The sequence below is a fragment of the Chlamydotis macqueenii genome, chromosome 4 (genome assembly GCF_036417535.1).
Source record: "Chlamydotis macqueenii isolate bChlMac1 chromosome 4, bChlMac1.mat, whole genome shotgun sequence".
Lineage (NCBI taxonomy): Eukaryota > Metazoa > Chordata > Aves > Otidiformes > Otididae > Chlamydotis > Chlamydotis macqueenii.
The window spans coordinates 4,882,777-5,012,788 of record NC_141559.1 but is presented as its reverse complement, the minus strand read 5'-3'; the positions used below and the strand labels follow the sequence as shown (position 1 = coordinate 5,012,788).

General features: G+C 46.5%; 2 protein-coding genes and 2 long non-coding RNA genes across 5 annotated transcripts; 2 read left to right on the top strand and 2 right to left on the bottom strand.

The window, feature by feature from the left end:
- Positions 1-44,599: 44,599 nt before the first annotated feature.
- Positions 44,600-47,414, bottom strand: LOC147600783 (uncharacterized). Its single transcript, XR_015258494.1, has 4 exons — positions 47,293-47,414; positions 46,889-47,097; positions 45,290-45,533; positions 44,600-44,971 (listed from the first exon to the last, which is right to left on the bottom strand). It is a non-coding gene; the product is annotated as an uncharacterized LOC147600783 (long non-coding RNA).
- Positions 47,415-50,194: 2,780 nt separating this feature from the next.
- On the bottom strand, positions 50,195-72,789 carry G3BP2 (G3BP stress granule assembly factor 2). 2 transcript variants are annotated; one of them, XM_086746740.1, is made up of 12 exons: positions 72,607-72,789; positions 66,132-66,250; positions 64,942-65,023; positions 63,723-63,896; positions 62,877-62,967; positions 61,810-61,912; positions 60,415-60,595; positions 59,343-59,441; positions 55,604-55,706; positions 54,214-54,342; positions 53,909-54,027; positions 50,195-53,156 (listed from the first exon to the last, which is right to left on the bottom strand). In XM_086746740.1, the coding sequence occupies exons 2-12, from the start codon at positions 66,224-66,226 to the stop codon at positions 52,884-52,886; spliced, it is 1,449 nt and encodes a 482-aa protein (XP_086602866.1). In that variant the 5' UTR covers positions 66,227-66,250; positions 72,607-72,789; the 3' UTR covers positions 50,195-52,883. The 2 variants fall into 2 exon arrangements, with proteins under 2 accessions (XP_086602866.1, XP_086602867.1); XM_086746741.1 differs by lacking the exon at positions 59,343-59,441.
- A 2,400-nt stretch (positions 72,790-75,189) lies between these two features.
- On the top strand, positions 75,190-106,841 carry USO1 (USO1 vesicle transport factor). The gene is made up of 25 exons (XM_086746598.1): positions 75,190-75,327; positions 75,480-75,566; positions 75,686-75,750; positions 81,084-81,163; positions 85,514-85,614; positions 86,216-86,318; positions 86,472-86,527; positions 87,168-87,288; positions 89,007-89,185; positions 89,934-90,074; positions 90,879-90,967; positions 91,670-91,824; positions 92,076-92,287; positions 93,128-93,148; positions 96,822-96,932; positions 97,587-97,705; positions 98,100-98,281; positions 99,250-99,371; positions 100,314-100,452; positions 101,590-101,753; positions 102,336-102,422; positions 103,173-103,253; positions 104,142-104,240; positions 104,705-104,920; positions 105,926-106,841. The coding sequence occupies exons 1-25, from the start codon at positions 75,262-75,264 to the stop codon at positions 106,001-106,003; spliced, it is 2,874 nt and encodes a 957-aa protein (XP_086602724.1). The 5' UTR covers positions 75,190-75,261; the 3' UTR covers positions 106,004-106,841.
- Positions 106,842-119,964: 13,123 nt separating this feature from the next.
- LOC147600782 (uncharacterized) lies at positions 119,965-121,307 on the top strand. Its single transcript, XR_015258506.1, has 2 exons — positions 119,965-120,370; positions 120,537-121,307. It is a non-coding gene; the product is annotated as an uncharacterized LOC147600782 (long non-coding RNA).
- The last annotated feature ends 8,705 nt before the right edge of the window (positions 121,308-130,012 follow it).

Sequence of the window (130,012 nt, the reverse complement as noted above, 5' to 3'; positions counted from 1 at the left end):
TTGCCTGGGGTCTAAAATGCTGATAACTTTCTTCTTTTTTAATAATGGCATGTAAATTATTCCATTTACTGTCTTTATTCAGCACATAAGACTAACTCCTCTCGCAGTTTCACAAAAGCAAACCTCCTTTTTTTTTTCTTTTTTTTTTTAATACAACAGTAACTGGATTCTCAATGTCAAGATCGCAGAAGTCCTATCTTGAGAGTTCAATAATGTGGCTTTATTTCGGAGTGCTGGAAATCTGGGTACCCCTCTTGACTCCTGGCTGTTACACAGCCTTCAGTGTGCTGCTTCACCTCAGTATACAAAAAAGGTTTCTTGCCTATAAAATCAGGATACGGCAGCTTTAAGAGTGCTGCTTCACCTTCATATATGAAGAATTTTCCCATCTACAAAATTAGGGTAATGATTATTTACTCCATTGTAAAGTGCTTTGAAGAATTATGGATGAAAGCTCTCAGTGAGAATGCTACTTGAAAAAGAAACATCAGCTATTTCACATGTGCTTGGAGTTTGAAACATGATGATTTAATCCTCCTTGAACTGCTGAACAGTTCAAATGCCTTTACCTTGATTACTGTTTCTTAAGCATTTCTCTACTTACAACTCTCCCTACTTGTAACTTTCTTCTGTACAATACAAAAATTGGTTTTAAATCAATCCTGTGAGAATAAAACAGCTTCTTGTGAAAATGTTCAATATCTCTTACAGAAAGTAGTTATTCAGGCAAAATAGAAGTGGAAAACCTTCTTTGTCTAAGTGTTGTTTTAGATATGTCTCTTGCTGTTTCCAGACAGACTCTTTTAATTCTAATATTACTCTAGCTGAGTGTTACAAACAAAAGGAAAAAAATGCTAGTTTTCTAGAAATATGTTCTTTAAATATTAAAACTGGGGTTTTTAAAGTGTCACTTCATTATTCTCCACCTTCATTTAAAACACACAGATCTGTATCCTTGGAATACAGACTCTTGAGTGTTCAGCAGTTACTGCAGTAAAATATTTTTGTCCCTATTTGGGTATGTGAGGGTTATTTTCTATTTTGTAATAATTCAGTCCGTGTGAACAAAGCACTGCCAGAGAGAAAGTAAGTTTTCCCAATAAGCACTTTTAATTCTTTTCCCCCTCTTATCGGCTCATTGCTGTGTGTTTATTTTCCTTCTGGTCCCGTGGGAACCGTGAGAAACATCATTTTACACACAGAAGTAGCTGTACAATCTTCCTATCTTAATAAATACTGTTTCTTAGTTTCATGTTGCTGGCCCTGATGAAGTCTGTTTTAGACACAGTTACTAAAACTAGACAAAATGTTTGTGATGAGATGAAAGCTAAGAAAACTGCAGGAGACAACTGGTTTGGGGTTGGTTTTGCTTTTTTCTAGCATCAAGTCATATCCCAGCTCCGCATCACAGAGGCAGTAGTAGTAATGAAAGGCTTTTTTTGTTTGCCTAATTATATATATAAAATAACAGATTTTGGTATGTTGTGAAACATGTTGACATGAGGAAACAAAAACCCACCAACGAAAAAGACTGCAATCACTTGGTGTAGAGGGATGGCACAAACCAACTAGAAAGCCAGTGCATTCTCTGACGTCTCCTCTTATTTTGAAGATCTGAGCAGCAGTAGAGGCTTTGCACTGACCTTGTGAAGAGAGCCAAATTTTCATTTGTTTCTGTTTCTATCAGCTATTCTAATCAGGAAAGAAACCAAAGGAGATGTGGAAAACAACCAAGTCACTGATTTCTGACATTAAAATGGAGACAAACTGAGGAGCAAGCCGGTGAGAACATCTAAGGTACAAATAGCAGACATCAGCTTTGGTGACACCCAGCATGACTTGCATTGACGCTGAGGTCAAAAGTCTTATTTCAACACGAGATTCAGTCATTCATGGTACGGCTGGTGTTGGGACCAAACAAAATACAAGTTGCTCATTGACACGACAACCCTCAGCCAGTTCCAAACAGCAATGGAAAGTGGGGAAAACATGAAGGCAGATGTGTTGCTAAGAGTCCTATGTAGAAATCCTAGAGGAAGGAATAGTCAAGAGGTTATAACATGCTCTAATTGTTTGCATCTTGACCTGGTAAATTGCTTCACATTAATAATAATCTGTTTCCTTTCTGGAGAAGAACCATCTCCTATGTTTCTCCTGATGACCAGGACTCTTGTTTTGTTTCATATGGTAAAATATTCCTGCTTGCTTTCTAAAGAGCCTTCTTAGATCCAAATTTGACCTCTTGAAGTTGAAATATTCCTTGCCTTCTATTGTCCAGGTTTCTGCCTGTTCCCAGCTCTCCAGCAGTCTCATTAGTTTCATTCTCTCTTAGAAATAAAATCTGTTTTCACCCTTGTGTTAACCATTACCTTTTGCAGTCCTAAAGATATGTAAGAGATTTCTCTTACAGGAATGAAGTGTGCTCTGTGCAACCTTTTGAAAGAGGGCCCCCAGCACAGCTTATTTAATACATTAGTCTTAGAAAGTTACTTTCATCTGTGAACAAGTTATGTGGGTGACTAAACACGTGGCCTTTCTCAGCAATTCTTAAACTGTGGCACATAGTTTATAAAGGGCCGGCCGACAGTCCACAGAGACCTGGCTGGTGGCACAACATAGCCCTTGCAGAAAGCTCAACTTGGTTACAAGCAAACTAAAATGCCCAACACTAATGCTACTCGCTGCTTCTACAACTGCTACCAGGATTAAAATAAGGACAAAAGGTGCATGTCAAGCACAAATGGCAACTCTGAATTATACCTTTATTTCAGCAACATACAAATTAGAACATAGCATCCTTCATTTAAATACCTTTGAGATGTAAAAACACTACTTTATAGCTGGGGGAAAAAAAAGAAGCCAGGCATCACTGAAAACCCCTAGAGGCATTGGTATGCCTCAAAATTACTTGTAGCAGTAAAAAGTCATCAAAAGACACAGCCATTGAGGATCAAGAAATAATGTTATTTCAAATCCGTTTCTTTTCACTTTATTTTTAGAGATAGGTTTTACTGTTCTAGCTGTTCTCTAAAATGAGCAATGGACTTCCCCTCCGTGTATTTTTTGAGTGTTAGAGAACTGCAAAAATACTCCAAGTCATTAGTCCTTATGCTAAAAATACTTACTTCTTTATATAGTCTTCTGAGGTTGAAAGGAAGGGAAAAGTCCTTGGAACTGAGAGCCTGGGAAGAAAGCATGTCTTTTGGGTCACAACTGAACAGTCTTTGTGCTGGTGCACATTTAAACGGTGTAACTACAATGACCACAGATGTAATTGCCGGCCGACTTGTCCCTCTCAAAGCTCACATCTAAATACAGTTATGTTGCTTATAAACGGTTTCATTTTGCAAACAGGTTATTTCCAGTCACAAGCTGTTAGCTGAAAGGCCATTTCAAGTACTATGGAGGTACTAACTCTAGTTTTGCTTTTGCTGAGGCTTCATCTGAAGTATCACATCCCATTTTAGGTATCCCTTGTTAAAACAAGGTATTTTACATCAATTAGTTCAGAGAAACACAGCAAATAAAAGACTTTTAGAAAATATGTCCTCTGAAAAAAGGTGAGACAAGTCACATTCCTCTGGAGAACAGAAGAGGAGCTACGAGTGAGATAATTTTCTGCGATGGAAAGGTTGTTAATTACCAGAAGTTCATCACTGTTCCTTGATCTTGACTACTAGGAAGACAAGAACAATTTGTCTTAATTTAAAGGCAAGAAAAATTAAACTAGACAGTGGGAAAACCTTTGCTCTAATTAGGATAAGTAAGCAATAGAAGAAAACTCATTAAACATAGCACCATAGAAAGACTGGAGAAGCTTTACTCTTTTCAACGTTTTATTTGGGTTTTTTTAAGAGTAAATAGACCAATATTAGCTCAGAAAAGATTAAAGATGAGTTGCAGATACATATGATATTCCTTAGTGCACTGTGACAGAGGACCTGAGTAGGTTCTTCTCAACTCTTTCTTTCTCCGTATGCATTCAGATCAAGGAAACACTGACTCAATGCAATTTGATGTGACAAGCAAGAAATATGTCACAGAACTTAAGAATCAATAGTTTTAGCCTGCAAAGTGCTGGCTGCTTGCATTTACTCTCGTTCTTCTATGTTTGGTTCAAATGGGCCTTCAAACTGCTGCAATGTTGACTTTACTGAGGAATTTATTCCAATTTTTATTGACAAGTCAGTAAAATAGTATAGTTCAGCTTTTGAAATACATGAAAGCTAGCTTTAACAGTAGCAAGAAAAATTACTTGTGTGGCAAAAATACCAGCGTAGACCCATAAATCAAGATTTGTGACAGGATATGGTTGGAAGGAGGGACTGTGAGCTAAACCCAGGAAAACCATGAAATGTTTTTCAAGTTCACTTTTTAAGCTGGCTAGGAAGTTGAATGATGATTGAAACAATCTGACAAGCTTTCAGAACATACATTCTTTTCAGAGCATGCATTGGCTTTCCAATGACAATAAAATTGCATAATCCATTAAAGAATCACGTCATTTTTGTGTGTTTTTTTTTTCCCTTGTTGTTTCTCAGCTCGCAATTGCAATAACAATTTCTCCACACGATCTTGACCCATCACTTCCTTCCAGCCTTTTATTAGTATCTAGGAAATGCTTACACCTAGTCATTACTGTTTAATTGGAGTGTCACCAAATAATAGTAACGCTTTTTATCTTTGCAAAGGGTGACGAATTAAGACTTGCAATGTCCTTGAGAGGAGATGAGTAAAAGCAGTCCAATGAGCTGTGAACAAAACCTGGGCACTGCCCACGTAAACACGCTTATTGCTGACAGGAGCAGAAAGCAATACAAAGGCATGAGCTCTTGAGACTGCAACCACCAGACCCTCGTGATTCATCATTCATGAGCAATTCCTACTCACCTCTAGACCTTCAAACAGACCAGGCACAGGTTTTTAGCATTCAAATTCTGTATTTTTCCTTTGTCCCCTAAATCTTACAGGCAGAATTGTCAAAAGCTGCTTAGCATTATGACCGTTATTGTGATATCGCTATTCCAGACCTCCCGCTCCATGAAGATGCTGCATCATCTCTAGTTCATCTTGTCCCCAGTTAAATGGCTGTGTACTTCTGACCATTCATGAAAACGTGGGATCAGACAAGCAGATGCCAGCTAGCCCAAGATGTTAGTCACAGTTATCTTAGGTAATAATACATTCCAGCCAGAACATAGAAGGAATGTTGTATCCTTCACGCTGAGTTTAGTGATCCCTATGGCAAAAGTAGCTTCCCTTGGGCTGCAGCTCTTCTCATCAACACAAATGGGGAGCCAGTGCACGGGAAAATGGAGCTGATAAAGTGCCTACTATGCTTCTACCCAGGCACATCAGAGAAGCATCAGCATGGAGAGGCCTTGAGTAGAGAAAAGATCAAGGCTTGGCACAGCTGTTGATGCTGTGGGAGGAAGGGGAAACTCTTCATTTCTGACTGGTCTTTTGTTTCAGCTTTAGGGACAGCCCAACTATGCACTGTGCTAAGTCTAAGTCTGACAGTAGCATCCAGCAACGATGAAAACACATGACACATTAGCTGATATTTCAAACATTTGCCACTGCCTACAGTGATGGAATTCTGGGGGCTCACAGCAGCAGAGGTTTAGACGTGAGCTTAATGAAATTACTGCAGTGTGCACACTGCTCAAGCCATTTCTAAACTGATTTCATTAAATGAATCAAGGCAAAGTCTGTATTGTACTTGAGACTCTTGCTCAAGTACTTCACCTGTGATACAAGTGATCATTGCCCCTGGTTCCCTGCGAGCAGCGGGTGTAGCTGGGGAGTAGCACGGCATTCACATTTATTTGTTGCTATCCTGCCCTATATCGAACTTGGATGCCTAGAAAAATACATCTGTGAAGTACCACATCCAAATGTAAAGCAACTATGTCAATAACTACTGTCTCTTTGCGTTAGTTTAAGAAACCCCTGGAAAAGACTATGTGAGGGAAGTTAGTAAAGGTTGGACTGGGCAATGCTGATAAGGCTATGACCCTGGTATTGCTATGTAAAACAATGAATAAGAGCAAAATAGTTAGTTATCACACTCTGTGTTTATATTCCAAAAATAAGGTAGCCAATTAAACCCAAAAGCAGACAGCTTAAACTCCTTCTGGAAAAGATATAAATATACGTAGATATATATTATGTATGTAATAACAGACTAGCCTGTAGAACTCTTTGCTTCTAAGGTTGTGGAGCTGAAGCGCTTAGGTATATGCAAAGTCTGAGACATCTATTTTGATAATGAGAAGAGTCACAATTACCTTAAGCAGTTTGATAAATTATTCTATCATTAATGAGCACTACTAACTTCAGTGCTTCATCCCAGGTAATGGGAAAAGTGTCTTCATTATTTCTGTATATACTGTTTACTTTCTCCTTTTTATCATCTCGTGTGGTTCACTTTCAAAGTCTAGATGAATCAGTGTCAGTTACCAAATTATACTTCATAGAACAATATATTCTAGTATTGGTGTATAAATATTCTAATTTACCTAAACAGCTCATCTATCTGCAGAACACATCTGTGTGTGCTAGCATTTCTAAACAGTATTAAGATGTAAACTTTTTTTTTAAATGATCCATTTATTTAAAAGCAAAACCTATTGGTGGGATTTGTCTTCTATTGAGGGAAACAGTGTTATTGTTTTCTTCCCTTTCTTACATTAGACACAATTTGCGACACGAGAAAAAGTGTCACAGAGGTGCTTCAGTTAGCTTGGATTCATTGATTCAGTGTGTGTCCTTTCCAAAAGCACTTTCAAGCCCCACTGTCCTTATCAAGCCAGACACTTTTCAGTTAATAACTCTTGACTAATCTGGAAACAAAAAACACTGGCTGTGACATAGGAAAGCAGAACCTTCCTACATATCCTCCTGCTTTTCTCTGTCACCAAAAAGTGCTTACTGAGAGTTGCATTTATGCTTAAATAGCTGTGGTGAAATAACATTACGAAAAAGGCAACAGCAGCCTTGCGCAGGAGCACATCTGGACTTACCATGTGGGCTCTAAGCAGCTTATGGTTACAGCACCTGTTAATGCTGCCTCTTATGGTCTAGAGCCACCAAACAGCTCGAGAAACTGCACTGGCCTCTCAGCATTCAGAAGCTGGGAAAAGTTTAATAGTTAAAGATCGTAAGGGAGACATTGCTTAAGCACAAAGGGCACCTCCTTTATTAAAATGGACAACTGTCCAGAGCTAAAATAGGACTAATATGGCTGAGTGCTCTGATGTGGTTCAGCTGTAAAGGGGTTTTGCATAGAACACACATGCAGTCACATGGCTTGTGCATACTTGCAACAGGAATAGGGAATCACTATCATTATCATCAATTACTTATTCAATCACTTTTTCAATTACTTGTTTCCACCAGGAGTAACACAAGACATTGCAATGTAGCATTTGGTACACTGCATTGATCAAGTCCCCTTTTCCTAAATATATCTTAAGTTGGGAATATATTATTCCTTAGATAAGATACAGAAATCTCTAGTTGGGCTTCTGTCAGCCTTAGCTGCTGATGAGAAAAGGACTTCTGCTTCCATTTGCAAATGCTATGCTTTCATACATGAAGTGCTTTAGGACATGGAAGAATACACAGCCTAGATAGTCTTCACATAGGCTTGCTGCCCGAAAAGCACATTATGACACACTTCAAGCAACTCTGTGGCAAAAGTCACGGCTTCATGATATTACTTCTGAGTAGTCTACAAAAAATGGGATCCAGACCTGGAATCCTGCAGAACCCGTTCGTGAAGGCTAAATGAATTAAGTGGGATGTTTTATACATTTTACATATTGATACAGAAATTTGCAACTTGCCTCTTCTTACAGACAAGAAATTAATTCTGTTAGTGCTGTGTGAGGAGCTAACTCACCATTTGTGCAACTATACTAACTCAGCTTTTTAAAATGAAAACATAATACCAGTCATCAACTTCAATATTTCTAAGTTCATGGTGAAAATGTGTACGTGTTTAGGACAGAAGTCAATTGCCAGCAAGCCCTAAAAACATACGTGACTAAAAACAATTGAGGGTAGTTAACTGCAGCACAGGTTTTCTTTTTCTCTGCAGCTATGTCTGAGGTTCAAAGCTACATTCTACTATAAAATGAAATCATTCCTCATCTGAAATGAGGTAAGTTGCATAACTCGGAGACAAACGAACCCATAAATGTGGTTTTGCTATGCAGAAACACTGATGCCACTAACCAATGAGAGAAGACTGAGAGGGGGTGCGCTGTTTTCTGCAAAAGCACAGAAAGAAGCATTTGCCCACAAGTTACATTGTGGGCTCTTACCACATCACCAGACTGGTGTTTGTATTCATCAGCATCATTTAGGCACAGAAAGGAGAGCAAGTGTATCCTTCAGCATCAGTGTACACCCTTTCTGGGGTGCAGCTTATCCTCTGGTGTGTCTCTGCAGCTCTGATCATTGCATACATCTGCAGGTATTAAAATATTCTGCTTCTAAGCCTGGGTATTCTGAAAGGTACTAAAGGAGAGAACCACAGTGATGCCAGAAACAAATGCAACGATGGGCACCCTCCCTGCCCTCAGGGCCAGAGCACATACTACACCCATCCATCCCAATGAGGCAGATAGCACATGGTCACCCTACCCTCCCTGCATCGCTGGGACAGAACAGGGGGAACTCAGCATCTAACAGACTTAGCAGCAAGTGGTCGTTGTACTAGCATCCAACAGCTAAAGACTATGAGAAGGTAAAAATCATGCTACGAAGAATACCAGCCTGGTTGACAACCACCACAGCACCCTAATCCGATGGGAGCATGAATCTTCTGCTTAGCTGTGCTCTACAGTTCTTCCTCAAACGTGCTTTGTCTCTGGAAAAATGCACGTGCAGCATCATTAAAAGCAGGATACAAGCTTGCCCTGTCGTTGATGAAGTAGATAAAGAATGGCTTGATGTTCTTTGAAGTGCAGAACACACAGGATATATAAGAGTGTAAAATAAATTGCCCAATATTTTCTAGATGAGAAACAATACGTCACATTATTAAAGATACACTGATGCACAAATAACAGGCTTAAGGTAGCAGACTCAACTTGGCATTATCATTTCTTAGGCTTTGCCCCACCAGGACGCACCTTTCTTAGGCTTTGCCCCACCTGTTGCTGCAGGACTCAGTGGGAATTTCAGTGTTGAGTATCCTAATTCCCAGAGTAAATATCTGTAATGAACCTTTTTTTTCGGGGGGAGGCACAGCGGGGCAGGAGGTGTCAGTCAAGGCTAGATTGAGCTATCTTTTCCCTGAAACTCAATAACCTTTATTTTATAATTTAGCTCAACAATAGCCTAAGTATCTTCTAATTCATAGAAAGTTAAAAGGTTTCAAGTCTACATACGGCAGGCAAATGCGCAGCATTATTTTAAGACAGAAATTACTACTTGACCTCCTGTGAACCATTTATACTTTGAACAATGAAGATTGATGGCTCTGGTGTCTCTCTCTGCTAGCACCAACACAAGCTAGCTTCTGTTATGCTGGTTTTTATAGCCATGATTGCTGTGCTGGTAACAAGCAAAGCTCCCTTTGCCCAGCCAAACTTACAATGATTAAGCCAGGCAGCGCGTTTCAAGCTTCTCTTCTTCCACTGCCTGCTCAAGTGGATAACTGAGCCCTGTTCACAAATATCATTCCAGCCATTTGTTTGGTAACCTCATACACCAGTCGATATTAGGCAACTACAGGAAAACAAAATGCACATACAATAAAACAGAAGTACAGAGAACAGCTTAATACTACAGTAAGCAATTTAAACAGCTGTCTTGGTTTATCCTTCCCCCAGCAAGCATCTCTTCCAAAAAGAATAGTAAACTTTTGTTAGGGCCTGCCACTTGGCAAATATTTTCTTCAGTTGGCAAATATTTTCTTCAGTTGTTTCCCATTTTAAATATAAGGCTTTATTTGCCCTTTATGCTACTGTGAGGTTTGTGTTTAGCTAACTTCATGCTTTCAATTTGCAGAAATTTATTATAGAGTCAGTATATATGGAGACTCAATACTATTGGCCAAGTTAAGGATAGGATCTTCTAAAAAAATTTTTCCACACAACATAAACGGCAAAGAAAACACCAAACTTCTTACGAGAAACACTGAGATTGAAAACATTAGATGCCCTTTTCTCTTCATTCCCCAAATATAGGAAATATATAATGCTCAGAGCTTATGTAATATTTGTGGAAACCTAAGTCATTCAAATAGGAGGAGTTTCTTTAACAAATAAAGGAGAATTAAATACACTTTATGTGCACGTGAGAACCCTACCCTTTCCATATTCCGATCAGTCTTAGAGGCAGAGTCCAGTTTGCTGTTACCTTGTCCATCATGCGCTGTTTATTTTTCTTTCCTCCAACTTGCCACGTTTGCCATTGTTTGGTGAACTCTTTAGCAGGAGCAGCATCATTCCTCTTATTGGGAAAGCACATAGCTCCTTGAGTCCTTCTGTAAATTAATCTATGAAGACCGCAGTCCTTGAGTTGAAAGTAAAGAAGATCACTGGGTTATCAGAACTAGTAATACCACAATTTCATCTCAGTTCTTCTAAGAATTGAGTCCAAGTTACTTGAAATGACAATGTGGGATAAAGCAAGGAAACAAGGAGGAAAAGGTGCTCATGCTGCACTGTCTGGCTTTGCAGTACCTTGAGGAAACCAGCGCTCAGGGGAGGATAGGGAAGAGCAATCCTTATGCATTCCAGGCTGCTAGAAGCAACCAAGGCAGACAGAGGAGCCACCTGCCAGCCCAAGCCTTCTGCCATGTGAGCCTGAGGCCTAGATCCCACTTCAGTGTTGATACTGCTTTTTGACACAAGCAACAAATCCAGTTACCTCCTCCTGGGTGAACAGCATTAAGGCAGCCAGAGATAAAACCCGAGTACCTTCCCTGTCATCCCAGTGATGGCACACCTACTGCAGACCTCACACCACCACTGGCATGTGTTTTACAGGCATTTCTCACCCATCTCCAGTAAAGCTAATTAAATCCACACAGTGCCATAGACCAGCACGAGGCTGTAGGATACAGCTATGTCTGTTTGCACCAGTGTATTTACCTGCTTATTTCCCAATTTGATATTAACACACAAATCCTGCTTCCCGTTCTGACTCGAGGTACATCTTTCTGCCTGGCTAGTCAGTGAACTCCATCTGGGAAAGCAATACTGTAGTTGTGCTTCTGAGACACTGCATGCTGATGCAAGCCAGAACATGATTCCCTAGACTCAGGTTGGGCGGGGAGGGAGCAACCATGTTACAAAACACGCCCACAGATAAAATTCTGAATTAAGTTGTTTTTCATGTAACACAGTTTTCTTCAACTAAGTTTACAGGACAGCAATAGCAGGCTTGAAAGGAACTCCCCTCAAGCCTGCGTCCACCCTTGCCTCTACAAGACTCCACAGCACTGAAATGCAGCAAGCTTTTGGCAGGGCACAGAAAGAGGGACAGAGCCGATAACTGGCTCACTCCCTATACAGATGAGGTTCTCCAACTGGGCATAAAGCAAGCCAGGAGGAGACAGAAGACAGTCTCTCTGGTTTAATCTGTAACTTCAAGACTTATGTTGCCCCATGCATTTCCAGTGCTTCTGCTTCTTTAGAAACTTACATGAGGAAGGTATTTATTTTGCACCACACGATCAAGTCCCAGTGATGCTACTACAAAATTATTAAGAATTAAGTTTACTTAGCCTATACAGATCTCTTTAAATAGATACTTCACAAAGTAACCTGATTTCAAAGGCTTTTTAAAAAAAGCACAGATGTAAGTTATTTATTCCCAAAGAGATGAACAAAACTCTTCTCTGCACTATCAAGTCCTTTCCAGAACTGGAGTCCTTCCATACCACCTTTTAATCTCAACACATTTGTTTTATTTCAAGTGGAGTGTTTTAATGTGTATGTAACCTCATCTACCTCAGACTCAGCAGGAGTATCAGTGTCCCTGACAGGATAGCATCATGGAATATTTCATCTGCTATGACAAGCAACCTCTTCTGTAGTATTTCGGTCCAGTGTTTTCTGGGCTATCTTATCTCAGCTTTTTAAAAATGGAGTGTCCTGTAAAAGGAAAATGCATTAGAGGGAAAGCAATAAATGCTTCATTCAGCGTGCTTGGCCAAAATAGCTCACTGAGTCTTGAAATGAAAAGACCCTTGTCCATAACAACACAAGCACAATTGCAAGCACAGACAGGATGGTTTTGCCCAGAAGGGGAAAATGCCTTGTAGCATTAAGGAGGAGGGGTGCAGTCCCTCATGGGTGGGGCAGTGGGTTTGATAGTGATGAGGACTTTTATAACGGGGAGCAGGGAAGAGATGGGAGGTCCAAAGGGCATAAAGGGGACAGCAAAGCTAACCTCCTACCTTCCTAAGGAAACCACTTCCTCTTGTTCCCTTCCTGTCTCCTGTAAGAGAATATTTAGGGTAACTTCACCACAGAAGCTTTTCAAGGAGAAAAATCCATCAATTATCACTCCCTCCTCCATGGTTCTTTCTCAGCTGTATCTTCTTGAATGTTATAACACTTGATCCAACCCTTTACCTTCTTGAACATTATAACACTCCACCCAGCCGTCTATGTCATTCTTCTCTTCAGTTGTCTGCATGTTACTCTTCTTAGCACTCTCAGATTTTGCACTTAGGCTTCCCCTTCCGTTCCTTCCTCTTGACTCTCCCTTTTGCCTCTCTGGTCTTAATCTGCAGTTCCCCTTTAACTCCTCATAACTCCTCTCTCCCAAGGGATTCATGCTGCAGATGGCAGGAGCAAAAGCAAATTGAGGTGCACCTTAGAAGCTGAAGCCACCGGACTCAGACAATTATTTGCCACAGTATCAGATCCCACAGCAGTGCTAAAAAGAATTCTGCAAAGCCTTCATCTGTTAAACAGGGGTCAGTCCAGCATGGTGCCTTTTTTATTTGCCATCGGTTAATAACTTCCTAGGCCCATTTACATTATTCCACAAGGTTCAAATCAGCATGAACACTGTCTTGCACAGCTGCAGCAGAACTACAGACCTCAGCTAGGAAGCTTGACTGAGGCTGAGCACTTCATATTCCCTTCTTGCTTCCCTGAAAGTCACTTAGAATTTGGACTCAACAAGAAGAACCAAGGAAGCAGCAGTCATGTCTAAAACTAAAATTTTGTTCTGATAACTAAGTTACAAAGAAGTTAGTCTTTTGGTAGGGCTATAAATGCAGAGTAGCTGTCTAACGTAGGGAATGCTGCTCCTCACATGTACAAGGCAATAACTATTCCTGAACAGCTCTTTCAGATGTCACAGCATTTCTGTCCCTTCAAGGAGTGCTGCTTTCAGTTCCTCCCTTGATCACAAGTTCTCTGACAGGACTGCATTGGAGAAAAAAAAAATGTTATTTGCAAGCTCTTTTCAGGCTATAGTCTTTTCATGCTTACAATGACTAGACTTTACAGGCTGCAGAGACAAGACTTACATATTCACCCCACTTCGCAGCACACAGGAAATTTAAGGTAGAGGAGTGCACAGTGTAGTGAGCCATGCATGGGACTCAGTGCGGAGACTCAGGTGCTCTCCCTGCTTCTGCAGACAGCCTGCAGTGACATGAGACTAAGAAGCCTGAATCCGGCTGCCTACACTGAAAATAAGGTTTTAAGCATCAATTTAGTTCACCACCATGAAATCTGCAAATGTGAAGACGACTCGTGTTTTTAGGAGGAAGAGATGGTCTCCCATTTTGTGCCAAAGGAACAGAATCTCTCAAGATTTCCTCTCATAGTCCTCTGCTTTTTCAGAGCAATAGGGTGTGATTTGTTCCAAGGCCAAGCGCTTTCTGAAGAGTCTGCGGCATGCTTTCCAGATGGGCTTTGCATTATCTCTCCATACTGTTAGGGTACACTTCCACAGCTCTGCCAGCAACAGGAAGTTGCTGATGTGCTTGCTCGCATGTTTTAAGATGCCTTAAGGTGAGCTGCCAGATTTCCTAACAGAAGTTTTTATCTTTTGCATGCCAAATATTTCTTAAAGAAAACATACTTATTTGCTCTTGTCTGTGAAATCACTCATTCGCCATGCTGGCATGGAGATTATGTTCTAGTCACGTTGCAGACTAAGAGAAAACTATTTTTGCTTTTTTCCCTGGAAGGGATACCAAGTAAAACAATTAAATAGCTGGTTAAGTTACATCTTCATATTGAACCCACTTCATAAAAATTTTCCAATTGCTATCAGCTTTCAAACATGTAATTATCTGTAGCAATGCCAGCAGCACTCACTGACCTTGTTTTCAAATGGAAGGTTGTCATGGCACATGCCAACATGATGTCTTACACCACTGTCAAGACACAGCCAAAATTACTCTGTCCTTACTGATACTGTTGTGTGAACAGAGTTAAGTCTGTAATAATAGCTTTTCAACCCACCCAACACAGTGCAAAGGAATTGCTGTAACCAGAACTAAAAATGAATCCAGACCGACAACAGCAGCATATTACCATCTTGGCCTGCTAGTGTAAGCACAATTATTTTTGCCCTCACATGTCAAAATGAAAAGTGCGCAGCTTAGTTATTTTTTTTTTATATTCTAAGTAAGAAATTTGTTCGAGATAAAAATCCAAAAAGCCACAGACAGTTCCTCAGGGAAAGAGCATCCCCTCTTCCCCTCCCCAAAAGCCAAAACCAGTAGAAATTTACTCACTTAAGTAAATATATATCAACTCATACATCTGTCTCAGCTGAAATGTAATGTCTAAAGCATGTGATTTCTTTCTTATTCCTTTAAATTCTCACCATGTGTATTATCCTATCTCAGAACCGCGAGCCACATAGTATAAATAGTACCAAGGTCTGATTTCCCAGCTCAGTCTGTGCTTGAAACTGCGGGGTCAAATAGGCATTTCCAAATTAAGATTTAAGCATAACGGTAGAAAAATGGCCAAAGGCAATACCATGTTAAGGTATAGCTGTCTCTGGCTTTCCCATCCTGGATTTAATTCTCACATTGCAAAATCCATCCTTTACCTAGGCTAGTTCAACTATCCGGGTAACCGCACTGCTAACTGAGCTGCTGAACGTCGCTGACAGCCATTCCTAGTTCAAGAACCCGCACGTGAGAAGTGCTGCATCTAAACTACTTCTAGAATGGGTTTGTGAACACTACTGCCACAAACAAGACAAAGCTCAACTCTTCTCTTTGGTAGGACCAGGTTTTTCTCCCAGGGAACCACACAAGTCCCAATTTGTTAGACAAGCCGCATTTTCTTAAAAATAATATTGGAAATGCTGTGAAAGAGAAAATTGTTCAAGATATTTTTAATAATCCATTTCTCTTATCCTCTAGTGTAAATAACCTAGTAAGACAGCCATTATCCACAACTGTCTTCTCAGCCTTTTTAGTCTTACTTGCTTCCCTTCCACTTACATCACTTCTCTTCTCCTGTAGCAGAGCCTCTTCTTGATCAAGCTATCTCCCACCCAATCGCAAAGTTAAAAACTTAACTAGGACTTAAATAAAAATGTGTTGCTGCTACTTTTCTGGCCTAATTGGTGTTTTAAACCCTCTGTTCTTCCCTGTGCCAAGCTTCCAGTGGATTTTACCTTTTTTTAAGGCTGAAGCTCTCAATTTCTTTGTATAGCACTTAGTACAGGGCCCATTTGTAGCTCACGTAGCTGCATTTTTGAAAACAGGCAATTAAGAGGAGGAAAAAACACCCCATGTTTCTTCATGCCAACGATGAGCAAAACAGTTATCCACTGGAAAGCATAGCCGGCCTGTTCCTGGTTGGTCTTGGTGACATATTGGTTCCCATCTACTTGACAAAGCAACCATGCTGAAAATTATGATATAGCTAAATAGCCTAAGCTTCAGCACAGTCCACAGCACCTAGGAACTAACTATAAACATGGCTCAGTTGCCTACAAGATGAAAAATATTATCTTCCTTTTAGACTATGACATACGGCATTGTCACCAGAGTTCTATCAGCCATATCTGTTAACTCTAACTAGAAAAATTACATTGAAGCCCCCCAAAAGTCGAGAGTTGCTTTAAGACTGCTCATTAATATTTATTTTATATAATCTAAGATACATGACATATCTGAACTAAAAATTTGTTTGTACCTGAATTTCTCTTGAATTGCCTTTGGGGCTTTTCCTTTCCTCTGGTACTCGGTTTCCTTGTGTGGGTATATAAACACAGAGACAAGCTGCAGTTCTTACATAAGGTGATCACAAAAGCTGAAACTAACTAATACTGCAAACCACCCAACCTCACGTGCACAGACTCAGACTATGAATCTGCAAGCAGCATATGCTGTACTCCGATTGCTGAGATGCAGGAATGAGTTCGCCTGATGTCTCCTGCTGATTTACTGCATGACGCTGGACTGAAATCTTTCTTGCACAAAGACACTGACTGCCTCTCTGTAAAATGAAATTATCTCTCAAGTTCCATTTACTGACTTCAGTAGGAGTCACACGTGATAACGAGTTGAATAAGTATAGAATCCATCCCTGTGTTAGAGGGCCTGAACATCACATCACTTTTTCCAAGTCATCAGCTGCTCAGAACAGCTCTTTTGAAACCTTGGACTTTCCCTTTAAGATCTGATGAGCTCTGTAGCATTCAACAGCTCATTTGACTTCCTCAGCATTTTCTCACTTCCGCGTTGTACATACTGTCAGTCACAATGAGCCTGTTTCAAAATAGCACCCTTCTGAACACAGGAAAGTTTTAGGCACTGAGTCTGATCTCTCACCAGCACCGAACCAGCAAAATACAACTAGGTCAATAGGTACTCTCCATTGCTGTTACCACAGAAGGGGTGAAAAGCCCAAACTCATTTGCCAGAACTATAAACAACATACTGCAAATTATTCCAGTCTGTAACTTTTTAAGAGAAGAAATCCTGCTATCAAGAGAACTGAATAGCATTAACTAAACTCCATCAGCATCACCATCATAGATCTAGAGAAGCTCTTACTGATCACAGACTTACACCAGCAGTGTAGCAAGCATACACCTTTAACAATCCAAATCAATTTAGAACAGGCTTTCTAATAGACTTCACGATCTTCGTTATCACCATTTCCCCTTCCCACCCCGTGAAGCAGTAGATCTTGCTCCATCATGCAAAATAGCCATTTGACTTCTGTTGAAGCATACAGAGCAAGAGCTCAGTTCTTTCCTCCTGCAGTTCTGTTCTCAGTTTCCGAGTTGTGCCCGCTTTACACCAGTCTAAACGAGAAGAGAATCAGACATTCCATCTTTAGTGCTTTTGTTTCAAAGATAAATGGCTGTGTTTTGCTGCTTTCCCCATGGCTTATTCCAGATATCTGCTGCCAATTCAGACTGGCTCGGTGTCAAGACTTGACACACAGCAAAAACAGTCGAAAAATAGCAACACTCCATCTGAGCAGCTGATTTGCAAGTTTTGTGCGCTCAGAGCTGCAAAAGTTGGAAAGGTAGCAGACCCACAGCATTTTTAGATACCTGTTTCTATTAGAGTCCTTTGCAAAAGTTGCCTCCGTGAGTTTTGGACAGGAACCAGATGAGAACTTTAACACCAAAAGAAAAGAAAGGGGGAAGGGAGAGAGAGAAAGAGAAACAGCTAATGGCTATAGTACGCATGCAAATGTAAATGCACAGCCAAGCAGGACACATCAATGCGGACAGAAGATAAACCAAAGGTCAGCTAGAGCAGTGCTGCAAAGACAAACCGATGACATGCAATTAAAGTCTCTTTTGTAAAGGATGGGCTAGTTCCAGCATTTCATCCCCTGCAAGGATTTGCAATTGTTTAACTTTTCACAAGAAAAAAAATCTTTGCTTCCTGCCTTAGCTTGAAGACACTGAAAGAAGTAGGGCCAGATAAATTTCATTTGATTCACATTGAGATGTGTCAGAAAAAACATCTCCATAAACACTCAATGTGTTTCACCTCCATCAGTAATAAAGTCCACATGGGTGAAAATAAAAGCATTGCAGTGAAATCAACACCATTTCCATGAGGAAATTTTATTTTACATCAACACCAGAGTGGACAATCTTAAAGCAGTTTGCACATGATATACTGTTTTGGAAGCAAGTTTTAAGTTAGAGCAATTACTTAATCAGAAAACTCCTAAAACCACAACATGTGGGAGACAAAAGCTTTCAGTCCCAGTCAGAAACACATCAGCTGTTCATGTCATTTTGTTACATTCAGAACTTGTTAAAATCTGTTTAGGCCATGGACTTCAGCCTCAGCCTAACACCTGTTTCCATACAAAATCATTTATTAAGTTCCCTATGCAATTTTGAGTGGAAGCTTCACCCTGTAGAGAGAGCCTGTCTATTAAGTTACCTCTATTTTTTTTTCTTTTCTGTGAGAATCCAGACCCACTGACTCATCAAAAGCAGAGTCTCCTACTTCTGTACTCCCCTTGGAGCTGAAGAGCAAACATAGTAACAGGAGTGAGACTTTTTTCATCTCACACTGTCAAGGAATGGGTTGCGGTACTGTTACGCACAGCATGCGGAATTTTATTCCATTGTCATCTCACCTATGAAATAGTAATTAGTTCAGAAATGTTTTTTTTTTCCTCTCTTCACAATGTGTGCTATAAAACCTAGCTGAACTATCAGCTTCCACATTTCAACATTGACAGTTAAAAAAAACAAGAGAAAACTTTCTTGTCAGCTGCTGGGGTTTGCTTGAGGCAGGCACACCGTTTTTTGAAAAAAATCTTTTAGTACTAGGACTGCATTTCAAAAATGTTCTAACATAAGTCTCCAACTAAAAATAGGCTTTTTGAGAAACTGTTCAATAAAACACAGTGCCGAACTCCCACTGTGAATAAGAAAATGAGCATGAGAGGGTCTCAGGCTTGTTTTGACAGCAGCCTTCTTAGGCCACCCCAGCTGCCCATCAGCTTGGAAATGGCATTGAAATCCTTCTCTTCAAGGGACAGCTGGAAACAACTATGGCAGAGAGGAGCACTGTCCCAGAGCGATAACTCAGCTCTGAGCCCAGCCTCAGACAAGTAATTTAGGATGCTCAAGTGTTCCCAAGGGATAGACAACACTTTTTGCATTGATGGCCAATGACAGAGCAGTAATGTTGCAGTCAACAGAAGGTTAAATTCACTGTACTCTGGTGACTTCTTAAGCAAAGGTTACGTAAATACTTCAGGAGCTCTTTCCCTTATAAATCAATCATTTATTCCACATCAAAAGCCTTGATGCTACTGACCATCTTAATTAGTTTGTTATCTCTCTGCTTTAAAGCACAGATTTCTACATCCTCACTGCTACCTACTAGAAGTGAGTCATGGCAAAGAGATTTTTTTTTCAGGTCTCTTACTGTTCTCAAGGCCATAACGCTTGAATATGACAAGTAAGTTGTGTTCTCTTGGCTAAACTGCACGCTGATGGACTGATGGCGAAGGCAAACGGCAGATTGGATGAGGGAACTTAGCATTACACCATTAACCTATTCCTCCAATTGTTCTTTTTTCAAGAGGGAATGTTTCTTAGCTTACCAAATTTTGGGCTTCTAGGATTCACTTGTTCAGCTTCTCTTCATCATGCAAGAGGCCTGTTTAAAATTCCCTGGAAAACTCTCCATAAATTATAAGATTACCAGAGCTGCTATTTCAAACAAGGAATAGCTCACGAGTCTTGTGGTTTACAGTGATGCAGTCAATAATACCAGCCTGCCACACCTCTCAGTAGCTTTGCATTCTTTAACTGACATAACCAAGGAATATTTTTCCTCTGTAAAGCACAAAATCCTCCAGAAATTGAAGTGAAAACTGCACCAGAGCACCTACTGCCAGAAAGAGAAGGCAGTATCAGTCTCTCTAGGTAACATAGCTGACTGCCTCCCAATTAAAGGGCCATTCCCTGGGAGGCAGACACCTTTCATCTTGTCCATGGAAATAACCTAGTAGCCTCCCTTCTGTATTACCTCAGGTGTGTGCAGACACTCAAGATCATTATAAGCCTTACACGTAGAAAATGCTAAGAGTGTCACATAAGGAAAAGAGGAAAGAGAAGCATAACAAATAGTCAGTTTCTTATGGGGCTGAAAGTAACATACATTGCTGTACAAGTATCTATTTGTATTTCATGTTCTGTACTTTAGAAGATCCTAGGGCTATTTCCAAACTCCAGCCTTTATTCTGAGCAGGTTTAAGGTCAACCATAGCCTTACTCACTGGAGTTGGAGATTAACAAAAGCAAACAGAGCAAGAATGGGTTAGGTGCAAAAGGCCACACACAGCTATCTTCCCTTCCTTGTGGCTCACCTCAGAGTTCACTTGACTGGACAAGCACACACTTTACATAGAGGAGGGAAGGCAGGGGCAACACAGAGGATACACCCTGCCCCCTGAGCTGCAGAGCTCCTCAGCAGATGTTTCCTCTGAACTATGTTACAGAGGGAGGTCAAAAGCATCCCTCCCAGCAGAGTCAGCTCTCAGTTGTGCTGCTTTCTTAACACATGTTCAGATTTAGCACTGCTTGCATCACACACTTCTCACATTCACCTTTCATAGCACAAGGGCCAACCTTCCGTGCATTCAGTGGTACACTGAATAAGCGTTCATAGTACTGTGAAGCACATAAAGGAAAGTTCCCATGTTATGTTCCCTGAGCCTGATAAACACAGCTAGGGCAAAGTCTTCCGGAAAGCCTAGAACTGTTCTTCTGAAAAAGCATTTAAAAAGTATTCCTAAAATAAAGCTAAAGGACATATACATTGTACCTACAGGAAGACTTGTTAGAACTATTTCTCTAAGAAAACTACTCAGTTAAGCCCATAACCATCTTTTAACTCTCCTGGAGAGAGTCCTATGGTTCCACACAGGCTAGAGCTGCCTGTCCCACCAACAACATATGGCAAAACCTAGCAAGTGACCGCAATCCAGTCCTATAGCACGTCTCTTCATCAGTGTTAAGGGAAGGGAGAGAAGGGAAACGCAGACAGCACAACCCCTTGTGCCAGAAACAGCAGATGAACGTGGAGCTGAGGAACATGCCCATCGCTACAGACTAGTTTTAGTACACGTTTCTACCCACCCAACCTGAAGCATCCACGATCAAAGCCTTGGGAAGCTCCAGAGGAGGGTTGCCTCCCAGCCTTAAGCCTAATACTGGTCAGTTTGTAGATGCAGATGTGAATACCTGCAAGGTAAAACAAGCATAAAATCCCTCCTTACTGCCCCATGGGCATGGTTAGAGGGTACAAAACCTACCTCCTTCCCCACACATCCACACTATATAAACAGGCTCTAGCCTTGATAATACAGCTTTCTGTGATAAATAAGTACAGGCAGTAGATATCTTAAAGAAGCAGCATGTTCCCTTTTCTTACCCAGAGCCACTCCAGTGACAAAGGGGACTGGCATGGGGCTCCATTTCACCAGTCACACAAAGTCTTCTTCCTCATTGACAGACTGTGGTGAGAGAGAAACTCATTTCTAGAGAAGCCAGAGAAACTGTCTGAGAAGAACTCCAAGGATTCCATGAAATGCTAAACTCACTACTCAGCAACCACAAAAAGAAACTGGGCTCAGATCCAGCTGCTGAGAAACGCTTCGAAGTGACATCTTCTCATTTAGAATCAAAGACTGGTTTGGGTTGGAAGTGACCTTTAAAGGTCATCTGGTTGAACTTCCCTGCAAGGAGCAGGGACATCTCCAAACCCATCAGGTTGCTCAGAGCCCCGTCCAACCTCGCCTGGAATGTTTCCAGGGATGGGGCGTCCACTGCCTCTCTGGCAACCTGGGCCAGTGTTCCACCACCCTTACTGTAAAAAAATGTTTCCTTATATTAAGTCTCAATCCGCCTCCCTTTATTTTAAAACTATTACCCCTCGTCCTATCACAACAGGGCCTGCTGAAGAGTTTCTCCCCATCTTTCCTCCCTTTAGGCACTGGGAGGCTGCTCTAAGGTCTCCCTTGAGCCTCCTCTTCTCCAGGCTGAACAGCCCCAGCTCTCTCAGCCTGGCCTCACAGGAGAGGTGCTCCAGCCCTCTGATCACCTTCATGGCCTCCTCTGGACTTGCTCCAACTGGTCCATATCCTTATGTTGTGGGCTGCAGAGCTGGACACAGTGCTGCAGGTGGGTCTCACCAGAGCAAAGGGGCAGAATCACCTCCCTCGACCTGCTGGCCACACTGCTTTTGATGCAGCCCAGAATGCTGTTGACATTCTGGGCTGCCAGTGCACATTGTCAGCTCACGTTAAGCTTCTGGCCCACAATCACTCCCAAGTCCTTCTCCTAAGGCCTGCTCCCAATCCGTTCTCTGCCCAGCCTGCATTTGTGCTTGGGATTTAGTATGGGCAGTCACAGTGTTTCTGCTTTAAGCGTAGGAGAAATAATAATACTAGTATCACAGTCCAGCAAGAAGTGCTGCAACATCTGTAGTAACATCTCTAGAGAATAAGAACAGGCTGGCCTGGTACTCTGCATTATGACAAATCCGCCTCTAAAGGAGACCTTACATTTGTATTGCACAACAGCATTTGCAATTATTGGTCAGGTTATGTGCCTTGTTGCCCAACAGTACCTTTTCCTAGCCCCAAAAAGTTGGCATCAGGTTTGGCTGGGATTTGACTAGCCAAGACAGCCACAACTCCCTCAACAACCGTTTCCCTGCTTTTGCACCTCAGGAAAATCCTGACAGGTTGAAGTCTGTAGGCAGATGAGGGTCAGTCAGCACAGCACTGCCTGGAAAGCAGCAACTGCTGTGAATCATATTCTGTGAACTCCACAGAGAGGGCACATGTAAGTGAGGACAGGGCAGCGTTCACCTTCCGGCCCAGGATCTGGCTGTCTCATGTTCTAAACAAGCAAAAGAAACAGCACACAGGAAAATATTTTAATGGAAGTGCAAAAACTGCTAGAAAACTCTAGTTATTAATTATCCACTGTCCAGATGGAAAAATGTATTTTGCAAGTTTCCAAAGGTGTATTCTCTTACCCTAGTGCTGTTAAGTATTTCCACAAAAAAAAAAATCTGGGTGATATTTTTTATTTAAAAAAGATACCATGCCTCTAAAACCTGACATTGAGCCAGGAGCCTACATGAACCACAAAAGAATACAACAGACTTAAGTGTGTGACTTAAAAACAAGAGTGCAGCTAGGTACAGACAATTGTGAAGTGCTCTCTGCACTAAAGCAGAGTAGAGGAGGCAGTCACCCCATCCCTCTGCAGGAAGAGCTCAAGAGGTTGCACATCTGGTACAGCCTGGACCCATATCAGCTATATCATGTAGTTTTGACACGGGACAAGCACTAAGCAGGGCTTAGGAAATAAAGATGCAAGAGGTGTTAAATAACCTAAATAATCCTTCCCTTCTCTTCCATATCCACAGAAGTGCTGTCCCAGTAGCAGACCACTCTTCAAAATGAGCCGTGGACGAACAAGATGAACTGCAGAGAATGTCAGTGAGAACCATCAGATGTCTGGAAACCACACAGCCTGTGAGTCAACATTAAGTGGAAGGAGTGATTTAGCCCTGAGAAGTCAGAGTCAGTACATAGCCTATTATTTAGAAAAATAGCAAATGGGAAGGGGGCGGTCTGTGCAGCCACGTTCCCTTTAATCAGGACAGATAAAGGTGTACCTAAGCTATATCAAATGAGTTTTAGGTTAAACATCAGGGACAAAATTCGTAGCTTCAAGGATAAGTAAGCATTGAATGAGTTGCCTGGGGAGGTGGTGATGTTTCCAGCACAGGGAGATTTTCAGAACAGGTTAGGCAAACAAGTGTAGTTAATCCTGCTCTGGGGCAGAAGAAGAAACAAGATGAGCTTGTGACATCCCTTCAAGACTTACCTTGTAGTCTAGATGGAACATGAGAATGGTAAGCAGCTTAAATTCCTGCCTTCTACAAGTGAGAACGAGTGCAAGTACATTTTCAGAATACAGTTCTTCAAAAGCTCCCCTTTACCTGGCTAGTCCAACCTCTCCCTACCTCCTCCTTTCCCCTAGCTCAAGAGCAAGTATATTAGATTTAGGTTATTTTAAATTCTCTGGGCTCTCTCGCGTCTTCCCGGAGCATTGAACTACTTCATCATCACCCCACCTATCCCAGAAACACCAGCTAAGTTTGGAAGGTCTGACAGGTTGCATATCCCATCCAATCCTTGGCCACTTGCTTGATTTTGCATTTTACTGCTTGTGCGATAGATTGGAATAAAGCCTTGTGTACCTTACCATTGACATATTATCTGTCCACTGATAGGGCTTCACATAAAAACGCAACCTACTCCACATATTGTAACTCAGCTAGAACAGAGACCAACAACACACCAAGCCTACTTGCTGTCCTCCCACTCCCACCTGAATCAAGCAGGTCAAGCACTACACAGCATTTTGCAAGAGCTGAAAAACAGACTTGTTTCCTGGCTTGGCTGCCAGAGCCAGAGTATAGAGCCTTGCCCAAGGATAGCTTCCTCTTTGCTAACTGAATATCATCAAGAATCTGTTGGTGGTTTTAATGTTTCTGTTCCTGCTCTGGCACTTGCCCCTCTTTAGCATTTTGTGGTCAAGCCATGCCTGGTGCCCACTAACAGCCTTACAAACTGCTGCTAAAAGCAGCAGGAAGCACATATGAACAAAATGGGTGCATGTTTCTAACTGCTGCTTTCCAAAAAGCCTTCTGGAGCTTTATATACAGCAAGCACTTTGTACCCATTTTGAGATAGACCTTTTTCAGCCATGTTGCCTGACAAAACAAAAGTAATCCCATCTCCACATAGCTCAGCTGTTTCATAACAGACCGTGCTGCAGCAAAAACTCCTCCCTCTAACTGGTAACCAACCACTTCTTAGTGATGCAAGGTATAGCACTTCTGCTGATTCCTAGGGCCTGCTGACCAAGGCCTTCCCACCCATTTCAGGGTTGGTGGCTAACGAGTTACAGTCACCTCCTCCACCCACCACACCAAGATACTAACTGACATCTAGGTTAGCCATAATTCCTTACTGACATAGCATTTCTGTTCATTCTTCCATTTACCCACTGTCATGGTTTAGCCCCACTCAGCAGGTAAAATACCACAAAGTCACTTGCTCACTCCCCCTCCTCACTACCCACAGTGGGATGGGGAGGAAGATCAGGAAAAAAAAAAGATAAAAGTCATGGATTGGGATAAAAACAGTTTAACAGAACAACAAAGGGAAAAAAAAATAGATAACAAAAACAATAACTGAATATAGTTAAGCAAATAATTTACAGTACAATACCTCACACTTGATCCTGACGCTCAGCTCCCTCCCAAAGAGCAAAACCTACCCATTCCCACCGTCCCCACTTTATACTCTGAGCATGCCCAATTTGGGTAAGCTGTCCCAGCTGTGTCCCCAGGACAGGGGCCACCAGCTTCAGCTCCTCTTCCAGCTCAGGTGAACATTAACTCCGTCCTCGCCAGAACCAGGACACATGCCAAGGATTATGATAACTTGTCCCTAAAAGCTTGTGGCAGTTCTGCCTGGCTCTGTCCCCATGACATCTGGGAGTTTGTCTCGAAGCTGGCTTTAGTGATGGATCATCAATGACCAGCCATTCAAATAGCCCAGTCCCACAGGATAGTTCTGCCTCCTGTAGCCTCTCGCTTGTCATCCTGTTTCTCCTGAAGGTCCCGTGTCCAGGAGCCCTAATCCTCGAGGAGAATTTATCTAGGTTGTCCCTGTAATCAGATGTATAAAAGTGTATAACCTTTAAGGCAGACACCACACTCCACAGGCAAAGAAAGCACTTGCATTTACAGTGTGAAGCCTGCAAGACAAGTTTTCCTTTAACCTACCGCCTGATAAGTAGAGAGCTTTAGCACTGCTGTCAGAGTTCCCTGAAGCAAAGGCTATAAAGAAGTTGGATTTGGCAAGAGCTGCTGTCGTCTGCAAGACTGCCTCTTTGATCCTCCTTACACTTCTGTAATCATGCCAACATTTCTGCAAAACAGAACAACAGAGCTGCTGCATAAAGGCGATCTCCTCCTCACTTCCTTTTTTCCTCTGGTGGAATTTTTGCTTGGTGACATTTCTTTCTATACAGTAAGAAAACCCCTGCACCTCCCTCTCCAGGGTCTCTACCTCTTTATTGCAGCATTTCTGTTGAAGCTCGTGGGAGCCCTGGCTCAAAGAAGTAGCACTGACTGGGAGATAGGACACTGGTTTGCAAGTGCAGAGACCTTCACACTCCCAGCTGTGCCCCTGACAGTCATGAAACTGAGTAATTGAGCATTTCCCCTGTACTGCTTTAAACTGGGAGCTCTACAGAATTACAACTGCTTACTGCGTATTTGCCTAGCACATTACCTATAAATGGTCCCCTGAAGCAAATCAGGCTTGAGTAACCTAAACTGCTCTCTTGCTTTAGGGGCTGCCAGACCATCTCCTGGACACCGTGAAAATGAAGAAGAGTGCAGATAAACTGTGATATGTGATCTCCAGTGTACACACACCAATCCAGACAGTGGTTACTCCATGCTGTTTTACAGGTATTTCCTCTGATTTCTCACTGTATTTTCAGTACTGTATTATGTTGCACAACAGCTGAACAGTAACTAACAAAATCAACTGGGAAACTTTGTCCTGAAGAGTCAGCCATCACCAAGACCTGACTCAGCTATTGCAAAAGCTATGGCAAAGCTCTGAGCGGTCTCTTCCATCGGCTCACATTCATGCAGTGCCAGTATCAGCCTTTCAGCATGCAGTCACTGAAGACATCAATCAAACAACATTAATAAAAATTCAGAGTTTTTTCCCCTCTAGAAATCTTCTGATTTCTGAGCCTGAAAGTAAGCATCAGCCACCTTTTTGCCTTGTTCTTTTTCACACGGTAACTGTGATTTTCCTGTCAGTGTATTAACACAGAAGGTTAGTCTGTAAGAAAAGAACCGAGCACTGGAGAACTACACAATGATATGCAAGGGCTGGCGATTATGTCTTAAAGCATGTGAAGTCAAAGTCCCCCTTAATTCATGTAATAAAAAACTCTATGTATTTCATTAAAGTACATCCAATACCTTAATAATTGAATATTCATTCAAATATGTGAAGATTAACAGTATAAAAGTACAGGTGGAACACAGAGTCAAATAGAAATTATGATTTTGCTTGGGACCCTTTGTACATCATAGATCAAAGCTGAGAGAGATAAAAATATACGTACAACTAGCATGCAAGCCTTCACTTGCAATTATGATCAAACTCTCAAATCCTTTTACTACTTATACTTCACTAGTCTGTTTCTGTTTTTGAAAGGAACAAACCACATCCAAGCTACTGAACTATACTTATCCAGAGAGCATGAAATCAGAGCTTCCCAACATGTGCCTTTCAGTTAATATCCACATAATTACTACTTTCTTTAAGAACATGTGTTTTTAAGTGGGAGCCTTCTTGGGGCCTTTGAATAGGTATTTTTAGCTTCACAACTAGAAAGGGGACACTGAAAGCACTGGCTTTATTCTGTGTTGGTCTAGCAGCCACTACAACGGGTCTTGGTTCATAACCAAAGCTCCTGGAAACTGCCACGGTATTTTCTTTTAAAAAAACTCTCCTGGTGTCATAGTGTGCCATAGTGTGACATATGTCCCAGTGACATAGTGTGGGAATTATATCCTTTAGAGGATCTTGCATTTTGCATGACTCTTGATTATTTCCTTTTTAGGGACAAACGGAGCCCTTTCATTTACCAGTACTTTAAATAAAAGTTGCCATTTAGAAAAAATGCAGTGTTAGGCTCCCTTTCACTTGAGGTCTTCAGTACCGTTCAGAATTTCAATGCAGCAGTTGCTAGCATATTCTTGAACAGAATTGGAGAGTGAGAGCAAGTTAAGAACAGTATTCATTGTGAACATGGCGTGAATTCATTGACCAAAAAGTTATCAGTTTGCATTTGACCTTAAATACGAGGCATCCGTGAGTATCTGTATTTAACATGTTTGTGCCCTACTCGTGTATCTTAGTGTTTGCGTAGTTATTTATACTAGTGCAAAGAAACATGAAAATTTATCTGAATCAGAATGCTAACATCTGACACGCACTCACTTAACCCTTCTGTCCTACATATTCATCAGTCCTTTTCTCATTCTCTGTTTACATCTAAGATGACATTTCAGATGAGAGCAAAAGAAAAGATCATTATTCTCTGCAGCACAAGGGCCAGATTCTCCATTGCTTTCCACCATGCCACATCACGCCAGTGAAGGTCATTAGGCTTTACTGTAGCACAAGGGAGCAGAAAGCAGACCGAGCGCTTTGTGCCCCCTCTTTGAGCAGGTTGAAATGACAGCATAAGGTGTAGTGGAAGGTCAGGCATATGGCACACGGTCTGCAAGCTCGAAACAAACACCATCAGCTGGACTGCAACACGTACGTGTGTTCTCTGAATGTCAAACAAGGTGAAAACTCAGTACGCACACAAAAACTTACTGAGGATCCCTGACCTATAGGATACAGTTTTCCCTCAGTCATTCACAGACATAGACATACCATCAGATTTTCCTGTTTGGTTCAACAGCATCAGCTCATCTCCCTTGCACCAAGAAGAAAGTCTCTTAAATGCCAGGACAGCTTTTGCTCTTCCTTGCAGAGGCATTACCCAACACTGTCTTCAGTTCCAAATACAGTTTTAGCAAAGTAATTTAGGGGGAAGATCAGGTAAAATCTAGGGCAGATTGACATAGAGATCATGTTGATCATTACTGAACAACATTACAGTAAACAAGAAAAGAGCCAGCAGAGCTGCTCTGCTTTCACCCCACACTGCAGGTGAAGAACAGCCCAAGTAATTTTTGACTAACAGGGCTCTCTACAGTGAAATTAAAAACCTAACGTAATTGTATTGCTGGGGTGCTCTTCACACCAATGTTGTCATATTAGAGAGAGGCAAAGAGAAATCTTCCATTCATTTTTGAAATGCCAAAAAACCCCCACCAAAATTAAGGGTGAGATTTGGAGTACGTAAAAAATACAGACTTTTAATGCAGTGCTTCCCAGTGATGCGTGACACCCCAGATGGAAATCCTACGGCTTAGACAGGGCTGGTCAGATTGTTTCTCCTGACAAAGATAGTCTAAAAATCCTTTTCTATTTTTTGACCTGTGTTCTGATGCGCTTGACAATTTCCAAGCTGCAGGTATTCAGTTTCATTAAAGGAACAAACAAAAAGCTTTCTGCTGCAGCACTGTTTTAAAAAGTGGTTTGGAGGGAGAACTCAGGTCCCATCTCTTCCCTGCAAAACACAGCCTTACTTTTAAGCAAGTGCTTTTTTTGTCAGAATTGCTCTGATTCCACTCACTGACTTACACCTCATTTATTAAGCAGGCTGCTCTTACAAGCTCCAAGTTATTTTAAGATTTATGTTCAGCTACCTTTGTATGCTAGGAAGAACATGAAATCCTGTCTGGCTAAAGCAGAACTCACACGTTTTCCAACCATCCTTTCGGTTCCTTCATTCCCAGAGCAGATTGTTTTGAGCCATTTCAGCGTTACTAACTACAACCCATTATGGAAGGAAAATACATGTGAACTGTGCACTCAACATATTTTGACATTTTAATGATCTAATACACTTTGTTATCAACAGAGTATTTCTTGGTTTAAGACCTTGATCCTGACAATCTGAAGCATGTCTTCAGTAGTCCAGAAACAGTCTTACTGTAAGAGGATCTGTGCAGTAGCTGAATGCTAAGCACACATTAATAAATGCAGCAAACCTGGAAAATTTAAACCTTTCCTAGCTCACCAGCATCCGAGCAGCTTTAAGCAACAGTGCTCCCCTGGCACTCTACAGCAGCTCGTGTCAGTGGAGCACTGAGAGCTGAACGACAGAACGGACTTGATTTCAGACAGGTGGCAGAGCTGTGGAGCCAGAAATCTTCCAGGCATAACTCCCATTAACTTCTGTACCCATTTCCAATGGGAACTGTCATCTCCCTGCTGGTAAGTTTTCATTTGGGCTCTTGCTGACAAGCCGTCGAAGCATCCAGCCAATCCTGCTCACACAACCAGTTATATGATCAACGGGGAGAGAACAGGAGCTAGACCTGAAAAGGCTTTTGGCCTCCTGCTGTGCTTAGATTATGATTTAATGCTGAAAAGTTGCCACGGCAACCAAATGCTTGGCAATTAAATGTCGCGGCCAAGGAACAGGTCCAGAAGAGGGCCCAGCAAAAGCGCTGCCCAACTCTTCCACGCGCAGATCTCTGCCCTACATACACTTCTTGTCAGCGCTTCTGTAGCAGCGAGGATTACATCAGAAGGAAGCGTTATTAATAAACCAGGCAGGTCTGCAATAAGTGAACAGCAAATTTCTCCAAAACACTTGAAATGGACGCTGGTGCCTCATTCAGGCTCCTTTCGCTCCGTCCACCGATTGCCACATGTTGCCAGGAGACAGTCTTGCTCCGCAGGAGGACTCGCCACTAACGGCCATTGTGCTCTCGCTCCATGTCCCCCTCCTCCCCTGTCCTGCGCTTACTCCCCTCGATGACAGGAGCCTGGCAGTGTCCTGCTTCTCAGTTCTGACACAATTGCCTCTTTTAACTTGGAAGTTTTCAAAAGCTTTTTGCTTTTTCTACAGTGATCAACCAAGTAAAATCCCCCACCCACATAACTCTGGACTTGCAACACACTGGCTGGAAAAGGGATGCAAGTGTCTTAAAGGACAGGGTTGATCTAAGGGGAAATCAGTGAAGTGCACCGTGAAGGACCTGTGTCAGAGGGATCACAGACTACTCATTCGCTGCATGAGCACTGTGGCTGCATCTCCTGAAGTCTAAGATACTAAGTTTGGGCACCTGGTTAGCGCACACGAGATATGTTAGCCTCATTTGTGCTGGGAACTTTTTCTAACCCATTAAAGCATACCCTTGGCTACGTAAACACTCCCAGGCTTTCATTTCAACATATAGGGCTTCAAAAACATCACCTGCCTTTGCTCAGTCGCATGCTCGTCAGAAAATAAGCCATTCATTCTTCAGCCTTTGTGCTTTCCTTATATCCCCAAAGGAAACCTTTTGGATATACGCTCGGTACGAGCCAATACAGTGTCACCTTCCCAACTCTGCTGGCGCCAGTGCCAATCTCTTCCTTCAGAGAGCTGGGCTGTTAAGCAGATAAGTGAAGTTAAAGGCTAATCAGTTCCAGGGTTGATTTGCCAAGTACTGTGAGCCAAGGATCAATTTATGCTGCCATTTGGCATCATCTTCCCTTGTCAGGACAAACTGAAAGGTGGCAGCTGAGGAGGAGACCATTGTTGTAGCGGAGACCTTGGCACTGAAAGGCTCTGAGAGAACAGTGTAGCTAAGGCATAACTAGAGAACTTTAGCTTCCTCAAGGATCTTGGAAAGCAGACCGAAAATGAGCGAGGGGTTTAATGCTCCATTTGCAGGCACTTAATCACGCAGCCTGTCCCTGCACCTATGGGTAGGGTGATTCCTTTACATGTTATTCTCAGGGCTGTATCCAGACTGAAGCATCAAGTCGTCTTGTCTTTCCCTGGATGAAAAATCCTTCCCTGCCTGCAAGTAAAGTAAACTGAGCGTCCAATCTCCATCACTCTCCGTACTTCTTTTCCTCATTCCAGCATTCCTGTTCCCTGTCCTACACTTCACCTTTTCTCTCGTTAATGTCATAATTTTCTGAATGCTCCTAGGCACACATAAGCTCTTCCCCTCTCATGTCATTTAACCTGGACAACCTGACACAAGGAACATAATTTTAATTAAGTGGACAGGCTAATTAGACTAATTTATTTCATTTCACCAGAACTGGACTGTTCTGTTTCCAATTCACTCTGGCACCATGGGACACATTCCCCTCATTCTTCCCTCCCATCACTAGGAGGAGTGACAAATGAGTTACATATCGTTACTGTTTTGAGACTCCACAGTTGAAAAGGACATTGGAAAATAAAGCCTCAACCTCACTGTTTCCAGCTTTCGCAATCAGAACAGAGTAGCTGTGTTGCAAGCCAAGAGTGGATTCTCTATCAGCAACCGCAGCTCTCTGCCTGACTAGCTGAAGATAAATGGTTGAGATGTTCCCTTGTACGAAATCGAAGGGGAATTTCAGACTACTCAGGTAGCAAAGTAACTCCCCAGCATCCTAGGTGATGCAGTGGGCAGCTGAACAGTGCCCCAGTGTGTGTAAAGTAAAGGTGCATGGGTAGCACCATGCTTCTAATCGCACCCTCTCTCACCGTGCAGTCCTAATGACCGCCTTAGGAACCAAACTAGCTTTGCTCGTAAGCCTCGCTAGGATAGCTGGTTTGTTTGTAGAGCTCCAGGAGGTACTTGTAGCTGGTCCTAATTCATCTGAACTTACTTGGCAGCTCCGCTTTTACTAACATCTGGAACTACACACAGAAATCTTGCAGACCCACCAGAGACATACCGTAGGCCTGGCACAGACACACTGCAGGTCTCCCAGTGCGTGGAAGGGCACTGTTTGCCTGTTGCTGGCTGCCCATCTCTCTCCTTTTGTCTTTGATTAGAGATACAAGCCACACACTGACCAGCACCGGACAGCCAGTAAAGTAAGTGCAAGGAGGTTCACAAGCGCACACACATACAGCTGGGGCTTTGTTCCAGTCATGTTTACTTGCAAGGCAAACAGTTAGGCATTGTTTCTGTTTGACAAATTGCAACTGTCCAACTAGGAGAGATCTAGTTCCAGCTGGTTAGAGCTGTTTTCATTTCTTACCTCCTCCCCCTCCCTCTTCGACTTACGAATCCAGCTTACTCAGGGACAAAAAGAGCAAGTACAAGCTGCCCGTTGGCTTCCTTCCCACTTTGAATTGACACTGACCTCACCAAAGTCCCTACCTCGGCTGCCAGCAGAGGTAAGATCCTTATGAAGCATGGCTTGAAAGGTGAACTCACACCTGACAGGTGTCTCAAAGACATTAGGGTCCTGCACTTTTGTTAATATCACGAGCGGTGAAGAGAGAGACCCTTTCATAGTCTCCACTAAAGTCTTCTCAGCTTGTCGAACCCTAGAGAACAGTGGACATATGATAGTGTTGGAGCACAGCCAGGGGAACCTCAGAGATATTTACTCGCTAATTACTTTTTTCCTTGGTGGAGCATCTGGTGGAGCAGGTACGGATCATCCATTGCACAACACCAAATGTCATGTTCAACTCTTGATACTAGTCTCAGAAAATGAGTGTGAGCGTGCTCTGTCATCAGAACAAAGCCACTCATTTTCTGTTAGACAGACATAGAAAAGTAATACTAGAACGCCACTGTTTGATTTACACCCTCGTTCCATCAAGTAAATTACATTACCTTTTTAAAGATAACTTACTACTTTAGAAGGACATTAAGGCTCTATCACAGCAGAAGAAACACCTGTCTGAAGGAGCTGATAAGTCTTCACAGAGAGGAGGTGGCAGAATCAGACGGGTGGTAAGTGGCGTAAGATCTGTTATAGATCTGCAAAGAGAACCCAGTGGTCCTAGGGATACAGAGCCAAACTGAAATTCCTGACGCACTGAGAGCTAAAGTCTGGTTCCTAAAGACATCAGTATCACATGAAGCCCATCCAAACAGATGCTTGTTAGCTTCCCTGTTCTGTCAAGAAGGGGGTTTCAGAACTTCTTCCCCATCCTGAGCACCTTTCTGATGAGCCACAGTGTGTTCTCCTTTGAGGACTCTGAATTCAGCCATCATTTTCCATTAAACCACAACTGTGATCCAAAGTGCTCTAAGCAACACACCTCTTCCCATTACCGACCATGGGGCTTGGGCCCTGCAATTGCAGCAAAACCGAAAGTACTGGGAAAAATGTGAGGCCATAGAACATCACTACAGACAACAATTTCTCTCTCTATAGGAGGTGGAGACCTAAGCGCACAGGATTGGCAATTGGTTCCAGCTAACTGGGCCACCAGAGGCAGATCCAGAGTCCTGAGAGTTCGGATGGCTCATGCCGCTACCAGAGCAAAGCAACTCTAAAATCCATTTTCCAAATAATCTTACTTATGTTATAACAACGTTTTGAAACTCTTTTCTTTTTCCGTTTTTTTCCCTTCCATAATTAAAAGCCAATGTTCTTTACCTAGTGCCGAACTGCCTCCTAATAGCCACAAACACACAGGGAAGTGTTGCAGAGCATAATTTAAAGCTAAACTTGTACTGTCATCCAGAACCCCGACCTTTGACTCCTGACCAAATAGTAGGACTAGATGCTAAGTAAGTTCATGTACATATAATTTGTGCTTATAAATGTGGTTAAAGCAGTGCATTTTAAGGACTATAAAATGTGTCACAAAATCCAATTGTAACAAGCAGAACACGAGCCCCAAAGTTCTTAATTTACTAACCACTCCATCGGTATACAAACCAAGTCTGAGACAGCACAGTTGTAGTTTCTGCTGCGTTGCATTTAATATGCAGCTGTAAACTTTTTTGCACTACAACCTTGTGTGCGAGAACTCAGAGCTGAGTGACCCCGACACCAATTTCCTCATTAGAAGGGGAAATTGTTCTTGCTCTCGTTCATGCTCAGCATCAGTTTTGTGAGGCTAGCTCAAACCAGCAGATCTCATGACTGCCCCTCTCGCTTGTTCCTCCCGTTACTAAGAATTCTATAGATAAACTTCACTTTATCTGAAGGGAGGAAGTGACAGCCGGATGCAGAGAGTCAGGAAGGACAGCAGCCTGTTGCACAGAGCAATAGCTTTAGAGGGACAGTCATTTTCCCATGCAGATGGGAAAACAAAACTGTTAACCACTCAAGTGCCATGCCAGTAATTCAGCCTGTACTGAGCTCACCGCTTCAGCAAACTGGAAGGGACGATCTTTTCCCTTACAATTGAAAGGGAGGAAAGTAAACTATTGAAGATTTTTGATAACCTGAGCTGACAGAAATTAGAAGCCTTAAAATGAGAGGCTCTGAGGGAGGGATTCTGCACCTTGCACTGCAAGAGGTATCAATCCTTTCCCTCTGCTCTCAACTCCCCATATAACCTTGGCTGCTTGGCTGTGTGATTAGCCAAGAACACAACACCCAGGAGAACTGATAGCTGCCGGTCCAGTTCAGCTGTCAAAGGTCAAGACAGCTAGAGAAAGCACTGCGTGCTCAAGGGTCGAGCACACAATTGTTTCAAGAGTCACTTGGGCTATCTTTGGAGGGCACTTGAAAAATTAAGCTGATCTGAAAGAACATAGATAACCAGGACGTTCTCTTTTCAAAAGTGCTCTGCTCAATCATCCTTTTTTTGCTCAAGTAGGAGGTCTGAGGGCAAATGGCAGCACCTCCCATGTCAGGCTGCCAAGCCCTGAATGATATTTGTCAAAATTATGCTTCTGACAGATGGCTATGCTTCTGTTGCAATAAAGCACACAGCGCCCATCCCTATGCTCAGAGTCACCTGCTCAGGAGGTGGCTTCAGATGTGTGCCGGGACTCTTCCTGGGAAACCTCTTAACCTAGATGAGGCATCTTGCGATAGGCTCTTCCCTTGTTTAAGGAAAAAAAGGACAAGTTTTTGTATTTCTCTATTTGAGAATTCGGCTTGAGCAAGTAAGTTAAGCAAAATTCATTTCAACAATCCTTGTCCTTGATCATAAAGAAAAGATCCTACTACTATCCCTTCAAATAACAATGGCAATAGAGAAGTAGTAAGATATGTCCCTTTCTTTATTGGCTGTCAGTCCCAAAGCTGCTGTTGATATTACAGTACAAGTTTGACACTATAATATTGATCGTCTAGAGATGAAAAAACAACAGACCTATAACAACCATAATGAGACAACAGTCTCTGAAAAACTATAATTTCGTTTCTGGTAGAAAGCAGTGCCTGTTGAACCTATCTGCTGAAGATTCTGCTGACCTGGAGCCTATAGCAAGTAAACTGAAATGAAAAACAGAAAACTGCTGCTGTACAGACCGTAGGGCAGAGGAGAGCGAGAGCCAGTGGTCCCTGTCACTTCCCACGACCCTTTGCACGGCATACCCAGACTCTCTGGTATTAGTGCTGGGCAGGCTGCTTGACCTCTGCAAACTGCAGGGCACGCACAGAGGCTCAGCCGCCCAGCGCCCGCTGCCTCCAAGCGGACACGGTCACTGGTGCACAGCATGCCTAGTGGCACTTGCGTATCAGAAGCGAAGCAGAGGATTTAACAGCCCGAAGAACAGGAGTCCTCTTTTCTCAGAGGAAATGTTCTCTCCCTGACATCATGGAAAGAAACCGCCACAATCTTAGGATACTTAAAGAAGAGCACTGTAACACATGTCTACAAGTGATGCTGCTCCAGGCTCATTTTGTCTTCCAGAAAAACAACCATCTCCAGGGGTGGCACGGATGTAGCCTGTAACAGATTAAGGGTGGAAACATCACAAAGCCACGAAGGTAGATAGAACTTCGTTGGTTCTGTTGCTAAGCAGATAATAGGAAAAAAAAAAAAAAAAAAAAAAGAAACAAAAAGAGGAAAGCCTTCAAGTCTTCCAGTTGTTATCCCTCCGTTAACTGCTTCTCCTCTGAGGCTGAAACAAGCAAACAGATTCAAGGGCAAGTGCCTCACGAAGCCTAAATACAAACCTCCCTGAAATGAAAATTCAAGAGTGCTTTGCTCTATTCCGGCATAGTGTAATCCAGGCTCTTGGCTAGCAGACATCCACAGAGCTGGCTCTTCTGTAATAACTGAAGCAAATGAATCAGGATCTTGTTTACAAAGAGCAGCCGCCTGAGTTTGGAGATGGTGACCTCAAACCTCAGAAGCTGGGAGGACTTGAAATATCCCCAAGGGTGCAACATGCTGCATGTATCCCAGCCCAGGCCTTTGCCCCATCTACTTACACCTGCTGCTTTATGTGGGAGAGTGACAGTTCATAATTTGCAACGTCATTTTATTTTTTTTAACGCTGTAGGATTAAAGTCCTCCCGGACTTGCTCACCTTAAGGAACTAAGGCTGATCAACTCAGTCTTAGCACAACCAACAACTTGCCACTTGGCGAGTCTCTACAGAGGCCTTATATCTGCATATCCTGATAAGATAAGGCTACATCAAAGGCGCGGCTCGCTCCGACTGCCTCTCTGAGCTCCTTTAGCTTTGTCCCTGCAGCGTTGTTACTTTGAAGTACAAGTCATTCACTCCCTACTTACATAAGTCCTTCAGGGAAATCTCTACCTTGTGTTAAGTGCAGTCTAGCTGTCTCTCTGCCAGAGATAAGTTACTAGCTGGAGCACTGGAGGGAACAGCCTGCCGAAATCACTTATCAGCATTAACAGCCACCCTGCCCTGAGGCACAAGTCACCCCATGGCTTGGGTGTCACCTCACTCATCTCTTGGTGCAATGCTCCCCCCAGTAGACTCACTGCCCAACTCAGGGCCATAGTAACACCCCAGCCAACGTCTGCGTTAGTACACATGTTCTGCAGGGGGTTTTATTCATGAGTTTATTTCATTACCTCTGCTGAAGGCCACCTTCCTCATCCCTTCATGAAAAACAGAACACTACACACAAACAACCTCCAGCTGTTTGGGTGCCAAGTCCAGCAATTCCCAGCACTCACTACAGGTTAGTTAAGCAAACTCTCTCCAGTTCAGGAACAAACACAGATACCTCCAGCAGGCTCTGCTGAAGGGATGGTAGGCACCAGCTACCAGCGGTAATGAAACTTGTAGCCCTAAATGGATTTGCCCCTAAAATGAACACAGGATCCTCAGGATTATGGTATTGAGGTACTCTTGCTTACACAATTTGAGGTTTCAGTGGAGCAATTTTCAGCTGCAGATAGAACCAAAATGCAGGCCAGCAAACATACTGGTTCAGAAGCAACTGCGGTAAGCATCAGTGCTACTCTGTGCAATCTGAAGGCACTGCACAAACTTACATCTATATACAACAAGAAGTTACACAAATACCTTACAGGAGAAGAGAATAAAGTCCTCAACAGACATTATGCCCCATGAACAGACTCATCACAAACAAAGTAAAGAGCAAGAAAGCTGCTCACTTTCCTTGTCCCCTTTATACTGTTCACGGCTCAGATCCAGGGTCCTGACCAATCCTTGCTCTGGAGGAAGACAGGCATTTAAAGAGGCACTCACGCAATGATACACCTGCTAGTCCCAACGAGTCCTCTTTATAACGATACATTTCCCTCTCGAATCAAATACCTGGAAAAAATGGCCTGGCGATGAAATTATAACATCTACTGGAAGGTACAGAAAAAAATGAATTTCATCCCTTGAAACTACTTTGATATACAACTGTGCAGAGAATTCAGTGTTTGAGAGGGTTATTTTTTGGGTGACGGAGGGGGAGTTGCAATACTCTTCACGCACCGAGCACGTTGACACTAGAAGTGCAAAAAGCAAGAGCTGTTCCAGACAGGGAAGGGGAAGGAGGGGGCAGTGCGAAGCATGGACACGGACCACGTAGGTAAAACAGGAAGCTCCAGCCAAAGAGGAAATGCTTCAGTGCTGTCTTAAAAACTTTTTTCGATGAAACTCCAGGCAGCTAGACAGAGGTGAAAGAAAACCAGCTTTCTGCTGATTCAGTGACATAAAGTTTGCGTTCTGCAGCATATAGACTGTTGCACCGTTCTCCGTAGAGAGGGCTGCAGCTTACAGCGGCTTGCACTACAACTGTACAAGCACCTGGAGTGAGGAACTGGCCTCCTGACAGCAAGCCCCGAGCACACATACTTCGTTTTCACATGTGCAGTCTGCATGTGTCATTTCAGGTGGTTTCTAGAAGTAGAATTCATAATCCTTAGGCGACATATGCTCTTCCACATTATGTGGAAGCAGCTTGTCCAACTATGAGATCAGCTACATCACACAGCATCGTTTCCAGTCTCTGTTCAGCTGTCAGGATACTACTATGCCGGGGGATGCTGGACAGTGGCAACCTGGAAAGCCTCAGCTGACGCTTCACTTCTTCAGCACTTTGGTTTCCCCAGGACACTCACAAGGAGTCTTCTGATGTAAAGATGCTAAGATAAAATGGATTAATTGGATCACAATGAACCAGAGTGGACATTCCCATTTAGAAATACAGCACTATTCATTTGTCTTACCTTATTTTAGTGCATGTGTAAGTAGAGAGGAAGCAGACTCCTTTCTAAAGGTTAGGAGACCGTAAGTGTGAGCAATGAGGAAAGGTTAGAAGTGGCAAGTGTCTAGAGATAAGAGCAATCCTTGTAGATCAGGTTGTGATGTCAGATGACGTAAGTCACAGATATCACTAAAGCCTTTCCGTGGTCACAGCCACATAGCTCCCTCCTTCTGTGGATTAAAATCATTACAGACATTTAGCTTTCCAGACAAGCCTTTCTCCAAGCATTCTCCAAGTACTTCCCAGGAATGGATGACAGGATGAGAATCAATAAGCACTGTTCTTTCTAACTCAGACATCTCGAGAAATAATTGAAACTTCATGGATCTCAGTTGCAACTGTCCATTTAGTTTGTTAACTGCCAGGAGACCTCTTGTGCAAAAGCATGTCAGCTTCCTAAAGATGATTTAGATAATCCCATGATCCTTGGAACAGCACCGAAGCAGAATTTCCAAGTACAAAGATTATTTTCTGGAAACTGAGGCAAAAATGAATTACCCAAACAACCTCAAAGTTAATCATTTCCCAAACCGCTTTACCCACCCTTGGGCCTTTCTGACTGAAGTGTGATGACATAGTGGTCCTTATAATGCACTTTTGTAAGAAAATATTTGTATTATCACACGCATCAGCAGTAGTGGTTCCAAAATATGCCCCTGGGGGCCAGGAGGTGTTTGGGTTTTGCAGGCTTTGGATTTCTTTTAAATCCCCATCCTGTTCTAAATATGGGAAAATGGCATTCACTTCTCTTTTCTAACGTTTGTCTCAGACTACTATTTTCTGTTTTAGACAGAAGGAAAACTATTTTGGTTTGATCCTGACAGAGACGGAAATAATCACTGTAGAAGGCTGGTGCTGTGAAAACAGAAACAAACCTGCCTGAGTCTTATTTAGCCTAAATGAAGGCTGCATGCAGCTGGCAGACAACATTTAAAAGAACAGAAGAGATCAATTGATGGTAATGGTTAATGGTTCCATCCTAGCTCTAACATAATGGATGTCCACATAGGTCGGCGTGCAGGAGAGGGCGAACGGTTACCTGAAAGCAAACACGATTGCGTGTGAGGGGTAAAAAGGAAAGCAATGTGATACAGCAGTGGTTAGCGAACACAGCCTGGGGCCACGTGGATCTAACACTGAATATCAAGGTTAAATATACCCAAAAAGTTTCTACATCGTTGAGTCAAGTTCAAACACTTCTTACTTAGAGAAGGAAGGAGAGTGAGTCGCCTTGCTCGACAAAAATCACACGGGTGATTATCAGTGGAAATATTTGTGGCAAAAAGGATGTGAACCAATGTGAGTAGCACCAGGATTAACTACAAAACCAAAACTGACATGTACTTTCAGCTGTGTCGAAGTGTTTGGCAGCGTGCAGAGGTTGCCACAGGCTGGATATTTTAAAGCAACAGTGAGCAGCTACGGGTCCAGGCAGCCCCACCAGGAACCATGGCTGCTCTTTGCTCTCCGAGCACCCGATCCTACCAGCAAGCGTTTGTGCCTGACTGAGACCCCAGGGAGAAGGGCTGGTGGGGGCTGGCATGAGCAGAACGGTGCATGCGCCCACCCTGGCACCGAGCTGTTAGCTCTTTCTGGACAGGCGTTCCTTCTGGATGATCCAATGCTGCTTGGGTACAGGTACAGATTTAAAGGTGAGCAAAGTCAGCGTTAATTTGGAGTCTGGTCCGAAGGCACTTGAAAGCTAAAGCCAAAAGTTTCTGTGCCTGTATTTGGCACGTCACGAGTGCGGCTTGGCAGAGAGCCATGCTGTAGTGTTACTTCATAAGCACCACTTCTGCTCGCCCTCCACGGCGTGTTTAACAGAAGCTCACGTTCCTTTTGGAGACATGCTGAGAGTGCTCACGAGGAACCTGAACTGTTCGAGTTTCACTGCCTGAGGTCAAAAATACTACCCAGAGTCATTACCTCACCCAAAGGTACTGGTTAGAAATGCATCCTTAGAAGTAATAACTGCCATGCCAAGATTTCATTGTTTTAAATATTCTCTCTTTCCTTCCAGAGCCTATGCAGGCTAACGCAGACACTGCGGTGATTGTGTTTAATAGTAGCATAAGGGAAAGTCACTGCTCCCTCCTACATCGTTCAGTCTAGCAACATCCGAAACGGAGCTTGTAACATGTATATTCACAGAATAATCTCTATATCGCATTAACAAGCCTTGACACTAATGCTAATTCTTCATTAGAGGAAACATGACAAGGAGGCTGATTTAATATGCCTTTAGCGTGGAAAGATTTCTACCACACGCAGTGAGGCTTTTATTACCGTTTGACAGCTCTGGATATCTGGATGCTCTGCTTAGTCACAGAGGAGGTGCAGAGAGCACAGCTGGTCCCTGCTGTGTCTAAACTGCGGTCCTCATGCGGAGACGGTTATAAAGGCACAGACATTGACTCTTCATGCCTGGTTTATTAGAGGTCTCTCTGCAGACATTGCAAAGCTTGTGAAGAATCTGGAGCTTGCTGCTATCGAGTAAGTGACAAACTGACCTTCATCAACAAAACGTAGCGTCACAAAGATGAAAGGGCAGGAAAACTTGCTTTAGTAACAAGAAAACCCACCCAGCAAAAGGTGAATTTGCACAGTTTGGAGGAGAAGGAGGTATGAGCACCCAGAAATGTTACTTGTGCCACCAAGAGCTGGGTTTCCCGCTCTGTCATTTCACCTGAGGCTGAGCCTTTAACCGAAGCAGGGCAGTTTTCCAGGTGCCATGCTGGCTTGCGAGATTCCCTCAGGATTCCAGGAAGGTGCAGTCCTTCTGGGAGCGGGACTGCTGGGGAGAGGGACTCCCTAGGCGTGGGGTGCGCAGTGCTTAGCGTGACTGAGCCTCGCTGGCAGCCAGCAGCTCCGGCGCGCTGTGCTACGCGCTGAAATGCGGCCCTGGCACACGTCAGCCGAGTAGCGCTCAGTTACAGGCACCATATTGTCACAGCTCGGCGGAGCCGACACCTTACAGCGTGCCCTGCCAGACCGCGCTGGGAGAGGGGAAACCGTATGGACGGGGGGGGCACCGCCCTGGGGCCAGAACGCGACCCGCTTGCTTGGTCAGTGCCTGCCCGGGGAGATTTGTTTTTTCCTCCCGCCTTGGTACGCTTGGGTTTGGGGCTGTCTGTTTTGCTGTGTTAGCCTGATGACTGCTTTGCTTTCTGTTGCAGTGCCCGCAGCGTGGGTCCCTAGGGATCCCCGTTTCGGGACTTCGGGGGCTGAGGACCAGCATCCCACCTGCCCAGACGTGCTGAGGCCCAGCTCCCTCCCTCCGGGGCTGCCCCGGGGTGACTTTTAACGGGTGATTTTTGGCCTCACGAGGTGTGAGCGCCGCTCTTGCTCACGCGCGGGCCAGTGCGGGGTGGTTCCTGCCCCGGCGGCCTGCGCCCGGCTCAGGGCACGCCTCCGCGCCCGCTTTTCTCCGCCTGAGAACAGGGAGACCCCCGCCACCGCCCAAGGCAGCCTCGGCGGGCGTGGCGGCACCGCCGGGAGGCGGGGGGGCTCCCGGGGGCGGGGCCGGGCCAGGGCAGGGCCGGAAGCAGGGCGGGGCGGGCGCGGGGCCGGGCGGGGCCGGGAGGCGGGGGCGGCACCGGAGCCAGGTGAGGGGCGGCGGGGCCGGGCGCGTTACCGGGCCGGGGGGAACCTTCGTGCTAGGGCCGAGCCCCTGCGGGCGGGCACGGGCTCTGCTCGGCTGCGGGCCGGAGGGAGCAGCGGCAGCCCCGTCCCACTCATCCCACCCCCGGCTGCTCCTCGCTGCGGCCGGGCCGGGTCCCGGTGCCCGCCCACCCCCCCCGGCAGCTGCCGCAGGGAACGCGGGGGTGGGGGGACGAGGGTCTCTCCGCGAGAGGTTCGGGATGCGGGGGGGGGGGGGGGGGCGAGATTCCACCCGGGAGGTTTGGGAGGGGCTGCCGCCGTCCCGCCCGGGCTGGGCTCCTGGCCGGGGGCTGAGGCCGCTGTGCCGCGCGGGTGCTGGGGTGCGCGGCGGGGGGCGCTGGTGAAATAAAGCAGAATAAAGCAGAATAAAGCAGAATAAAGCAGAATAAAGCAGAATAAAGCAGAATAAAGCAGAATAAAGCGATTCCCTGCAGCGGCGGGGCGCGTCACAGAGACACGGCGCCGGACCCTCTGCGGGGACCGCGCCTCCACCCCAGTTCCCAAGCACTCCCCGAAATGGTATGTGGGACCCCCGGGCTGTGGGTGGGCTGCACCCCCTCCCCCCCCCCCCCCATCACATCACACGGGGGACAGGGAAGAGAACGTCAGTGCTGGGTTTCACTCCCGAAGTGGAAAGCGCTGCGTTCTGGGGGTTTGGAGGGCAGAAGGGCGCCAAGCCCTGTCTTCAGCAGGTGCGAACGGAGACCCAGTGCTCTGCTTTTGAGCCTAAAAATGGAGACCAAGTCTTTTGTTTCCTTCTTTTGAAAACAGACTAAGTCATGCATTTTTGGGTCTTGAAAACAAGCTGTGGGCCTGGTTTTGAGTCTCAAAAGGCCAGCCCTATGTTTCTGAAGCTCAGAAAGCATCAAGTGTTGTGCTTTCAGAACTTAAAAAGGCAGGTTAAGTCCTGCGTTTTTGCAATTCACAAAAAAAAACCTTAAGTCCTTTATTTTTCAGACTGGATAAATGGAGAGTAAGGGCTGTGTTTTGTGGGACTCACAAGCAGGCGGGGAACACTGCCTTTCTGCAGCTCAGGAGAAGACTAAGTCGTGCGTTTTCTGTACTTGAAAATGCAGGCTGAGTCCTGTGTTTCTGGGACACAGAAAGAAAAGGAGAAGGAAAAAAAAAAACCTAAGTGTTGTGTTTTGTGGACTTGGAAACAGAGGCTCAGTCATCTGTCTTCAGCCCTCAAAACAGCGGCTTGGTGGGTGGGAGACAGAGGGGGGAGGGCGCTGGGGTCTGGGTGGCCGGGAGGGGGGAGGGTGCTGGGGTTTGGGGGGGCCGGGAGGGGGGAGGGCGCTGGGGTTTGGGGGGGCCGGGAGGGGGGGAGGGCGCTGGGGTTTGGGGGGCCGGGAGGGGGGAGGGCGCTGGGGTTTGGGGGGCCGGGAGGGGGGAGGGCGCTGGGGTCTGGGGGGCCGGGAGGGGGGAGGGCGCTGGGGTTTGGGGGGGCCGGGAGGGGGGAGGGCGCTGGGGTTTGGGGGGGCCGGGAGGGGGGAGGGCGCTGGGGTTTGGGGGGCCGGGAGGGGGGAGGGCGCTGGGGTCTGGGGGGCCGGGAGGGGGGAGGGCGCTGGGGTTTGGGGGCCGGGAGGGGGGAGGGCGCTGGGGTTTGGGGGGCCGGGAGGGGGGAGGGCGCTGGGGTCTGGGGGGCCGGGAGGGGGGAGGGCGCTGGGGTCTGGGGGGCCGGGAGGGGGGAGGGCGCTGGGGTTTGGGGGGCCGGGAGGGGGGAGGGCAGGGTGCATGGGCCCTCACCAGAGGTGGGGGCCCGGTCGCGGTGGTCCCCGCAGTGAGGGAGGCCGGCATGCACCAGGCCGAATTAAGCGCAGGAGACAGTCTCTGGGCGAAAAGGCCCTTTTCCCCTCTTCGCCAGTCCAACTCTTTGTTCAAGGCCTGTACGCCCACCGGGTTAATTAGACAGTGCAAGTAGGACAGTTCATATTCATATACAAGTTATGACAGTGATTGATTTACGACCTTGCCCAGATTGCTGTAATGAGCTGGGCTTTAATGGGCTTGGTACAAGAGAAAGCTTTTATTGAGCCCGAGCTGGTAGTGATAATCAGCACCGCTTCTCCAACTGGAGCATCCATCAGGCAGAGCTGGGCTAAGGCGGAGCATCTCGCCGCTGGAGCTGAAATGGAGCGGAGCACCTCATCGCCAAAACTGCAGCTGAAATGAAGTGGAGCATCTTGGAGCCAGAGCCGGAGCTGAAACAAAGTGGAGCGTCTGTTACAGTAGGAGCAGCTCATCACTGCAGCTTCAAAAAGCTGGACCTGAAATGATCTCAAACTGGAAGAAGTTGGAGCATCCAGGAGCTAGAATTTAAATTACCTGAAACTGAAACCATTGGGAGGAAATGAAATTACCTGGGGCTTCCGATACCCTGAGCAGTAACATGCTGGAGCGTCCATTAGCTGGAGCTGTTAGCAAGCCGCGATGCCCATCAGCCAGGGCTGCGCTCCCAGCACGGTTGAACAGAGGAGCGACTGCTCGCTGTAGCGTCTGTTAGGGAAAGCTGCGCTTACCTGCGGCTGTCGTAGGAAGGAGGCATCCATGAGCAGGAACATCTCCTGGCTGGAGCTGTAACGAGCCGGGGTGTCCCTCAGCTGGAGCAGTACTCCAAGGGAAGAGAGGTGTCCTCACGCTGGCCTCTTTCCTCAGGGATTACATCCACGCCAAATGCCGGTCTCTCCCAGTCCCGTTTCTGAGGTGGGGGTCCCCCAGGGCAGCGGGGGTGCGGGTCAGGCAGCATCACTATCTCCTCTGTACCTGTGAAAGGGGAGCAAAACCAGTCAGTCACAGCTCCTGGGGTGCACAGCATGGCCCCTCCCAACCCGCAGGAGGTGCCTGTGCCCCTCCAAGGCAAGGGCCACCCGCCCCTCCCACCCGTCCCTCACCTCCAGCAGAGGCCACCCAGCACCACACACGGGTGACAGGGAGGGAAGGGAGAAACAAGAACGGGAGAGCTCAGCCCAAAAAAACACAACATTCCTCCCCAGAAGAGCATGCAAAAATGCACACCTTGCTGAAACCCCTCTGCTCAGCGGGGAGCGTTTCAGGCACCGAAACACAGCGAGCAATGCTGGGGCTGAGGGTGGGCTCTTCCCCCCCAGCACAGCACCCACCCTCACCCTGAGCCTGCTCAGGAGCGGGGCTGGGGAGCCGCAGACTGCACTTCGCTCCCTGCTAAATATCAGCTAAACCTGAACCAAACTAAGTGCTAAACATCAAACGCAGCTGAGCCAGCCCAAGGCTAAACATCAAACAAAGCTGAACCGCGCCAAGTGGGTTTTGTGAGGGGCCCAGAACAACCGGGAGCCTCATGGGGCAACAGGACAGGGCTGCCCCCAGCCCAGCCCAGCCGAGAGCCACACCAGCACTTGCTGGGTGCAGCCTGCGTGGTCGCTGCTGGCGTGGGGAGAAGCTGCCCCGGGGCAGCTCCAGGCACCAGAGCTTCCCCACAGCAACCAGTCCCAGAACCGCGGGGCACAGCCCCCGTCCCTGGCGGGGCCCCGTCCCAGCCTGGGCCCCAGCCCAGGAGCACCGGCAGCACAGCCCCAAACTGCCCCACAGCAGGACACGCAACACAGCCAGGAACAACAAGCAAAAACCTTTTCCTCCCGAACAAGGGCCACGCACAACAGAGGTGCGAGGCACAGCCACGCCCCTGAACCTGGGGCAGTGCCCGTCCCACAGCAGGCCCGGCACCAGAAGCCCCCCGCCCGGCACGTCCCCTCCTCGGCCACAGCCCCACACGGCTTCCCCAGCTCACGCGCTTTCGGAGCGTTCCCCGGCACCCAGACCCCCCCCGAGCACGGCCGCCCGCTCACTTGGCTCACCGGACGCGTCCTGTGTCGGGGCACGCTCCTCGCCCAGGCTCGTCCTCCCGCGCCAGCGTCCCTCTGCGCTGCCCGTGCCAGGAGCGCGGAGCCCGGCCGGACGCCCCCGCTGCGCTCCCCGGGCCATCCTGAGCCTTGGCCGCGCAGGGGCCGCCGCCAGCAGCTGGGACCCCGCCGCTCCCCCCACACCGGCTCCCCGCAGGCAGCGGCCCCGCCGGCGAACGCTCCCCCGGCTGCCGGCCCCCGCCCGCTCCCCCCGTGCCCCCAGCCCCTTCCCAGCCTCACCTGCAGTTCAGGGGCTCTCCTGGTCCCCCCGCAGCAGCCCCGGGGCAGGGACTGAGCCGCGCCGAGCGGGGCCCCGGGGAGGAGGGAGCGAGGCCGGTCCGGAGGCGCTGGGGGCCGGGCAGCCGGTTGCGCAGGTGCGGCCGGGCGGTGCCGGGGGGAGCCGCACCCTCCCGCAGCTGAGCCCGCAGCTCCGCGCGCGTTACCAGGAACTGGGGGGAGCAAACACACACAGCTGCGGAAAAACACACTGGTGCACACGGACACGGCTCGGGGTCACCCCGGGCCCTTTCTCCGTGGGGCGCACTCATCCCCTGGAGAGCCACCAGCCTGCGGGGCCCGGCCCCGCTCAGAGCCCGGCCCGAGGGCCCCGGCCGAGAGACACCCGTGGGCGGGGGTGCACTCACCGGGTCTCGGCTGCCTAAAGGCCTCGTCCGCGTCCCGCCGGTGTCCGAAGGCCTCCCCGCGTCCCTGGCCTGGCACAGAGAGAAAGAGAAAGGCCTCGCTGTGCTCTACACCAGCCCAGCCCCTGCCCCGGCCCAGCGGCAACGCTCCCGCTGCCTCGGCCAGGCAGCCCCGGCCGCCCCTCCCGGCTCGGCCCCTCCGCCCGCGCCCCGGCCCCGCGCACTCACCGCGCTCGCCGCTCCGCCTCGAGAAGCGCGCCCCCTGGCGATTAGACCTCGGAATTTGGAGCAGCGCGCGGCGGCGCCCCCTAGCGGCGGTACAGTGGCGTAACGTGCCTCTTGCGCGGCGGCGCCCCCTGGCGGCAGAGCTGCGGCACAACGCGCCTCTTGCGCGGCGGCGCCCCCTGGCGGGCCGCGTGCGGGACTGCAGTAGCGGCTCCGCCCCCCCCCGTGGTGGCGCCCCCTGCGGGTCACGAGGCGGCACTGCAGGGGCCAGCGGGACTAGCGCCCCCTGGCGGTCAGGGCGCGGCGGCTGGGTGCTGCGGCGCGGCCGCGCCCCTCTGGCGCCCCCTGCTGGCTCCGGGACCGCGCTCCCCCGTGCCCGCGGGTGTCAGAAGTGCCGCCCCCCCCCCGCGCGTGAGAAACGAGCCCCTACGCAAGGCTCCCACCCCGCACCCCGCGCTTGCGGCCCAGCAGCAGCCGCCCCCGGCATCGCTCGTTACGCAGAGGAACAGGGCCCTTCGCCCAGCCCCGTCTGGGTAAAGTTCGGAGTTTTTATTTATTTCTGCTCTGCACACGCGCATCTCGCTGGGACGCAGCGGCGCTCCCGCCCCCGCGGCGCTCCGGAGGAGGCGGTGGCGCAGCTGCTGCACCCTGCACGGGCGGGTGGCCCGACCGGCTCCTGTTTCTTCTCGCTGCTGCGGAGGGGAACGAGCCAGAGAGGGGCCTTGGTCCTGGTCATCCAAGTTGTCACCCCCACGGCCCAGTCGGACACCTCACCCCCCCTCAGTGCGCTGCTGGCAGAACGCACCCGCCCCGCCCCTGCTGCTGGCCGAGAGCCGACTCCACAGCTCACACCAGCTCCTGCATGTGCGCCATCAGGACAAACAAGGTGACAACCGTTGCCCAGAGCAGCGTTTCAGAGGCCGCACTTCAGGACTGGCTCGCTGTGAGCCCCAACAGGGCTACTGAGTTCCCAGCAGGGGCACGAAACCCACCGGTACGCGATGCCTCATTTCACCTACTCTGGGTTTAATTCCCGCACCTCACCTCTCCGCGGAGTCCAAGATGTTCTCAGCTGGAATTTACACACACGTGAAAAAGCACACACAGACACACAGACTGTACTTCACGCTGCAGAGACAGCGCCAGCAGCACCGCTACTGAGCTGTCTCACGCCAGCTCAAGCCCAGGAGACACCAGTCAGGACCCTGATGTCCCAAGGTGTTTTTCTTCCCCTTGCCAGAAGCCAAACTTCAACCATGGGCAGCAAGAGGAGCTTTCCCAAGGTTTATCAGGCATTTCCTCAATTTTTTCCCCACTACAAGTCCCCCAGCTCTCACATGGCAGGGACACGGACCTTCACCTGGCTCCGTTTCAGCCACATAAAAAGGAAGCAGCCATTCCCTAAGCCTAAACACCAGCTCAGGCGCTGGCAAGATGTGCTTGTGAACAATTTTAAGCACGCAAGATGTCATGGCACAAGTAAAACTAGGTCCTGTCCGGTTTCAGATACCGTTATCTCTGCCGGCTCCTCCCCAGCCCCAGGTAAACGCAGGCCTGCAGGCCTCCACGGTTTACCTCATACAGCTGTGTGAGGTCTGAACACTCCAGGCCCTCAGCAGACGGCACCCGGAGATCGCATTTCTTCAGGGATCTTTGCTGCCAGCAGCTCGTAGCTTTTGAGGCTGCTCCTCAGAGGAGCTTTTGGCAACGTGGGCTTAGGGGTCTTCTACAGGATCTCCTCTTTTCATTCCAGTATTCCAACTCACACAACCGTGCAACTTCTCAAATACTTCCCAACGGCCACTTGGCAGAAAATATTACAGCTGAGACAGGCATTCGGCAGAGCCCTTCAAAACACTGCGGACAGCAGCTGCCAGTCGCTGCACCCAGAGCAGACCAGCTCTGCACAGACCCCATGACTCAGACACAATTTATCCACAGGCAGGGAAGAACAAACCTTCCGCCAGGCTTTGGGGTAAATGCTGGCATTGGCAATGCCACAAGAAGGGAAAAAACAGGGGTTATCTTGCAATATGACAATCAGTTCCACAGTATCAAGACTAAGTGACGCTCAAGTTTACATCAAGCAGCTCCAGATGTGTTTTTTTAAGACAACGCAGCTCACGTTCCTCCCAGCACCACGATAGCGTCCGTTCAGGCCATACCCCTGAAGCCGGACACTGCAGCTCCCACAGCACGGTGAGGCGTGGAGAAATCCCACCCGGGACACGTCTGAGAGGAGCTCGCGTCCTCCCTGCACCACGCGCACCCTGAGGTGAGAAGAGCCACCAGAGCGAGGGGACCGACCTGCACCCAGGGCAACACCACCTGTGCCATGAACAAACCGTGCCCGCTGTCCTGGCCTCTCAGCTCCGGACCCCTCACAGGCCAGGAGGGGACGGGCACGGTTTCTCCGTGCCACCGGCAGGGTTTCCGACCCTCGTGGCTTCCTAAGGCCGCATCCCAGGAAAGGAGTTCATACAGCCACGGCAAACCAGAGCTTACCGACTCTGCTCAGGACAAACACTTCAACCAAAGCGCGTGACACTGCTACTATGGCTTCCCACCGCCATCTGACAAGCCAGCAACAATTTCCTTAGAAAAGTATTTTCTGTACAGCAAGGGAGGAGACAGCGCTCTACAGCGCCCTGCATTCCAGAGAATGAGGGACATGCATAAATGCTGCAGACATCAGTAGTTTATTGGTACGTTTAGTCAAAACACATTCAGAATGGAAACGTAAAAGTAAAAATACTTTCCACCTGCAACAATTAAACTAGAATCTACGAGCATATAATGCTTGACACGTTACAGCAATAAAGATGGTAATCCACTGCCTTGTATACCGACTAAAGCCGAGATGGTCAGCCGAGCTGGCTGAAATAGAACCGTAATGACAAAATCCTCCCACACCATCCACGAATCAGCAACTAACAGTCATGGTCGGTGAATCCCCTCCTTCGCTCCGAGAGGTACGTTTACTGTCGAGAGGGTTGAGAACAGGAAAGAGTCCACAGCACAGCAGGTGAGCTATCACCATGTAAACTTCTCTGGATGACGTTCCCAGGGTTGTTCACGTCACTTAAACAAGAAGCAAGCCAGCAAGCGGAATGGCTCAGTAGCTCTTGTTATACTCCGTTTTTTGTCGTTGAGATTCTTCCCGGTGCCGTTTGCCATACAAATGAATTAGGTGGCAGCAAAACACCACAGCGCTACAAAAGGGTAAAAAAAAAAAAAAAAAAGGGGCTACACAAAACACAGTGGTGGCAAACTGCTAGCTGATGACAGCACTTTGTCCGAAGGTTTCAAAGCTAAGTAGTGGTGTTGTGTGGCGAGCAGTTCAAGTACTACAGATTTCCAGGTATCAGCTGAAAATTCAAGACCTTCAACAGAAATCAAAAATACGACAATGGAAACTGGAAGAAATGTGCCCAGAAAAAAAGTGTATGAAAATAGTGCAAGGCTTACCATCGAACACAGAAGACCTCGAGCCTGGGAGAAAACAGACGGATGCCACTTCACTTTGCCTAACGCATCAGAAAAATATGTGCAAAATCTTCCACCTCACTCCGGACCAGCAAAAGCTTGCGGAATCCAGAGACAGATTGCTATGATGCCCTATCTGCTTTTGCTTCAAATCGCCATTATTTAATTTGAGGTCTTCCACGCTTAGAAGCAGCTTTAAGTGGTCACGCTTTCGCACGGACGCACACACAAACACAGCTCCCTCTTTCGCTCCTGGCGCCTCGGAGCCGGGCGCCTGCTGCACGCCCTGGCATCGAGCCCACCTTGACCGTCTGCCGCAGCTGCAGTTCACGGGAACGCGCTCCGGAACGCCATCCAGGAGCCGCTGGAAACAGCCACCAGCCAAACGGAAGAGAGGATGTCTCCTTTCTATCCTTCACTCCGGAGCCACGTAAGCGTCAGCTTCAGCTGAGAGTTATGTGCAAAACGAGTAAGAGTTTTTAAAAAAGCACAACTGGAAAATGCAAATACTTAAGAGCTGCTGTTTCGTTCTCCGAAAATTGCAGTATCCTCGTCTGATAGGCTCACCCTCACAAAGGATGCTCCGTTCTACCCATCACGAGCTGGCCAAAAGCGTTCACCGTTCGTGACTGACTTCTGGAATTCACGCCCAAGAGAGATGTTAACGCCGTTTTCTTTAACTTCGACACTGATTAAAGCGAGGAGACAACCTGCAGCCTACTCGGATGCCTTCTTCCTCCCTTCCCCCCCTCTGCAAAAAACCAGGCGAACTTGTTCATTGAAGAGCAAAGTGGATGATAATTTTAGCAACGTTTACTGATTGAAAGATACTGCAATTTTTTTTAATACAATTGTTCAATTCTTTCCTTTAACCGCTCTGCAGCCGATCGGCTTGCAGCACAGTAATTCATACACTGTACTGTACAAAATCACCAGCGAGACTGGAATGATGTATTCATAGAAGGCACCATCATGCTTGTTACATTACCAGAGAACTCAAATACAGTCAAGACAAATTCCACTGTACAACGCTTATCGAAGGGGAGAGGGGAAGGAGGAGTGTGTTGAGCAGCCATCCCTGTACTGAAGAGGGGCAGATAGAAAAAATCTGACGTGAGCTATCAAACTGGTTGCATACTCAGGGCTACGACTTTGAAACTCTGCGTTCTGTTTAGGTTACAGCTAAGTGGATTCCTCCTGGAATAAACGTGTAGTCTCATTAAGGTTTGTGTGTGTACATCTGTTGGTCACAGCAAGCAGATCAGATGCCCGCATCGTTTCACATGCTACTCTGAGTCAGAGCATGAAGGGTTTTTCCTCCGATGCCTCCCGCAGATGTCAATAGAAATGAGTTCAGAGTACCCATTAGTGCATTCTGATGAGTGCGTAAACACGAGTTTGTTTGGAGCCGAGTGTTCTAAGAAGGAAGAAACAAAGGCAAGCTTCTCCAATTGCACAAATTGCACTATCTGTGTTTCCAACAGAAACAGGCAGAAACAGTAACACTTACACAAAATGTGCAGCAGAGGGCTTTGACTGAAAGGACCTGAACTCTACTGGGCACGTCCTTTAGTTCACTTTTGTTGCAGATAGTTAACCGGTCTTTTTTTTTTTCTTTTTTCTCTTTTTTTTTTTTTTAATTTTTTTTTTTTTTCCCAGTCCTCAATTCTCCAAGTCTACATTTATAAATTAAGTGTGACTCCTGTTGTGAAACTGGGGGAAGAACGTCCACCTCAATTTAAACTGGAAACCAAAGGATGCTTTCACATCAAAGAAATGATCAGAAGGGCTGTGTCACATTCCAAAGCCAAAAAAAATTAACAAGAATGCAAACACGATGGATAATGTACCACTGCCAAGACTGTCTGCCCACAGTGGAGATCTCAGCGACGCTGTCCAGTGAAACGGCCTTCCATTTGCCCGGTTCCTCGCCCGGAGCCAAGTTTCTGTGCCATGCCACCTCTGGGAGGGGGTCCTCTTCCGTCGCGGTCTCGCATCATGCCACCACCCACTATTCCACGGGGGCCCCCAGGGCCTCTATCATTGCGACGAATATCCCTACGGTCGTCGCCTCCACCTCGGGTCTCTCTTTCACGAGCGGCTCTTGTTTTTTTCTCTTCTACGTTCAAGCGCACCTCACCCCGGAACATAATGGGCTTACAGGGAAAAGTTTTCAAGGCACAGTTAGTCACCATTACACAAGGCATATGAAAACACTGCATTCCCAGCACGCCTCCGCCTACCTTCACGCGGATGCCAAAGACAAAAATTTACTGCTAACGGTTCCCTGCAGCACACAACCTTCGCCCTAGAGGTCTACGCTAAATGGAACAGCATCTTTAAATTCATTTGGCATGCAAGGAATTAAAATGTCGTTCTCAAGTAAGGACAGGGTTGTCTTTAGTCTCCTCACTGCCGGCTTCAGCCTTTTCACTTCAGGGCTAAAATTCCTGAAGAATTGCTCTGCCAGGTCTCACTCCCACATACTAGAAATGACAACTGCTGCTTTCTCCTCTCACGTTCCTCAAGTCACAACTGCAAATAACCTTGCTCCTTATTCTCAGCCCCAGGACGCTGCATTCAGAGATCCACGTGATGCTATTTAAAAGGTTACGCACTTTCAGCTTAAAAGGATCTCCCAAAGTAAGTGCTGAGCTCCATGCGGTGTCTATGCGCAAAGGTAAAAACCTCAATTTGCTGTCACAGGGTTTGAGGACCGGCGGCATAGCTTTGGTAAGCTACAGAACACTCCTCATAAAACCAGCGTGCCAAAACTATATTTTTCTTACAACTGCTGTTTACGAATGAACGCTAGAAACAGCAGCAACGCCAGCTGGGACGCCCCCCACTACTTTGGGTTTAAGGCATTCAGTACCCCCTTTGAAGGCCATTCCGTGCCAATACTTACTTTTGCAACTAAAATTCGCTGGACCGGCTCAGAATCGTCGAATACCACGAAACCAAAATTAGGCAGTTTTCCTCCCACTCCTTTAGTATTTATGCGAAGCTCCACCACATTTCCGAAGCCTAGGAAAGCAGAAGGGAAAAGCCACGTTATCGACAACCACAATGCCAGCTCTCCCAGCCCTCCGCTTGCTCCAGACAACACCTGTACATCATGGAAAAGTTCCCCTGTGCGGCCCCAAGGGAACGTTACGTGACTTTTCAACGCGGTTTTTCTTCTTAATTTCTGCAGCTGAAATTGCTACTTACTCATGAAGAACTCCTTCAGCTCGCTTTCATCGATATCATGCGGCAAGTTCCCAACAAAGAGCTGGTGGCTATCTGGATAGCGAATTATTCGACGATTATCCGACTCATTCTGTTCCATGTCCCCTCTCCCTGTCGCCAAGAGAAAGGAGAAGGTAGAACCGCTGAGGTTAGCAGATGAGAGTTCCTCGTGTTCTCTCCAGCTCAGCCCAAGTACGAGCATGCTTTGCAGCACGCAAGATCTTTCCCGGTAGCTCTCTACAAGATCACTGCCTGCCCCGCAGCATAACAGCAGCACCCTGTGACCCCTTTTGTACCTGAAGTCTTACAGCGTAGCTATGTACCCCTTGCTCTCCTCAGCTTCTCCTACAAGTCCATTTACCATTTACAGCAAGCTTGCGAGCTCATTTGGAAGGCTTCATCGAGCAGATCAAACAGCTCGCCGACTTCCTTTGGAAATAAGGCCGTCGGGCTGAAGCTCTACCATTTGGCCAGCCGAGATTTTGGCTTTTTCTCCCTTGCCTCTGCTACCTTCCAGTGTAAGATCAGAATTGAACGCTTTCTGTACAACTTGCACTATATTCAGGAATAGCAGAAATGCAGATTTGCAACTGGATTTCGCCACAAGTTGCAGCTTGGAACTCGTGACTTATTTTCACACTGAGGCAAGACGATGAACCGATCAACATCCTGTAGCTCTGGCTCTTTGACTAGATAGCTTTTGCTCAGCGCTGCGCAGAGGTCTGCCAAGCGACCCGGCTGGACTGATGAACGCACCTCAGAAGGCTTTCACCTCTCAACACCGCTTCTGACAACTGTCAAGTAAGTGGCATGTTTTCTAGCCAGACCATCCGAGAGATTTGGACACTCCATATGTGTGAGAGCTGGCTGCTCATAAACCAAGATAAACGTGGGGCAGCCAAACCGAGAATGGTATTCTAGACAATTACACAGGATGGAAAAATATGTGTAAAATTATTAACTGACTGAGGCTGACACGGTGGGAAGGTTTTCTTCCAAAATAAAGAGCAACAACAGGTATTTAAGAGATCTCACTTCCAAGGTTCAGCAAAATTAGATAAGAACCATTCAGATGCCCATACCAGCTTTTCAGAACTGCGTCACGTCACATGAAAAGTACTCGAGCATCTAAGCGAGCGGCCTGACTACTAAAAAACACTTCAACAAAACAGAAGCTTAGAAATAATGGCTGATCCCTGCAACAGCTCATCACCAGCGTGGACTCTAAACCATATTCCCTTATTTCCAGTTGAAGGCAGTAGGAACAGACAGGTCGTTATCAGCCAAATACAACACAGGTACAGACCAGACCCATCAAGGAGACGCCTCTCATTAGCAGTCCCGAGCAGACACACAAGCCGATCCACGTTACCTGGTCGAGGTCCTCGGGGTGGAAAACCTGGTCTTTCCCTGGGACGCTGTTCACGTACACGAGGAGGTTGAGACTGCGCTTCAGGTTTAGTTTCAACTCTTGGCTAAAAGAGGAGGAGAATACGCATTATTAAACACCGGCCCAGTAAAAAAACCCAAAAAACCCAAACTCACCAAACAAAAAAAACCCCACAACACAAGACATAGGTAAGTGGCATGCAACAAAATGAACTCCAGAAGATAAACATCCATGTCAATGTGTTTGGGAATATATTTTTTCACCTCTATAAATTCCTCTGTACCAATCCAGGACTGCAGTGTTCAGTTATCTCTGGTAAAAGGTGCAAAGCAAACATCTCTCAACCAGAGCGTCTCCCCAAAACATGGCTATGGCGAATTTTCCATGTTTGACCAGGCACTGATACCCCAACGCTCCGTTATTCACGAGTTCCTCAACCTGACTAAAAACCCCACATAGATGAAACAAAGCTTCCTCATGCCAAGCTCCAACTTCACAGATTAGGAGGTAGTCTGAGATGAAGACGAACACATGGGCAAATCACATTTTCTGTCTGAGTCCCTGAGGAATTACTTTCCTTGAGTGCAGAAAACTATGAGGAAATTATGAAGAAGAAAGAGGAGAACAAAACAAAAGCCCTCAGAAGTGTAAAAAGTATTTCTGATACAAGAAAGCCACTTGAAACAAGAATTTCTACAGACTACCTGCTGAGAATATTCTTCAACTTTCCCGATGTCAAGACGATGATGCTGAAAGTACACCCTTCATAATCTCAGGAACTAGAACACCTATTCCACTTTTTGCAAACAAAAAATCCTTTTAAAGATAATTTCAGAAAAAGAGACAGAACAATAAAAAATATTTCTACAAAGACTGTTGTTTGCTGAAGCCATTTCCAACATTTTTTAAATTCGGTTTTCTGCACAACAGTCCAGCAGCTGCTGCTGTGCTGGGTTCTTATCTTAGAAAAACAAAGTTATGCTTCGGAGCATGAAGAAGAAAACTAGCTTCTGAGGAAGGTTAAACACAAGGACAAAGGCTATAGGCCCAGACTGCTGCAGAGAAGTAGTTTATGTTCAACATCTCCCTTATTTTCCTTTGAGAACTCGAGACAGCTGATGGCTCCAGCCAGAGAGTACCTCCCAGGGGTGAAAAGAACATATTTTACACAAAACACGCAGGTATTTTGCAAGAAATCTAAGTTTTGGACTTCCTACCGCTCATGCTCTACCCAAGCTAGGCATTAGCTTGTCCTTCCAGCATTTCTAGGACCATTTTTTCCATTCCAAGAATAAGCTAGAACTATCAGTTTTCCTGTTAAATCTCTTTTTGTTGTATATACCTGCTCGTGGGCCACTGGAGCTGCCCTGCCACCTTCTACTCACACATCTTTACTGCATTATAAATTACACCTCAAAAGCAAAACTCAATACATTCAGACTGGTTCAACTGTATTTTTTAAATCTTACCAGGCTTAAAATTTCTCTGAGTGACATGTCTGCCACAATCAAAACGTATGCATGCAAAGAACCAATTAGCCAAGTAAACAAACAAGAAACCACACTTCCCATGAAACAAAAGGAAAAAACCCACATCATTTCACCAGAATTGCAGCAGCTTAGATGCACACCTCAGGTAGCTACCACACAGCTTACTAAAGGCACTCCTCAATCACTTCCACAACAGCGCTCTAGATTATAGAAGAGTCTATCCAGAGTCCAAACAGATTTAAGTGGTGAGAGAATGCAGCGTCTATAAACAGATCTTTCCCTGAGTTCACCCCTTCCAAGCCAAAAGACAATGGTTAGGGAGCAGCCTGCCTGCCTCCGCCTCACGGACACCCCTACGACAGCGACGTGTTAATGCAAATAGGAGGGCAGAACATCGAAAAGCCTCGAAAGGGAAGGCCTGATTTATCAGCGTAGGCAGTATGATTTCTAATCGCCCACAAGAAGAAAAAGAGTGAGAAATGCTGACCTGTTTAACTGCACAGCTGTAAATAAAGAGGAACTGAACTGGCCTACATTCAAAACAGTACGTGTGCAGTCCTTTGAGGGGTTCTGAGTTAACAGCACAGAGGCTGTATTTTTAACTTGATAAAAGATGGGGAAAAGCTCGAATGATGCAGAGGAAGGAATGAGGAGGACAGTTAACAGGTGCTTTGCAGCATCACTGGTGCTGGCTAGGACAGCATCCCAAAGGAGCCACCTACCCACCAGTGCCACCTACTGCCCTGGTTTGCATGCACAGAACCTGGCATTAACGAATCCAAGAGAACAGGAAAAAGCCGCTCCTGGTCCGTAGCTCCTTGTTGAAATTGTTCAGGTGCCAACTGAAAAGTGTGCAAGAAAAGTAGCTAAGAACTGACTAGTTCTGTCTCCAAAAGAGCTGAGAGCTGAAATTCTTGTCGCTTCAGTAGTGTTCACAAACTTCCACACAGAATTACTTAAACCTGAAGTCTCAGCACAAGTAATCTAAAAGGCAGAAAACATGACAAGCTGCAGAGGCAACACAAAAGAGCTTAGGGGGACATCTACATGCTATATTCTGCCCTCCTGTACAGATAATTTTAAATTATTTTTGCAGTCATATTACAAAAATCCACCCTCTCTATGGCAAATAAACCAAAACCATTTTTGGTTTTGCATAAGGAAAATGTATTCTGTGCCAGAAACACCAGAGTTTTTACAGCTCAGATACCACCTAAATGCTCAAAGCCCGGCAGAAGCTGATGAGTACAGCAGGCTGCCCAACTCCGTACATAGCCATTATCTGATCTCCATGACAGCTCTGTCAGAAGCCACACCATACAAGGGGCTGTCTTTTTGTTGGCGGTTTTTTTTTTCTATTTTCTTTTTTAACATGCATTTGGCTGAAGGGCAATCCTAGATAGGTTCCTCTCTGTCAGTAAAAGCAGAAAAGAAACCAGTGCAAAAACAAGAGCTGCAATAATCCAGCTGCTCTACTGAAAACTGCCTGTTAAAAACATCAGACACAAGCTACCAGACGACAGTGCTTTGGTACGCAGCGTCAGGAGAAGTTAAAGCACACATTTTCCAGTTTGAGGCTTTTTATGTACATAGAGGCAGCTGAACTGAGAGTCTCAGAGCAGCTTGGCATGTGCAGGACATGAGCTATCACCCGGTCAAACTTTCTTTCCTCTTTCCCCTCCTCACCCAGTCAACCTAGGAATGGGAAGACAGCATTGTCCTGGCAAGGAAATGTGAGTCCTTCCATTCCTCACACAGTCATAAGTTGGTACAGGGTTCTGTGACAAGTTAATTACAAACGGATAACAAAATCCAGTGTATTTCTGTAGATACGAGCCTTACGCCGCCAGCCCTTTTTACCGTTAGGGCGCTTCCGCCAATGAAAAACCCCTTTCAAACACACTTCAGAAAACTACTATTTTGTGGGGAGTTGGTTTTTTGTTTTGTTTTGTTTTGTTTTGTTTTCCCTTGTAAGCCAAATCATATCCCGTGAAGACAGGTTGAAAAAATTTCAGTAGTGATTTCCTGTTTCCACATGAACAGATTTTAACGTCACCATCACCCAAATTTAGGTCTACGTGCCTTCGCTTGAGACAAGAAGGTGAGTGCATTAACATTTAAGACACAATTAATTTGTGCAATTTAAGTCAAACAAACGGATCCGTTAATTTAAAAACCTGAAGCAGTTGGCAGAAGTAATGAGACAATCCAAGTGTTCACAGATGGGTTACCTGTGAGACTGGTGCTTTAACATGGGGTGGAATTCCAGAGGAAGAAACAGTACCACTAGGAGGCAGGTTTTTACTGGTCACTGAAGCCCAAGAGAAAGCCTGCAGGAAATGCAACAAACCTAGGCTACTAATCATGACAAACCACTGACATTCCTACAGGGAAACTCGTCTGCTGAAAATACACTTTCGGTTCACATCTGACTATTAAATCATTGTTGTGCAAGCATTACAACGAAGGTACAGAAGGATTTGCAGTTCTAGTCGGCTGTGGACTCCAACGGCGTGGAGCAAGCGTGTACCGTGCCCACTATCACCACTTGAGTGAGCCCAGTTCCCTCAGCATCCCCAGATCACTGCTTTCCATGATGCAACCAAACCGAGGACTGAAACCCCTGTAGCGTTAAGTGGCTTCTGCACAAAGAAAGGAAGCGGACACCAGAAGTTCGAAGTAAAAATGGAAAAGAGAAAAAAGATCGAAAAAAAAAAAAATGCGGGAGACACGCTGGAGCTAGAAAATGACCTCTTCTCCAGGTTTCACCGGTTCCTCCCATCTCTTTCAAACTACCTAAGTGTAACCAAACCAGATGACGCACGGGGTGCACAGTGGTTTTTAAGATTAGGCATCCTGCCTCTAAGGGAGACAGTCGATGCCCCCATACTGATTTTGAAGCTATACTGCCAGCAATTTTGCAAGTGTGAATACATTACGGTTTTGTTCAAGGAAGAGCAGTGGTTCCCCTCGTATGAGATTTCTGGTGGTGGTAGCTTGAGGTGTTTTCTTAACATATATTAACTGCACTTTTATAAACGTCTACACATGCATAAAACCACGCACACACACTTCACAAGCAGAGGATTAAGTTTATGATAGGTGACTTGAGCAATGCTTAAAAAGAACATTATTTCCTCTTTTCGTGAAACTTTGCATTTTTACAAGTTCAAGGTTCAAGTCTAGCTGTTCATACAGCATGACACTGAAAAGAGGTATCAGTCTGGCCACTCAAAAAGTTCAAACTCAAATCTTCTGGTTTACCATCTGCACCTAGAAGCACACATATGACTTTTAACCAACCTTTGGTGGTTCTTGCGGTAGTGAAACGGGTTCTACAGGAGGTGGAGATGGAGACTTCTCTTCTAGCTCCTCAAGGGTCTTCTCTTCTACTTCAGCTTTCAGCTCCTCAGTTTTTGTTTCAGCTTCCAATTCTGGCTCAGGTTCATGAGATGATTCTTCCAGGGCCTCCTCTATCCCATTGCTACAATGATCAAATGCATTTTATGCACCTTATCAATTCCTTCGTATTTTAGGACTTTTTTTAGCTATGCTATGGTAACTATGTATAAAAAAAGCAATAAATGAAGGCAATTTTGGAATGAAACATGCAGCTTATTTACAAAAATGCCATACAAACTCCTCACTAAAGGAGTTGTGAGTCTTGTTTACTGACAATCACACGCAAGTTCTTCTCTACTGTGTGTGTTTGAAATGTAAAGAATCTGAAGTTCTTCGCTTGTCCCTTCAGCCACCCCAAAGGCTTACCAAGTTGCAAAAACTTCTGCCTAGGCAGCTCCTGTCATATGTTAGCGTATGCCTAAATGACTATCTGACGAATGCTGCCCTTGCAACTTCTGTCCAATTGGCAGAGTAACCCAAAACCGAGACTGGACTTAATGCTTTTAGGCATCAAAAACGTCTTGCATTATCTTGAGCAAGTCACTGCCAGAATTCCAGCAGACTCCTCTCTTCCATAAGGTTTTTCATGAAAAGCATTATGTGACTAGCATTTAGCATTATCACTGATGCATTTAACAGACTTCATCTAGCGATGTCGTAAATGCTTTTTTTTTTTTAAAACAGGAAACCAGGAAGTAAGTTCTGACCCTTTAAAAGGCACTCCTGTGTTTCCAAAAAAGCACAGGGTTTTGGTGTTGTTTGTTTCTTTGTGTTTGTATTTTTTGTTTGTCTGCTTGTTTTTTTTAATAAAATGTATTTTTCTTAAAAACAAAAAGAGAGTTTTTTCCTTAATCTTGTTTAGATTTTAGGATGCTGAGGACAGAGACCTGTTCTTCCAGTACGGCTGTACAGCAGCTTCTCAAAAAGTAGGCCTTCCTCTGAGTTTCAAGCGCTACCCTGTTCACCCATCCGTTCACACAAATTACATCATATCAACTCACTGTTATAAGTTTATATAACAAAGACTCCGTTTACTGTGTACATAAATACGGTTGCTACCTTTTCAGCTCACATTTGAAACCAGAAGTGGAAATAACCAACAAACATAAGAACTCGCCCCACTTCCTCTCTCCATTCCAGACGCAGTGTTTCTAAATGTTAACCTAACACAGATCCGTATCAAGTTAAGTGTAGTTTCCTAAACTGCCTGTTAAACCACATCCAGAATCCAAAGCCAAAGGAATTCTGTCATTTCTATTAAAAAAGCAACTTCACATAATAAAATGGACTTCTTACGTTACAGGATGGTTTTCATAGTAAGTACTGCTCGCATTCTCTTGCACAGGTTCAGGCGACGGTTGTCTTTCCTCCTGCTCCTCTTCTACCTCTTCCTCAGACTCTGACACGAAAAGAAAAATTTCCTTAAACATCTCTGCAAGCGTACACAGGCCATACTTAAAATAAAAGCCTATTAAACCAGTAGTAATAAAAATAATGCTTCACTAACAAAATAGGGCAACATTAGCTGCAAGAAAAGACAGAAGACACTTCCACTTGTTCAAGAGGCTTTGTTTCTCACTAGTTTCACAAAGAGGAGAAACTAGAGACATATTACTGCTAAGAAGTTCTGGGAGGAGAACTCGAAGGTTTTTTCAGGCAGCAGATGTTTTTCATATGGTGGCAGTAAAAGAGAACGACTGCGCTATTAGCTCATAAATCTCATACCTAAAACTAAGAAGATTAACGTCAAATATAAGGATTATTGCCTAAGATGCTTTGTTCCACAGAACTGAGATAAAAAAATGCCAGAAATTATCCAGCGAACATATGTACATACATTCTGGCTGTACTCTGATTTGCTTTGCCTCAGTGAACAGAGGAGAAAAAAAAACCCAACACCCAGGTCAAGTTCAGCCCCTAAATAGAAATGAATTACTGAATGTGATGATGAAAGTGAACTATGTGTCATATTTGAAAAGACAATTACATTTTTTCTTCAAATCGCTTTACCTAAAAATTCAACTGACCAGAGAAATCAAGTCTACCTGATGAAACCAGTGGCAGCCGAAGTGCCATTGCTCATTATTTCCATTCTTTGCCAAGCCTCACCCACCCTGAGCCAGTTCAGCCCTTCAAGGAATAAGGCACTACTATTGGACCTTCATTTTACAGAGTATTTTGGACCAGCAGACAGTTCCAGCAACATAACCTACACTCCCTGCCTCAGCCCCCTCCCAAATTACTTCACTCCATGAGAATGCAACACAGTTCGCATCTCTCCATCTCCTTTACGCACTCCTGAAAGCTCTGCACGCATGCTAGAGGAACAACAACAAGATAAACTCTGCGTGTGCAGTTCTCACCTTCATCAAGTTCTCCTTCTGAATCCCCAAACACTTCATCTTCGTATCTGAAGATATCATTGTGGACATAGAACTTGTTTGGAACAGAACCCTGTAAAAAGAGCAACATGCATTTTTTTGCATATACGATCCATTAGCAGTCAACAACAAGGACGGATTAGTGATACAAGCTTTGGGGTACACACCCACGTTTTGGATTAGGACTAGTTCATTAAAGCCATTTTCCAGGTGGTACTTCTCTAAGCAAACAATTGAACAGTAACTTTAATCAACTGAAAAGGGAAGTTTCAAGCAGAAAAAACCCCTCATTTTTGCTAAGTCACAGTAATCATAGGTTCTAACTAAACATAAAGTCCCTCGGTTTCATCAAGGAAATCAAGGACTTTGAATTCTCCCTATTACGAAAACTTTGCAATAAAAAACCAGAATGAACTTTCACAGAGTGACTGTATGCTTCTAGCATTGCATAGGGAAACAACAAAGAAATTCAACAAGACTCTAATACATTAATCACCAACCACGCCATATCTTGTGATGAAGTGAGGGGAAAGCAGTAAAAAGCACACAAGACACCCTTTACCTTTACACAGCTCTGCTCTTGCTAAGAGCTAATTTGAGCAGTAACTTGCGCAGCATCAACCCATGCTCACATTCGCAGCAGACTTAAAGAAACTACAGAACTACACTAGAGACTTGATCTGCAGGACTCAGCTTATTTAGTGACAGCTTCTGGGCCAAGCTCTACAAGCCAGATCGTATCTTTTGCCCTGGTACGACAAATGGCAGCTACAGCTCAGGTACCCATCATCAATATTTGACGTTAAACACATTCTTACATATACTTACTTCTGGAGCAAGCACAAAAGTCTGCATGAACTTCCTCATGGGCTGCCCATTGTTTGACAGCTCTCCCATGACTTGCACGACCACCCCGTCGCTCAGAGTAGCATGAGCATCCACATGGCGAATCTTGGTGTGGCATTCGCTGAACTGTAGTGACATCACCTTCTTGTGTATCTCCTAGAAACAGAGAGTTACATTTTAGCTACAGTGAGTTTTGTACAGAGCTTTACACCTTTTAAATACCTGAGTCTGAACTAACACAAAGATGTACCCCACTGAAGCTCAAAAGGTAAATACAAGAACAAAGAAGTGTGTTTCACTGAGAACAGTCTCAGCTAATCTAACTTTTATTCTCAAGTTTTCCACCAGGATTCAAATTCTTCTCAGAACAGTCTTAATAGCGTGCAACTTGCTATCCAGTTTTTCCAGCTGTACTCCAACATATGACATATTTTAAGGCTTTCTCTTTCTAAAAAGCCCTGTGAGGGGTACAGGATTTATTTTGCATTTAAAAAAAACCACAAAACAAATCACAACCCCCTCTAAACAAAAACCCCCAACCCTCTATGCATCCACAAAGTACCCGAATGTCACAGGAGTGGGTAATGTCTGCACTGCCAAGACTTCCGTGCTGCCAAATCAGGTTCTGCTGGTGAAAGGAGAAGAAACCAACCCTGCCCTGAGCTGAAAGCCACACTGCTCAAAGATGTGGCTACCACATGAACAGATGCCCCTACATGATAAACATTATTCTGATAAAGAGTCACAACCAAAGCCAAAACTTGTGTTTCCTGGACTTACTTCACCTCTTCAAAAGTTATCTTCCACCTCAAGAAAACTCCACTCACAGAAGAATTTGGTAACATACAGAATTCCACATAGCTCACAAAAATCAAAGTAACCTTCCCAAGGAACCACTTCTAACTGAAATAAGATAGACCAACACGGCAAGTCTAACTGTTCATCTTGATTTTTTTCCCATTCTAAATATATTTTCCGCAGTCCAGACACAAAGCTGATGTATCAAACACAACTCACAGTAAAAGCAGCAACAATCAAAAAAACACAAGCCACCAAATTCCTATCTGCCTCTGAACAGGCGGTAGTATCACAATGTTATTTACCAGATAAGAAAGTCAAAGTAATTGGTAAAGAGAAAGACTGATATATACAGTAAGTTCTGAACATTAATGAGGACTACAGGACCGATTTTGATACGCACAGCTTGACCATACACTGCTTCTTGCGGTTTCCCACTGGCGTCCAGTCCTCCATGGACATAAGAAGAATTCCTGCCATAAAACCTGCAAGTGAAGAGACGTAAAGGTCATACCCATGAAAAAACACAACCAAATCCAACAAATATTTTAGCAAAGAGTTGCAGAGCCCAATGCATCAGGAATTTCAGCACAAACAGAAATACTAGATATATTTTCCACTTCTGAGGCTCCTAGAATTCAGGAGCAAACAAGCTTAATATTGAGTATTCCAGTTTGCCCAGTATATAAGGCAAGCTCCTAAACGAACCTCAGTCTTCCTCTTGCTTCCCTTAAGCAAGGTGCCCATTTGGGCTTGAAGGTTCCCCAATTTCCAAATCATCCGCCTGTGTTAAAACCTTAGGGGTGATTGCCATGAGGTCTGAATGCTAACACCTGCCCTACTTCTTAGAAGATACCATTATTATCCACCTCATACTGGATATATGAAATAAAATTTTCATTAAGTACTTCTATAACCTCACTGGCATACGGATTAGCGAGGATACGAACACTTCTCTCCAGTCAAACCAGCCAGTGCAGACGTCAGTGGGCTGTATGCAGCCAATCACAATCAGAAAAAGAAGGAAGGAAAAAAAAGGGGGGGAAACGAAAAAAAAAAGAGGGAAGAAACACATTCAGAGTACCACTTAAACAGTGGACACAGGTGAAAAAAACCAAGCCTACTGTGTTTTCCTCCTACCTTGTACAAGCCACGACACTTATACTTAAATCTCCAATCATAATCTGGACAAAAACTTGTGAGAGGCAATGCAAAATATCGTATCCTGAAATAATCAGGATGCTTGTCTTAGGTACCGAATGCAAGCGCTTCCTCTGCCATTTTATGTCCTTTTCTTTTCCGTCTTTTTAGACAAGTGTTTCTGGAATATGTCCACATTACCATTTTATCAGCTGAGAAGCAGCTCGCTTTTCCACTTAGGAAATGCCTCGATAACATGCCATACATCCATAGCATCAGACTTGGTCCTAGAGCCTAACGAGCTTTCCGTAAGATGAAATAGTCTTCCAAGCGCCCCAAAGTGAGCCAGGTCCGTTTCCGCCCATACTCAGAAATGAATGTTTATCTGATGTACAATGAGCAGTACACACTTAGGTTCAACAACACGAGTCACTTGGTGTGTGAAAGCGTTACCTGTGCAGGAAGTCAGGAGCTTTATTTAGCAGAGTGTAGTACTGTCTCACGAACTCCCGCCCTACGAGCAGGGGACTTGGCTTCTCCATCACCATTTCTTTGGTACACAGTGTCAAATGCTGCAATTAAAAAGATTCATGTTAGCTTGAAGACAGCCCTATACATCGCAACTTCCTCATAGAAGAATAGGCATAACGATATTAGAATTGAAACAATGATGTGAACGGGAACTTAGTTCACACAGAACTACTCCAGCGGTTCAGGATGCTCTCCCCCACCTCCTTCGAGCGCATAAAAATATTTCAGTCACTTCAACAAAGAGGAAACAGTGGAAACCAAGTCCCTTACAGGACACGTGCCTTAAAAAAAGCCAAACAAAAGCCCTGTTAAAATGTCTAGCACCATTTATTTAACCCTTTGGCAATAAACTGATGAAGAATTAAGAAATTAAGTTCAACAGCACTGCAAAACAAGCAGGGATACACTTTTTTAAAGTCAGTCAGTAACATTCCCTTATCTCAAAGCACATCTGCTTCAAAAGGCTTGGAGGTAAATCAGAAAGCTTATTTTAGGATTATCCAAAACTGTTATTATAACCTTCCAAGACTCTGAAACACAGTATTACTTATGACTCATGGGAAGCCCCAGGGGAAGTAATTTTGATACTCAGACCCCCACCAAATGTTAAGAACACTAAGGGACATCAAAGGCCCTGAGCATGTTCCAAGTGGGAACCTCCAAAGAAACAACGACTGAGCAATTTGGGGATCCTCCTAACATGACTCATACTACAGCAACAGCAGACACATGAGAATTTGACTTAGAAACCAACCTTAAAAGAACAAGGATTTCAGTTTCTACAGGTGAGGCTATTGGTTTTTTTTGCTGCCTTGCCCCACAGTCAGATGATGAACACAAAACCGGTGACACGATCTTCACCACAAGCACTTGTGAGAACACACAGGGACCAAGCTTCATCACAATTTTTTTTGAAGAAGTTATTAAAAAGCAATCATAGCCAGCATATATTCTTATGAATATAGCAATAAGCAAAGTACGTATGTTAACAAATCGCTGGCATACCACAAGGAACACCGAAAATGCCTCTGGGTACAAAATACAATAATCTGTGACAAAGTCATTACACTACATGAGATCTGTATCACACTAGATCTTTCCTTCCCTGGAAGCAGTCCTATTTCAGGAAAGGCCACTGAAACCTTTCAGAAAATCTGAGAAAGGCAAGTACGTAATAACCATACAGAGCCAGTTCCTCCCTAACGGCCTGAAACAGAAGTTGGTTTACAAGAGATGAGAATCTCCACGTGTCCCAATTAGTATAGCACCTCCTTAAAGTCAGGGCCTGACTCTTAGCAGGCCTGAGGGATTTGGAGGTAAAGGCACCAGTGAAACTTAAAACAAAAGCCAAGGCATTGGCACTAACATTCTCAATAGTCCGGTATCTCCATGTTTTACCAGGCAGTAACGGAAGCCCCACAGATACACATACTCTGTAGAGGCTATTTTTCCAGTTTTCAATGGCAAGGAGTAACGGGCTAAGGAAGAAGGACCTGAGCACTCTTCTCACTTGAATAAAAAGAATCACATTCTTAGATCAGCCTGAGCAGCCACCGAGAAAGTGTCTTAATGAGGACTCATTGCTCCAGGCACTCGCGTACATACTAGTAGGAACCAAAACTACTAAAACTGAGATAGCAAACACCAGAAATCAAATAAATTTATTTGCTAGTTTCTTTATGGTGCAACTGTATTCTTTAAGAACCCTCCTCCATCAGGCACGCTGACAAAAGCCATAAATCACACTGACGGGGGAACACGAATACCCACTCAATTGCTGCTTGTCCACAGGTAACCCTGCCTGCATCAAGACGACATAACAATTAATCGCCAGGATTTAATTTCCATCCCATTCATTCAGTACTTCTGGTTCCTGTGCTGCCAGGAAGGCACGCCGGATTTGTAGCACATTTGTGAACCAAGGAGAACCGGCAGCCACGCGATGCATGTCATAATAGACTCGCAAGCTGGAGGACTAAAGGAAACATGGAATCTCCTTCTTCTCCAGACAAGGCTCAGAGGTATGGGAGCCAGAGGAATCTACCTGAGGGACCAGCCTCCCAAACCAAAGGAACGTGCACACACACCAGTGCAATACTTCTTGCAACTTCAATTGGCATGATTCAAGCTCAAAAAAACTCAACAACAACTTAAGTGTACAGGCAGGACTGGATAAGCTTGTCACCGTTACGTCAACCAACCAAGTTCCTATCTCGAGTTATTTCCACGGTCACTTCTTTCAAGAAAACAAAAACTACAGGAGAGTTAGCACAGAACTGAATTATTTGTTATTTGCATGCAAAGATAAGCAAACGAACAAAAGCAGAAAGGATATTTTCCTCCCAAGAGCAACACCAAGAGCAACCGCAGGGTGCTGAAGTCACTAGTAACAGTCATTTAACTTTGTGACAACATCCCAGCTACATTCTGCTAGATTCAGGTACAAGATTGTTACAGACTTTCCTCACCTCTGCGAAAAACAGCTTTCCACGGCAGGATCACGGATGCCAGCCGTGACAAAGAAAGCAAGAAGTTAGGCTTTGCAAGGAGATAAAACCATCAGGGGCTAAAAGGGTGAGATACAGCTCACGCTGGGACGATTGTGCTGAAGTACTTGGGAACCAACCGCTACAGTAATTTCTCAGGTCCACACTGAATTAATAGCGCGCAAATGATTTCAGCCTGTAATCATCTTTACATGTAACACTTTGTTTATTCAGCTGTGTTTATCACTTCTGCAACTAAATAAAAAACAAACGAGCTATCACCCATCGGTTTGCTCAGGAGGGCAGCAGCAATTTGTTTCGGAAGAAGTACTCAAAGCTACTACGCATGGAGCAGTCAAAATGTTCACTGGCATGCATCTTGCTGAATAAGCAGCTCTCAGGCTGGAGAAGCCTTTTTTTTTCCTAAAATACATGTAAGCTTTCTCGTTATTAATTCCCTTATCCTGTAGAAAAGAGAAGTGTCATCTCCAGCAAGGCATTAAGCTACCTGAGGCGATGACTGAGCTACAGAAGGATGGCGCACACGCTCAAATTTAGGTATACAGAGGATAAACTTTGGCACAGAATCTTTGGTTGTGCCAAAAGACGTAGTTCAAAGCCACCTCCATCCTGTTTAAAGACAGACCAACAACAGTGATGCTGCCTGGATGCCTCACCAATTTCATTCAAAGAAAAAAACGCTGAACCCATTTCTGACAGCAGCTCAAGAAAGTGTCATCTGAACTTGAAGACAGCCTTCATCAGGACCAACTTTTAAGCTTTGGGAGGGAGATGCAGGCTTCACCATTTGTTTTATTAAAAAAACTATGAGCAAAGAAAATATTGTTCTTAAATCCACAAGTCTGCAACTTGTGTCCAAGTCACTGATCATATTTGAATATGTCACTTAAACTGAAAACAAAATTGGGCAAAATGCTCTTGCAAATCAGAAAGATGCTCCCCATGCAACGAGCACACAAAGCAGACACCGTGCCACTTCCCACACCACAGGAGCCGAGGGAAAATAGAAAGGAAGGGGAGAGCAGCTTTCACAATCTTGGACAGGTTTCTCCTCAAACCAGATGATCACTTTTAAGCTGTGTTTCCTATGGTAGAGAAGCAAATAGTGCTGCCACGAGCGTGCCCGCTACCACGATCCATTAGCGTGACTGTGAGATCCCACTACTGTAACACATTGTGTGAGCAGCCACAGCTTGAATCAAGCTAAAAAACCGAACGGCCGCTGACGGCCTAGCTGGCACAGCCAGGGCATCTATAACACAGCCCTGCAACGGCTGGCAGGGACTCCACGGTAACGTCAAACAAGCATCGACTGAAATGAAAAAATACCGAAAGAGCAATCGAAAGTGCCAAACAAGCCAGTTCAGTACTGAAACCACCTTCTCTCTTTCGTGCTCCGTGAGGTAAGCCCTCACATCATCCTCCATCTGCACCAGGGGCCAGCAAGCCTCTACAATCTACCAGAATCCCTTTCCCTGATCTGCTACAACCTGAGTTGGCTGAGCCCCAAGGCACAGCATGCAGTTCTTTCAAATCCAGGTGTCCTGCAGGGTTGGGGTTGGGTTTTTTTGAGAGGAGCTTAATGGTACTCTGTATTTCGGGCATGACTGCTATAGGGGACCATCTTCCCAGCAGTTAAGCTGCACCACGGGACAAGAGCAAACAGCCACCCAGTACAACAGCAATAACAATAGCAACTGCAGCCAGTGGCGCCACCCGTTCTGGGGAAGCCACAACGGAAGCCACTGCATCTCTCTCTCTCTCTCTGTCATCATCCAATGCCAGGTTCAGTGCCTTTCTTCTGATAGCTCATCAGATACACCTATTAGTCTGACATATTAGTCTTTTCACATGTTCCTTGAGTTGCAGTGCAGTTCTTCATTTGTCAAATACTCTCAAAAGAAATGACATCCAGTGTCACAACCGCTACTGTAAGAAGGAAGATTCAAGTTCAACACTGTGCCTTAAGATACCGTGTTTCCTCAGCATATTTTCAGCACTGTAAAATATTCTTTAAGTGTGACACTAGATGTATAATTTGAAACCTCAGTTCCAGAAAGAAAAACATTTGATTCATGAAGACACGGGTGGATAAGGATGATCAGCTCATTCTGTTTTCCCATCAGTTAATCTAGAAAAGCTTTTACTCTACTAATGAAAAAATTACATGATAAAGATCAAAATTCCACATGGCAAGCCCACATTGGCCAATTAGAACATTAGGAGAACATCCCAAATGCTAAACCAAGATTACGTCTCTTACAGCCCAGCTACCAGAGACCACGAGGAGAAGGAATCCTTAAGAATGCAGAGGCTTTCCTAGGGCAGGCATGGCCCTGCGGGCATACTTACCATCACAATGAACACAGAATGCCCCGGTAATGGTAAGCACACTGCCTGATAACACCGCTACACCCCCTCAGGAACTCGGGTGTACATAGCAGTGCTTGCACATGATGTCCGCCGCACAGAGTAGGGTGGCACGGCCTATGCTGCAGAGCAACCGTTTCTTCTAAGTTGGTCACTGACCTGCATTCCGCTACTACTCTCTAATTAACAGTGTCCGTAAGAGAAACGAGAAAAAAACCCTGAGATATCTGAGATAGCAGAGAGTGCTTTATACAAAAAATAAATTCTTACTAAGACAGGCTATCTTTCCCCTCTTAGCCCTCCATCCCACTATGGACCAAAGAATACTGTGTGGGTTTGTACGCAGGTTGCGTCTAAGTAGTCTACTGGCACAAGAACGGAGCAAGGAACAGAATAACTTACCTGATCTCTCAATAGATTGAAAATACCTTGGGTATCTTTACACTTCTTTCTGTAGCAAAGCAGAACACTTGCACACTGAACGTGCAATGCCTAGAACATACAGAGGGCTCGGGAATTGCCAAACCAACACGGAAGGCCACCATAACAAAATGGCTGAGTAAGTCTTTCTGGTAGAAGTCAAAGAATCATCTTGTATTCTCTCATTCTCTACTGTGTTAGTTCTTTTACACACTGGTGCTCAGCACCAAGCTCCAGATCCAGGGCCAGCCAAGGAGGTAAGGGGTTTAAAATCTGTGGCGGGGATGCTCCTGTGCACTCACACTGGGACTGCAATGACCTCTACTTTAGCTCTCTCAGGTTAAGGGGAGCAAAAGCCTCACAACAGAAGAGAAATGGGAGAAGCTCAGAGAGGATCTCCTCAGGGTATCCAGATCTGGAGAATAAAAGGTGCTGGTGACAACTTCAGCCACATTCGTGTGACAACAGAGAAGCTCAGGTTGTGAGTGGGGAAAGAGGAAGGGGAGAAAGGCGAGCTCCGCAGAGCTGGGAGAGATCTCGCAGCCAGCGATGCCACCGCAGCGCTGATTGGGAAGGGAACAGAAGAGCTCGCTGGGCCGAGGATGGGAAGCTCGGGCCGGTTCTGCAGCACCACCGGGGAACCCTGCCCGGGCCCGGGCGCTGCCGCCTCTAGAGGCCCCGGCAGAGCAAGGCCCCAGGCCGGCGGGGCCGAACGCCGCAGCGGGCACCGAGCAGCGCGGGGCTCGGGCCGCTACGCCCAAGCAACGGCGGGCGAGGGGGCGCCTTTCCGCCGGGCAGCCCGGGGCGAGGCGGAAGGGCGATCGCGGCAACCGACACGTCGCCAAGGTGAACGGCGAACAAAAGCCGCGGCCCGGGCCCGCCGCCCCCGCGCCACACCGGCCGAGGGGCCGGGCCGGGAGCCAGCGGGCGGGCCCGGCCGCGCCGAAACGGGGCGGGCGGCGAAGGGCAAAGCCGGGCCCCGGAGCGCTGCCGCCCGGCGCGGCGCCGCTCCCCGCAGCCCCGCGACCGTTAAACGGCCACCCCTCCGCCCCCCACCCTCGGCGCGGCGGGGCCTACCGCCGCCATACCCCATCGCTCACCCAGGGAAAAAGTCTCGGTGCGCGGGGCCGGGGCACTTCCCCCCCAGGACCTGCTCGGGGTCGGGCGCGGCGAGCGTGTCCCGCGGCGGGAGCGGGACGGGGCGAAACCGGGCGCGGTGGCGGCGATGTCACGGCCGGGCGGAGGAGGGGCGGCCGGGGCTCCCGTGCGCGCGTGCCTGTGCGTGCGTGCCTGCGCGCCTGCGCGGAGGGAAGGAGCGGGAGGGGCAGCGAGGGGCGGGGCGAAGGGGGTGCGCTTGCGCGGGGCGGGGCTTCCTTCGGGCGGTCTCCGCCAATCCCCGCCGCCGTTCCGCGGTGACGTAAGGCGGAGCGACGCGTGCCCGCCGAGCGGCCGTTAACAGGCGCGGCGCAGCCGTTATAGGGCGGCAGGCGGGGCAGCGCTGGCCTAGTGGGGAAAATGGCGGCGGCGGGGAGCGGAAGCTGCCGCGGAGGCTGCCGCTCTGTTCTTAGGGCGGGAAAGGGGACTTGTGCGCGGCCGGCTCTCTTCTCTCTGCCGTGGGCTGCAGCGGCGGCCGCTGACACCCGTCCGGTTCCGCCCGGTCGGAGCGGGAGCGCCGCTTTGCTGCTGAGGGAGGCCTCCCGCAACCGCAAGTGTCAGGGGTGTGGTCAGCCCTGGTTTAGCTGGGCTGACCGCCGTTTGTAGCTCAGCAAGAAGGCCAGAGTTTGCTGAAACTGGAATACTTTTGAGTTATGCTCTAAAATGATCGGTGATTGCGGGTCAAATACTAAATAATTCCTTCCCAGCGTGACAGAAGCTGCGCCCGGGGGGTTGTTATGTCTCCTGGCTCCATGTAGAAGAGGGCTCTGGTTTGTCCCCTCATCTAAAAAATCCAGTCGTGGAGACATGCATGGTTTTTGCAGCCGGGGCACCCCAAACTGCTTTCTGTGAGGTAAATCTCGTTCTTTCCGAGCAGCTGTCTGTGTAAGGATGGAAAACTTGGAAATAAAGATCACTGTGTTTTGTGGAGAACTTGGTTTCGGATGTGTTTTTCATTGGTGAGGGCTAGGAGCGCGTTATTCCCAACTGGAGTGTTTGTGGTGAGTCCTGGTGCTGGTGTCTGCCGCTGGCCCGGGAAGGTAAGTGCCTTGAACCATCCCCACGGGGAAGGGGGATCCCTTCTTAACCTTTATGGTACTCAAAGCCCTTTTCCTTAGGAGAAGGAGGTCAGTTTGGTTTTGTTGGTTTCTTATTTTCTTTAAAAAATATAGGTGAGAACAGCTGTAGGTGAGCAGGCTCCAGCTCGGTTTTGTAGGGTCACGTCCATCTGGAGGAGGACAGAGCAGAGCCAGCACTGGACGCCTGCTGTGGCTGTGGGCTGCCCTTGTCCTGCTGTGGCACGTGGAAAGGTGAGCATGGCTGCATTACGCGTAAAGCACCTGGTGATGTGGTGGGTAAACTTCACCGAAGGTTTTAGTGCTGCCCAGCAAGGTAGAAATCTCCTGCTACCCATTCCAGGAGGTGTCTGTGCAGGGAAAAAATGGTCAGTGGAAGAAGGAAAACCATGGCCACGCAGGAGGTTTGGGTAGGCTCCTGGTGGCACAGCGCAGCACTTGTCAAATTGAGTTGCAGAAGAAATTTGGGTTTTCTTGCCTGTTATTGAAGACGAAGCTTGGGGAAAGGCAGTTGCTTAGGAAAGGTGTTTCCCTCAAAGAGGGAGGATGCAGGGCAGGTGAGAGATGACCCACAGGTGTGTGTGGAGTACCGCAGAAATGAGAAGGTTGCTCTGCATCTCCTTCTCATTAGGTTGAGGGGTTCTCCTACACAGGACTGGGAGTGCTCAGGGTTTAGTTTTCAATGTTACAATAAATGAAGAGAACTGCTTGAGAAAAGCCTTTTTCTTGTAATGACTGCTGTGATATCTCCTATATTTCAACAAATGCATTGATTTTTTGGTGTTTGTCTTTAGATGGGGGAGGAAGCATTAGTTTTATAATATACAAAGAGTAAATGTTTAGTTTATTACATATATTAATGTAAAGTGTTGATTTCTTCCTTGAGTTGATGGGGAAACTAAAATCCCCCGCAGCTCTTCATCTCAGCTGTGGTGTGAGGGAGGTTTTCTCCCTTGAACGAAACGAGCCAATTCCAGCCCCGGTAAGGTGACGGGTTCCTTTCCTACTGGTGCCATTACACAGGCTGTCATGAGATGTGCAGGAAAACCGAGACACCGCCGAAGCGGAGATCCTGCGGGGGGCGGCACCGCGCCGGGAGCCGCAGTGTCTGGAGCCGGTTCCGGGCCGCTGTCCCTCCGCGGGCGGGCAGGGAGTGCCGCAGCAGCGTGCGGAGCGGGGAAGCCCCGCACCTGACAGAGAGGTGACGGCTTGGCGCGGTTATCCGCGCTGCTGTGCGCCGCCGAGTTGTCCCGCCGGAGCAACGTGACAGCCACGTCCCGTACTGGGCAGCGGCTGGTACCGCGCCGCCCGTTCCCTCCTCGTTCCGCTTCCCGACTCCGGGCCGGAGGGGTTCGGGGGGCGGTGCCCGGCCCCGCCCCGCCCACCGCCGGACACGTCCGCGCCACGTGGCAGCGCAGGCGCGGCGGCCGCTTCCGTGGCGGGGGTGGCGGTGCCGGGAGCGGCGGCGGGGGCCGGGGCGGCGGGGCGCGCTCCGCTGGCCGGGCCGGGCCGAGCCGAGCCGCCATGAACTTCTTGCGGGGCGTCATGGGCGGCCCCAGCGCGGGGCCGCAGCCCTCCGGCGCCGAGACGGTGAGCGGTGGGCGGGAGGCCGGGCCGCGGCTCGGCGGGGCCTGGCGGGGGGCGGCTTGGGCCCGGGCGGGGAGCGCCCTTCCCTGGCCGTGCGGGGCCCGGCGCGGCGGGGGTACGGCGTTCGGTTGTCACTCGCGTCGGTGCGTTCGCAGATCCAGAAGCTGTGCGACCGGGTGGCCTCTTCCACCTTGCTGGATGACCGCAGGGACGCCGTGCGGGCTCTGAAATCCTTATCCAAGGTAAGCGCCGCGCTTCCGGAACAGCGCTGGGCTTTTCAACAGCTTTGTCGTTTATTCCCTCGAAAGCCTTGCTGGAACGGCAGGCTGGGCCATCAAGTATTCCGTTTCTGTCCCACCAGAAATACCGGCTGGAGGTCGGCATCCAGGCCATGGAACACCTCATCCACGTTCTCCAGACAGACCGGTAAGCGTCCCGTGGGGTCCCGGCAGCTGCCTCCAGCTGCTCACCCGACCCTCCTGTGCCGCCGGAACGGGCGCACGCAGGCTGGGCACCGGGGCAGCCGGGAGGGGAGGTGGGTTTCCAACAACGCCTCTGTCACGGGGGCTTTTTATGGTGATCAACTTAACCAGAGCTCATCCAGAGGAGAAAAGAACAGAATTCCCAGAATTTGGATGAGGGAGAGAAAGACCAGGTCTAGAGTAAAGATGGTACCTGCGTGCATCTTAACCCTTCTCGGGGTCAGTTTCCAATGCTGTGGAAAGGTCAATGCCAAGTGACCATGTTAATTAAAGGCAGTATTTTAGGTCACCCAGAGCAACCTGTTAGTGGGCAAAAGGTGAAACTGACAGGATTTAGAGGAAAGGAATGAAGTCAGCAAATGTGCGTTTTCTCAGATGTGTGTCATCAAATTAACTGGTAGAGTTCTGTCATGGGGAATAATGCAGGTGTCGATACTGAAGGGCTCAAGTAAAGGAGAGCTGGACTCCACAGCTGCTGCTAAGACACATGACAGTAGTCTAAGCATTTTATGTGGACTAGAATGTAGTATTTATGCAACCTAGCGTTTAAGATAGTTCTGCTGTCCGTCTCTTTCTGCAGTTGATCACACTGCTGCACTTGATGGTTCCCATGTGTTGTAACTTGGAGCTCGTTTGCGGTGCTGTGATTTAAGCTTTGAATACGGCACAGTCTTGGTGCTTCGGTAGGCAAGTGCACTGTGACAGTCGTCCAGGCTGGGTTTGAACATCGAGCTGGTCAACATACAGAAAAAAGTCAGTAAAAGGGAAGGTGACTGAGTGTCACTAACATGATGGGAAAGGTCCTAAAAAAATTAGGTCAAGGAGGCTGCTTTCATCCACTTATCTGCTCCTGAGGCCAGGTTTGAACTTTGAGAGGGGAGGCGGGGCTCTGCTGATCTCTTTTCTGTTGAGATGCTAGCCTGAACACTTCAGGGCAGGCACCTGAGATCTCTCCTGTGCTTTTTGGGCTCTGGTTGTCCCTTTGGAATTTGTATGCGCTGGCGCGCTGTGCGGATGTCTTGTGCGACTCTGGCTGCAGTTCAAAAAGTAGCAAATACCTCTTTGTGGGTTTGGAGTTTTTGGCTGGAAGAATGCTGTCTTCCACAAAACCTGGACAGGGAGATTCCCTGTGGCCTGCCGGAGGACAGTGCTGCTGTGCTGTTGTCGCTGTTGCAGGGTGTGCCGGGAGGTCCGATCTTTGGATCTATCCAGTGTCCACCTGAAGCTCCCTTAAGCTTTCTGCTTCACAAGTGCAAAATGCTCATTTCCTCCTCCTGTCCTCCTCACTTTTTTTTTCGCATTGCAGCTGCTTAAGATTATTTTTAAGATGCAGCAATGCAACTTCAGAGAAGACAGAAGTCAGTGATTGACTCAAGTTGTCTGCTCACATGTCACTGTTTTCGTGTGAGTAACTTGGGTGCACTGGTTCCATACGTGGACTGTGTTACTGTGAAGTTGAAGGTAACAGAAGGTTTGATTTGATTAGAAATATGAAAGAACCAGGAAAGCAGCATGCTGAAGTCAAAACAGTGACTTCTGTTAGCCTCTGTAGCTTAGCTTTAGGGAAGGCTGCTTTTTCAGTGATTATTAGGTTGGCCTGGAGATGGGTGACTGAGCCCCTGAGGTGAAGCTCTAGGGCCGTGAGGCTGCTGATGGCTGTGATCTTACCGACTGGAAACATTACACACCTGTCTGCCTGTGGTTTTGGACGTACACCTGTCGTTGCTCTGTTCTGCGTGCATCAGAATGTGACTGTAATCCATGGGATTCACCTCTTAGTTCCCAGCTGAGTAGAAGCAGGGCTTGGCTGGGCTGTATCAGGCGAGGCTTAGTCTGCTCTCCAGCCTTTTTTGCGGGGTTGGAGTGTCTGGGTGGAAAGGCTTGCAGGGGAGGAGCCAGCAGCAGGCGTGGGTCTCAGCTCCCAGCTCTACAGCACAGGGTACTGTAACGTGAGAACAGTGACAAGTGCAGACACGCTTTCCTGTTATGTATTTGCCAGAAATGAATGGAATAGTTCAAGAAGCACAACTGTTGGATCTTCAGCAGCATTTGTGCTGCTGGAATATGTAACAGCAATATGAAAAACTGAAACAGCTTTGCTGGTAAGAGAAGGTTATTTCCTAATGCAAACAGGCTCACTGTGCAATCAGTATCTAATGGAGAAGTCATTCGGTTTTCAGACCTTCTCAGCCAAGTATGATAGCACAGCTCTTCTTTTTTTTTTTTTTTTTGAGAATTATGTTAACTGTTATTCATGTAGCCCGTGAGTGAAAAAGTAGCTGTCTTCTCTCTCCCATGTGTCTCCTGGTTTTGGTGAATCAATTGTTCCTTCACTTGGAGTTCTCAGTGTCAGCGCAAGTACGGTATCGGCTCTGTAGCAGCAGTTATTCCTTCCTTCCATTTGCAGCCTTGTTGCTGTGCTGATCATTTACTTCCCCTGTAGTGAATCGCGCTTCTCTTGAGCTCTTTGTGTTGTACGGCATGCTGATATTTCCTTTGTTGTGAAGTTGTTAGTAGCAGGCAAGAGGCATTTATAGCTGCATCTCCTGACTTCAGCGGGGAAAAGGCCTGGTTTGCATGGCTGTGCTGGAATGGTGAGCACTTCTTGTGTCCTCTTGTTTCTGTTCTCAAATCTTAGGCTGTTGCTTCAAACGATATACAGCCTTGATCCTGGCACAGGAATACATCACTTAGGTCTCCTAAATGCACACGTCATTCCGCTGTTATACTGTTCACTTTTAGATTGTCTTAAGCTCTAGGGCCTGCCTGAGTACTTAAAACTTGTTCTGCAGAAAGCCGACTTATTTCACTACTTTTTCAGCAATGTGCATCCGCTGTCCTGAAGCCTGATAACATTCCTGAGTCAGCCTTTAGATGTCCCAGGCTCGTATACACGCCAGTGTCCTTATGCCATGTGTTTGTTTGCTAACATGAAGCAGGAACTGAGATCTACTGGAGGACTTTTCCTGGCTTGCTGTCTAGATGTTGCCACATCCCACCAGGAATTATTTGAGAAAGGTTTGGCATTCACTGTAGAACAGGCCAGTACTACTTCACTGTTGGTGTGGGAGAAGGCACCAGGCTGAAAGGTCAACTTGAACTACTTTGGTTCTGCTTATATAACAAGGTTTTTACATTTCACCGTGACAATTGTAATAGTTAGAAACCTAGTATGAACCTAAGGGATATAATTATTTTTTTTTCTGAAGGCACAAACTTCAGTTTTTTATGTGCTATTAGTTCCAAAGTTTAGAATCATAATATGCTTCTTATTAAATCTTCTGTAAGAGATATTATAAATGTGCCTACCCCTTTGATAGCTTTTCCATGACTTGAGTTTTCAGGGGTAACAAAACGTCCTCCTTTCTAGCCATGCTGTGATTGCTGACATGACAGAAACACTCTGCATCTCTCTGCTTTTCTTGAGAGTATAGGTGATGCTTGTCTCTGTTCTGACAGTGGAAGGCCACAACTTTTAGAATAGGTAAAAGCATTTTTGAGGCACCCTGCAGATGCAGGACAGGACAGCACATGGCTGCCTTTGCTTCCAGATGACATTTCCATGCTGTTCCTTGTCGACTCATGGAGCGCTGCTCTGACACCTTGGTCGGGTGCCACATGAAAGCACAACTAGCAGAGGGACGCTAAGGTAGCTTATGGATGCATGAGACACTGGAAGTCTGTTTCTTGACTGATTTTTCACTACAGAGCAAAAGCTGCACAGCTTCAGCGTGAACGGAATAATCAATAAAATGTTGTATGTGGTGAACAGCAGACAGTAGCAAGGCAGTGAACAGCAAAGATAGGATGCTGCTGTGCTCATTGGTTTGGATTTTTTATTTTCAGTCTCCAGGAAATAACTTCTATGTGTTTTTCAGATGTGGAATTGTTTCAGTTAGATGAAAAGGAAACCACAGACCTGGAGTATTGTGCTGAAAGACTAAAATTACAATGAAGGGAAAACATAACCAGGCTGGACATCTGAGCTTACCGGCTGGATGAGACTGCTTACGTGAACTAAAAGCTTCCTTTACTTGCTTTGAGAAAGAGTTTGGCAGAGGAGTAGCTCATTTTTTTTCCCTTTTTGTTGTCATTACAGAAAAGCTTAAAAGCAGGTGTTGTGAGCTGAGTGACACAGTGAGGAAAAGCATGTGTCCTGGGAGGATGTCAGCAGGACGAGGACTTGATTCCGAACCCAATGTGAAAGAACAAACTATGCTGCCTCCTGATCGCTTCTAGCTTTTGGTTTAGTGTGAGAGTTGCAGAAAGGGCGGTGAGGTGTCACCTGACAGCTCGTTAAAGTACTTGCTGTAGTGATGAGATAAATGAAAGGAAATAGTTAAAAGTTTGAATGAGAGGTCTTGTTTGGACAGCGGGCTCTTCTGACGCTTGGGCAAGACATGAAAATAACTGTGAGGCCTGTCCTTCTGCGCTCTCAGGTGCCTTCTTGTGTGATGTTAGGCTTTATTTTCCTTGCGTTTTGACCAACTGTGCCTTTGTACTTCTCTGGTTTATGAGCCACAAAGCAAGCAACAGGAACGGTTACATTCCCCCCGACAAACTCTTGCACTGTGTCTTTGTTGTAGAGTTTACAGATTGTTTGGTCTTCATAACACAGAAAAAACAGCTCTCCCTTACAGCAGGGCTCATCAGGAGAAGAGTCTGGGTGTCAGCAGGTGGACTAATGCTTCGGGGTTAAATTAGCTGCCCAGCAGCTTCCTAGGGATGCTTGGAGTTCAAAGCCCTTAATAACTGGGTGTAGTCCAAGTTGGTGACGTGGCGGCTGGCCTGTTTGGGACAATCTGCAGCTGCTGTCACTGCATTCACATGGAGCGCAAGCTGTTGGCCCCTGGTTCTTGCTGACAGGGTAGTGGGGAGGGTTTTCCCTGGCACGGTGCTGAGTAGTGTCTGCTGCTTCCCTGGGTGACTGTCTGGGAAGCGGTCTGAATCCCACCCAGGGATTTCTCCTGATAGACTCGAGGAGCTGGCTGGAAGGCGTGACTCAGGAAATAGACACGCTTACAGCGAAACCTCCTGTGGTCATCTTGTGTCACCAGACTTTCTGGATGTGGCCACCTGAGGGAATGGAACTGGGAAGAGGAGTTTGACTCTGTTCAGGGCCCAGACAGCTCATGGTTACGTGGTATTACGAAATGTCTGTCAACATCAGTCCTCGCTCGATCTAATGCTGCAAATTGAACTGCCTGTGCAGAAAAACAATGTTGTAAGAGTAGCTGGAAATAAGTCATTAAAGAAAAGTGGTTCTTTCGTTTGCAGTTCAGATTCTGAAATAATTGGCTATGCCTTGGACACTCTCTACAATGTAATATCGAATGACCTAGAAGAGGAGGAGCAAGGTAAGTGCTTGGTAGTAATAGTTGTGTTACCTGGGGGGGTGCTTTCCTTGGTGCTTTTCTTTAAATTATAAACTGTAATACTCTGTGGTTTACAAATGCTGAGACTTGCTTTGCTACTGTGTAGTTGTTAAAATAATGCTAAAAATCTTGGTGTATGCAGCTTGCATTAAAGTAATACTGCAACTCTTGCAACATCATTTTTAAGAACTGGTCTGTGAACAGCAGCCAGGTTGGAATGGGATAACTCATTGATTTTTCTAGTTTGTAAATAAAGGAGCCATTCTTTGCTGTTTAGGAAAGGACAGTTCTGGCTGTTAATTGGGCACTACTGTTTGATCATTTAACAAGGATATTGAGAGATGAAACCCAGGTACCTATGATAAGGTGGCTGTATGCAAGTGTGAAAACAATGTGACCAGAAGGCTACATTTAAGATGACTGAATATCTGTGAGTTCCTAACATCTTGCATTTGCCATGGACCTCAAGGGTCTTTCTAGTCCTTGACAGTGCCTGTCTCTCTTTTTTCAGTTTCCATTATGTGTAGTGGAGTGCGAATGCGCCTGTGAATGGGCAAAGTGTGAGGTGATGCTGCTGCTCGAGTTGGAAATGTCTTGTCTGCAGTATTTACCCCAAGATATTTCTTGAGAGGCTCCTGAAGTGATAACCTTATGGAAAGCAGATGAAGTTTCTCCAATATGAATAAATTTGTGACAGTGTGCTGACATTATATTGTGCAGCATGTCCTTTCACCGTGCCTTCTGCAATGAACTGTCTCATCTTACGTAGCTGCAAGAGACTTGCAAGCTGACATGCTTCTGTTGTATGTCATTCATAACCAGCTCTCAGATTGTCACTTTGCTTACTTGCCCTTCTCTCCCTTGTTCAGCCAGTTGCCTGATCTTGGTGAAAGAGGTTTTGAACAAGATCAGAGTTTTACAGTGCTGGTAAATCCGTGTTCATGGCAGTGGCCTTGATCAGGGACATGACCAGAATGGTACCAGCAGTCTCTCAGGGACACCGGAGAATTGACAAGCTTGAGTTACGTACCTGCGATCACCAGTGTTGTAAGAGTACGGGGTGGTTTAGTTCAGCCACTTCCCCAAGAACTATCTGAAGGAGTAATTGCTGTCGTAGAAAGCTAGAATGCCTGCTTTGAAATTCTGAGCTGATGCTGTTGTGCTACTCAACTTGTAAACCTTTCTCTCCTTTTTTCTTTTATCTGCATTGACAGATGATTCTGAAGGTAAAAACCTTTACTTATTTAAATATGGCACTTTGTTTTAGGCCTCGTTGCTACTCACATCTAACACTCGCTGCCGTTTAAAAAGGACACTGTCAAGACTTGCACTGGAGCTTAGTGAAAGCTTTTTGCATTTTGCTCTGTACATTTTCTTTGGAGCTGAAGTATCCTCCCAATTTTATTTCTGATGTGATGTGGGCACGTTGAATGCTAGGACATCTCCAGAGACTGTAATAACGATGAATTCTTGTTTAGGATGTTCTGACAGTGTGCAGCTCCAGAACTGGTAGATTTTAATGGGCAAAAGGTTGTGAACAGAATTTCTGTTTTCTGGAAGCCCTGAAGTTTGACACAAATGCATGTGCTGCACATAGGCATCCTTCACAGTGTCACTTTTAGGCAATGCATGTTAAAATAGTGTTCACCTCTAAGTTACCACTAACACATTGTATGCTCTCCTTTTTTCAACTGGTTTTATCTAAATGGACTTCATCTGTTAATTTTAAAATTAAATTCTAGTTTGCAGTGCTGCTTGTTAGTGAATCACTAAGAGCTGATCTTAATAGAGGGAAGTTCTCCTCATTTCAGCCCTGTGAATGTGTAGATTTAAAGTTGGGTATGGGTAGAAGTCTGGTTGCAAGATCTGTGGTGTATCCACATAAGTAGAAGATGCAGTTTCACTTTGCCCATTTCTTTCTATCTGGCTTCTCTCTTTCTTTTACTTTATTTTTAAATTTAGTAGAAAAAAATACTGATAGGAAAAAATCAAGAGTTGGGGTGACACACAAATTTAATTTGGCCCTTCTATGGAACAATCCTAAACATCCTAAAATAGGTCAAGTGTCTGGAATAAATAACTGCTACAGCAAACTTGTAAGAGACTGTTAAAGGTGTGTATACTGCTCAGGCTTTGCCTTAGCACCTGGAGCTTGTGCAAGGACAGGAGCTGGGGTTAGAAGAAATCCATAGTTAAAACATTTACTCTTTGTAGCAGATTTTCAGTAACAGACAAGATGTTCTGTCACAGCTCATGGGAAATTCAAAGAGCAGTACTTTGACTTAAGCATCTATTGAAACGGAAATAAGTTCAGGTCTGTGGCCTTTCCTGGGTTTGCAGCAAGCTACAGCGCGTGCAATCTGTGTATGATTCTCAGCTGAGCTGCCTCTTATTCTGCAGCAATGGAACTTCTGTGGAGCTGGCTTTGCTGGGTTGTTTTTGTTTATTCCTGTAAAGCAGGAGTGACCCAGACTTGATAAGCCCCTCGGTTTTGGAGAGCTCGCAGCAGGACTTGCATTCTGCTGGGTGCAACGTGCCTGCGCTAGAGTTACTTTTGCACACAAGCTGTCCTCCCTTTTGTCATGTTTTGTTAGTATTTCAGAGTTTCTGCAGCTAAAACTTCACAGCAGACTGCTGCTCCTCTCGCCTTCTTGTAGGCTCCCTACTGATAACCCTGCTTCAAGGGAGAAATCTGCCTGTACGACATGAGAGAAATGGTCAGCTACTCTCTGATGTCTGAAAGGCCAGACAAAAACCTCTTTCCTCTATTGGGAATTAGATCTTAGACATGGATACTTGGCAGTGAATCACTATTGCCAACAGGTTGAATTGGGTTGGTTGAATTGGAATTGTTTTCTTGGCACTGAATTTTTATGGTAGAGTGCTTTGATTTCTCTGTTTTGCTGTACCCCAACAAGGTACAGAGTTTGAAGATCGCGTGGTCTTTGACCCTTTTTATAGCTGCTCAGTTGTTAATGGTTTGTTAGTGACTCCTTGGTAAGGCTGTAAAGCTTGCCGTCTAAGCAGGAGGGAAATCCTTGGTTTGCCTTCACTTAACCAAATCAGACCTTTGGATTTGGTCAGAAATTCAGTGGCTTTACCGCGTGTTTCCTCTGCTTTACACTTCAGGCTGGTCGTGTGCCTGTGGTCTCATCAGCTAGCACGGAAGATGCTGCAGAGCCGAATGTACCTCTGTGTGATTTGTAGGGCAACCTGATTTAGAGGCTGAGCAGCAGTGCCTTTGCTGCAGCTCTTCAGTGAGGTGTTGGACTGTCTGAACTGCCTAAGTCACTGAACAGAGCCTGGGTAGGGGCAGTGTGCTCTGTGGGGCAGGAGGGGCTTGCAGCTTATGGAGAGAGAAGGCAGCGAAGCAGCAGATTATTTAGGGGATGTGTGGGGAGAAGGGTGCTTGGCTGGAGGTGGATGTCTCCTGCGTATTGCTCCCCCAGCAGTTCATTTGTATTCACTTGCTTTCTGTGGTGTTCGGAGAATCCCTGTGTAAACACAACCAAAAAAAAAGAACCAACCTGTTTTTTAAACTTGAGACACCTGTACTGGTGTCAGGTACACCTGAATTCTTGCCCCTGTGGAGTGGGCCTGGCTTTGAACTGCTGCTAAGCAGCTGAAAAGCTGAGGTCTTAGAAACTATTGGACTAGAATTAAATGTCTTCTCTTCCTGTACAAAATGAAAGTATAATGAAAAACTCCCTTTGCATAAGAACTGCTCTTCCTCAGTTTTTCAGCTGAAACTCCTTAGCTATGCCACCCAGCAGGACCTACAGCTGGTTGTTTTGTGAAGCAGGTTTGGAGATTCACTCTGCCTAGAACACAGCAGCAGTGCAGAGATGCTGCTTGTGTGTCTTCTGTAGTTTTGTGGGATGATTTGCATTTGTTTGTGCAACAGTGATGCATGAAATGATTGTGTAAGATGAGACTGATGTGCTACCCCAATTGTACAGAATTGAAGACTAAATAACATGGCACTTAATTGCCCATGTGAAATTAATGCAGAATCTAAGACTGAGGTTTTGATGCTCATCCATTTCAAACTTACTCTCCTGATGCTTAGGTCCTTTCTCGTGCTAAACCCAATTAAATAAATGAGGTGTTTGAGCCATTTAGCTTTAGATGGCTTCTGTTACGCAGTGCTTGCTTCAAGCCTCTTGGTATGAAATGTACATTTTGTGCAAAGCTTGTGTCAGTGTTTGTTTTGAAAATAATTCTGTTAATGTTACAGTAGTGACTGTAAACCTTTTAGTAAGAATAAAAATGGCAGCTCTTGGAAGTTCTTCCAGTCATGTGCTGTAATACATTGTTTTTTTACTGTTACAGAAGAAAACTTACCAAAACAAGTTGATGATTTGGGAAGTCAGTTCACAGAGATTTTCATCAAACAGCAAGAAAATGTCACACTGCTGTTGACTCTGGTGGAGGTGAGTAACAGCATAGTACTTGGAATACTGAGGGATATGTAGTGCTGTTCAGGGAGGTTATTTTAATGGATAAAGTTGCGTTTTTGTCTTCTAGTGAAGCCTATGTCAAATGTGAGGTATTCTTAGACACAATGAATGTGGGGTTGGAGGTGAGTGAAGACCATGATCTTTTAAAGAGCAGTACCAGGGAAAGGGGTGTATATATTTGATTAGAACCAGTAAAAATTATTGCTCCACAAACAGTTATCGCTCAGGCAACGATAATGAGATAGTAATGTCTGTTGGGATGCAGTTCAAGTAGAAATGGTGACCGCTTTCCAGTAGCGTGACATGTTTAAATCAATTAACAATGGTTTTATCCTCAAGGACTGCCTCTATATTCTCAACTGTTAAAAAATTTTGTTTCCAAACTAAGAATAGGATTGTGCTTGAGGGAGAGTGTGATATCAATTGGGTTTTTTTTTTCCTTCCTTCTTAGTCCATCTTCAGTAAAAAGATGAAATTCCTTACTTGTTTGGTGTCTATTCATAGCTGGTGTCTAGAAGAGAAAGCTGAATACTGAGGAACTTATTACTTAACACACTCCTTTCCATCTTTGCAGGAATTTGATTTCCATGTTCGTTGGCCTGGAGTGAAACTCCTTACATCTCTTCTAAAGCAGCAAGGCCCTCAAGTGCAGCAGATAATTCTTGTCAGCCCCATGGGTAAGTGGTTGAGTTGATTACTGATAAACTTGAAGCCAAAGCTTGGCAAACATCATGGCAGAGGGCCAAGGGAGTCTCAAGCCAAGTGTTTTGAAGACCTCCACCATCAAAAAGCTGCACCTCTTTAATGCTCTTGTTAAATGTTTCTTGCAGGTGTTTCCAGACTCATGGATTTATTGGCAGACTCGAGGGAGGTTATTCGAAATGATGTAAGTACTGTTACAGTCCTACAGAGGCAGTTGATCCTCTTAATAAATAGTAACTGTCAACTGAACTGCTTAGCACTTGTGCAGAATTTGAGCAAAGTTAAACGCACAGGAGGAAATCATTGCAATTGCTAATTGGGAATATTAATTCCCCAGTTGAGTTCGGTGGCTTTTGGACATCTTGCTACAATTCACATATCGAAGGCCAACTGTTACCAAGTATTTAATGCAAACCTTGACCCTTGTGTATGGTTTCCCTAGCATGTTAGCTGATCTTTGCCATAGCCTTCTGTCAGGTTCACTTCAGTTCTTCCTCTCCACTCCTCAGATGCCTAAATGCTCTAATTACTTGCTACAGATGAGATAAGGTGCTTTACAAATTCCCTCTTTCTTCTGTATAGCCACTTAATATCCCGTTAGCACTGCTGTGCTTCTATTTTGAAGTGCAGTGAGGCATGAGGGAAGTGTTGTGCAGTGTCCATGGTGGGTTTTGTCAGAAGTTGCAGGGTGTGCAGTTTTATCCTGTGATTCTGGCCAAGGGTTATGCTGTTGGTTTAGCATCCTTCTAAGAGCTGTGACTTGTGAAAAGCTATGTAGTTCTAGAGAAACTAAGTTTAATTTCTTCTTTCCCCCACCTGTCAAGGGAGTCTTACTGTTACAGCAACTGACAAAAAGTAATGCAGCCATACAGAAGATTGTTGCCTTTGAAAATGCCTTCGAGAGACTTCTGGATATCATAACAGAAGAAGGGAACAGTGATGGAGGTACAGAAAAGTCTAAGTCTTATTCGAGTGTTGTGCTTCTGCACAAACTATGAGGTGCCAATGTTTGCAGGCTCATGTTAGTATGTAGTTAGAGCTAGGTCAGCAGGTAGAAGGATCAAACCATACAGCCTGATCATGAAATAGCAAGCAAAACCAGACTGAGTGAGTACACAGGGTTTCAGCATCTTTTGAAAACTAGTCTTGAGATATGTTGTGAAAACATCAGTTAGTTACCTGAGCACATGTGCAGGAGTTAGCATGCTCCTGTTTGGCTTAGGTCTGTGAATGTGTATGTGTAGAGTGGCAGTGTCGGATATGCGTATGCTGCATTTGTCACTTACGGAATTAAGCACCTGCGGTCCTCCTGCAAGATCCTTGGATGCTTGGAGTGGCTGGAAGTAACAGCTTGCTGAGTTTCTTCAGCCTCGCTCATAACTTCGGTTTTCTGGTCAGCTCCTTGCCAAATAATTTACCTATTGGGGGCAGAAAAAAATGATTAAAAGTAAATAAGCAAAAATGATGGAGCACTTAGATGCTTTTTTTGATTAGCAACACAGTATGAGTTTACCACCAATTGTAGTTGCTGTAGGACCTATTTCAGTAACAAGAGCGGTTGCTGTTCTATGACCTGTCTGGGCTGCAGGAGCAGTTAATGCTTCTCTCCCAGCTGAATTATTCCAGGTATGTTGGCATGGAAGGATTAAGCAAACCTTTGATTCAAAGCTGCTATTTTTAGGCAGTTAATAGTTTCAGAAGACTTGGTATATGAATTCCTAAGTGCTAAGAGTTCTCTGCGTCCCCCCTCCTGCGTGTCGGTTCCCCCTGCCGAGGGCTGGGTTACCAGCTGTGACTCCGCAGCAGGAGCGGGAAGGGGAACGTGACAGCTGGTCTCTCTGTTCTCCCACTTCCAAGTCCAGCACTGCCTTTGTGTTTTCAGAAGTGCAAGAAGTAAGTCCTTATCCTTTCTGTCGAGTCCAGATTTGGAGGCATCCCAGCAGTTACAGAAGTGGGCTGCCTTTGCATTGTCTTGTGGTCAGAGCTGTCTGAGGGTTTTCTGTTCACAGAGTACATGGTTGAATAACATGTATAGTTGTTTTTCAGCACAGATGAAACCTGGGAGAGGAAAAAAAAAAAGCTGTTGCAACTCCAAGGAGTTGAGTTTGAATGGCTCATTGCAAGGGCTGTTTAAGAATTGCTTCTCCACTAAAAAAAAAAAGCTTTGAAATGAGTTGAAGATGTAGCCAGTGGTTAACGTGAATGAATTTGTAATCCAGTAAGAACTGGTACATTTGAACCATGATGCGGTTCAAGACAAACTTCATTTTAGTGCTTCCAATACAGAGAGACAGTGGTGTAGCCTGACCCGAAGTAGGTATACTTGTAGACACAAGGTGGTTGTGAGGCTTTGCTTTAATTTCTTCCTATTCCTATCCAATTAACTCATACAAACTTTATTTTATTTCAAAATAACATTTTTGCTTCAGATTTGCAGAAGAAACAAAATTATGGTTTCCTTGGAAATAGGCTGAATCAACATGGATGTACTGAATTTAGTGTGACCTTTGACTATTATTTTTCATGTGAGGTTCACAGTTCTTGATTCAAATCTAATGTTAAGAATGAAGAGTTGAGAAGGGTGTGCTCTGCTAGCATAGCAAAGCTAGTTAGTTTTCCATGTGTCATCTTTTGATTAGTCTCTTCATCTCTTGTCTCCCCAGGAATAGTAGTTGAAGACTGTCTCCTCCTATTACAAAACTTGTTGAAGAATAATAATTCCAATCAGAATTTCTTCAAAGAAGGTTCATATATTCAGCGTATGAAGCCTTGGTTTGAAGTCGGAGATGACAACTGTGGGTGGTCTGCACAGAAAGTAACTAATCTTCACCTAATGCTGCAGGTAAATCACTTCATCTAACTGTGAAGTACCATGTCAACATGTTTTCAATGAAGAATAAGTGCAACCTAACAGTAAACTGTGCAATCCGTGTGTTGTCCTCAGCTCAGAACTGGCTACCAACACTCAGGAGACGTGCTGCTTTCAGCACAAATACTGTTGCCAAATTGTGAATTTGTAATGGCTGGCATGTCACATAACTTCATTTCATGTAACCTAAGATCTAACAGTGATTTGAGTTCAATAGTTAATTAGCGATGTTCTATATATAGAACCCTCCTGTATGGATTAACGTATGGCTATGGCGCATTAACAGAGTTCCAGTAGCCACCTTCACTGTGGGTTCATAATTATTAATTGTTGGGCATCTTCCCATCCAAAATTGAAATACGTTTTTTCTGTTCTGTGGCACTTTGTGCGGAAGCTGAAAGTTAACAGTGAAGGTAGTTTCTCGCTTCCTGAAATGTTGTTCTGAGAAATGGAGAGCCAAATAATGGAATGGTTACAGCTTGGTTTCTCATCACTCAGTTGCAGCATTTGCAGTGGAGTTGGATATTAGAAGATTTTAGAAGGTTTCACTGAACTCAGAATCAAACAGCCATAAGAAGCAGTGAGATAAATGTGCCGTTTAATTGTTTTGTCTCCCTTTCTAGGAGCAATTCATGGCTAAACTTCAAATGGGTAAATGTATTTTGGTTTGCATTTCAGAAGGTCTCAGGCTCTCTTCACATACAAATATCTCTTCTTCCAGCTTGTGCGGGTACTGGTGTCTCCCACAAACCCTCCTGGTGCTACCAGCAGCTGTCAGAAGGCCATGTTTCACTGCGGGTTGTTACAGCAGCTCTGCACAATCCTGATGGCAACCGGAGTTCCGGCTGATATCCTGACAGAAGTAAGAGGGGGCAAGCAGATGTAGGTATGGGGGCAACTAAACGGGTGAGAGCAGGAGTCTACAGGGATGACCAGTTGCTGCAGAGGCAAATAGAAATGACAGTATTTGAGAAAGTATTTCAAATATCAGAGATGGCAGCTTCCTGAGTGGGCAACATGAATGTAAGCTAGTCTTTTACATTCTGCAACCAGAAAATATTTAGATTTGCTTCTTGTTTTCTGTTGGATTTTGGCATGTCCCAGACTGGCTGAATTGATTCATGTTTTTCCCTAGTTTGGGAGTGAGATTTTTTGTTGTTGTTGTTCCCTTTTGAAGAGAGTCTAGAAGTATTCAGACTTGGCAAGTTTCCAGTGATCAGGGCTTTCTAGAAAGCTCTGTCAACAGGGTAGGATGGAGTGTTTTTTCTCTTGATAAACTGATGTGCTTAGACGGAGTGTAGACTGGCTCCTTTGGTGACATCTCCATTTCAGTTCTTTTATCTCTTTAAAGGTCTTACCTCTTGGCTTCTTTAAAATGTCTGTCATAGTAAAGCTGATAAGACATTGGAAATGAAGTTGGAAGTAACTGGGTGTGATAGAGCCTCAGCTTTCTGTCCCTTAACCTCTGCTCAGCATGCTTCACAGCTGTTACACGTCTGGATTTCATTTGAAATGGTTTTATTGAATAAATCTTTACGCTGAGACTAAGTATGTGTTTTTCAATGCCAAGCTGTGAGGGTAATCTTGAATGACTTTGAGTGATCTAGGTAGCAGACTATGGCTCACACATAACTACCATTTAATGGGTTTTCTACTCTTTCTGTAGACCATTAATACCGTATCAGAGGTCATTCGAGGATGCCAGATGAATCAAGACTACTTTGCCTCTGTAAATGCACCTTCTAATCCACCAAGGTAGAGGAAGAAGTGTTTAACTGTGTTAATTGTTTAAATGCAGAGTTTGGAATGATGGTACAGAGCAACAGCTTCAAGTTCACACTGGGTGCCTTAGAGCATAGCATGGAGGTGTCAGGTGTGTTTCCACCGAGATGAGGCCTAAAACTCTTTTATTTTTTTTTTGTGGTACATGTAAAGTGAATGCGCAATAGCTGATAAATTCCTAGACTGAGACAAGCTGCCGCTGTCAGCCAGAGGACAGTCTACAAAAGGATTTAGAGGCTAGGAAAACAGGCAGGTAATTGATAATTACTCAGACTGGGGAACAGCAAGTGTTAGCTTCATGAGATCTTGATGTCAACATTTCAATATGAGGGTGAGGCGGGGAAAAGAGCTTTCTGTATTACAAGTTGCTAGTGGCCTTACGCGGCATCTTCTGCAGTACTAGTGAAGCTAGCAGGGGACTCGGAGGGAAATGAAAATATTGCGGAAGAACGCTTGCTTGTTGCAGTCCTGGGTAATGAATCTACTGTTCTGTGTTTTACCGAACTAAAAAACATTACTACTAAAACCAAAGGTTTTACTGAAATATTTTAAATGGTAACAGATGGAGTAGGCAGAAGTCTGCCTTACTTGGAGAATACTCTCCAAATTGTGGATCTGTGGTTGTCTTCATTCACAACTTTGTCCTAATGGTTTTACCCTTTCCTTTCCAAACAGGCCGGCAATTGTAGTGCTGCTGATGTCCATGGTAAACGAAAGGCAGCCTTTCGTGCTACGTTGTGCTGTTCTCTATTGTTTCCAGTGCTTTCTATACAAAAACCAAAAAGGACAAGGAGAAATAGTTTCGACACTTCTGCCATCTACTATTGACGGTACGCCAAGCTAATGTCTCTGCAGTGAGTTGTGACCTAGCACTGAAGTTTTACGCATCAACTGATGTCTCCAGCCAAATAATTTACCTGCCATTAAGCATCTGATCCAAGCAAGACGATTTTACCTAGGATTTCTCTAAAACTTCACTAGTTTCATTTTTCTGGGTTTTAACTGTATGATTGTCTTAAATAGTTTGCTGATGCTGTGGCTTGTTTTGATCTCACCTTGTACCTTTTGGCTGTTCTGGTAGCTACAGGTAACTCTGTCTCAGCTGGTCAGCTGCTCTGTGGGGGCCTCTTTTCCACGGACTCTCTTTCAAACTGGTGTGCTGCCGTGGCCTTGGCCCACGCGTTACAGGAGAACGCCACTCTTAAAGAACAGCTCCTGAGAGTTCAGCTGGCCACGAGCATTGGCAACCCGCCGGTGTCGCTGCTGCAGCAGTGCACCAACATCCTCTCGCAGGTACGGCAGCGACTGTCCCCGCTTTGGGTTAGAAATCCCGGGTATTCAGGAAGGAATGCTGCTCTTGTGCAGGGGCATTGCAGGAAGACGTTTGCTAGCTTCATGAGAAAGAGGATTCTCTTTTGCATACCGTTTTAAATCTTTGCTTAAAGCAGTCCACGCTTCAGGGGGAGGAGGAAAGCAACAAATGTTGCTTTTCCATCAGTGATTGCTGCTTGTGGTTGCCTACTCTCAGTAGGCAGTCCTAAAGCATCCAGACCTTAAACCGGGTTTAAAAGACAGGGCGGACTGGCAGGATCCCCAGTCACATTATGTTGCTGAAGTGCCTGGTTAGTATTTAACCTGTAACGTGTTAATTTGAAAAATACCAGGCTCTGGTGTACATGGACTGTTGCTGGTGTTGCTATTCAAAGCTAAAAGTTTTTCTGAACTTGTTCAACATGTTAACATCTGGCTTTGCAAACGATGAGTGAGCTTTACCTCCTTGCCCAAGCTTCACTGTGATGCATGCTACAGTTACACATAATTTTTCCCAAAATGACTGTAATAATAAGGAGTTAGTTAACTCTGGCAGCAATTAGACTTTCCTGCAGTTGAGAATAATGGCAGAATACTGGAATTTTGAGTTCATTCATGTGACTTTAAAATCTGCCTTACCTGAAAATAGTCAGTACTCCATTTTATCATTTTGCCGGTGTCTTTGTCTAAGGTAAATCTGAGTCGGTAAAACTGCCTGTGGCTCTTGAGCCTTAAGTGGTACAAGGGACTCAAACTTTGGGGGGCTTTTTCTGAAATGTGTTGCACTTCAAGGTTCTCAAGTAATATGTGTGTAACTTGCAGGGTGATAAGATCGACAGACGGGTACGTATTGTTGGCACAGCTTTGACATTTTCTTGCCAAAAGCAGGCCTTTTCCTCTTGTCTTGGGTTTTGCTGGGGAGGTTTTCTTTAACTGCTTTTTGATGTGTTTCCACTTACAGCTTTGTGTTGCAGTTGGGTTTGGGTTTTCTCCTAGCGTAACAAGCTCTTTCTGTGCCTCCAGGGGATTCTCTGGGTGTGCGCCACAAAACTATGGGATAAAGATCTTGGGTAGCACGGGTGCTTTCTTTCTGGTGGGGCAGACTCATGCACCATCTGTTCACCTGAGATGCACTTTCTTGTAAGGAAATTAACTCTTAGAAATGCTGTCTTCTCAGCCCAGCCTGTAGCAAACAGCTGGTACAATCTGAAGTGGGAACATGCTGATTGCTGGACTCGTAAAAGAAAAACTGTGTTTAACTTGCCTTCCAGCTGCTTTGTATGTTCTGCTTAGCAGAAGTTTAAACCTTGGAGCTACCAGTTGTGAATAGCAGGGATCTCATTAGGAGCAAATGACCCCTGAAGTGAGTTGTTTGACTTGCAGGCAGTGTTACTTAAAGCACTGCTAAGTTGGTTATGAGGAGCAGAAACAACAATTCTGAAATAAAGCTGCTGTGGCATTGGAATTGTCTGCTTTATTTACAACATTTGTCACAGCTGTCCGGAGGGCTGGTGTTGCATTGTTACCAGCCTGGAATTGTGGCACCGCAGCCAGGGAGAGCTGTTGTCTCTCACAGTAGGCATTACCATGGTATGTCTAGAAAATAGCTGTATTGTTGTTTTTTTAGAGAGAGTTGTGGACTGTGTGGAATTCCTTAGGCAGAACCTGTTAATTGCACCTCAGAATAGCGTGCAGTGCTTGAGAAGACATGAGGCTTGCGACAGCTTCCAGCAGATAACATGTGCTGTGAATGCTGGATCATTCCAGCAAAAGCGACTTGTGTTTCGGACAAGAGAAATGATGCTTCCGCCAGTGTTCTCTTCAGCAGGAGGTGTGCCAATGTGCTGTAGGGCAAGACTGCCAGTTACAGGGTTATTCCCAGTGCGTACGAACTGGCTAATGGTGTTAGGACAATAAGAGCCAATATTGGTAAATGTAATTGTGGGGAAAAGGGTTTTTAGTGTTGCTTTTCTCTTTGAACTAAGTGTTTCTTTTGGTTCACTTAGGGGAGAACTGATTCAGTCTGTTGACAAACAGTAAGCTGGCATGACTGATCTCTTTGCACAGACAATGGGTGTCACAGCCATTACCAGTAATTGTTCAGTCTGGCCTTCTGATGTTCCTGGACTGATTCTGGTTACTCCAGGTAACTTTTGTCTATCCCAGAAGCGTGGAAGCAGTGGGAGATGAAGTGCAGACTGTCAGCAATTAAGCTGGTTAGGTAGTCAAGTCTGGTGTTTGTAGAAACAGAAGCTTGCTGGAGAGGATCAAGCCAAGTGGCCTGTTCTCAGGCTTGCTAGAGACTTAAGTGTGAGAACAGGGAGGGCTGTAGCTCTCCTGCTACAGTGGAAGGACTGGGGAAAAGGTATTCCTGGCACTTTTGAAGCAGTCTGAGGTGTGAGGAGCAATGAGCAGGGGAAAAATGGGCAGTTTCCCTGTCCGTTGCATAATGGTACTTGCAGATGGGGGCGTGCTGGAAGTGCGAAGGGTGGGTGCTCCGTCCTGCAGTGCTGCTGCCGTAGGGTCATGTTTCCCCCAAGGGGTTTCTGGGGCCGCTTAAGTTACACAGTTGGCATCTCATCAGGAAGTAATCTGGGCAGAATTGGTGCCTTCGCAGTGCTCTCATGCTAAAGCAGTGTACAATCTGTGATCTCCAGGGTCCCTTTCAACCTGAGTGACCCTGTAGTTCTGTGTGATGGCAGTGAGGAAGCATATCTCCTGTCTGGAGGCTTCAGCAGAGCAGGAAGGGCCTGTGTGCTCAGCAGGCTCTCCAGCTGAGCTGCTTGACCAGACAACACTATTGCAGTTCACTGCACCGGTGTGGTGTGGCTGATTTTTCTGTATTAGCTTGTACGACCTGTGATGTCACCTTGTGTCTTAATTCATGGTTCACCTGAAGAGTGAAGTGTGAACACAGATTTTAGCCTTACCTGTTGGGTAAGAATAAGCGGTGAGACAGCTCTTTGGGCATCCTGTCTTGTCTTTGTGGGTGAACAAGCCAGTGAATCTCTTAAACAGCTCTTGCCATTAGACTGCCTTGGAAACAAATGTCACTGCCTGAGCAGAGATCTGAAAGTGTTGTGTTGCATGTGAGTTGTTAACTAATTCCCAAGTGCAGGGTGGGTAAGGGCAACACACAGTGGTGATGGGGAAGGGTAAGGAAGCCAGTCCAGAGGAAAGGAGAGGGCATGAGGAGAATAGAGTTGGATGGGGACTAGGCAACTCAGAGGTTTAGGTCAGTGGAAACCAGTTGTGCTCAGCTAGAAGAGTGGCAGCAAGGAAGATAAGCTGTGTATTCATACAACAGCATGCCAGGGTCACAAGAAGGCTGCAGACAAACCGATAGTGAAGACGAAACAGCGATTGCTACTAGGGCGTGTAGTACTCACCGTGGAGCGCAAGAGTCGGGTGCTGTGCAGCTGGTGGTGACGGCTGTGTTCTCTGCTGTTCTGATGTTGTCCGCTCAGGTCTCTGGAAGTGATGACGATGATAATGATGAACAAGGGCCAGATGCTCCTTTTCCTGTGCGTGCAACATTAGGGAGGGCTGCTGCAGTCCTGCTATCTGTCATCGGTGTTCTCCTCCTTCAAAGAGATGGTTTCATCTTAGTGATGGTGATTCACTGCAGCAAATCACAGCACCTCAGGAAGGAGTCGTAGAAGGCAGTCTTTTCAGAGCTTGGTGTTTCCGTCCAGAGTTGCTGGACTCAATTCCTGTCTGTCACGTGGTCTGCTGTGGCAGTTGGGTAGCTGGGAGCCTGCTACAGAAGAGCTTTTCGCCAGACTGCTGCTCGCTGGCTGTTCAGATGGGCACGTTTTTCTTGGTTGCCTTCTGAATGCTGACTACTGGAAGAGACGGATGCCTGTCTTAACGCTGCTGTGCCGCAATACCTGCAGCAAAGACAAGGGGGACAGAATTGAGAAGACAGTCAATTTGCAGATGAAAACTAACTTTACCTAATTAACAAAAACAAATACTGCAGTTAGCAGTTTTCTTGCTAGCTTAATGTGCCTATTGTCTCAACCAAAAGCCACTTGAGTATTATCTTAGTTTAATTAGAAAATAATATTAGGAACACATGGCAATTTTTAGTCAGCAGGGGGAGGCTTAGCGATGCATATGCTCTTACAGGGAGCCCTTACCTGGCTTGATTTACCCCTTGTTCCCCCTTTACGGGGTTGTGTGTCTGTTCCTTCATGTTACCCTAGCATTAATTATAAACGCAGAACTAATTTGCTATGTTTTTATATTGATGCTAACTTGCATTGAGTCATGTTTCACATCTGTGTTGCTTGTTGGTTTGCTCTGAAAGTGGTTAAATAAGAAAGGTTTAATACTTGCCTCATCAAAGCACTAAAGCTGTGTTCAGTAGAACTAATGAAGGGGTATTTTTAAAGACATGACTTGTCGTTTTTAAAATGAGGTGAAAGTGGACGAGTGCTGAATCAGTACGGCTTTTTTGGTATTTTAGTCCTGCACTGCGGAAAGATAACGATGGGGGGTTTATTTTTTTCAGGGCAGCAAAGTACAGACCAGGGTTGGACTACTGATGTTGCTCTGCACTTGGCTGAGCAACTGCTCGATCGCTGTCACCCACTTCCTCCACAATCCAGCAAATATCCCTTTTGTATCCTTGACCTGCTCGCTGAGTAGAGCTGCTTGCTAGAAATTACTTGAATTGTTCAACTTAAATGTTTATCTAGGTCTGTTTGCAGAAATACTGCACAACATGAAAGAAAATGCATCAGGGCAAGAGATAAAACCAGGCTTTTGTTGGCAGTGCTCTGTGAACGCCGACCTGTCTATAAGACGCACGTGTAAATCCCAGTACGGCAGAAAGCTACACCATTCTGCTTGCAAAGTGCTTTTTTTACTGTGATGGGCCCATTGATATTTTTAGTGTGACTTATGCTTACACCCAAGAGGTTGGAAAAATGCTTCCTACTTGTGTTGAAGCTTATTTCTGTGCTTGCTTTTCAGGAAAAAAATCTGACTGAAGTATTTAAGGCTAAGCTGTCACCTTATCTAAAGTGAAAGTCTGCTTGGGACAATTAAATCTCTTTGATTAAGCAGCCAGTTACTGAGAAAAGGTATCTCAGGAAAACCACTGATTACCAAAGTCCTTCAGAACAGGAGCTGGCTGTCACCTATTTTGCCTACTTCCTAATCAAGCTTGGTTTTACGTGTGAAAACCATTTTACCTGGGAGTTGATACAGGGAGAAGTATGTTACATGTATTGTGTTTATGAAATATCTCAGATATCCTTAACGAGAGCTCTAGCTCACGGGGCAGATAGCTGAGAACCTCGGAGAAGAGGAGCAGCTCGTCCAAGGCCTGTGTGCACTTTTGCTTGGCATTTCCATCTACTACAATGACAATTCCCTTGAAAATTATAGGAAGTAAGTATGATGTAGAAGAACAGGACTGTAGGGAAAGGTTCTGTGAATGGCAGATGATGGTTTAGGAGGCTTTGAGGTGGTGCCGTTGAGAACATTTGGTTGAATGTTTTCTATGCGTGTTCCTTATGGGATGCCAAAAAAGTGACCCACCTCTAGCTAGGCAAAGCAGGTGGTGGGTTTGCGTAGGTCCTCCTAACCTGTGTGTGCCTGGGCTGAGAAGAGATGTCTGTGGCAATGAAAAACTGCATCTTGAATGCAAAGCATCTGGTGTGGTTGAGACTTGAGAGAGATAATCAGGGTAGTAACTGCAGTTGTAACTGCAGAAACCAGCTTGAGGGAAGGATGGATTCATTTCTTTGTGTTGCACTGTGATTGACCTGTCTCTCCCTTTTAGAGAGAAGCTGAAACAGCTGATAGAGAAGAGGATTGGCAGGGAGAACTTCATTGAGAAGCTGGGCTTCATTAGCAAACATGAACTCTATTCCAGAGCTGCTCAGAAACCACAGCCTAGTTTTTCTAGCCCAGACCATATGATGTTTGATCATGAATTTACCAAGCTTGTAAAGGAATTGGAAGGTGAGATGTTACGCTTATTTCTGTAGTTCTTGTGATGATGACTGAACTACCAAATGTGCTGAATGTAACCCTCCAAAGAGAAGTGTGATGATACTAAAATGGACTTTTTTGAAAGAGATGTTACAGTGGTAGCTGTGAGTGATCATACACTCGACCTTGCAGTTCAAATATTTAGTCAAAATACTCCCAGTACAAGCCCATAATTCAAGTTTGTATTAACTGTTTAACTTCATATTTTTAAGTGAAATGACTCTTAATACATGCTGTGAGTTACCAGGCTGTGGCCAAGAGCTGTATTTACCTGTGCTCACATCGAGACTGAAGTATTGAGCACACACAGTGGGTCATAGAAGCTTGATTTGTGCAAGCATGCAGTCTAGGTACTTGCTGTTTCTAACTGGTTCATTAGGAAAAATTAGGAATGCTGAATTACCTAGCTTTTTAGAAAATGAGGACTTTGTTTAGTGTCTTCTTTCCCTCCCAAAAGACACAAGTTGTCAACACCCTTAACATCTACCTCATCTCCTGTTTATTAATATTGCCTGATTTGAATCAGTCTGGAGAAGGAAAAAAACCTCGAAGCAGCAACAGTAAAGATGATTTTGCCCAATAATGTTCCATCTGCATGTTGTCCTTGTCCCTAAGTCTTTAACTTACCTGCACAACTGCTTGGGCAGCTGTTATAGTGGAGCCATAACGCAAGTAAAACACACTTTTTCTGATCGGAACAACTCAAACCACTCATTTGCTTTTCTGAAACTGTGTCAAGCAGTAAGTGTGCAAACCTTGCTATAAAAAAAATGCTGTTTCCTATTTTCCAAAACCTGTTTGTGACAGTTGCTTTTGTCAAAGTGCAGGTAGAGTTTTTAATGCCATGAACTCAGTGAAATTGCGTGAGGCTGTGAGACTTGTGAGGACAAAAAAGATATGTGAACTGGGCTTCAGCTGACAGAAACTGTTTTTGACAGGTGTCATTAGTAAAGCTATTTATAAGTCCAGTGAGGAAGATAAAAAGGAGGAGGAGGTCAAGAAGACATTGGAACAGCATGACAACATTGTGACTCACTACAAAAAAGTCATCAGAGAGCAGGTAAGAGGGAGTTACACTGTGCATGTGTTCCAGAAGTTGTTTGTTCTGGCTTTCGGAGGCAGCGCAGTGCAGTCTGATAACCAGAGTTCCAAAACAAGTAACAACGAATCTAGGAACGCAGAAAACATGTCTGAAACCACTTAAGCCAAGTTCTGGTTCAACTGAAACGTCAGTGTTGAGAATACAGGTTAAGTTTAATTCTTTTCCTGGGGTAAAGACTCTTTGGAGTGTTGCTTTTCAAATGTGTGACTGGAGACCTCACAGCCCTTCGCAGGGAGATGTAATTCTTAGCTCTGTTCTCTCACCTTTGAAAAGATGACAGATGAAATGTGGCTGAAAGAAGAAATGAACTTTGTCAGTGAGGTTTGGGTATAGCTGCTGTGGTTGGATTTGCAGAAAAAACAAGTTTTTTCCAATGGTAGTTAACTTGTTTTGTTGCTACAGCTTAGATTGAGAAGTAGAGGAGCAAAGCTAATTAACGTAAATAGCTAGTGGGGAAGGTGTTTTCAGTTTAGGGATGTGGATTGGACACAATATAGTGGTGGAGGTGGAATGAGGGGGCACTTCTGAACTGCCAGTGAGGCTTTATTGAACAAGTGATAACTGCGATTACCACGACTTCTTTAAGGACTCCTGAAGTGGACCAAATGCTTGCAGGCTTCAGTGCGATTGACAAAAATTAAAATAATCAGATTTTTTTTTTCTACTTCTGTCCCTGATTTGGGGATGCTGGAGGTCTCCAAAAGATTTGGAAGGCCTTGTTTTGGTGTGACAGACTTCTGTCATGAGGCTTTTCTGCTCATCTGTCACAGGCAGCACTGACAGTGTCACTAATCAGTAGTGTGTAGTGGTGTAGTTGAGGTTTTTCTGTCTTTATTTGCCTTTCTGGTAGTGTTGTGTTCCCAAGTGTTACTACTCTGAGTGCTTTTTTTCCTTTCACAGGACCAGGAGCTTGAAGAATTAAAACAACGGATTAACACTTTAACATCTCAAAATGAACAGCTCCAAGCAACAGTTACACAGCAAGTGTCGCAGATCCAGCAGCATAAGGACCAATATAATCTCCTTAAAGTACAGCTAGGTAGGCTCCAGAAAGAATAATGAACAATAGTCTTGCTAGTGCAAAGACCTGGTGTGACTTATGGCAAGCTATAGAACAGCTTCAGCAGACAAACTTCTGTCACTTGAGGCACGCTGTTGTGTGTTCTGCAGCGTATGAGAAGTTCCCGTAGAGATAAACCACCTTTTTTTCAGGTTGATGTTGAGCACGGCAAACCGTTTTGTTAAAGCATCAGATCTGCTTCATTATCTAAAAGACCAGGTTTTGCTTTAGGTGCCTTTAAACCTACAGAATAAAACAGTGAGAACTGAGAGGACAGCTTGAAAATGTGAACAAGATGTATGACCTGTTCTTGCCTTGTGCTTAAGTTCTGGGTCTCTGGAAATAATAGTACCATTTTGTGCAAGATCAGTTTGAGCACTTGAGCTAGGGCCTGTCTGCCACGTAGGCCTGCTCCTGGAGAAAACAAGTACCTGAAGATGACCGCTGTACACCAGATGGTTCATTTAGGTGGACACATGGAAATACTGGGGTTGGTAATAGCTTCTGACCTGATCCCAGTATCACTTTGGTTGCCCATGCTGAAAAGCAAAGCCCTTCCTCGTCACCCTGGCTGCTTCCCTGCCGCTGTGCCTGGTGAGCAGCTCGAGCTGAAGCTTCCTGTGGAACTGTTGGCTACCGGGGAGCCAACGGTGATGTGGCAGATGAGCGAGATGAGGCCTATTACTGTCACTAGAGAGATTGCTAACTGAATGCTGAGATCATGACACTGCCTTCAAGTTATTCCAAGGTCAAGATGCCTGACAAGCTGGATACTGCATGATTGCAAAAAGTAATTCTGCCTCAAGGATTATTTATGATTAAAAATACATGAGGAAACAATTGTCCTTCCTCATAGAATGGCTGTCGATGAACTGAACGACTGAAGCAGCATGCTTCATGAAGCACACATACTTGAAGGAATGACAAATTAGAGCTCTAATCAGCTTTTGCTAGAGAATTCTTCAATACTCCGCTGTGGTTCTTGAGTTCACGTGGCTTGTGTTGCCCCGTGGGACGGGAGGAGGATGGGCACTAAATACTTACATCGGTGTGTTAGCAGCTAACTTCAAAACGATGTTGGTGTCTGAGACGTTTTTTATCAACTCTGCCTTTTAGGAAAGGACACTCAGCACCATAATTCCCACGGTGATACCTTTCAGATGAATGGCATTCAGATGGAAGACGTGAGCAAACTGAAAGAGGAGTTGGAAGAATGGAAAAACAAGCATGATGTGCTGGAAGGGCAGTTAAGGGAAAAGGATTCTGTGATTGAGAAACTGGTAAGTGCTAACTGTCTCAGCAGAACTTGATGCAGCTTACAAGTCCTGTTCTGAAATATAATTTGCAATAAGCTGTGTAAGTCTTCATTATGATGGCAGTCAAGCAATCATAGCTGATTGCATGCTGGTAATGGGAAATATGGTGGGAGATGGCTTGAGCAGAGCCTCTTCCCAAGAGTTGTTTGTGCAGCTGACCTGTTGTACTGTAGAATCAGATGGTTTTTAGCATGTTTGGGTGGGGAAAAAATATTAGGCCTCTCTTAGGAGCTTAGAGGGGATAATGCCTAAGACAGACTTAAGGTAGCTGCTTGTCAAAATGCAATATGACACATTCTGCTTTTATTTTTCGCATGTCTTCTGCATTTGAATGCGTGAAAGATGCTTTTGCATCCACCTTAGAGGAGACCGTCCAGCTGCTCTCCTGCATTTGGAGAGCCTTATGATCTGCATTTCCTAGCCTGTTTGCAACTTTTCTGCTGGAGAATTTGATCATGCAAGCACACAGCTTCCTTTGTGTTCTGACAACATGACTATCTTCAGTCTTGTCTAGTTCTGTGACTGATTATCCTGGTGCTGTTACAGAGGTCTTCACCGTTGGAAACGGGAACAACAGAGCAGTCTTCACAGACCAGCAAATCTGGTGGCTTGGAGCACAGTGAACTCCAGAAGGTGAGCTTGTGGTATTTCAGCGCAGCTGCGGTGGTCGCCTGGGGTGGGAAGGGAGCTTTGGCAAACTTGAGAGGAGCATCAATTCCTGAGCATATGCTGATGTTTTTAATGGTGTTGACAGTACTAATCTTGGAGCATCAAGATTATGTGTTCAAAAATGAGTAGGTTTTGCTAACCAGGTTTGAGCCAGCAGAAGGCACCTGAACTGACACTCTATATTTGCAAAATCTGTTTGTTTATCCACTGCAAAACATAGCTTTAAATGTTGACACGAAGGCTTCTGGGATTAGAGGTACGGCATAGAGTAAGTGTTTAAATATGGACAGATTTGGTAATTTAAGGTAGCTGTTGCTGAAAAAATACCTAGCAGAGTTTCTGTGATTAGAGAACTAATAAGTGATAACGGGTTTCTGCACCAAGCATGGTAAAGCGTAGAGGATGCTAAGGGGAGCGCTGGTGGTGTAAAACTCCTTTATAAACACGACTGAGCCTCGGATGCGTGCCTCGGTTGGGTGCTCAACAGATGAGAGTTTGCAAGAGCAGGGTAGAAAACAGTTTGTGTTGCTGACTATTCTGGTTTTCCAGAGAAATGGTTGCTGTGCTCTTATTGAGAGCGACATGCCGCTTTCCTCTCATGTATGCTAGTATGAAGCAGTCTGGTAGCACTGAACTTGAGAAAAACATCATCTGAATAAGTACCTTGCTTTACCAAATTAGCTTAATAGTATGTTTTGTCTTTGTTTCCCAAAGGAATTAGAAATGCTCAGGAGTCAGATACAACTACAGTCTGCAGAAATCTCGAAGCTTCAAATGGAGAATCAAAAGCTACAGGTAATGGTACCAGTGGAGAGGTTGCTTATTTTTTCTCTTTGGGGACTAAATCTTCAAGACTTGGCTTTCCTGCTTATGCTGTCTGTAGCTACTGTCTGAAACCAAGCTTGTTTTTAGAGTACACATCAGCAAGTGACTCCAGCGGTGTTTGAAATGAAGTAACCATGTTACCTAGACAAATTCTTCATGAGGGAAGAGGGGATTTTCAGACAAGTTTTCAATGAGGCCACTGGTCCTTGGTATTTTTTAAACCACGAGATACCAGCTATTCAGTGTCTCAAGGTTATACCGTAATCAAAGGAAGCAGGTTCTTGTGAGACACAAATGCTTGATATCATGTACATCGGAGGGATCACTATTCTCAAACAGCTGAGAATACTGAATTTGAAAGCTGACGTACAGTTGAATAGCAAATGGTCATTGCATCTGCCTGCACAGACCTCCAAAAGGTTCAGAGCTTTTTTAGCTGTGTATTGAAAAGATTAGCCAATAAAGCCTTACAGCATAGCTAAAAAAAGGTGATTGTGTCCTCAAGACTAGATCATGGTGAATGTCAAACTAGAGAACTTGAACAGTGAGTAGCATAAAAACATCAGATGCTGCACAGCAGAGCTAACAGATGAAGCTGCAGGGGCGCAGGCCACAGGAACAGCGGAGCCAATGACAATATGTGATGTTGGGTGTCAGGCAGAAGGGTTTGAGACCTCAGGAAGCACGGATCTGTTTCCTGGTGCCTTGCAGCACAGGAAGTATCGAACTGCCACACCTTGGCTATGCTTTAAGAAGAAAACACACTTAGAAATTCTACAGCTGACTGTATGACATCTTAGCTTGCTGTCTTTGTATGAGAGACGTTCAGTGCTCTAACACTGTATTTCTTGTCCACAGACTACAACAGCAGATCCTGTGTCAGGAGACAGCAGTGCAATGGCAGCAAACAGCTCTGAATTACAGGGACGACTTGAGCAAGAAATAAAAGAACTGAAGGTTGGTAGTGGGTGAACACCAAACCAAGTCACCTAATACTCAACCTTTAGCTAGGAGGACTTCTACAACAGCTTTGGGTCCAAGTGGTTTGTTTCCTCAGCATCTTAAATATTTCAGGCTACACAGAGGAAGCTGGATGCATCTCCTCCATTTTCCACTTAGGAAATGTAGGCCTAGTCTGCCTTTAAGAAGTTGGTGAGGACAGTCTAGGAAGTAGATTTACTCTGACATGGACAATCCAGTTTGGCTGGGAGGAAGGCAGCCACTAGGAAGACTTGGACCTGCCTTACACCTGGCTGCTAATAAGGGGAGTTGGGTAAGGAAGCGTGTGGGAGCACGGCCACAGGGCACTTGGTGGGGCGGGAGCCGTTACAAGTAGTGTGTGAACGTGTTTGTAGGAAACGGGGCTTCAGCTGTTCCTGTGCTTATGGTGTAACTTGGTGGGGCATTTTTCCTGTTCCCAGAGTGAAGTCAAAGCCCTTTCTGAGGAAAAAGAATCACTAAAACAGCACCTGGATTCTTCCAGTAGTACTGTTGCTATCTTGCAAGATGAGAAAAGTAGACTTCAGCAAGAAGTTGCAGAGTCAAAGAAAGAACAGGATGATCTCCTGGTGCTTTTGGCTGACCAGGATCAGAAACTATCTGCACTGAAGATCAAATTGAAGGATCTTGGTGTACCGGTAAGCAAAACAATGGGTCAAGTGAGTTCTCAGTCTGGATGTGGCAGAGCTGCTTTCTGAACTTCTCTTGGCAGCCACCAATAAAAGATGACTGCCTCTGCAAAGAAGTGTTCAGCTTAGGGATGTTGAGAGGTACTCCACAAACTTCTCTGAGGAAGACTACCTGTCATGTGTGTGTCTGGAATGATAGCTGACAAGGTCAGATTAGCCTGCCTGCCAACTCAAAAGCAGACGATTGCTGTGTTATAATCTGGAGGGATGGTTCCACAGACAATACAAGTGATGACTAGAAAGCTTTAGTCTGCTGCTAACTGGAAGGTGTGACTGGAAGGTGGACATGAGCAGGTGTTGTGCTGCAGTTATTGTGGCTGAACACCAGGCTAGGGCCTGTGTTTCCTATCGGGAGACAATCTGGCTGTTGTTTTTGCCATCCTTCTTGAAGGAAGTAGTACACTTTGGTAGTTAACAGCCCTCTGGTTTAGCTGCAGGAATAGGGTTTTTTCAAGTCTGCGGCGGGCAGAGGCATTATTTCTATTGACAAGTGTTTCTAGCAAGCGTAGATCCTGCAGGTGTAGCCAAGCAATCTTTGAGTCTGACTTTAGATGACTTAAATAGGGAGTAAGAACCCTTGAAGACATGAACAGCTTCACTTGTGCTGTGGCAAAGCACTGCACAGCCATGTTGGCGCAGAATGCGGGTTTCTGTTCACACAACTGCGTGGGCAACTGAAACGCAAAGGAAGTTGCTGATGCCGATGTGCAGGGCAGGACTGATGGCGCTGAACAGAGGCGGCTGTTCCTGGTAGCCAGCCAGCCTTAGCAGAGAGGTTTAAACCTGTGCCGTGACATGATGACAGCTGCCTTTACTAAGCACTAATTTATACAGAATGATAATTTTAGGTTAGCTTTAAGCTTATTTTCTCTCCCTCAGCGTTTGTCTTGCCTTCAAAAGGTTGGATCAGAGTAAGAGATGTTACTGCTCAGAACAGATCTTTCTTCATTTCAGGTTGAAGATGAAGATGATATTGAATCTGGAGATCAAGGAGGTGAAGATGAGGATGGCGATGAAGAGGAGCAAGACTAGAATGCTTTTGTGTGTTACCATGAAAAATAGATTGCGTTTTTATTGGGCGTGAAAAAAATCTATTGGTATACAAAGCCAAACACCTGCTTATGAGAAGCAGGTGGGAAAATGGCAACTGTGAGACTAGCTATAAGTTACTGAAGTGTCTGAAACCCTTCATACTAGGTAAAGCCAACAAAAATTACTGTTTAAGTTCTACACAAATATCTCGAATTGTTCTTGTTCAGAAGTTGCTTTAGACACAGTTTAAAGCATGGGGATGACAATGTTACTGTCACAGTTCATTGTCGTGGCCAGAAGTTCTGTGCGTTTGTCTATGATTTTAACCTCCTGGAACTCTTAACATAATTAAATACAAAAGTATTGGGTTTAACATCTGTCAGATGGAATCATTGCCCTTGCCTTCAGCATGGAGCTTCAGTGTAATGTGTGGCCTCCTTGTAAAGAGCAGTGGTGAGGTGGAAGGTGTGGCGTGGCTGCGGCGTGTGGTGGCCACTGCTGGCCTCCTGGGCTGGTTCTCTGGGTGTGAAGGGACCTGCGCTGTGTTGAGTGCCTTGACACCTGGTGTGGCTGCATCTGCAACCTCCCTGGGGAACCACAACGCTATGCTCGTAACAGGAAAGAGGTTTCACAGAAACCTGTGCAAGAAAGGTAGCACCTCTATGGAAAAACTAAGAGAAATAAACTTTCTAAAGATCTAATGTGCTACCTAGTCAGCATAAACATAAGTAAAAATCTTGTTGACTACTTCAGTAAAGAAATGAAAACTACACTGATTTATATAAGTTATTGGCTCTTGATGAGTGAATAAAATAAAATTTTAAAAGAAAAAGCTGAATACAGTCAATGCGTCACTTGGACTTTTGGTAATAAAAAGGGGTATTCCTTTGTAGTACTCAACCATTTAATTCTCTTGTCCTGTCTTCATGAACTATGTTCTATTGTCTAAATCCAGTCTAGGGTGGCAGATGGACATAATCTACCCTCTGCTCCCCACCTCATAGGGGTGCAGGTTCAGTTTTTGCATTTCACAGCAATACGGACTTGAGGAGCTGCTTAAATTCATTACAGCTTTTTAAAAAATAAAATCATTCCTTCAATGATGATGCAAGGAAAACCAAGATAAAGAAGACACAGGATGCACAAACTGCAGGTGACAAACCCAGTGCAGGAGTACTGAAGTGTTCCTGCTGCTTGTCCAGTGCTGTGAACAAGCTCTAAAAGAATGGACAGCTTTGCTGCGTGCAACCCCTCAGCACAAACACATTGTGTGAGATCAGCCCTATTCAGTGCCTCTAGACGAGTCTCTCTCTGGTAGGAATTACTCTTCTCTTGATGGGAAACAAAAGACAGCCCAGGCCCTCTGTTTAAGCTGAAGGTAGTACATGAGCAGCATTGACAGCCAACGAGTACTGGTTTTTTTTTTTTTTTTTGTTGTTTAGTGCAAAGTGGGGAAGTGAAGGGTCTGTACGTGCTTTGCCAAACGTATTTTGGAGCTCGTGTCTCAAACGGGACTGAGTGATAAACGGCTTCTAAAGTTAGCAAGGGCAATAACAATCCCAAGTAGTGCAACTGAATGCCCGGCCTTTCAGTGTTGGGACTTAATAGAAAGTAGGTGAAATGGTATGAGATTATTACCAATAGCTGATGAATTTAACTATCCAGCTCCTGCTGTATGCATGGATATAGCCTGATCCTTCTTATCCCTTCCCAATTCTCTTTGTGACTCTAGTCACAAAGACTAGCGTCACAAACTCACTGGGGGCAATTCGGGCACAATACAATGGGAGTTTTTAAGCGTGATGCCTGTAATCTGTTAAAGAAAAAAATAAATTTAAATCTGGACCTTATGGTATGGATTTTATATAACCACCCAGATTATTTCAGTTGTCAGATCCTCTAATGCTCATGTTGAGTTCAACTTCCCTAAATTGAATTTTGTCATCAGGATGTCTTCTGCAAGTTTTAAATTAAACTACTTCTTCGTGTTGGAAGCCACGCGTGCCTCTGTTTGTCCTTTCACTGCACTAAAACATTACATAGTTCTGGCCTCGTGTACTGCTTATTTGCTTGCTACCATGTGCTGTCTCCTGACCAGATGCAAGCCCTGTTAACTATTCCCACTGGACTTCATTGCAGCGTGCTGGAAACGCACAACTGGATCAGCTGTCATCAGACTGGAGACAGAGCTGTCCTGCTAGTTTCCATGTCTGTTACATAAACGGTGTGGATAAGGATTGCAGTGTGATTTTTACTCCAACCCAGAGCCGAACTTAGGGGTTCCCAGAGGTGAGTGAGAGGTGCTGTGATATAACCAGGGCTACAATGGGGTTTGCCAGGCGTGCATCTGTACCCATGTGCCATTATGAACGGCGCTTTTATTTCTATAAATAAAAGGAAGTGTAAAGGAAGAGCACGCTCATTTTTGACGGAGTTTAAGTTTGCAACGAGTGATGCACTCACCAGTGTTACCATCTGAAGAACTGGAGCACCTTTCTGCATGCCTCAGAAAGTCAGTTTTAAAAATGCCCTTTTTTATGAACCGTGGTAGAGGTGACAGCTCAGCACCCAGGTGCCCCGTGAGCGCCAGCACTGCTGTTTGCTGCTGTCAGCAGTACCAACCCAGGGGCTCGGTGGCAGTCTGTCCTGCCCTACTTAGAGAAGACACCTACTTACTTAGACCTTCTTGAGCATTTTCCCCCATCGCTGTCAGCTGTCCCGTGAAGCGGTGCTGCTCTTTGGGAGTGTTGGATCCTTTAGGAGAGAGCGGAGGTAGCGATGGAGGAGCAGTGTCAGGAAGCGTCTTGGCTTTGTCATGTACGGAGAGCCCAGAAAGCTGATGTGGCCTGTAGAGCTGGACCAGCAGGGAAACCTGCTCTTCCATCCCCACGTCCCGCTAGGTGATCTGTGACCTTGCAGGCTCTTTCTCTGTTCTACGCACCTTTCACCTTGGCCCAAATGGCTTTACTTTATTGTCTTTTGGGTGTCTTTCTGCAGGGTCTCTCAAAATGCTGTGGGCAGGAATAAACAGATATTTATGTAAGTTGTTCTTCAGTACGCGATCGTGCCCTAGGAGGCAAGCATGCCTCTCTAGAATAGAGGGAAGGGGAACAGAGAAAGGAAGATGGGGAAAAATAAACAAACCTTTTCCTTACACTGATGAGACGGAATCACCTGAAAAGCAAGCATAAACACAAACTCAGCATGTGAAAGCACGAGGCACGTGATTAATGGTCTGCCCTGGTCTTGGTCAGGAGTTGGCAACCTCACCTGGGCATCAGTGCCACTCCCGAGAGATGGTATGCCGCAACAGTTTTTTGTTGCCGTTCTCTGCAGTGTTATGCCTGGCAAGTTCTTCCTTTTGGATGCAACTTCAAAATGTTTGAAATTGCAAAAAATGAAGGAAGAGATAACTAGGTGGGGTAGGAAGTTCAGGAGACAGACAGACTGGTTACAAACAGGTTTTAAAGGAGCCTGTTCAAAGCACTTTTCCCAATTAGAAAACCTGTTTTGTTAATTATTTCATTGCACCATCCAAGTGGTCTGTCTTCCTGCTGGTAGCAGACGTGTCTAGGTTCTAACTGTATTATCGCCAAATGGGTGGCCTCTGCCCAGAAGGTATTTGCTTGACTGTGCATTCTTGGCTGTGTCACGAAAATCAGATTTATCCTTAATTCTTTGGAATCTTTTCTTGTCCCATCATGACTGGGACATAATTAATGCAGGGTGGTTTTCCTCACTCCGCGCAGCGTTTGGATGCTTTCCACACAGTCTCTTTGTCAAAGCAAGCAGCTGCTGACAGTAAGGAGGTAAATAGAGCCGAGATTTCTAGCTCGCTTGTTGCACGTGCTGACATCATTGACGCAGATAAACAGGCTGCCTGGTCTGAACACGGGAAGCCTTTGTAATTTCTTTAAGACGGCTGTTACACCATTTTCTGGATCAGTTGTTTGCAAAGTACAGACTTCAGGGAAGCAAAAGCAGCCTTACCTGTGTTATGTGGCCTCTGCCTGCTGGTGGTCTTCTGTGAGCTCAAATATGACCAAACTCTTCATTTGTGTGAAGTTCTTCCTAGAAAATAAAATCAAAACAAAGTGTTCAGCAGTGCAAACAGGCTTAAGAGATCTTTTTTTAATAAATACTTCACTAGAAAGAATGTTTCCCTTTCTTGAAACTATAGGAATAAGCATCACAAGCCTGTGATCACTTCCCGCCACACACATAAGAAACCAATAACCTTGTGACACTGTTCTTGCTAAAGGACATCGCACTGGGAGCAAACTGTGGGGCAATGGACTCGGATCCTCAGGCTAACACGAAGGTCAGGCCAAGACTGAAGATACCATTGGTGTACAGCGTTGCGCCTTGAGGCTGGAAATGTCACTGCTGAGCATGGAGGGGACAGCCAGTGGTCTTGAGCGGTTGCTTGCGGGCACCACGTGTGCCATGAGAAGCACTGCAATAAATCAGAGGGCAGACAGCCCGCTGATGGGAGGGAGATACCACGGCGGGTCCAGAAGAGCCGTTGCTCTTCAGGCTGGTGCGCTCGTACACGGGACGATCCTGAGAAAGCACGTGCGCCGGGGTTAGAGTTACGGAGGGGCTCAGACTGGCCCCCGCGAGAGCAACAGGTGAGCTCAGCACCAAGAGAAATGAATTGGCCCCGTGGTCGGTGAGACCCGAGGCGCGGAGCGGCTGAGGCCCCCCAGGCAGGTGAGCAGACGCAGCCGTTGCAGCCAGATCAGTATCGCCTCGCTGACCTTGGGTGCTGAGGCTACGTGACAGACCGGGTGAGAGAGGTGCTTTCCAGCTCTTGGGGCTGACTCCGAGCACACAGGTCGCAAAATCAGCCCCACGCTATAGGAGTGAACCATTTCTGACTCCTCTGTTGCTGCGTCTCCATTTAGGTAAGAGAACAGGCTCACATTTACGCAAGTCCTTGGCCGTCCTGTCTATTCCTACCTCCTCTTTCAGAATGAAGTGCAGAGCAAAGGGTCTCCTGACTCTAATTGCATGCTTTCAGCCCCAAAAATGATGAGGCAAGGCGAGCGGGCTTGCTGCAGGCTGTGTTCTCCTCCCAGTGGCTGGGCTGGGAGGGGAAAGCTGCCGAGGTCATTAGTGGGACCTTGTTCATCCTTAGGGATGGCTCTGCAGCCCAACGGGCCTGCCACAGGAATCCTGGCGAAGGCTTTGCCGTGTCCTGAGGCTCGCCCAGCTCCAGCGTGGCCACCAGAGGTCATGGTGCTCACACGCATGCACCAAAACCCAGGCCAGAGCGACAGGCTGGAAACCCGGCGTTGAGCTACGAGGTTACACGAGTGGAAGGGTCTCCAGGCCAACTTGATTTTCGTTTTAAACAACAGAGCTGCAGGGCGAACAGCTACAACACAACTTACTCTAAGTTAGTAATTCTCTATCTATCTACAACAGTGTGAGCAGCCGGCACAGTCTGAGGACATACGTTTATCTGAAACACGAGCTCGTAGCAGAGCTTGGGTTTGGACTTTAGCCGCAGAGAGCGCCTTGCTCTCCTGAGGCAGAGCAGCTAGCACGGCCGTCCTGTGTCACACGCACGGTGGCGCGGGCTGGGCTTCCCACAGCCGGGGCCGGACTCTGCGAGAAGCGCTGTGCCGGCTCCGGGGTTTCAGGTGGGCATGGGCAGTGCGGGCTCCGCGCTCCAGCGCCTCCTCCTTGCACGCCCACAGTGGGTCCCTGTCAGTGCGCTGCTGCCTGGCATCCTCTGAACTCCACTGTTCGATGGAGAAGCAACAGACTCCGAGAGGGAGCGTGCTGGCCTGAGCCAAAAGACCTGTTTTGCCACCGATCCTCTGTGTGGCCTCTGCACGTCAGCAGCTTGGTTCGCCTCAACTTCCACGCAACTTCCTGCCCCGAGCTTTTGCAGAGTTCAGCGATGCCTGTTCTGCTGCGTGTGGATACGGAGCCAACGTCTCTGGCTGCGGGGCTCCTGGGAAAGGCGGGTGAGAAGGCAGGCGCAGCTAGCTCCCAGGCTGAGGACAAGCTCAGGCGCTGTGCCGTTCTCCTGTCCTCTCCCTTCTCCCTGGCTCCTTTTTGTGAAATTGCTGCTCCAGAGTTCACTGCGAGGTGACTGGAGGGCTGCTTGTTTACTCACGTCTCAGTAAATCAAGGAGTCAGTAACAAGATGACCCGGGTTGAATGAAAAGCTTTATCTGACCGGAAATATCGGCACGCTTGGGATCACAGTGGTAGGTGAAAGTGTTCGAGATATCTTACTAGAGGTTTCTAAGCTGTTTTAAAGCACAAAATGGAAAAAAAAATCTGGAAATGAAACCAATGCTAACTCTTCCATGTTTTCCAGTGCAAAATGTGTCAATGACTGACTCTGCTGCGAGGCGAGGACAGAGCAGGCTCGGACAGAGCCCTTGCACGGGGCACTGCGCCTTTCTCAGGGGAGATGGCTGGGGTGGTGCCAGCCCGCCCAGACGTACGGGCACATGCCAAGGGCAGAGCAGAAACACGCCAGGCTCACTCATCGCTCCAGGAAATCCGCTTGGATAAGAACAAACTTTCTCTATTATTTTTTTAAAACCTCTCAGACACCTCCACTCAAGTTTTTGTCATAAGCCGTCTGGAGCTGATTTTATCTTGCACGCTATGCGCTTCAATGGGAAGGAAGGGGGTGCTGGTTGGGCAACCGATACGAGGCTCCCGCTCCCAGCAACCCCAGCTGCAGGTAGCCGATTACTCACCCCTCTTCCTGGCAGGGCCCAGTTTACCTGCTTTTCAAAGTATTTCCAAACACATGTGTAGCTGCAGGCTGCAGGAGCGGCCGGCGCGCCAGAACTCATGGGGCTTGGCCTGGGGTCTCAGGGGCTTGGATTGCTGGGAGTTCTGCCACCTCCTGGGCAGCCTGAGCAGGTTTGCCTTCCTCCCGCAACCTTCTGCCCCACATTTGCTGCTGTGTTGCACGAGGATAATTCTGGCTATGGCTGAGTTGGAGTCCCTGAAGGGCCGTCCCAAAGAAAGACGTGTTTATTGTGAGCTTTGCAAGTCCACAGAAGCGGCTGACTTACAGCACCCATGTCTGATGGCTTCAGAAAGATGCCCTTTGCCCAGAGCTACCCTCTAGATGTGCACCCTTGGGCTGGCTGCACCATCTATACCAGCTGCTGACCTGGCCATCTGGAGAGGAGGGCTCCTCCTACGCACAGAGAGCGTGCGACTGTCTGAGCTGGGCCCAGCGCTGCGATGGAAGTACACCGATGTGATTGCCGTGGGACCTGAGACAATTTCCTGGTGAAGTTTCATATATGCTTGAGTCACGTCTGCCCTTTGCTCTGGAAACCTCCTGCTTTGACCTCTGCAAACAGCAGGAAAGACAAAGTGAGAAATTCCCCCCCCACATTTCTGCTTTTACCCTTGAAATGCAGCTCTTCTTAGAACAGGACTGCCTATACAGAATTTTTCTTCAGCCTTCTACTCCTGCTTGAATGTTCCTGGTGATGCTCCCAGCTCTTCATCAGAGATTTGTGCCCACTTCTGATCGAGCAGATAAGGCAACTGTTATTCTTTCTTCCCTGTTGCTTCACAGGGACACTCGTTAAAGCAGTTGCTTCCAGGTACCTGCTGTTTCAGGGATGACCTCGCACATGGTGCCCATGACCCACACCTGCCAGAGGCCATGCTGCTGCCTGGAAGGAAGGAGCAAGTTTGGAGGGAAGTGCGCTCTTGCAGCGCGAAGCCCACGCTCAGTTTCTCCCCACATCTCTGGCTGTGGTTTTCTAGGCGTGTGTGTATGTATGTCTTGCATCCACCTAGGCCCCAAGGAAACACCTGAGTCCTGGACTCCTCGGGAGAGAAACAGAGGGAGGGAAATCCCCACTCCAAACAGCCTCTCAGAAAGTCTGAAACCACGCATGTGCCGTATGTACACTTCCCACAGCAGCCCCTTACGTCCAGTTCTGTCGGACACAGGTGAGCACCGGGCAAAACAGTTTCAACCTTTCATCTTTCCGTTCTTTCATTTCCCATGAAATCTGGGAAGATTTCATGAGTTGTACTTTCTATTCAGGAGGGTGGAGGATGCTTTTTAGAGTGTGCAGAAAGAACCAAGGCTTTGCGTAGCCCGTTGGCAAATGAACAAAGATAACCTGGAAGCTCTACTCTTGTGTGGCTCCCTTTCTATCTGTTTGGTTTCCGTTTCTATACAATCAGGGTAATTTCTGGCAAAACAAAACTGAGCAAACCCTCTGGCTCACAGCAGGCAAGAGGCGGCACAGACTCAGCTGCCAGGACGAATCCTGCCAGTTGCAGGAGTGAGGACTCACTCCTCCAGTCGTAAAATTAAAAAGGAGTTAAATACCCAGCAGGCGTTAATGGAAGGCACGGAACACCCGGCAAACCGCAAGTCTTGGAAGAGGTACAAACTAAACGCAGACAGGAAATCCCCCACCCAGCCAGGACCTGGAGGCTGCCTGCACCTGAAGGAGAGGTAACCGGGGATGGTTTACTTCAGGTCGATTATTTGCAAATGACTGAATGTGAGTGACGTTCATTCCCTTCGTTCTACAGCAGCGTTATCAAACGAGTGAACAGCCAGCCCTTGCCCAATTTCCTCTAACTAGCAGGTGCTCTCCTCTCTGAAGATCTGATCCTGATCCCCTCGAGTCAACGGCACTTCATCACGATGCACGTGCCAAAGGAGCACTGCTGCCGGCCAGTCTCCCTCTGTACAGCTGGGTCACAGCCTCGGGGCACTCAGGGCTGGCGGAGGGCTGAGGAAAGGGAATTATGTCCATAAGCTACAAGGAAGGCTCTATGTCTTGGTAGAACCACGCTGCGATGTTTCAAGGATTGCTGCTTACATAAAATGTCTTTGCTCCAGTCTTTACTATTCCTTCACAGAGACCCAAAGGCTGACGAAGATTCAGAGCAACAAGCAGAGGTACGTGTTTTAGGGAAAAGGCAAGACAGTTGTAAACATGGCCAATACGCACACAGAGGAAGCTGGCTGGGACAACAGTCTCAAACTTTTCTGTCTGACATCCCATTCCACCTGGCCTGAATCTTTGCTAGAGTAACACCACATCTTTTCTGAAATCCCCCTACTCTTACTAGCAGTTGATTTTTCATTTCCCTGTTCGCACACCTCCCCTGCCCCAGCAGGCCCTCGTTAGTTCAGACCGGCTCCAGCTAACTCTCTGTGTATTTATCTTGCAGGAACAATCAATCACTTACGTTTCGTGGTTTATGGACGCTCTCCCATCTGGCACCCGGCTCCATTTCAGTTTGTTCCATTACGTGACCTCGCTGTCCTCCCAGAGACCCTGCCACAGCTCCCAGCTCTGGGCATCGGCGCCAGCAGCCCGGGTTGGGCCCTGCAACAGAAGAGGGGAGGACTGTGTCTCCACAATGGCCAGTTACTCCTTTTGCTTCCCAGGTACGCTTTTGTGGGGAAAGGGGACCTCCTTTGAACCACCTGCTAACAAAGACGGACTGGGCTGGGTGAGTTTCAGAGCTCTCCGGCTAGTGCTACAGGTGGGACACAAAGCCGATCAGAGAGACACCAAGTGTACACAATTTCACAGGTCATTTTTTGGGGGACAGAAACCACTCGCTGTGACTAAAGGGAGAAGAGTAACTCCAGGCCTCTGGAGACAGAGGCTGCGGTGGTGATGAGCTATGTTCTACAAGCGGTATGAGCTTGGGTTTGTCTCCTAATTCTCAGTGTACCAAGGGAGCATATTTACATTGCAAAGTGTTCCTCATACACCAATGGGCCTAAGCAAGGCAACCAGTAAGTATTTTTAAAGCTTTCCAAATAAACTTCAAAGCAGGAACACTTCCTGTTGGTAGGGAAGGGCTGCCTACGAGTGGGAGCTCTGAGTGCCACCCGCTAATCCCTTCCTTCCTGCTCTCAGGGCTTTCCCCACGGGTGGGCTTCTCCTGCCTTTGTTTCCTAGCAGAACGGCCTCATGAATCACGAGGAAGCTCTAGAAGAAAACCCAAATATTGAAAGAAGAGGCTGGAGCAGCAGGCCCCAAGGCAGAGGCTGGAAGAGTTACACAACTGCCAAGAGCGGTGCCATGAGTAAACACAGTTCCACGCACTGGGCTGCTGTTTATCACCTCTCTCCCAGTTAGCATTGCTGGTTTCAGAAGCCGTTCGATGAGGCCAGCGCATCAGACGCACGCCTGGCCACAAATGGGTTAAACAGAGCAGAAACAAGCGGGAAAGGGCTCTTGCTCTGCCACCCCGCCGGCGTTCTGGCCCCCAGAAGAGGAGTGCCCTCTCTGCTGTGCAGACACCAGCTCGGTGGCTCAGCACCTCCTCGCTGCTCCGATGCCGACACTGGAGGGAGATGCCACACTTCATGCACCCCTTTCCACACACAGGATGGAAAACGTCACCTGCGGCTTCTTATGTGACAGCTGTTTGCTGCAAACGCTGGCAGGATGGGCCAGAAAAACCTTCCCTGTGAATCTTGGGCCAAGCTTTCTTTTGCACCACAAAACTCTATTTTCCCCAACTACTTCAAATACAACGATTTAAAAATTGAGAGTCAAATGTAAAGGAACTGCACCTCTTTAGGTGGGATGCCTTGTGTCAGTTAAAGGATCCGATCTGCCTTCTTTCTGGGACTACAGGTGTTTAAAACGCTCCCTACTTCTCCCAGTGACATTCATTCCCGGCTCAGGACACCACCGTGTTTCCCTGCTGCCTCCTGTCACCACCCCAGACACTTCCCTGCCAGGCTCTGGAAAAGGATCAAGGCACGGAGCAGAGGCAGAAAGCCTGGCTCTCTGGCAGCCCGAGGAAGCTGTGGTGCTTCTCAAGGCAGCCCAGCAACGGGACGAATGGAAAGGCAGGCACTGCGTGAGGACGCTCCTGGGCGCACGCGCAGTACTTCCCACAGTCAAACAGCAGACCGCAGGGCACATCGCAGTCTGAGTGCACACCCGGTGTGATGACAGAAACACGTATCTTCTGGAAACATAACTGACCCTTTGGAACCCACACATCATGAGGGTGAAATTAAGAAAAGCTATAACGCATTGCAAATATTTGGGCAACTTCCTCTTGGCACATAATTGCTTGTTCTGTGACCTAAAAACCAGTATTCCTTAGTCCTTCACAAGGGTACGGTTACTTAAACTATTTATAGACGCTTTGATCCTTTCTGCAGACAAGGCGGTGATACGTGGATCAGCCCAACATGACGCAGTTCCCGATGCTGCCATCTCGCGCTATGCCTCGTGTGACCTACCAGCTCCTCGGGGATGCTGTGGGCCGCCCTTATCAGCTCCATCTATTGCAGACCTCGCAGAGGTCCCTCCCTAGCACGGAGGATGCTTGAGAAACGGAGGATACCAGGCATGCGATGTTGTGTCACCGGCCTTTGATGAGGGGGTGAGGGAAATCCGTCCTGGCAGTACTTTTCCACTTGCTTTCCTACCAGGGAGCTGCTAACTGGGCTGCTACGACACGTATGAGCTTCAGTGAGGCTGATCCTTGCAGAGCCAGAGGTCAGATTTGGCAGGGAATACCTCAGCGGTTTGGTGATGCCAACGCTGAGTGAGTTATTGTCAGGTACGAGAGATCTCGGATGTGCTGTCCTTCCAGAAAGCACCTGCAGTGGTATTGGAACAGACCTAGATAACACGTATTCAACGATCTGTGTTAATAGTCACTGGAGGTGTCTGAAACACGAGTGTTAAAAGTCTGTGGAGCCTCTTTTCCTTCAGCAGTGACTCTCTAGCATTTCCCATGGTCAGACAGGAGCCAAACTCCAGAGCTGGCCATTTCCCAAGGAATGGGGATCCTAAAGAACATGAATGTTCTGTTTTGACAGTGCAATTGCTTTCTTGCCTTAACATTAGTGAGTTTCATTTTGACAATGGCAACAATGTTTGTCTGTCAGATGGTAACAATGATACGTCACACTTAAGATGTGAGACACTACTAAACATAACTGAGAAAAGCAAATTGTAACACAAAGAAATTGATTAAAATTACAGTCTTTGGAGGAAGGATGAAGGAAGGGGAGCAGTTCCTATGCAAAGGGAAGCTGAAGAGAAGAAAGAGGAAGAGTACTCCGTGCAAGAGAGCGGTTGGGAAGCCAAGAAGCCGGCTGACGAACAGACGCATCCGTCCTGGTCACCGCTGGTGCGCACACACACCATGACGTGAAAGACAAGCGTGCTCCTGTATTGAGTCTCGATGCCAGACCGCGGCCCGTGCCTCGGCTTCCTGCCCCAAGAAAACATTTTGCCCCGAGGAAGTGTTTGTGCATCTCAAGGGGTAAAGGCTGGAATAGAAAATGTCATTTTGTTATTTTCTATCCAGAAGACAAGCCAGAGCTGGCTTCCCGGGAGCAAGGCTTGACTCCTGCGCGTGGCAACGGATCCGGTGAGAGAGAAGGGAGTGGTGGGGCTGGGGAGCTGTGGTGGAAGGGCTGTCTCAGGAGGGAGCTGCAGGGCCCACAAGAGATCCCTCTCCTGGAACCTTCCCTGTGGATCTTCCGCTTGTAAAATCTTGGCCTTTCAAAGTCTGTGTTCCCATCTGAGCCTCTCCTGCAGTTTCATTATTCAAAACTTACAGTTACATATACAGGGGAAGTCCCCCTTCTCCTGCCTGAGACATTCTGGGACATATAAGCTAAAGAGCCCCGAAACAGAGCAGCCAAAACAGACTTCTCAAAGTGGCCTATTTCTCCCAAATTACCCTGCCATAAATATTTTCTCCTCTCATTTCCTGTGTGCTGCGTGTTACGTTATTTGTTTAAGGCAAAGCATCATGTGGCAACTGCTAACATACATCATCTGACGGGCAACTGCCCCAGGAGCTACCGCACGGAACGGAAGGACAAATAAGGGGAAACGGAAACTCCTGACACGGCAAAGTGCACACCGATAAAAGCCATAAAAAGCCCTCTCCTTTCCTGATTGGCAATGGACTACATGGGTAAATTGGCCTTTAGCACGGGCGAGAGACCTCCTTTGGGAAGGGTTTTTTAAAAGACCAGAGGGCACGGCGTTTGGGCTAACGTGGCAGAGTCTGAGACACATCTGCTCGTGACTCAGCGCCTCTGATGCCGCTCCTGCCGCTGCAACGGAGAGGCAGAGCAGCGAGTTCAGATAGGACCGAGGCAATTTCAAACGTAACATGGGTGGGATGTCGCACACCAAACTGCAGGAAGGCAGCAGCGTCCGGTCTCCCCGACCACCTCCTCATTACAACTCCTCCTCCCTCCCCACAGAAAACACCCGGGGCCAAATCCTCTTTCCCACCCTGGGTACAAGTGGCTGCCGTGCTGCGCAGTCTCTGTGAGGCTTCAGCACGCGTAGCACAAGGTGAAAGGCCTTTGCAGCGAGACGGGGAGGCACCCAGCCCGACGTGGGGAGGAATATTTTGCTGGCAGTACTGTAACATTCAGGTGGTTACCAAGGGAAGGCCCTTTGGGCAGACGGTTTCTCCTAGTGCTGGCTGTTTCCAAGGGCTGTGTCAGTGCCCATTTTGCACCAGCCACATCTCACAAAAACTGACAGTGCTGGCTCCTCCTTGAAGATGCTGTGGAGTCCACAACTCTTTGTAATTAAGACTAAACTCCAGCCCTGGGGTAACGGTTGCACACCAGCTCAAGGGAGACAGCACCTCCTTTCTGCCTTGTCCCCAGGGGGTTTGAGGCTTCTTCTGTTGTCAGCCTTACTCCCAGTGATTTCCCTTCTCCCTTGTTCATGAAGCAGGAATTTCTTCCCCACTTGGGCATATCCTCTGCAGCCTGCAGAGAAAACAGCGGCAAGCTGCGGCCTGTCCGGTAGGAATGCCCTCGGCAGGCAGAGGGAGCAGCGGGAGGCAGCGGGACCGAGCCGGCTGGCGGAGGCAGGGAGCTGCAGAAGATGAAACGCACCTGTTTGATTGACGGCGTGTTTACTGTGAGCATCAGATCCTGTCTTACTCTGTAAAACCGTAAAGTGGAGCGGCTTTTCTGGAAGATCTCCTGAATGGGCTTGTCCAAACAGCAGCAGGGGAACATCAAACGGTGCAGCTATCACCCGCAGATAAGCACCCGAATCGTCTGATTCTGAGCTACCCCGGGCACGGCTTCGTAGTCAGGCTGCCCGTGACGAGCTCTCTCCATAGCTCTCCCTTACACCGCAGCCTCCTTCCACGGCCATTGCTTCACGCACACGGCAAAGGGCTAACCAACTGCCGGCCAAGAAGGTTTGATAGCCACAGAAGAGCTACTTCTCAGATAACCCTCTGCGTGAAGCCCTTTGAAGAGTGAAAGGAATGGGAACGCAGGCTTGGGTCAGTGCTAGAGCAAGCGAGTCCCCGCCGCAGTGACCCCGCCGCAGTGGGAAGCGTGTTTGCATCAGCCATCTCTTGGTAATTATAGCAACAGATGACTCAAGATCAAAGCCTGTTCGTGAATGATGTGGCGAAGCAAATCTATGTAAATTTGCGCTTTTTTATCTCTGGATCTGTCTTTAATGCTGACTTCTGTCCGGCTTTAACCTGCCCTGGGAAAACATCTCCGCTGCCACGGCTGCAGTGCCTGGACAGACCCCCGAGAGCCGCCTGGCCTCCTCCGCGCTCACCTCCTGGCCTCCTACACAGCACGGCTGCAGTGGGACAGCAGCCGCTGGTCTTTGGGGCCTGATCCCCGAGTTTTTCCCAGTGCAGAAGGGCACGTCTGCTGTCACAGTGAGTCAAGGGCCCGGTGCCTGGGTGCTTTGTGCCGACACGCCGAGATGCTGCTGGTGGTTGCTGCTTCCAGGGTTGGCCTCTCCCATATCAGCACCGCAGCGGGCAGCTGCTCCTCCACAGAGCTCCAGAGACCGTTTCTGATCCAACGTCTCCCGGCCTTGCCCAGCCACACAGCTGGACTCCAAAGAGGGTGTGACAGGAAGGCCCCTGATGCAGGGTGACAAAGGTGAGGGTACCATTTGCCCGGTGCTCTGAACACATCCCATGATCGCCCTTCATCTAGGCTGAATCTGTTTCATCTTCTTTCTGTCACGTGTCCTCCTATCAGCCTCTATGACGTGCTTATCCTCTATTTTCTAATCAGTTAATTACTTTGCCCGTGATGCTAAGCTCCCGTTGTTACCCACACCAGGTGTTCTCTCTGTGCCATCGATCTGTAAGCGCCCCACTGGGATGTCTCCTCTCTGCACAACCTGCTCTGTGTTGTGACAGCGCCACACGTCTGGGGAGACCTTCCCAAGCCCTCCCGCTCGTTAGCCTAGTTCCCAGCAGTTTCACAGCCTTGCTTTCGGTTCCCTTTCATGTGCACTGCAATAAAATACCAGATTTGCTTTGTCGCTTGTGTCATGGATATTCACCCACCTCACTTCATGCTGCAGCATGTAGGGGATGGCTAATTCTCCAGCAGAGATTAGAGGAAATGAGGCAAGGAGAGGTTTTCTAAATGTGAGAAACAAAGAGAGAGAAGTTACTCTACACGCTGGTCTCTCCTGTGGTTGCACACTGGCTCCAGAGATCTTTCCTGCACAGCTCCTGGCTAAAGGTGTTTGAGTCACAAGCAGCGGAGCGCGAAGAGAAGGCCAGGGTGGCTACGGGTTGGGTGGAGAGAACAAACCCGGACTTAGAAAGTGTTCCCCAGATGTCCCTGAGACAGCCTTGATCTCTCTTGGGGATCTCTGTGGCTTTCATTTGCTGTTTTAATTCCAAAGGCGTCTCCACAGTCAGCGCCTTCTGCACAGTCACTGCGTGGCAAGGACGACCGCGTTGGGTGAAGTTTAAAATTGCCACCTGGGACTACGGACCAAGGCCATCCATAGGCAGGACTTCCCAAATCACATCAGTCATCCAGATTTTTCATTGCTTCTGCTGAGACGCCGTGTTGCTCCCACAGGCTTATTTCCCAACAGAGCAGAGAGGCTTAATTACTGGGTTGCAAAGCTCTCAAGGGTCTTATGAAAACTGAACTGGCAGAGCAAAGTATCGTGACGCACCAGGACTCCTTAAACCGTGACAGGCTGCTATCTGGCCATTTGCTGTAATCCGAGGGAAGTCTGTCCCCAAAACCAGCTGCCCAACATGCATGTGTTTTGGTTGCTGTCACCGAAGTCTACAAAACAAACAGGCAGTTCATTATCATTTAGGATAGTGCTTTGAATGTTATCATTTCAGCTCCTTAAAAGCTTAATCTTTTTGTCCCTGGGATCACATCTTCCTGAGGAGGAACAATTAGAGTATCCTGTGGTGAAACACTGGGTTATTATTAATGAAACTTGTGCTGCCTGGGAGTTTTAATTGACTGAAGTGTTTAAACACACGCCTGACTTAAAATATGTGGGCACTGCCATTCCTGCCGCAGGAGCTACCAACGCTTTTCACGCAACGCCAAGAAATGTTAACTATTAAAAACAGGTTTGATCATTCATTAACCCCAGCTCCTCACATGTCCTACTCAAAATCCCTCATCAGAAAGCGCTGAGCGCTTAATGTGCCCTTGAAACTAAGCGGGGCTTTGACTACATCTTTCTTTTCCTTACGCCTAGCAGGAAGAAATGCCTGGATTTTGTCCGCATAATCGCTATCCATAGATTTTTTGTCTCTGATCCACATTCAGTTGGGGTCTGGCACTGTTTGCTGCCAAGGGCTCCCAACGAGGAGTACTTCGTGTAAGTCACATCTGTTGCCCTGCTGAATGTCACGGTCCAGGAATGCAGTGACTGCTGAGGCAGCTGCCAGCTGGCCACGGCAACTGCAGGTGTGTAGCTTTTTATTTGTTTATATATGTAAATGGAGTCCAAAGTCTCACACGATAAAGTCATGCGATGCGAGGCATGTGATGGAGCGGTTAAGAAATAGTGAAGGGCAGACAAGGGTGAGAGGAGGAAAGCATTTCAAAGTGGCAGCTGTGAGCTAAATCATGTTGGAATTGGGTAACCTGGATTTAGGGGAGAGGTTGGGAAGGAAGGGCGTAGCACTGGGAGAGGAGCTCGCTCGTTTTTTCCTCTGGAAAGGGCCCTGATCCTCAGGCTTCTGCCCTGATTTTTGTTTCCCATTCGCTACCGCAGGGCTGATGCATGCCCACTGACCCCATCGGAGAGACGCCTAGAGAAGTCTATTGTCGGAGCGTCATGACACTCCCCAGTCCTCCCGGTCTCCCTTTTCTTCTTCGAACGGTCGGACAGTGGTTGCACATGGGTCTCTGCCTTGCTCCCTGCTGTACGAGCAACTGGGTGAATCGCCCTTCCAGGCGCACACCGCTTTTCCCAGAGGGGCAGCAGTAACGGCTTTGGCCATTTATTCGGCCGTTGGGCAGACACGCGATGCCCCAGCAGTTTACCCCCGGCTTCCTCGCGGCACCTGAGAAGAGGCAGAGGGGTGAATGGCGCGGGCCTGCGGACGGGCCTCTGCCTGCTGGCTTCAGGTTGGATCACACAGGACGCCAGCCCGAGTGGAGGCGCCCACTTCAACGGCAGCGGGATTTGAACCCATCATTAGCACAGCGTCACGTGGCTGCTGTGCAGCTGTGTGCACAAACAAATGACTTGCCCACGCACGGACTGTGCTTCACATTAGATGTTCCTGGGTCTTGGTCTTTTAAAAAGAAAAAACAACCCCACAAAAATCTGTCTTTAGCAATGCTGGTCTGATCCCCACGAAGCTCAGCAGGAATTTCTGTATTGGCTTCGGGAGAGCGAGACTGTACCCTTACACACAAACCGGCCCCGTGCAGACATCAAATGATGCTGCTCCGTAGCAGGCTACTGATGTTATCACTGCTTCTTTGAGCAGTTACAAAGAACAAGATCCTACAGCGACAAACCACAACGTTTGTTCTGGTACAGAAAGATAAGGTGACAAAAAAAAAAAGAAACCTTCCCAAATAATAATAATTTTTTTAAAGTACATTTCATGTCCCTTGGTTTTTTTTCATGGACTAAGCACTTTACAGACAATTTGCTCATGATCTGACAAACAAAGGGGACTAGTGTCCACCATGGAAAAACACAAAATAGCTAGAAAATCAAGCCTAGAGAGGAGACCCACATCATCAGCAATGGATCATTACCTTACACATCAAACTAAATCAGTACGCATCTACGAAGCTTTGAGGCATACAACTCCAGGGAAGAACAAAAAGCCTATTTAAATTAATTGATACTGCTACTTCTGAGTTTCTTGTTGGTCACTGCTTTCATCCAGAGACTAAATGCAGTTTATAGCACCGCCATACAGAAAGCACTGGAACAGCCAGCAATTGTTTCACCTCCACTGACTGCTGGCTTTGTAGAAATGAAGTATTTGCATTTTGGCCATGAGTATTTTTCCTTTTAAGTATACGGCTAATACAAAACCAGCACAAAAAACTAAGTTTGAGTCTCTGATAAGCAGAAGTGTCAAATTTTACAGGCTGTTGTGGCCTGTTTTTTTTTCAGAAGGGATTTCCAAGCTCTTAAGCACAGATTCACCAAGCACTCCAAGTTTTTGAGTCCATAATAAACCAGCAAGGCGGATGTGGAATGTGTGTTAAAGACAAACTTGCACCTAAAACCAGTCGAACAGAGAGGGAGAAGGGTGCAGACCCTCTGCCGCGGCCCTTCAGTAAGGGAAGCTGTCTGCAGGTAAAGTTTGCTCATTATGTGTTTACACTACCACCACAATTTACACACACGGCACTGATGGATGTGAATGCTGACCTGAAGTTGGAGGTTTGATTGAAGGCATTTGCTCCAGGAAGCCATATTAGTCTGGCCATTTCCTTGCCAGGCACCCTGGGCAGCTCTCCCCTAGCAGAGCAGCCGCTCCAGCTACAGGAAGATGCCGAGAGGGTTGAGCAATACGCCCCGTAGACCTCTGCGCCCTGTCATCAGGAGGCCGTATGATTTCATGCAATTACCAACTCCTAGTACGCGTGTGGCACTTCGGACTGATGGTCTGTCGGCTTTTGCCAAGTTGTTAGACAGAGGGGGAAAGTATTTTTTCCATCAGTGCTTTGTTTGTTTTTCCACTGTGAGCTGCCCCAGCTCCTTCAAAACACCTGGCAGCGCTGTCATGTCGGTACGCTTGTTTGTCCTGTTACCCCGAGCGCCGTGGAGGGTGGGAATCTGCCACATCAAACGCCGGCGCGCGGAGCCACATGTGGATTGTGCTGCTTGTTTACTCCCTGCTGGGATTCAGGTAGGCTGGGGCTTTGGGCTCAGCTTGCTGGGGGAAGATGATCCTCTGAGAAGATATTGCTGCATTGCGGAGAAGGATGGGAAGGGTCTCCACAAGCAATACGGGGGGCACAACGATTCTGGACTAACACTGCCAGTATGCACAACACCCCACTCCCACTGGTACTGGCCACACATGAGTTCACAGCAGCCAGCTTTAAGCCTGAGGCAAGAACCATCACATAAACATAGAGAGGTGAAGAAGCACGGAGAACATGCACAGTTTCATCACCAGGTCTCCTTGCCCTCTTTTCATGGTTAGCAGAAGGCCCACAAAACCAATCAGGTCAGTTGCAGCCCCTGCCTACTGTACGGCCTCGCACAAACCAACTCTGCCAGCACCTGCAAATCCAGTTCGGTCCCTGGAAAAACGTGAGCAGAGCAGTGGTACAGACCATGCTGCAGGGTGGAGCCTCTTCTCCCAAAACCAGCTGCAATTGCTTGTTGTGTAATGGTGCCTATGAAGTTTTGTAACTCCGTCTCATACTGGGAGGATTCACGTGATCGCAAGGGAAATTTCACTTTCTGGCATCTATCATCCATCAGAAATTCCAGGCCAGAGCTTTAAAAAGCAGCTAGTGACCTAGGATCTCATGACTGCTGAACATCAAGAATGAGGTATCTCAGCAGGCATGCACAGTCCTCCTCCCCAGAACTCCTCCTCATAGCACCCAAGGGCACCTGCCAGCATCGGCAGAGGCCACAAGCCCCGGCAGTGCTGACAGGCTTACGGCAACACCAAAACATGACCACTCTCAGCCTCCTGTCAGGCTCTGGAGCTCACCCAGCCAGCTGGCTGACATGTGAGGGGGGACAGGGACACCGGGCAGGGTCAAACACATCTTATACCAAATGTCTTTAGTTAAGCTACAACAGAGGCATCCCACCTTCCTCGAACCCATCTTGGACTCTACCCTGCACCAATGCCGAGCAAAATGGAACCTGCATCTGTTCCAGCCAGGTACACAATCAAACAGTGACTCACCGTCACATACTCTTTTTCATGCATTTATTGCCCAGATAACTCTCCATTAAGCTAATGAGTCATTCTTTTACGCCCACCAAACGCATAGCTAGGATGCTGCTGCTTTCTGCTATTCATAAATTACGAGGAGAAGGAGAACAGACTGAGCCTTGATGCAGACAATCATGGCCCAGCCATTTATTTCTGAGGTGCCTGATGAGGTCCGTAACGTACAGCTGTAGCTGAATGCTCTTTCGACCACTCTCAGCTTTGCTTTGTGGCTGAGGAGAGGGGCTGCCTGAGCCTTGTAAACAGAACAGTGGCTCAGAGAGGAAGGAGACGGGAAAAGACCTCCTGCCTTTCTCTCTGGTAGTGTTGCTGGCACGGGTCAGGAGCGTTAAACCAGACCGTAGTTTCACACCCACCTTGCATCCTGCCAGACCAGCGGGTGCCCTCCGCCAGGGACCTGACACCCCCTCAAGTCAGCAGCCAACTGGTTCAGCTTCTTCAGGCTTATCAAATTATTTGCATAAACACTGCGATCAGAGCAAGAACGAAGGAAGGATGGGCTTGAGCTTTAGGAAGGCTTTCTCCTACAGCTTGCTTATCTTCCCTGCTCTGTCTGTCCCCGCACTGCCTGTTTAAAGGACTGCTGATCCCAGGCTTCCTCTGGATCGGTGTCTAGGGCTGGAGCCGGTGGGCTCTTTGAGGTGAGCTTGCACTGCCAGTTTCTACTCAGTGGAGGTACTGGGGGGCTTTTGTGCTTTCTCCAGTGAGCTGTAGTCATGACACAGACACGAACATCATATCCCTGAGATCCCTGATGTGCGTCTGATTTTGGCCTCCTGTTAGAGGGGGATTAGAGAGGCATGTGTTGCACAATAGCCAAGACTCATTTCCTTAGGAAAATAAGCTGAAGATCCTGCGCTGTGATGCAGCGTTGCTGCAGGCCTTCTGTGGCTTCGGTGAGTAACAGGAGGTGTCTGTACCGCACAGCACTTGGCACATGAGCTTTACTGAGGCAGCTTTCTCTTCGAAGAGGGGAGGAAGGTGTATAAGGGTGGTCTTCAGCATTGTGTCCCCTGCCAGCAGCGGCCAGAGGGCAGGGCAGCGTAGGTCAGGATAGAGCTGTGCGCCCAGGAGGCTGTCCATCCCTTGTGCCCTTCACAGCTCCTCACACCGCGACTCACTGCACAATAATCCATGCAGAGAAACAAAGGGCATTTCCAGCCGGCCGTTCCCTCTCTGGTCAGTTCAGGTTTGAATCTGGGGAAGCTGCTCTTGCAGGGAGAGGAGAGTGCAAACCAGTCCACATGCGCACGTAGTGAAGCAGCTCCCACGGTTCCTCTTGGCTTCTCAAAGTCCAGACTCGTCACTTGACTGCCAAAGGTTTTGCAAATATTCTCTGGTTTTTTTTCTAAACAACTAGGCACGTTTTAAAAATGCTGAGCCCTTCTGGCTAGAAGCTTTTGCTTGTTCCCAGAACTTGCAGAGGATCCCAGGCCAGTCATCTCAGCTAAGAAAAAGTTCCTCTCACATCTGTTCAAAAGGGGAAGAAGGTAATATTGACCAATATTGAGTAAGAAATGTACTCTTCTCATTTCAGAGGCAGTTATTGGAATGTGCTTCGTATCCAGATGATAACTTACATCTCTAGCAACTTGCTGAGTGATGTCTTGAATCACGCTTTGATGAAGTGCTGTGTTTGAAGTTTCTCAAGGCAGTACTTTCCTGTCTTTCCCTTTTTGGTGCTGTCACTCAGAGCTCTTCAGCCTTGCCTCTTTCAGCAGGTACTCAGACTAGAGTCCTGTTCAACTAAACCTAAACCCCACTTCGGCTAACGCGAGCGTTCCTTAGAAACATACATTGGAAAACACAAGGAAAACAATCTTTTCCGGAACAAGTTCGCTCAATCCAAACACCAACAGTACGTTTTGCCCCGGTGAACGTAAGCTGAGGAGCGGGACCCTTCCAGCCACCCATACAGCCTAGCCTTGCACAGGCCACCTCATGTGATTTCTGGGGTGTTGGCTTCTCTCATTTCGAGGCTATCTCCTACCTAAATGGGGTTTAATTGCTCCTGCCATTTAGCCTGTCAGAAGAGTGCTAACACACCCACTGGCTGCAAGCGGGCCTGGGACTGTCTGCAGATCAAAGCCGATCCCACCTCCCGGCAGCAGCCATGAGCACATTCCAGGGTAGCGAGAGCCCTGCGAAAGTATGGAGAGCCCTGTAGCCTCGCAGTGCTCCCCACCCAGCGCTGACTTCCATTAATTAATTAACTCCGCAGCTTTGTTCTCTTATCATAATCCTCCCAGCAACAGCACAATAAACTGTACTTGCAGCAGATGCTTAAATGAGATGATCCCAGGTCTTTGCAACTTGCAACAAGGGTGGGAAACTCATAGCTTTGTGGTGATCTCCAATTCATTCATTAAACAATCGCATCTTAATTGCTTTAAGAATTATGATTCCAGTACATCCGGCCTCTAGTCCCACTCACGGAAAAGACTTCAGCTGCTAAATCTCTGCTGCTGTACACAGGCAGTCTGTCCCCTGTGCTCTTTTTTTTTTACTTGGAGGCTCTGAAGTATTGAATTATCTGTGGAAACTCATGCTGTGTTCACCCACTCCGTATTTACTCACTGAGTGGACAGGTACCAAACCTAAAAGTTAGCTGTTTTGAGATACGGCATCTCCACAGGGAAATTAATTTAAAGTGAAGTATCTAAAGTAATCCAGACAAATCATCCACTATGGATGTTTCAGACACAGACAGGCATGAGATGCCTAACTGACAGACTGCTGAGGCTGACTGCAATGAAGCCCACCTTACGTGCGCAGAGACCTGCGTACGGGAATAAACAGAAGGTGCCTTGGGCGTAAGATTTGATGTGAGAAGTGCCAGCGGACTGACGCCTCGTCCCGACATTGGGGAAAAAACCTCCAAGCGGGGAGATCAGAAACAGAAGCCTGCATATTTCAGCAGCCATGCAATTAGTGATCTGCATGAGCAGAGCAGGCAGCATGCAGCTCTCAGGATGCACCTTCCAAGCAAAATGAATTTCTCACAGAGTTAACAACTTATTTGGGAGAGCTGGAGACACAGGAATTACTCTGTCTGTGTATGTGTGTGTACTGACAGGGATCAATGAGAGCTCCGGGGGACCTCAAGATTTAATCTCAAGATTTTGGCGGGGGGAAGCCTCTTCTTTTCTCATCTTTTCAAATTGTCAAGCATCTTACTTGTCAGAATATCAGCATTTAAGGCTCAGGAGTATTTTCCCGATTTACTCTGCAGTTGGCTTCCCCAGTATTTCATCTGGGGTGTAAACTCCCAGAAATTTTTAATAGCTCCTGTGGGAGCAGCATGTTACGAACAGGTATCATGCAGTAACACCCTTGGGGTGGTTTTGAAGACAATTCTTCCTTAAAAAGCAATACTGTGTCAAGCAAACTCATACCAAAGTCCTTCTGCCCAAATGAAATGTGTCTAAATACAGTGCCGGAGATTGATGTTGCTTACGAAAAACTCAGACCCAAGGGTCCCGCTGAATCCTGCGCTGACCGAGATCTCTCCCTGCAGCCCCGTGCCACGGTGTGCCTGCCTGCCTGCTCAGAAACCTCAAAGGCCTGCTCCGGTGGCCCGAGAGGCAGCTCTGGTGACTCAGTAGGTGGCAGCCTTCACCTTGACTTTGCAGGGAGTTGTCACCCTGTGGAAGGTGCTGGAGGACTGCTGAGCACCGGGGACAAAGGCACCCCTCTCCTGGCACCAAGTGCGGAGCCTGGACGGAGCCAACTGTGAGACTTCACCCCATGACAAAGCACTAGAATAACTGACCTCCTGGGCAACCAGTGGCCTTGTGG

Excerpts from the sequence above, each read along its gene's own strand:
- G3BP2 (XM_086746740.1), bottom strand. The coding sequence starts at position 66,226 with ATGGTGATGGAGAAGCCAAGTCCCCTGCTCGTAGGGCGGGAGTTCGTG. Across the intron at positions 65,024-66,131 it reads GCTCCTGACTTCCTGCACAG|GTTTTATGGCAGGAATTCTT; the intron begins GTAACGCTTTCA and ends CTTCACTTGCAG. Across the intron at positions 54,343-55,603 it reads ACCCCGAGGACCTCGACCAG|GGAGAGGGGACATGGAACAG; the intron begins GTAACGTGGATC and ends TCTTGGCGACAG.
- USO1 (XM_086746598.1), top strand. The coding sequence starts at position 75,262 with ATGAACTTCTTGCGGGGCGTCATGGGCGGCCCCAGCGCGGGGCCGCAG. Across the intron at positions 90,075-90,878 it reads CGGCTGATATCCTGACAGAA|ACCATTAATACCGTATCAGA; the intron begins GTAAGAGGGGGC and ends CTCTTTCTGTAG. Across the intron at positions 92,288-93,127 it reads GCACCAACATCCTCTCGCAG|GGTGATAAGATCGACAGACG; the intron begins GTACGGCAGCGA and ends TGTAACTTGCAG.